Consider the following 124,065-nt stretch of genomic DNA (forward strand, 5'->3'; position numbering starts at 1 on the left):
TTAAACCCAGGACTCCAGCGCTGCGAGGAAGAAGTGCTGCTCATATCAAATTATATTTAAAAGGTCCAATGTACTAATGTGATACCCCGGATAAATCACATCACATCGCAGGTCACATGACCTAACACATCAGAACACAATCAAGTGCTCACGTAATAAGGTCATGTGATCTTATATGACAAAAACCAACATCATTTAAAGGAAACCTACCACCACGGATCTACCTCTAAGGTAGATCGGGTGGATCTATTGGACGTGATGATAGTCCTTTTAAGGGCTAATCCTCACATCCCCGCAATCTTTTAATTACTTTTATTTCTCTAATATGCTAATTTTCTAAAGAGGCTACTGATGTGTGGAGTAGCCGGAGACGCCCCAGTAGCCTCCTTGATCCTCCTACCAGATATCTTCGGAGTGCCGCTCCACACAAGATCCCACCCTGCGCTGTCAAAATGATCTGGTGACAGGTTCCCTTTAACATTTATAGCTTCTCTGTGTTGAGATTACCGTATATACTCGAGTATAAGCCGACCCGAGTATAAGCCGAGACCCCCTAATTGTACCACCAAAAACTGGGAAAAACTACTGACTCGAGTATAAGCCAAGGGTGGGAAATGCATTGGTCAACCCCCCCCCCCCAGTAGTATACAGCCTGCCAGCCCCCAGTAGTATACAGCCTGCCAGCCCCCAGTAGTATACAGCCTGCCAGCCCCCAGTAGTATACAGCCTGTCCCCAGTAATATACAGCCTGCCAGCCCCTATGTAGTATACAGCAGCCCCTAGTAGTATACAGCCTGCCAGCCCCCATGTAGTATACAGCAAGCCCCCAGTAGTATACAGCCATCCAGCCCCCATGTAGTATACAGCCATCCAGCCCCCATGTAGTATACAGCCTGCCAGCCCCCAGTAGTATACAGCCTGCCAGCCCCCAGTAGTATACAGCTTGCTGGCCCCCAGTAGTATATAGCCGCCCCTAGTAGTATACAGCAAGCCCCTAGTAGTATACAGCCGCCCCTAGTAGTATACAGCAGCCCCTAGTAGTATATAGCAAGCCCCTAGTAGTATAAAGCCGCCCCTAGTAGTATACAGCAGCCCCTAGTAGTATACAGCAGCCCCTAGTAGTATACAGTAGTATGCCCCCACAGCCCTTAAAAAATAAACTAATATACTCACCTTCCGATGTCGGCGCGGCTCCCCGATGTCCCCGGTGTCAGCGTGTTCCGTCTTCTTTCTTCTCCGCGGCTCCTCTTCTTTCTTCTTTCTTCCGGCATGGACGCGGACATCGGAAGGTGAGTATATTAGTTTCTTTTTTTAAAGTGGGTAAATGTTTTTTTGTAATAGACTCGTGTATAAGCCGAGGGGACGTTTTTCAGCACATTTTTTGTGCTGAAAAACTCGGCTTATACACAAGTATATACGATATATAGAGAAAGGGCCATGCAACAGAAAAAATGTTGATCGATTTGTAAAAGTGGCAAATTATGCCAATATTATTGAATGGTCCCCAAAGCAATGACTCAGAATATGAGGATTTCTTGCTGCATCACAAAATAGAAAATGAGACATGAAATATTCAATGGACCTGCAGGATTGTGCAGCTGCTCCCCCTCCCGCACCTCCGCTCATTAGCTATTATTACACATTACCTGCTTATGGTATTAGAGATGAAGAGTCATCAAACATTTAACGTGTTATTCATAGGAACACGATGCGTTAAAAGGTGATGATAAAACATTCATTAAGTAAATTCCCCCTCAAACCCCGTCTCCTGCTGCCGGCATGGGAGCCGCATCATCACACGGCTATGAATATCACTGCAAGGACTGCTCCTCCGGCTCCAAAAACCATGTAAAGGGCCCTGCCACCAAATGACCATGAAGCCTGTAGCCAGTGTTAGGTTTTTACCCTGCACAGATGTGGAATCAGACCTTTGTGTATGTTGTTAGTAGCAGCAGTACTGTGAAATACAAATTTATATACCATGATTGTAACTTCTCCATGAGCATTGAAAGCATGTCCTCACACAGCTGTGCTCTGTGCTCTCTGTTGCCAGTATTAGCTATTGTCCTTGGAGAAATTAGTAGTCACACCTTTGTGTATGTTGATAGTCGCAGCAGGACTGTTAAATTACGGATTTATATACCAGGATTTTAGCTTCTCCAAGTGCACTGGCAGCATGTCCTCACTCCACACTGAACTACTACACAGAACTTTCCCTCTACTCTGAGTAAGTGCTGTAGTATGTAACTAAAAACCTGCTACAGCTTTGTGCATGGGGCCTCAATGTGGAGAGTCTGCTCCTAACACCTTTTAATACCTAAGTCAGGACAGACTAGCTGCCTGGCAATTCATTGACCAGACCTTCCAGTGCAAATGATGTGTCCTCCCAAAGTCAGTTACCGAAAGAAAAGATATTCCCCGTCCAGGTAGCAGCAGCAGCATCCCGTTTTTCACCAATTTAGGGATGCAGCTGCTGCAGAAATAAAGTTTAAGGCTACAATCACACACATGTATGGGGGACGTATATACGGCCGATATACGTCCCCCATACATTGCTATGGGTTCACTGCCCTGTACGGGAGTGGTACGGTGCCACACACATGTCCTATCTTTCTACGTGATACGGCGCCATGCACTGTATACTCCTATGGAGAGGGGCGGGGGTGAGCTGCGCTCATCCCCTGCTCCTCTCCGCACCGCCAATGTATGCTGCCGTACTATGGTACGGCGGGCATACATCGTGTGCATGTAGCCTAATGCTGTAATATGCCAATTAATTTCTAAGGCTACTGCGGGCGTCGAGTAGACTCCTCCCAGCCCCCAGTAACCACTACTGGCCCTCCTCTATCCGCTCAGGCCCATCTCCAGCATCATTTCAGCTATGCGCAGTCACAGAGCTCCCCAGCAGCTTGCCGGCAGCAAGGTTCTGCGCATGCGCATAGCTGAAATGATGCCGGAGACAGCCGGAGCAGATAGAGGAGAATCAGTAGGGACTACTGGGGGGTGTGGAGTAGCCTTTGACCCCGGAACTGTCTCAGGCTACTCCACCCCCCCAGTAGCCTTAGAAATTAATTTGCATATTATAGCATTAAACTTTATTTCTGAATCAGCTGTATCCATGAATCGACAAAAAAAGGGGATGTAGCTTCTGCCCGGATGGTAAATTCCCCATGGTAGATTTCCTTTAAAGGGAACCTGTCATCAGGAGCCCTTTTTCTAGGTCCCCCATGTCCCCATAGAGAATAGTGTGCACATTACCAACGAGTTTTTATAGTAAAACTGTCTTTTTCCCCCAAAAAAGATAAGGGAAATAATCCCATTTCTTAAAATATCTTTACATTCGTCCATGTTTGTATTCAGGCAGCACAGGATATGACTCCCTGCTGATATCATATATGAATCCTATTACTAGTCGCACTGGATAATGGGCCATCCCCAGGGGATCCTGGTACCATCCACTAGATTTATCTGTCCATGGTATTTTCTGCGGTATTGGACATGTTGCCGATATATTTCCCATTTTATTAGTGATGCAAAGTCATAACTCATCGGGCCGAAAGTGACAAGACACGGACTAGAAATAATCAACGCAGCACCTAAATGCATCATGGGATTATTGATACTGCCACAATAACAAGGCCAGAGATTCAATGTATGGTTACAAATGGGAGGATGATGGGGGTGTTCATCATCTTACATACCAGGAATACACAGATACATGATGACAGGGATAGGAGGTGCTGTATATCAGAGTTATTGTAATATAATTTTTACTTCTTGCAATGCATAAATAATATAAGTAATGCTACATACAGTGCATGACAATGCCGCTATCATATGCCCAAAATTGTGAGAGTATATCATCCAGCTGTTAGTATTAGGCTTTTTATATTATAGATCATCAATAACAGAACAGGGGGACATGACAACCAGCACCCCCTACCAATCAGTTGTCTTTTGGAACTTATGGCTGGGTTACTGTAGCTCAGTTCCTAAAGGGATTGTCCAGTTCAAACACAGAGTAGTTTTAAAGGGTAATTGTCATTTCCGATGATTTTTGTATTGTAAATATTTTTCTAATATACTTCATTAGGAAATTATTGTTAGTTTGTAAAGAAATAGACTGCAAAGTGCCCTTTAGTAACAGTGTTACTTCTCCGTTGTCATGGTAGATCTGTCTATCAGATAGAAAACGGGTCTCTCCTGTTTCTTTACACAGCTGTGAGCAATGAGTGTTAACCCTTCCTGCTCTCTCCCTAGCTGTAGTATGCTATAAGTACTGCAGTATTCCCAAAGATCAAGCTGAAAGTGGAGCCGTTTATCCTCCCTTCTCAGAGCTGTGTAAACAGACAGGGAGATGACAGGTGAGCTAATAGCCACCTCCATAGACATAAACTTAAGGCTACTATACAGATCTATATGGGAGGGAGCCTAATATTTTACAAACTAAGCAGAATTTCTTAATGAAGTATATTAGAAAAATGTTCCCAAAAGTCTCCCTACACAATATCATCATATGACAGTTACACTTTAATTACAGCTTTATTAAATCATTTTAATCAACTAAGCCCCCATCCAGCTGCTGTCATATTACTTGACATTTGGAGCAGGTCCTCCCTGCTGTCAGTCTTGGGTCTCAGTGGAGTTCTCTACAACTATGGAGTGTACCATGGAGGACCTGGAGAGATACCATTACTGAAATTCATTCTATCACCAGAGTCTTGTACTGGTGGTGGTGGAGGTGGTGCAGAGTAAGAGCATCTAGTCATGGACAAGCCAAGAGTTGTCAATAATGGACATCCAAGGAACAAACAGAAGGAGAGTCAAAGACAAGCCAAGGTCGAAACTTGGTTCTTAAATACAGAAAAAATAAGCAGTAGATAGCACTGTTTCTGCCCTTCTTCAGGGTTTCTGAATGACATGAACCCAAGACTCTCTTGTAGTCAGTCAGAAAAGTTGAACCAGAGTCAGACCGGAGCTTCTTAGGTTTACCAGAATTCTTGGACTCATCCACCATGAAGCTCTTGGTAATTAACCATAGTAGACTCCCAGTTGGGTTGTCTTCTGCAGGACCTCCAGAGTTCAGTATTGAATTAGATTGTGAGCCCACCAAAGGATCCTTCTCCAATGGACGAGTCTGAAACGACTTATAGCAAAGACCAAAATCAACCTACAGGCGGTCCCCTACTTAAGGACACCCGACTTACAGACAACCCATAGTTACAGACAGACCCCTCTGACCTCTGTTGAAGCTTTCTAAATGCTTTACTATAGCCCTAGACAGCAATGATCAGCTGTAAGGTGTCTGTAATGAAGCTTTATTGATAATCCTTGGTCCCATTGCAGCAAAAAATGTTTAAACTACAAATGTCAATGGGGCCAAATTTTTTTTTGTTTGGATCTACAATTATAAAATATACAGTTTCGACTTACATACAGATTCAACTTAAGAACAAACCTCTGGACCCTATCTTGTACGTAACCCGGGGACTGCCTGTACTTAGAGTTTTGGGGTTTCTCTTCATTACTGTTCTCACAGTTATTGGCCTAACCACACAGGTCTTCTGGATGGATGGTTTGGAGATAGTATATCCCCTATGGGACCAACCTTGGCTAAGCCCCATTGCAGCCACATAGCCTGCCTCTTTGGTATAGTACATATGATCTTGGGCCTCTGCATGGCTACTCACTGAGAATTTTTTTTTCGAGGTTGCTTTAGAATTTTTTGATGAAAAAAGTATGATAAGTGCCACCTGGAGGCCCTTAAGCATTGGGGAGCTTCATGTTACACGTAGATTTTCTCTATAGATTATATATACAGTAATTTGTATTTCCAGTAAATCCAAGCTCCGCAGGGAAATCTCACTGTCTTCATCGGCCTCAAAGACTGCTGCTAAATCTTCAGGATCTGATGTTTAGACACTGGCCTTACAGGAAAATGAAATCTTGGAAGCAAAATGTTTTTTCTTCTTGGAAATTCTGTGAAATAATAAAACAAGACGATTTCTCATATATATTAAATCCCAAACCAGCAGATTCGTTGTAAATAAAGATAATGTCAGAACCTCTCAGGGCTTTCCCACAGAATACACTTACCTTTAAACCCCTTGCACTAAACCCAGAACATACTTTTATATATAAAAAAGGATTGACATAGCAAAAGAATGTAAAACAAAATAACTGATTTTCCCTTTGCATTTTTTATCGCTACCATTTTGGGATACATACACGCGTTACTGTGAAGTAGGATAATGCTGAGGTACTGTATTTAGGCAGAAAAAAATAACAGATAACAGTACAGCCTGTGGTTACCATTTTTGTTTCTGCCTCGTGTACAACAAGTCTGAATTTGAAACCTGGCAAAAACCTGATAAATAATGGTTAATTTAAAGCTATAAACTAAGAGGCTGCACCCAAGTCACATGAGAATAATACTGCGTAGTTACTTAGGCAAAGAAAATCATCTCACAGATAACAGTACAGCCTGTGATCACTGTTAGTGTTTCTGCCTCATGTACAACAGGTCTGAGTTTGAAGCCTTGCAAAAACCTGACAAAAAGTTAAATAAAAGCTATCTACTAAGCTAAATACTATATATATATACACTCACCGGCCACTTTATTAGGTACACCATGCTAGTAACGGGTTGGACCCCCTTTTTCCTTCAGAACTGCCTCAATTCTTCGTGGCATAGATACAACAAGGTGCTGGAAGCTCCTCAGAGATTTTGGTCCATATTGACATGATGGCATCACACAGTTGCCGCAGATTTGTCGGCTGCACATCCATGATGCGAATCTCCCGTTCCACCACATCCCAAAGATGCTCTATTGGATTGAGATCTGGTGACTGTGGAGGCCATTTGAGTCCAGTGACCTCATTGTCATGTTCAAGAAACCAGTCTGAGATGATTCCAGCTTTATGCCATGGCGCATTATCCTGCTGAAAGTAGCCATCAGATGTTACAGGGTACATTGTGCTCATAAAGGGATGGACATGGTCAGCAACAATACTCAGGTAGGCGGTGGCGTTGTACCAAGGGGCCCAAAGAGTGCCAAGAAAATATTCCCCACACCATGACACCACCACCACCAGCCTGACCCGCTGATACAAGGCAGGATGGATCCATGCTTTCATGTTGTTGACGCCAAATTCTGACCCTACCATCCGAATGTCGCAGCAGAAACTCATCAGACCAGGCCACGTTTTTACAATTTTCTACTGTCCAATTTCGATGAGCTGGTGCAAATTGTAGCCTCAGTTTCCTGTTCTTAGCTGAAAGGAGTGGCACCCGGTGTGGTCTTCTGCTGCTGTAGCCCATCTGCCTCAAAGTTCGACGTACTGTGCGTTCAGAGATGCTCTTCTGCCTACCTTGGTTGTAACGGGTGGCGATTTGAGTCACTGTTGCCTTTCTATCAGCTCAAACCAGTCTGCCCATTCTCCTCTGACCTCTGGCATCAACAAGGCATTTCCACCCACAGAACTGCCGCTCACTGGATGTTTTTTCTTTTTCGGACCATTCTCTGTAAACCCTAGAGATGGTTGTGCGTGAAAATCCAAGTAGATCAGCAGTTTCTGAAATACTCAGACCAGCCCTTCTGGCACCAACAACCATGCCACGTTCATCAAATCACCTTTCTGCCCCATACTGATGCTCGGTTTGAACTGCAGGAGATTGTCTTGACCATGTCTACATGCCTAAATGCACTGAGTTGCCGCCATGTGATTGGCTGATTAGAAATTAAGTGTTGACGAGCAGTTGGACAGGTGTACCTAATAAAGTGGCCAGTGAGTGTATATACTATGTAATTGCTTATCTCACAGATAACAGTGCAGCCTGTGGTCGCTAAATTTTATTTCTGTGTAATTGGGAAAGAAAGTTTTCCAGGATGAGAATAGGAAAGCAGTGCCTCTAGTGCTATCTTAAAGAAGCCAGAGTCCTAAATATCAATGCCCAACTTTCATGAAGCCTAGTGACGAGCTATAAGATACTATCCAAACCAGTAAGTCTCTCCAGAAGGCTCACAGCTGTAGATTGCAAACTTATTTGCATATTCCTACCTCAGAATTCTTAGAGTATACATGGTCTTTAAGATTCTTTACTCCAGTGAAGCCTAATTGGATGTGACTGGACAATGAGACCTGCTGCAACTCTGGAAAGATATAATATAAGTGTAATATTTCATATAAATTATATCCAGATGTAAATTGCTAGATTATATTTTATAGTTCAGCTGTATGCCAAATGTTATGAATTTTTCTCTAATTTATCTAAATACAGATTGTTGTGCCGGCATGTTTAGCATAGAATACATATGCGATAGTAAATCAAGACCTAATTGTCAAAGTGCAGGGGATCTGAAGTCAAGGTAAAGTAGGGAGTATACCCATATGGATACTGGGGCCTCAGTACTTAAAGGGGTTATCCATATAAGATAAAGCATGTTCTATCTTTGGCCATAAGAAGGACCGTGCACACTATTCCTTATGGAGACGGAAAGGATCACCCCTCCTCCCCAGTGCATGTGAAATAAGGCTTACTTGTCTCCCTCTTTCTGTTTGCTCTGGGGACCTGGATGCAGTGTCTTTACTCTGCCATACAGTAATGTTCTGTTTCACATTTTCTCCCCCTCTCGAGAGTCATTGGGGTACATTAACTTACCCCTTCCGCGGAGTTCACCGAAAGTGCATTGTCTAACGATAATGCACTCTACAACGATTCACTAAGATTGTGCGCCCGATATCCTGCATGTGTCGCTTCCCCGCTCAGGTCCGCCGGAGTTCACCTTCTTCTTCCTGGTGCATGTAAGTGCATTGTCTTGCAACACAATTTGAAAGTTAAATCTCACGCTCAGTCCGAATCAGTCGGGTCGTCCGGCATGGGCACGCCCCCCTGACTTGTGTCGCATGAAAGCAGCGCAATTGCGCTAAAATCCGATCACATGCGACACAATCCAAGCGCAGACACTTGTTAAATACCTTTCACAGCCGTGCAATCCCCAAAATAGATGCAAAGTCCGACGAAAGTGAGTAACATGACCCTTAGTAAATGAGCCCCCTTGTGTCATTGCATCATTATGGACTAGATTTATTCTGCTGTACTGAAGACATTCAGTCACCTCAGTCACAGCAGAGTGTAGTAAATGGCTTATATAGTCTGGCAGTAACTGTGACTGAGAGGGCTGGATATCTTCCGTACAGCAGCATGAATGTAGCCCAAAGTCATAACTCTCAAAATATACTTTATGGTGCAAAATGTTAAAAAACATAAGAAACCCACTGATCTCTACTTGCTTTTTATCTTCCGTCACTGGCTGAGTAAGGTAGGTCCCTTATACAGCCAGTAGATGTATAAGGGACTTCCTGTTTTTTGAGACGGTTCTGGAAGCAGATTCTGATGGGGATCCAAGCAGTGTCAGTATAGAAGACACAGGAGATTAATGAGATGATCATTATTTCTTTTATGTGTTTATGTATATAATTATCATCTTCCAGTTACTCCGAGTTTTCTTACTTAAGGTTTCGTATTAGAAATGTTCGCTTTGGCGCCACTGAACAAGGTGTAACATTAAAGGGGTTTTCCAAGCTAAATATATCAATGACTTAAACTAATAATAAGTTATTAACATCAAATTTGGGGTTTCCCCAAGAACAGGAAGCAGACAGCTCCATTCGCAGAGTAGTGGTCAGACCAGGTACTGCAGATCAGCACCTTTTTATTATAATGCATACAATTGCTTGGTGTCTATGGACCTGCAGGGGGATGTAGCTGAAACAAGAAAACTAAAAAGAAGATGTAAATTTCCCCTGAGAACACAACATTCAAATTTTTTTAGTCTGGTGTCTTTATATATTGTAGTGAAAAATAGTGAAAAACTGCCCCTCCAAAAATGTTTATTCTTTTTCAACATTTGTAGACCATACAATACATATAAGAAGTGAATGGCAGTAATGAAGTATTATAAATATGACAATGAGTTGGCATGGAGACACATCAGTATAGCACGAGGATCACAGTGTGAATATGGAAACATAGAAAAACTTGTATTTCTACAGATTTTCCTTTTATTGTAGAAGCTTTAGATTTTTGTGTATGGAGGCGTGTTTGTTCACAAACCAACAATTATTATTTAAAAAACCCCTGCTATTATATCCATTTTCATGCAGAATCATAGTTAATAAAAGTTTGCGCTGAAGTATAGTTTTAGGAAATGAAAGATGAAAGACAATACATACAAGCCGCCGAAGAGCGATGGATACCCTAATCTAACCACTGGCACCTCCCACTGAGCCATAAATACCCTAATCTAACCACTGGCACCTCCCCCTCAGCCATGGATACCCTAATCTAACCACTGGCACCTCCCACTGAGCCATGGATACCCTAATCTAACCACTGGCACCTCCCACTGAGCCATGGATACCCTAATCTAACCACTGGCACCTCCCACTGAGCCATGGATACCCTAATCTAGGCACTGGCACCTCCCCCTCAGCCATGGATACCCTAATCTAACCACTGGCACCTCCCACTGAGCCATGGATACCCTAATCTAACCACTGGCACCTCCCCCTCAGCCATGGATACCCTAATCTAACCACTGGCACCTCCCACTGAGCCATGGATACCCTAATCTAACCACTGGCACCTCCCACTGAGCCATGGATACCCTAATCTAACCACTGGCACCTCCCACTGAGCCATGGATACCCTAATCTAGGCACTGGCACCTCCCCCTCAGCCATGGATACCCTAATCTAACCACTGGCACCTCCCACTGAGCCATGGATACGCTAATCTAACCACTGGCACCTCCCACTGAGCCATGGATACCCTAATCTAGGCACTGGCACCTCCCCCTCAGCCATGGATACCCTAATCTAGGCGCTGGCACCACCCCCTGAGCCATGGATACCCTAATTTAGTCATAGACACCTCCTCCTGAGCCATGGAGTCCCTTAATTTAGTCATAAGCACCTCCCCCTAAGATATGGATACCCTACTCTAGCCATACATGCAATACCAATGGAAGTATATAGGATACCCAAATAACTGAATAGTTAATAATGTATTTTCCAGCTCAATCCATATTCAATAATATACAACTTTATTTAATCGGCCAACAAAAATATACGGTTAAAAACATACTTAAAAATCACAAAAAGTGTGGCGGTGGTCTAAAGTATTACAGGGCTGTAACCAATTATATTACCCACCAGGGTGTAGTGTATAGCCACAAATCGTGTAGCACAGTAAAGCTGACCACCGCCACAGCACCCCGACGCGCGTTTCGCCGTCGCTTCCTCTAGGGGGTGTGCTGTGGCTTGGTGGCCGCCCAGTATATATACAATAGATCCAAAATAGTGAGTACCTCCCCCTACTCTAGCCATAGGCACCTCCTCTCCGTCCACAAATTCCTCAATCTAGACATATGCCCCATCTTAACAGCAGACACCTCTTCCTGATATTCAGATACCCCCATCTAGATACCACTACAGAGCCACAGATGCCACATAGTAGCCACAGGCTTCTCCACCCAAGCCACAGATGCCACCGACCATCCAAATGCCCCATTCTAGCAACAGAAACCCACATTTCAGCCACAGATGCCCAATTTTAGCCACAGGCATCTCCACCCGAGCCACGGATACCTCGATCTAGTCATCTTTACACGGCCTCTGGATACCCAAGTCCAGCCACATCTCCCATGGAGCTATTGACACTTCATTTAAGATACAAGCAACTCCACCTAAGACCTTGATACCCCAATCTAGGCACATCCACCACGGCCACTGTAGCTGGCAACAGATTTCCTATTCTACCCACCGGCACCTTCATGTAGCCAAAGATGCCACATAATAGCCACATGCACCTCCAACACACAATCTACAAATATTCGAGCCTATGCCACACCTACACGATTTTAGCCACAGGTACCTCCATCTAGACATAAGTACCCCTGCCCGAGCTACAGATGCCTTGTTGTAGCCACAGGCAACACAAAGACATCCTATTATATCTTATCCTATTATACCATATGTCAGAAGAAGGTCCAAATTGCTAGACCCCAAACTTACTCACCCCAGCCTTCCACCGGTGCTCACTTACTAAGATACACCTGATGATTGGTAAGTGTTAGCTATAGTCTCTCTATAATGCCCATAATAGTTTAAAGGGCATCTACCATCAGGATGAAGGGCTGTATGCAACTGAGCCTCAGGGGCTCCAGGCTCCATATGTGTCAATGGAACCTGGGGCCCGTCAGGTTCATTTACATACAGTCGTTCATCCTGGTGGTAGATGTCCTTTAAGCCACAGATACACATATGTAGTGCTAGTAAACAATGCTGGGTAAAAAATATGCACAAAAGTTTTCCATGATGGCAAAGGAAACCTATGCCTCCAGTGCTACCTTAAAGGAAATCTACCATCAAAAACAAACATGAAAAACCAGGGGCACTTACTCATAGATCCAGGCACCGGGACTGTGGTAATCTTCTTAAATTTGTTATCCGTGGCCTCCTTCCTTTTAAAATCATTGTTTAAAATTATGCTAATTGGCTCAGAGGGTTCTGCTGGGCGAAACCAGGGCTTCACCATGCTCTGTCCTCACAGGCTGTTACACTGTCTTACTACCCCCCCCTGCTTCCTTGCACTTCTACCTTCCCTCTGCCTGACGGCCTCTCTCCAGCAGCAGACGGTGAGAGGAGGAAGTGCTGAGGGAGCAGGGGGATTGTGAAACGACTGTGAAGCTACGGCATGGAGGGGCTATGGTAACGCCTCCCCCTCAGATCCCTTCTAACTCGCTAGCATCATTTTAAACATTGATTTCAAAAGGAAGGAGGCCATGGATAAGAAATATAAGAAGATTACTACAGTCCTGGTGCCTGGATCTATGGGTAAGTGACCCTGGTTTGTCATGCTTGATGTTGATGGTAGATTTGCTATCCCAATTGAAGCAGGATGTTTACTTCACGGTGTGATTTTGTACTGCGCTTAGGATCAATAGAAGATAATGAAGTTGACTTCCATCCAAGATCCAAACTAATTCAATTTGCTGAAAATACTGAACTCACAATCAGGAAAATTGTCTATGTGCTTAAGGGAGCGGCGAGGAGATAACTGCAAATATGTGACTGCACACCCCTGTCCTCCATCACTCATCCGGAGAATCCAGAGGATACAAAGGCCCCCCACCTGAAATTCACTTATTTGTCTAATTGTAATTGGTCAGCAGGGGCAACTAGACAAGTATCTTCTCACTGATACAATGCTGATACATAAGTTGCAGAATGTAAATATTTTAGCAAAATTTACTTACCATAGACATAAAGGGATTTGGCAAGATAAAAAGGTTCCCCCCACTATCCTGTGTGTAATATGGTGATCAATGGGGGTTCCTTGAAGGTCCCCACTCTCGATGTACCATATATAGTACTGGAATGTGTTGTGACCTTGGGGACCCCTTAGTTATATGGGTCCATGTTTGAATTCTTCTGTTGGTCAAAGTGATCAAATGCAGAATTTTGTGAATTTTGTGTCACACGCAATCGGATTTTGGTGCAGTTGCGCCGGCTTTCATTGTGACACAAATTGGGGGGCGGGCCGTGGGACGATCCAACGAATTCGGACTGAGTGTGGGATTTAACATAAAAATTGTGTCGCAAAACAATGCACTTACATGCACCAGGAGGAAGATGGTGAACTCTAGCAGACCAGAGCGGGGAAGCGACACATGCAGGATATCGGGCGCACGATCTTAGTGAATCGCGGCACAGTGCATTGTCGTCAAACAATGCACTTTCGGGAACTGCGAGGGACTGGCTAAGTAGATGTGCCCCAGTGACTGCACCAGCAGAATAGTGAGTGCAGCTCTAGGGTATAACACAGGATGTAAGTCAGCATCGTACAGGATAAGTAATGTCATGTATGTACTCAGTGACTGCACCAGCAGCAGAATAGTGAGTGCAGCTCTGGAGTATAATACAGGATGTAACTCAGGATCAGTACAGGATAAGTAATGTCATGTATGTACACAGTGACTGCACTAGCAGAATAGTGAGTGGAGCTCTGGGGTATAATACAGGATGTAACTCAGGATCAGTACAGGATAAGTAATGCCATGTATGGACACAGTGACTGCACCAGCAGCAGAATAGTGAGTGCAGCTCTGGGGTATAATACAGGATGTAACTCAGGATCAGTACAGGATAAGTAATGTCATGTATGTACACAGTGACTGCACCAGCAGCAGAATAGTGAGTGCAGCTCTGGAGTATAATACAGATGTAACTCAGGATCAGTACAGGATAAGTAATGTCATGTATGTACACAGTGACTGCGCCAGCAGCAGAATAGTGAGTGCAGCTCTGGAGTATAACACAGGATGTAACTCAGGATCAGTACAGGATAAGTAAAGTCATGTATGTACACAGTGACTGCACCAGCAGCAGAATAGTGAGTGCAGCTCTGGAGTATAACACAGGATGTAACTCAGGATCAGTACAGGATAAGTAATGTCATGTATGTACACAGTGACTGCACCAGCAGCAGAATAGTGAGTGCAGCTCTGGAGTATAATACAGGATGTAACTCAGGATCAGTACAGGATAAGTAATGTCATGTATGTACACAGTGACTGCACCAGCAGCAGAATAGTGAGTGCAGCTCTGGAGTATAATCCAGGATGTAACTCAGGATCAGTACAGGATAAGTAATGTCATGTATGTACACAGTGTCAGATGCCTTCTTACTGTAGGAGATATATAATCATTGTCCGGCTGGCAAACTATCGTTGAACTTATTCCATGTAATGGGAGATAGGAAAATACAGGAGACGATTAGAAAATCAGATTACACGTCTGACCTCAAATAGATTGTATATTTATTTCAGCAATGCGAAACTAATCCTGATACTTGAGCCATTCTTGAGAGCTTTGCCAGTACACATGCAGCAGCTCCCGGGATGGAGGCGATGATTGATATAAACTTGATTCGGGTTCCTGTGACCGCATGAACTTTGTAAGTTACGTAGGTCAACCGCAAGCAAAGCCAACCTGCTAAATAGCCAGCAGTTATCAGATGCCCTGTGTGATCCTGGGCCGACCCTGAGACGTCAGAAAAAATCCAATAAAAGGTCATTAAGAAACATAACACAGGCATAGACAGATGGGTATTTACAACAGGGGGCGCCAGGATATGCCGCAGGATAATTTTTCTATGGTCCTGGCATATAGGTGGTTATTTCTTAGGCTTCATCTGCAACCAACTACTGTAAAAAGGGCAAACTTACAATATAAACAATTTGCAGAAACTGATTTGCAATGAGCTCCCCCTAGTGGCAGCTGCAATAAGGCAGAATATTGTATGTTACATGAATGGCGGAACAAAACAATGGACTTTATATAAATTCTAATAAAATGAATGATTTATAGGTATTGAAAATTTTAGAAATTGATCATCAATCTTGTTTAGACTGGATACAAATGTATTCTCTTAGCTAGTCCTGCTTTTATCAGACTTTTATTGTTCTGTGTTGTGCTTTACTGTCAGTAGGTCCAATTAAATACCAACCTAATATAGCATCTTCACTTGGGCTCTACATCTTCCTGCGTCTCTATGTGACTACCCACTGCTATGAATGCATGCTGGGAGTTGTAGTCATCACAGCTGGAGAGTACAGCAGCTGTATAGGAGCTATCCCCTACATGCACATTATGTGGCTATGTGTATAAGCACATACGCTCAGCACATCAGTCAGTAGCCAGATATATACTTGTACATAAATTCTAGTGAACGCACCCATAAAAAAGGAAATCATGTACACAGTATGTATGGATTTACCACTATATTGCAGTACAAGAGCTCCCCCTGGTGGATGACTCTTACTCCTTTCTGCTGATCTGCTTTAGGGATGGGTAAAATAAATTGTGTTTGCCGAGATGAGGAATCTGCTGCTGACTCTCTGCTATGTTACTATGTATCAGTGTAAATCCTGAAAATCGCCAACAAAGATTCCAGTGTTATATCTGGGATCAGAATAGGAAATATTGTTGGTCTCACAGCAAAATCTGTAATACCATGTGGTGTATATAATACTGGGGTCTTCTCTGGGACCCCCAGTTATTAGGACCTATGGGAAGTTCACATATCTCCCAACTGTCCCAGATTCAGCAGAACAGAGATTCGGTTTTTGGGGCGGTGTGTGGCAGGACACCAGCTTTGTGCTCCGGACACTGACAGAGCTGATTACAGTGAGAGTGGAAAGAGGCGGCAGCTCCATGAACTATCACTATGCGCCCGATATCCTGCATGTGTCGCTTCCCCGCTCAGGTCCGACAGAGTTCACCTTCTTCTTCCTGGTGCGTCCCACGCTCAGTCAGAATCAGTTGGATTATCCGACGCCCCCGATTTCTGTTGCATGAAAGCCAGCGCAGCCGTGTCACAATCTGATCGTGCACAACACAATCCCAGCGCAAATACCTGTCAAAGCTGCGCAAATCCTGAAATCGGCGACCAATCCGACGAAAGTGCGATCCGTGACCCTTAGTAAATAAGCCCCAATGTGTAAATGCACTCTTCTAATTAAGGTTCATGCAATGACTACGCCACAAAAGTTATGTACATTAGAAACAACGTGCAATGTAAAAATAGTAGTACTAAATCAGATCCAACATACAGAAAGTAACTAAGATCATCTATGAGATTCGGAGATGATGACACCTTAGCCGAAACGGGTGTAGGTGGTTAGTTTTATTTTGTAGGTTTGTGTTCTACTGTGTGTAGCAGAGCCGGCAGGCGCTATGTGATGATGTCATCTGCCTGCCGGCTTCACTGCTACATACAGCAGGAGCAGATGAGAGAGAAGCTGCAGCAGGGGAACGGGGAAAGGTGAGTATCTCATACCTCCCAACTGTCCTGGGACCTGTAGGAACTGTTCTGGTTTTCGGGCTCTATATGGGCCAAGACATCAGCTCCTTCCGCATTCTCTGGGCAGAGCTCATTACTGTGATAGTGGAGAGAGACAGTCAACACTGTCACTGTTCCTCTAGTTCCACTGTTACAGCAGGCGCAATGTGATGATGTCATCCATACATGCCGGTTTCATTGTTACATACAGCAGGAACAGAGTAGAGAGCTGTTGCTGCAGTGGAATGGAGAAAGGTGAGTATATATGTGAATTATTTTACAGTGAGGGCAAAATAAGAGGGTGAGCTGCTGGGGGGCAATATAAGAGCGGGTAATTGCTGTGTTGGGGACAAAATAAGAGGGGGCGCTGCTTGGGGGAACGGTAAGATTTCTGATGTGCGCCGCATTTAGAAGGGGTTTTGGCGCACGTGATCGGATTTTGGCGCATCGGTGCCGGCTTTCACGCAACAGAAATCGGGGGATGGCCATCAGACGATCTGACGGATTCGGACTAAGCACGGGATTTAACATTCAAATTTGTGCTGCAAGCCAAGCACTTACATGCACTGGGAAGAAGATGGTGCAGGATCTCGGGTGCACGATCTTGTTGAATCGCGGCAGACTTCATCCTCGTCGGACAACACACCTCGGGGATCGCACAGGGATCGAGTAAGTAAATGTGCCCCAATGTGAAGGAGAGATGGAGGGTACTAATGGGGAAATAAAACTGCTTAGGGGTGGAGTAAGGGGCAGAGCGTAAGGCGTGGCTAAGGGCGCAGAAAACTTTCCACGGTGCACATTACGCGTCATATTTTTTATCCTGCTTTCTCTGCTACGAGAGTTGGGAGGTAAGCCACACTCATAGTCTATACATTGTAATTAGTTGGATTCTCTGAGTAAAGCCGCTTACAGATCTTCGGGTGGTCTACAGATCATGGATTATGTCTGGATTATCTCATATTCCATTAAAGGGAAAGTGTCGGCGGGTGAGACCATTTCCCTGGCGCGGTTATACAGCACTGCCAGCCTGATATCTCATCCTTACTGAGTGATTTAAGAGGAGATGTCAGCGCCTTAGCTCTGCCCGGAGCCTTGGTTTGGCGCTGAGTCAGAGAATCGGGCCTTGGTGCGGGAAACTGTAACATTATTCTGCTTTTCTAGGTTTTTCCTACCACAGATTAATAGAAACCCTGGGCCTCGGTGCTGAGATGAATGCTCTGCTGTTCCTGCAGCACTCCAGCAGTATGTATATACCAGTCATGTCTCCGGGGAATATTGTGTTACTCTTAGGAGGTCAAAGATTTACACAAAGATCTGCGCTGTGTATCGGGGGGGCCAGAAATGGGCAACAAAAATAAGGGAATGGCTTATGCATAAACCGTAAAGGAGAGTGTGGTGACAGTCACTGGGGCTCATTTACTAAGGGTCCGAACACAGCACTTTCGTCAGGATTCCAGAATATTTCCGTTGTGGACCGAATTGCCCCTGGTTTTTGGCACACGCAATCGGATTGTGGCGCATCGGCGCCAGCTTGCACGCGACAGAAATTGGGGGGCATGGGCCTTGGACAACCCGACGGATTCGGAAATTTAACGCAGAATTTAAAAATTCGCAAGATCAAGCACTCACATGCACCAGGAAGAAGAAGGTGAACTCCGGCAGACCTCGGCGCAGAAGCGACGGATGCAGGAAATTGGACGCACGATCTTAGTGAATCCCGGCAGACCCGAATCCTCATCGGACAATGCACCGCGGGATCGCGTCAGGACCGGGTAAGTAAATATGCCCCACTGGGTTCAGGAAGAGGGCGTCCTCCTCCCATCAAGCCCCCACAATCGGCGTGCAGTGTGCCAATACATTTCCATAGCGGCTCTAACAGCCAGGATCGGGGAAGCCTCTGGTCTCCGCCGTCTAACATCACATCCATACATTACCCCTCTTCTACCACCACTGCTCCAGTACCACAACTCTCATTCTTTCCATGGTCTATGTGTCCAGCATTTCATCGGTAATGTCCATTTTATGGCCTCTCCAAGTGCACTGAGGGAGTCTCCAAGCACTGATGAACTCCCTGTAGTAAACCCCCGGGAACTTGTATAATCTGCAATTCTGGAATGTAAATCCATATTTCATAGTTTTTCTGCTGCTAGCAACAGGAGGTGATTATATGAGGGGGGTGGAGGACAGGAGGGGGGAGGTGCTGGGGGGATAATCTTAGTGGGAAGCCCTGGGGGGATAATATGAGGGGGAGGTGATGGGAGTATAATATAAGAAGAAGACTGCAGGGGGGAAATATAAGGAGGCTTGAATATGAGGGAGCCACAATGTGAGGGAGAGATGGTGGGAGAAAATAAACTGAGTGGTGGTGGGGAAAGGCATGGCTGGGTGGGGGTGAATGTCTGCGGCGTGCACCCCACAATTTGTGTCCCTCTTTTGCTCCTCTAAAGGTCCTGAAACATCAGATTAAAAGTAGGCAGTACCATATGTATAGGTCTTCCTCCGCCCCTGGATACCAAAGTGTGTGGTTGCATCTTTTTGCGTGTACATCATGTGTATGAAAGTTGGGACAACCATTTTGGGGAGGAAAAGGGACACCATAAGGTTTAATGCTTGTCCCTGTAAGCTACATAGTGGGGCTCATTTACTTAGCTGGTCCAGCTAAACCCGACGTGGATTCGGGTTCTGCCGGGATTCCAGTAGGTGTCGCTGCTGCGCCGAGGTCCGCCGGAGTTCACCTGCTTCTTCTCGGTGCATGTAAGTGCGTGATCTTGTGACACATTTCGTTTTTTAAATTCCGGGTTGTCCGACGGCCACGCACCCCCCCCCCCCCCCATTTCTGTCGCCTGAAAGCCAGAGCGATTGTGCCAAAATCCTAGCGGGATTCGGCACAAAACGGAAAAATTTGGGAAACCCGTCGAAAGTGCGGCCACGGAGCCCATAGTAAATGAGCCCCAGTGTCCTCCCCTCAATCCCTCTCTGTTTACAGATACAGTCCAACTAAATTAATGTATATGTAGGTAGTTCCAGATTTTCTGGAATAGGAAAAATATCTTTATATTTCTAGACTTTTTTTTTTTTAACCTCGGATAAAAATGTAGTTTATGCCCTGTTTATAAACCCGCCTGTAGGTGGCGCTGCTACGTACTTACCCTAGACATTCAGCAGCATTATCTTATCATCTTTAATTCTGTAGAGTTATATAATAGTAACCAGGTCATACAGAAATACATATATATATATACAGTAGTGGGGATATGCTATCTCTATACAAACATGAACTGACAAGTAAATCTCTTCGCTTCTCTTTACTTCTACGTGCACAAATCTAAAAAATGCCAAAACAGCCGCCCCAGCTCTGCTACATCACAATGCATTAATATTACTGTCTATACTTCTCTATGCGGTGATTATTTGTGCTTAGCCGACTGGATAAAAGCTTTTATTATTTCCACACAGTTTTAGGGAAAATGTCAAATATGAGCTTTCAATGTCAAGGAATGGTCACTGCACAAATATATACATTGTACCGTCTTCTGTGCCGGGAGCGACTGGCTGTCATGTCCTGCGTGTATTACATCGCTTCACTGGTTATGATGTTTTCTTATCATTAGAATTATTATTTTTTATTAATATTATTATTATTTTCTTATTTTTTTAATTATTATTAACTTTTTAAAATTCTTTGTACTACTATATTATTAGTATAATTGTTATCGGTTTATTATAGTATCATTATTTTATTACCGTTTTATTATTTTTGTTGTATTCTCATTGTGCAATTATTTTTTAGCATTATTATTGTGTTTGCATTTTACGGAATTTGATATTGTTATTCTAAAATTATTAAATGACTATTATTAATAATATGATTGTTTATTATTTTATAAAATACAGTATTTATGTCAGGGTCAGAGGTAGTCGACCCACTGAACCACCGTGAGCGATACCTGGGAGCGGAGTCTAAGTGGCACCCGGTTTTCACCAGAGCCCGCGGCAAAGCAGGATGGACATGCTGCGGCGTGGTACCACCAGGTCGCTCCACAGGCACGACTTTTTTGCTGTAGTGGCCAAAGCGAAGTACAGAATCGGCAGGCAGGATCAGAGACGTGGTCAGGCAATAGGTCAGGACAGGCGGCACAGGATCGTAGTCGGGGACGTAGCAAAAGGTCAAGACAGGCGGCAGAGAAACAAGGTCAGAAACGGAATCAAAGGTCACAACGGATAATCACAGAAGTCCCAAAATCAAGCTTTCTCTCAGGCTATGAGGCACAAAGATCTGGCTGGGGTCACAGGAAGAGGTCGACTATTTATCAGGTCAGTGTCAACTAGCGGCGTGCTGGCCCTTTAAATTTCACAGAGGAGACGGGGATGCGCTCGCCAGGACACAGGAGCCGTAGCTGGAGCGTGGAGAGGTGAAGGAGGCTGCCGCCCAAAGGTACATTGGGGCACGCGGGTGCCACCTGCGACCTGGGACAATTCATATAATAAAAAAAAAAATCTAAATCCCAAGACAACAAAATCCCATTGAGGAAGGAAAAGGTGCCGTTCTCTCTTATTCTCCGTGTATGTTCTCTCCGTGTTTCCTCCGGGTCTTCCAGTTTCCTCCCACACTCCAAAACATACTGGTAGGTTGATTAGATTGTGAGCCCCATTGGGGACAGGGACTGATGTGGCAAACTCTGTGCAGCGCTGCGTAATAAATAAAGGAATTATTATGATTATTAAAATTATATAGCTACATATAGCTCCTTCAACATTCTTCTGCTTGCCCCCAACATATGTCTGTACTTGCCAAGCACTGGCACGCTGGCCTTAAAGGAACACTCCAGTCAAAGCCAATTCATTGAATAATACTTGGTGCAGGACCTGAAGGGAGGAGCTGGACTGATTTTCATTGTATTCCTAGAACCTTGTTAGAACCTGGAGTCCTGCTCCTCCCTCCAGGTCCTACACAAGGTATAATACAAAGGATCAGCCGTGACTGGAGCGTTCCTTTAAAAATATGTTACAAAAAGACAATTCTATCCTTTCTACTGCTTGAAGCAAAAAAATGAAGCCACTAGATGCCATTGTATCATCTACAATGAAGCCTACAGCTCAACATCAACTTGGCGGTGACAATTATCAGTAGTAACTGTGATAGGAGGTCAAGCTTACAAACACCCTAAGAAAAAGGGACCCTGGGTGACAAAACTACTATGTCCTATGTCATATGTTACAATAAAGTTATTGATGGAGATTTATCAACAAGTTTCTGAGGTAAAACTGTTCCAGTTGCCCATGGAAACCAATCAGAACTCAGCTTTAGTTTAATAAACAGCTGTGGGAAAATGAAAGCTGAGCTCTGATTGGTTGCCATGGCCAACTAAAACAGCTCTAAGAGACTTATGATAAATCTCCCCCCCCATTCTGTATAAAGATGTAATCCATGATACATAATAGGGTGTAATAGTGACACTATGAGCTACACCTGTTCTGCCAGTATTGGGGTGTAAATCCTATTGTCATGGTCAGGTTTATTTCATACTGACAAAATGAAGGGATTACAGCGTTATTTATATATAGGACATGGTGGAAATCCTGGGAATGGCCGCTGGTCAGATTATCAGAGTCATTCTTCATTGACATTTCATACACGCTTCGCCGTGACGGCTGTAACTTGATTTATCCTCGCGCTATGTTGATATCACTCAAAGGACAGGCCAGGAGGTAAAAGCGTAATTGGGTCTTTGAAGCAAAGGTTTGCAATGGTCAATCAATATATCATAAAGACAAATTTATGGAACTCTGGAGACTCATTACCCGCTACTCATAGGGGATGTTATATAGAGAGCGGCTTCTGGATGAATAGAACTCCATGGGACACATGTATCATCATTTTTCGTCTGCCACTTTTTCAGGTTTCCTGAAGTTGTCCGACTTAATCAGTGCAATGTATCTGATGTTTTTTTTTTTTTAATTTGTGATACATGTGATGTGTTGCCTCTTTGGTCTCCCTTTTGTGACTTTTTGTTTCGGTTAGCTACTTTTTAGGCCTGGCGGCACACATGGGGGGGTCATTTACTAAGGGCCCGATTCGCGTTTTCCCGAAGTGTTACCCGAATATTTCCGATTTGCGACGATTTCCCCTGAATTGCCCCGGGATTTTGGCGCACGCGATCGGATTGTGGCATGCACGCGACGGAAATCGGGGGGCGTGGCCGAACTAAAACCCGACGGATTCGGAAAAACCGCCACATTTAAAAAAAAAAATGTGTCGCGGAGCTTGCACTTACCTTCACTCAGCCCGGCTCGGTGTATTCCAGTGCGTTACGGGGAACTTCAGTGCAGCAGCGCCACCTGGTGGACGTCGGAGGAACTACCTCAATAAATCCCGGCCGGACCCGAATCCAGTGCAGAGAACGCACCGCTGGATCGCGAATGGACCGGTAAGTAAATCTGTCCCATGGTGTTTTGAACCTGTTTTTGGGCCGTTTTTAAGCAGTCCGTTAAAAAACACATGCGTTTTTGAAAAGCATCCGTTTTTGAACGGTTTTACCAATTATCTAAATTAAAACAGGTAAAAAACGGACTACTTAAAAACGTCCCAAAAAGGGTTCAAAACGCCACGTATGTCGCCGGCCTTAGTCCCAAATAGTAGCTGTGATCATTCCAATTTAAAACATTACCTGCCATCAATAAGACTCCCAACAGACAGGCACTAAAGCATGGTGAAATTTAACTCCTTAGTGACGCGGCCTGAAAAGGGTCTAGTGACCGGGCATTTTTAGTGAATTTTCGTTTGCGCCGGTATAAGGGCCATAACTTTTTTTGCAATTTTTGCAGTATTTTAAAAGTAATAAAAGTTTTTTCATTTTTTTTTGGGGTTAAAAGTGGAAAAAAAGGCTTTTTTTTGTAATTTATAGTACTTTCACAAAATTAATATTATTAATAGATTCCCTATTTTGTTTCAGTCGTTTCGATTAATAATATGTAAAGTCTCAAGCAAACTGGGCGACTATGGCAATGTTTCTTGTAGTGTAGCGGGGATTTTTTTTATTATTATATGGAGAAATGTCATTGTATTTTTATGAATATTTATTAATATGCGTGTGTGTGTTTTTACTTTATATGTCCCCTATGAGGTCACTTTTTTTTTTTTTTTATTTTACTTAGTTTTTTCTCTTTTACAAGTTTTCCCCTCTAACTGAGGCATCTAGAGGAGCCTCAGTTACAGGGGAAATGACCACTTGTCACTGGGGATTCTGATCAGAGCTGGACTGGGTCTGATTAGACCTGCAAAGCACAGATCATCCAGACGTCATCCATGGAAGGTCCTTGAGACAAGAAGGTTGAGTATCAAAGTCTTGGAGCTACTCATCTCCAGATAAGGGGTGTCCCCAGGCATAGATAGGGGGCAGAGAACTGTCACATTGTATGTTATGGGAGAACTCTGGGGCAGATTTACTTACCTGGTCCGTTCGCGATTCAGCGGCGCGTTCTCTGCGCTGGATTCGGGTCCGGACGGGATTCATCAAGGTAGTTCCTCCGCTGTCCACCAGGTGGCGCTGCTGCGCTGAAAAGCATCTGAACGCGCTGGAGTTCACCGGGCCTGGACCAAGTGAAGGTAAGTGCGTCCAAAGCGACACATTTCTTTTTTTAAATGCGGCGGTTCTTCCGAATTAGTTGGGTTTTCGCTCGGCCACGACCCCCGATTTCCGTCGCGTGCATGCCGGCGCCGATGCGCCACAATCTGATCGCGTGCGCCAAAATCCCGGGGCAATACAGGCGCAAATCGGAAATATTCGGGTAACACGTCGGGAAAACGCGAATCGGGCCCTTAGTAAATGACCCCCTATCTCTCTCACATCCTGAATCCCCCATAGACTCCAGTGAAACACATCACAAACATGTCACCCTCCTGCTGTAGCACTCACAATCCCAGACATAGAATAAAAGTTTGATCCTATTATAAATCAAGACATGGATTGCCAAGAATTCCTGGGACCTTGAAGAACAATTCGTGCCTGAAACTAAATTTTTTGTGTTATCTGGAAATAATCATAAGGGAGAAAACAAAGTCCGATGATCGTTATTTTGTAATAAACACTTTTCGTGGGAAACCATCTAGTGACCTCTCAGCACGATCACAATGGGGCTCATTTACTAAGGGTCCGAATCGCGCACTTTCGTCGGGTTTCCCGGCAATTTCCGATTTGCACCGAATTGCCCCAGGATTTTGGTGCGCAAGATCGGATTTTGGCACATCAGCGCCGGCTTTCACGCGTCAGAAATCGAGGGGCGTGGCCGTCGGACAACCGGACGGATTCAGAAAAAACACGGAATTTAAAAAAGAATTTGTGTCACTTACATGCACCGGTGGCGAAGAAGGTGAACTCCGGCGGACCTTGGCGCAGCAGCGACACCTGGTGGATACCGGGCGCATGGACCTTAGTGAATCCCAGGAGACCCGAATCCTCGTTGGACAATGCCCCGCTGGATCGCGACTGGACCGGGTAAGTAAATGAGCCCCAATGTATCAGAGATGCCTGGGAATATTTAATCTATTTTATAATACATCTAAGAGAAATTTTTAAGCCAAGACTCCACGTATTAAAGTCAACATCAACAAGCCTAAAACCTCAATAGTAATATATATATTTTTTTAAAGGCACAAAGTTAATTGGGTTTGCCCATGAAAGAAAATTCTCAAATTTCAATCCCCTAGTGATGTTTACTCAATAAAGATCTTTACTTTTTTTACTCAGTGTCATTGGTGTTTTAGCTCCTATCACTCAGTGATGGTCAGTGTAAGAGTCCAGAGTGTGAGCGGGGACTCTCTAAGACACTTCATGATCCCTCTGTGCTATGACATGCTGTGTGCTGACAATGTGCTTAGATTATCATAGTACAGGGTTTATCTACACTTTCATTTACCTTCTATTCATTCTACTAGTATCCGACATATAGAAAGAGAGATGAGACAGATGAGAGACAATGAGATTCATGAGATGCATATAACACACCATGACATTCTCAGCACTGCTATTTCTCAGCCACAACATACTGTTGGCCCTGCTGTGCCACCTTCCCCCTCCCCAGGATAAAGACCTTATCTGTCAGTAACTTGTAAATTGACTCTCCTCACACTGTTGCTTGCCAGCAGGAAGTCAGTGTGTGTTTGTGTGTGAGCTCATCCTGGATTGCAAGGGGTGGGGTCTGGAGTGCAGAGAGGAGCTCAGTGCATCAGACAGGAAAAGTATTTGTCCTGCCCAACCCTAGACTTCTGATTTAGAGTTGGATCCTGGGACATCCAAAATTGTTGGAACAGGTTGGAATTATATCTTTGAAATGCTGTATTTTTGTTAATAACAGTGTATTAGAGTGTATTATTATTATGTGTTATTTGTGTTATCCTGATTATATTTAAGAATCTTGTCTTCATGGGAATACATTTTTAACAGCACAGAGATTTTCCATAGATTCTCATGCAGATTTATAACGATTGGATCCAGCACCTTTTGCTCTGTGTTCGGTGCCAGGGACAACACGTCACGCGGCTGTGTATCAGAGGGAACATTCCTAGTCATTGTTGCAACTTCCTGTAACTTGTAAACTACCAGAGATTTGATTGAGACAATTGGTCTTCTCTGATCTGCTACATGATCACCTTCCCGTTGGAAAAGATTGGTGGGGGAATCCGCAGATCAGGTGATTATTAAAGACCCCATTTTGGTGCAATGATGTCATTGCGTACAGATCACTGCTGTGGGCAATGATTGGTTGTAACTGTTGTGTAGACTAAACAGGATATTGTCACTTGCAATAGTGTCATACAGAGTGTCCTACATTGTAGGTGAGTAGTTTATATTTTTTGTTTTACACTTTTAAGGGACTCTTAAATATAAGTTGGACTACCTCTTTAATGAAGGTTCACTAATTGGTTGTCAAGAATAAGGAAAACATGGCTGCTATATGCGGAGACAAGCATCGCACATGCCCAAGGAAGTGGTAGAGCAGAACTGCAATGCCAAGTACAACCTGTGGTCAGAGGTGGAGCTGTTTTTCAAAGAAGCAGTGAGGTTTTCTAAGCAAGGACATCCCCTTTAATTGTTATAGTGAAAGCAATTATTAGAATATATTATATAAAATCATTAAATATTGCAAATTTTTCTCTATTAACCCTCCCTAGAATATAAATGTAGTGCAGTAATATAGTAAACTTTGTCGATTCTAGGAGGCAGCTGGGGCACAATGTGTTAACTTTTACATAGGACTGCAAGGAAATCCAATTAATCTTAGCTCATTGTGATGTCTTCGTCCTGGTCATGGGAAATAATCTTGTGACTGCCTTGGTCATGCCCCAGGGGTCTGTAGATTCAGAGACCACAGAAGGTGCAGTCACGTAGGAGAATCTTGTGACCACAATGTATAAGCGACACCGGCCGCCATATTGACATATTTCATTCTCTGCAGATTCATCTAGATTCAGTCACAGTTATTATGGTACATAAACTACTCTCAGATCTTCTACATCTGTGAGGCTGTTTGTGATGCTACAGCAGCAGGTGCATAAAAATGCATCAGATATAAAGCGGTTGACATTTCCTCAGTCGTCATCTCAGTCTATCGTTCCACCTCTACTCTTTGATCTTCCAGATTATTTCCTATTTTCAGCTGAACCTCCCATTCAAGCCTCCAGGGTTTCTCCTGAGCTGCACCAATTCTCTGGAATGCTCTATCCCGGACTATTAGACTGATACTCAACCTCCAAAGCTTCAGTTTGCCGAAGCCCATTACATCTGCAATGCACATCTGGCTTTCTGCCTTCTCTAAGCATTTGCATTACAATATAATTGTGTGTTATAACTTTCCTTGCATTCTGACAGAATCCTCTGTGTAGTCCCAGGGGTTGGGCTTTGGTTTGGATAGATTTGGAATGTGTAGCGCTGCGTAATCTGTGTGCGCTATATAAATAAGGAATTATTATTATTTAAAAAACCAACATGTGACTTGTCTGTGCTGCAGACTCCTCAGCTCTCAGCCCCCACCTTTGTGCTCTTGTACAGCTTCTCCCTCCACCACCAATGTTAGCTCACTAGGCTGTGAGCTCTGTGAAGGAACAGGAGGGAGTAGCTGTACAGCAGCACATAGGTGGGGGCTGAGAGCTGAGGAGTGAGCAGCACAGACAAGTCATGTGTTGTTTTTTGAAATGCATCCAAACCAAAGCCTAACCCATGGAACTACACAGAGGATTCTGTCATGATGCAAGGTAAGTTATAACACACACTTATATTGTAAGGCAAATGCTTAGAGAAGGCAGAAAGACATATTTGAACTGCAGGTATAATGGGCTACTGTAACCTGTCTTTAGTGAAAATGAGGTCCTTGATGACAGGTTCCCTTTAAGGAGAATCTATTAAATGGAATAAATCCAAGATCATTAAGAGCCGTTATCATCCACTAGTTTGGGGACCATGTGCACCTTATCCATTCCCACCAGCAGGGGCAGACTTATGTCTCTGAATAAAGTTATAATTGGAGTTTTCCCCCTAATGTACCCCAAAGGCAGGGCAAGGAGTTTATTGCTTTCTGCTCAGCCTTAGCTACACATTGGGGCTCATTTACTAAGGGTCGCAGATCTCACTTTCGTCAGACTGTTCGCCTTTTTCAGGGATTACACCTAAAGGGGTGCGTTGGTGTGTGTTCAGTAATTAGTAAGGATAACGTGATCTAAGGAAGCGGGGTAGCCCATAATCCCTTGCAAACAGCTCTACCAGCCAATCAGGAGTTAGTCTAGGGGTAATGTCTAAGCCGCTCTTAAAGGCAATGGGGGTCATTTACTAAGGGCCCGATTCGCGTTTTCCCGACGTGTTACCCGAATATTTCCAATTTGCGCCGATTCTCCCTGATTTGCCCTGGGATTTTGGCGCACACGATCAGATTGTGGCGCATCGGCGCTGGCATGCACACGCCGGAAATCGGGGGGCGTGGCTGAACGAAAACCCGACAAATTCGGAAAAACCGCCGCATTTAAAAAGAAAAATCTGTTGCAGAGCTTGCACTTACCTTCACTCAGCCCGGCTCGGTGAACTCCAGTGCGTTCCGATGCTTTTCAGCGCAGCAGCGCCACCTGGTGGTCGGCGGAGGAACTACCTTAATAAATCCCGGCCGGACCCGAATCCACCGCAGAGAACGCGCCGCTGGATCGCGAACAGACCGGGTAAGTAAATCTACCCCAATGTCTACAGCTTTGTAACATCCTCCATATTGATGACCCTTTGATGATAACCCCTCGATTGTACTAGGTAAACTTCATTGACCTGGGTCACAAGTATAAACCACGGGGGACGTGTATGAAGAGTCTTCTGATGAACGACGCAGATAATGGTTTGTTTGCCGTTTTCCAAAGCTCCGAGGTATTGACTCTTCATGTGCCAGAGTGTTGTGAGCGCCAGCACTTAGTATTACATAAAGAAGCCTCCCTGATACAATACAGTTAATATGTATAACCCTCACCTGCTATGATGACTGTTACACATATTATCCAGTCTGTAATTAATGCTATAATGATGTCCTCCCCCTCCTCACTGGATGTTCTCCTCCTCTCCTGGCACTCGCCATCTTCTCAGGGAAACATAATGTCATTAGTGTAATGAGCTGCCTCCTACATACAATGCTGACATCTGATAGGAAATAACATGTCTCTTGTATTTCTCCCAATTTTTCCTCCTGCCAGAGAGGGAAGGAAGATACCCGTGGACCACCAACATGACTAGTGCACCTGATTTTACTCCATTAAACTACCGACCGCCTTAGGTGAGGTATGAAATGTCCTTTTTAGAATTCCCGCTTTTATGTGAAATCCCACATTCCTCATTTGCCTATAAATAAGTCTTATCCTAAGACAAGTGAAAATGAGCAGAGATGAGTCATATTTTACCTAGATGAGTCAGGTTTAGAGGTTGCAGGGGGAGCGTCACTTAAGACCCCTGTCTACGGTTCTGTAGAAGCTACAGACATACACTTACCGGCCACTTTATTAGGTACACCTGTCCAAGACAATCTCCTGCAGTTCAAACCGAGCATCAGTATGGGGAAGAAAGGTGATTTGTGGCCTTTGAACGTGGCATGGTTGTTGGTGCCAGAAGGGCTGGTCTGAGTATTTCAGAAACTGCTGATCTACTGGGATTTTCACACACAACCATCTCTAGGGTTTACAGAGAATGGTCTGAAAAAGAAAAAACATCCAGTGAGCGGCAGTTCTGTGGGCGGAAATGCCTTGTTGATGCCAGAGGAGAATGGGCAGACTGGTTCGAGCTGATAGAAAGGCAACAGTGACTCAAATTGCCACCCGTTACAACCAAGGTAGACAGAAGAGCATCTCTGAACGCACAGTACGTCCAACTTTAAGGCAGATGGGCTACAGCAGCAGAAGACCACACCGGGTGCCATTCCTTTCAGCTAAGAACAGGAAACAATTGTAACAGGAGGCTACAATTTGCACAAGCTCATTGGAATTGGACAGTAGAAGATTGGAAAAACGTTGCCTGGTCTGATGAGTCTCGATTTCTGCTGCGACATTCGGATGGTAGGGTCAGAATTTGGCGTCAACAACATGAAAGCATGGATCCATCCTGCCTTGTATCAACGGTCCAGGCTGGTGGTGGTGTCATGGTGTGGGGAATATTTTCTTGGCACTCTTTGGGCCCCTTGGTACAACGCCACAGCCTACCTGAGTATTGTTGCTGACCATGTCCATCCCTTTATGAGCACAATGTACCCTGTAACATCTGATGGCTACTTTCAGCAGGATAATGCGCCATGTCATAAAGCTGGAATCATCTCAGACTGGTTTCTTGAACATGACAATGAGGTCACTGGACTCAAATGGCCTCCACAGTCACCAGATCTCAATCCAATAGAGCATCTTTGGGATGTGGTGGAACGGGAGATTCGCATCATGGATGTGCAGCCGACAAATCTGCGGCAACTGTGTGATGCCATCATGTCAATATGGACCAAAATCTCTGAGGAGCTTCCAGCACCTTGTTGAATCTATGCCACGAAGAATTGAGGCAGTTCTGAAGGCAAAAGGGGGTCCAACCCGTTACTAGCATGGTGTACCTAATAAAGTGGCCGGTGAGTGTAGATCAAGTGTGATATGAAAGATAAGAATCTCACCTTTCAGAGCACACCAGGCTTGCAGTTCCGGGAGCTACAGGAAGTTAAAGATCATGCCCGGCTCCAGCACCCGGCATACCAGGGCAAGTGCCGGGGCCCAGAGAGCTGCCGGGGGCCCACACACGCTGTGCACATCTTCACTCCCTGTTGTGACACTGCACTGTTCCTCCCTCACTCGGACAAGGCACAGGACAGTTAGAGGCTGCTGAGCAGCCTGGGAGATACAGCACATAATGGGTTAACCCACCCTTCCCCCATCTCCTCTTCACACGGAGCTGCAGTATAGCAGAGATCTGGCAGCTTAGAGATCGGGACGAAGAGATGGAGGAGGAGGAGAAGCCTGAAGACTCCTCTGTGTGATACCAGGGCTGCTGCAGACACCATAGGGTGTAATGGTATGTCACATGTATGGCTGTGTATGACTGATCCATATGGTGAGTGTATGGTATGTGTGATGATGTGTTTCCCTGCATGTGTATCTGTTTTCATGTATCTGTCTGTCAGTGTGTGTGTTTGCCTCAATGCTTGTCTGCATGTATCTGTCTGTATGTAGCTATACTTGCCTGTATGTGTGACTGCCTGTATATATGTCTTGCTGCATGTGTGAATGCCTGTTTGTTTGTATATACATGAGAAGGAGAGAGGCTTCTGTTTCAGCAGTGATGTGTATTATGAGATTCTGCAGCAGCAAAGTTGTGTATTAGGAGGTTCTGCAGCAGCTGAACTGTTATTATGCTGTATTGAAGCAGCTGAAGTGTGTATTATGATGTTAGGCAGCAGCAGTGATCTGTATTATGAGGTTCCGCAGCAGCTGAGGTGGGTATTATGAAGTTCCGCAGCAGCTGAGGGGTGTATTATGAGGTTCCGCAGCAGCTGAGGGGTGTATTATGAGGTTCCGCAGCAGCTGAGGGGTGTATTATGAGGTTCCGCAGCAGCTGAAGGGTGTGTTATAAGGTTCCACAGCAGCTGAAGGGTGTATTATGAGGTTCTGCAGCACCTGAAGGGTGTATTATGAGGTTCTGCAGCACCTGAAGGGTGTATTATGAGGTTCCGCAGCAGCTGAGGGGTGTATTATGAGGTTCCGCAGCAGCTGAGGGGTGTATTATGAGGTTCCGCAGCAGCTGAGGGGTGTATTATGAGGTTCCGCAGTAGCTGAGGGGTGTATTATGAGGTTCCGCAGCAGCTGAGTTGAAGCTTCAGTTTTATTACTTGGCAGAGGGGCACAAAATTTTAGGCTTGTCCTGTTGGTTAAATGACCTCAAAACTGCCCTGACCGTGATACGGCTGTTTGGGATGATAAATTAGGGAATATTTTAGGTAACAGGAGACAGTTTTAGTTTCTGAATTTTAAATGCTGCCACGTGAGTTCACTGCAAAGGGGCCCACTGAGGTTCTGTCGCCCAGGGGCCTACTGAAACCTGGAGCCAGCCCTGTTAAAGATATAGTAATAAGTGTGGATCTGTGCCCTGACCTGTTCCCATTCTCTGCTCGCGGGGTGCAGCACAGGTTACATGGACGGCGTCTGCTTGTATTTTTTCAGCTAATAAAAAATGGATTATTGTAGAATCTCAGATTTCTCCACCGTTTATTGTTACATATTTACAGAAATGATCCGTCCATTTCTCTTGAAAATTAAATGACTCTATCATAACCCTTTTAATCCCTCTGTAGCCATAAACATGTCAGAGGGATATTGTATCATTCAAAACAACCTGGAGGGTTATGTAGAGGTGGCCTGGATGGATAGCAGCTATAATAGTTTACTCTCTCTATATAATTTGCTTATGAAGGGGTTTCAGTCATTGGGCCACAGCTCTGGGCATCCTCATATCTGGAAGAACCACTGAACGCCTACAGAGCATGTGAGACCACCGAACTACAGAGCATGTGAGACCACCGAACTACAGAGCATGTGTGACCACTGAACTACAGAGCATGTGTGACCACTGAATTACTGAGCAGGTATGACTAACTATCTTTTGAGCATGTGTGACCGGCTAACTACAGAGCATGTGTGACCACCTAACTACAGAGCATGTGTGACCACCTAACTACAGAGCATGTGTGACCACCTAACTACAGAGCATGTGTGACCACCTAACTACAGAGCATGTGTGACCACCTAACTACAGAGCATGTGTGACCACCGAACTACAGAGCATGTGTGGCCACCTAACTACAGAGCATGTGTGACCACCGAACTACAGAGCATGTGTGACCACCTAACTACAGAGCATGTGTGACCACCGAACTACAGAGCATGTGTGGCCACCTAACTACAGAGCATGTGTGACCACCGAACTACAGAGCATGTGTGGCCACCTAACTACAGAGCATGTGTGACCACCGAACTACAGAGCATGTGTGACCACCTAACTCCTGAACTAGGCTGACCACTAAGCTACTAAGCATGTATGACTTGTAGGGAATTGCTCTGGTAGATGCCTTGTAGCAGTGCAGGAAGCAGGGACACACGCAGAGTTAACCCCTTAGGGACACAGCCATTTTACAGCTTAAGGCTCATCCCCATTTTTTGGATTCTGACTTGCGTCGCTTTATATGGTTATAACTTTTGAACTCTGTTACTTCTCAAAGCGATTCTGAGATTGTTTTTTCCCCCACATGTGGTACTTCATTTTAGTGGTAAATGTTGGCTGATAAGTTTTGCGTTTATGTTCCAAAAAAAGAAAAAATGATGAATTTTTTAAAAAATTTCACCTTTTCACCTTTTTGAAATTCGAAATCATGACATTTTCAGGTAGATAGATTTACCACCTAAATAAGTTGCTGAATAACATTTCCCATTTGTCTACTTTACATTTTCATCATTTTTGAAATGTCTGGATAATTTATTTTGATTAATAGAATTGCGATTTTCCGTATTTTCCGAATTTACTCTTTTGCGCATAAATACTGTTTTGAATGAAATTTTACATATTTAGCATCAAAACCCCCTTATATAACCAACACATTTTCAAATCTGCACCCCACAAACTATCAGAAACAGCTTTTAGGAAGATCGTTAACCCCTTGAGATCTTCATAGTAATTGAATCAAAATGGAGGTGAAATTTAGAATGGTCAAATTGTGTCGGTTATACGTTCATTTAGCCCTAAAATTTACAAATTTTAGGGCTACCCGACCCCTGCTACTACAACACAGCGCCACCTGCTGCCCGGCCCCTGCAGGGGGCGGGCAGCAGGTGTCGCTGTATAGTAGTAGCAGAGGTCGGGCAGCAGGTGGCGCTGTGTAGTAGTAGCAGGGGCCGGGCAGCAGGTGGCGATGTGTAGTAGTAGCAGGGGCTAGGCAGCAGGTGGCGCTGTGTTGTAGTAGCAGGGGCCGGGCAGCAGGTGGCGCTGTGTAGTAGTAGCAGAGGTCGGGCAGCAGGTGGCGCTGTGTAGTAGTAGCAGGGGCCGGGCAGCAGGTGGCGCTGTGTAGTAGTAGCAGGAGCTGGGCAGCAGGTGGCGCTGTGATGTAGTAGCAGGTGCCGGGCAGCAGGTGGCGCTGTGTAGTAGAAGCAGGGGCCGGGCAGCAGGTGGCGCTGTGTAGTAGTAGCAGGGTCGGGCAGCAGGTGGCGCTGTGTAGTAATAGCAGGGGCCGTGCAGCAGGTGGCGCTGTGTAGTAGTTGCAGGGGCCGGGCAGCAGGTGGCGCTGCATAGGAGTAGCAGGGGCCGGGCAGTAAGGGGCACTGTGTAGCAGTAGCAGGGGCCAGGCAGCAGGTGGCGCTGTGTAGTAGTAGCAGGGGCCGGGCAGCAGGTGGCGCTGTGTAGTAGTAACAGGGGCTGGGCAGCAGGTGGCGCTGTGTAGTAGTAGCAGGGACCGGGCAGTAGGTTGCGCTGTGTAGTAGTAGCAGGGGCCTGGCAGCAGGGGGCACTGTGTAACAGTCGCAGGGGCCGGGCAGCAGGTGGCGCTGTGTAGTAGTAGCAGGGGCCGGACAGAAGGTGGCACTGTATAGTAGTAGTAGGTGCCGCTGTGTAGTAGTAGCAGGGGTCGGGCAGCAGGTGGCTCTGTGTAGTAGTAGCAGGGGCCGGGCAGCAGGTGGCGGTGTGTAGTAGTAGTAGGTGGCGCTGTGTAGTAGTAGCAGGGACGGGCAGCAGGTGGCGCTGTGTAGTAGTAGCAGGGGCTGGGCAGCAGGTGGCGCTGTGTAGTAGTAGCAGGGGCCGGGCAGCAGGTGGCGCTGTGTAGTAGTAGCAGGGGCCGGGCAGCAGGAGTCACTGTGTAGTAGTAGCAGGGGCCAGGCAGCAGGTGGCGCTGTGTAGTAGTAGCAGGGGCCGGGCAGCAGGTGGCGCTGTGTAGTAGTAGAAGGGGCTGGGCAGCAGGAGTCACTGTGTAGTAGTAGCAGGGGCCGGGCAGCAGGTGGAGCTGTGTAGTAGTAGCAGGGGCTGGGCAGCAGGTGGCGCTGTGTAGTAGTAGCAGGGGCCAGGCAGCAGGTAGCGCTGTGTAGTAGTAGCAGGGGCCGGGCAGCAGGTGGCGCTGTGTAGTAGTAGCAGGTGGCGCTGTGTAATAATAGCAGGGCCGGGCAGCAGGTGGCGATGTGTAGTAGTAGCGGGGGCCGGGCAGCAGGTGGCGCTGTGTAGTAGGAGACGGGCTGGGCAGCAGGTGGTGCTGTGAAGTAGTAGCAGGGGCTGGGCAGCAGGTGGCGCTGTGTAGTAGTAGCATGTGGCGCTGTGTAGTAATAGCAGGGCCGGGCAGCAGGTGGTGCTGTGTAGTAGTAGCAGCGGCAGGGAAGCAGGTGGCGCTGTGTAGTAGTAGCAGGTGGCGCTGTGTAGTAGTAGCAGGTGGCGCTGTGTAGTAGTAGCAGGTGGCGCTGTGTAGTAGTAGCAGGGGCTGGGCAGCAGGTGGCGCTGTGTAGTAGTAGCAGGGGCTGGGCAGCAGGTGGCGCTGTGTAGTAGTAGCGGGGGCAGGGCAGCAGGTGGCGCTTTGTAGTAGTAGCGGGGGCCGGTTAGCAGGTGGCGCTGTGTAGTAGTAGCAGGTGGCGCTGTGTAGTAGTAGCAGGGGCTGGGCAGCAGGTGGCGCTGTGTAGTAGTAGCAGGGGCTGGGCAGCAGGTGGCGCTGTGTAGTAGTAGCGGGGGCCGGGCAGCAGGTGGCGCTGTGTAGTAGTAGCAGGGGCCGGGCAGCAGGTGGCGCTGTGTAGTAGTAGCAGGTGGCGCTGTGTAGTAGTAGCAGGGGCTGGGCAGCAGGTGGCGCTGTATAGTAGTAGCAGGGGCTGGGCAGCAGGTGGCGCTGTGTAGTAGTAGCGGGGGCCGGGCAGCAGGTGGCGCTGTGTAGTAGTAGCAGGGGCCGGGCAGCAGGTGGCGCTGTGTAGTAGTAGCAGGTGGCGCTGTGTAGTAGTAGCAGGGGCTGGGCAGCAGGTGGCACTGTGTAGTAGTAGCAGGTGGCCCTGTGTAGTAGTAGCAGGCGTCGGGCAGCAGGTGGCGCTTTGTAGTAGTAGCAGGTTGCGCTGTGTAGTAATAGCAGGGCCGGGCAGCAGGTGGCGCTGTGTAGTAGTAGCAGGTGGCACTGTGTAGCAGTAGCAGGGGCCGGGCAGCAGGTGGCGCTGTGTAGTAGTAGCAGGTGGCGCTTTGTAGTAGTAGCAGGTGGCGCTGTGTAGTAGTAGCAGGGGCTGTGCAGCAGGTGGCGCTGTGTAGTAGTAGCAGGGGCTGTGCAGCAGGTGGCGCTGTGTAGTAGTAGCAGGGGCTGGGCAACAGGTGGCGCTGTGTAGTAGTAGCGGGGGCCGGGCAGCAGGTGGCGCTGTGTAGTAGTAGCAGGGGCCGGGCAGCAGGTGGCGAAGTGTAGTAGTAGCAGGTGGCGCTGTGTAGTAGTAGCAGGGGCTGGGCAGCAGGTGGCGCTGTGTAGTAGTTGCAGGTGGCCCTGTGTAGTAGTAGCAGGCGTCGGGCAGCAGGTGGCGCTGTGTAGTAGTAGCATGTGGCGCTGTGTAGTAATAGCAGGGCCGGGCAGCAGGTGGTGCTGTGTAGTAGTAGCAGCGGCAGGGAAGCAGGTGGCGCTGTGTAGTAGTAGCAGGTGGCGCTGTGTAGTAGTAGCAGGTGGCGCTGTGTAGTAGTAGCAGGTGGCGCTGTGTAGTAGTAGCAGGGGCTGGGCAGCAGGTGGCGCTGTGTAGTAGTAGCAGGGGCTGGGCAGCAGGTGGCGCTGTGTAGTAGTAGCGGGGGCAGGGCAGCAGGTGGCGCTTTGTAGTAGTAGCGGGGGCCGGTTAGCAGGTGGCGCTGTGTAGTAGTAGCAGGTGGCGCTGTGTAGTAGTAGCAGGGGCTGGGCAGCAGGTGGCGCTGTGTAGTAGTAGCAGGGGCTGGGCAGCAGGTGGCGCTGTGTAGTAGTAGCGGGGGCCGGGCAGCAGGTGGCGCTGTGTAGTAGTAGCAGGGGCCGGGCAGCAGGTGGCGCTGTGTAGTAGTAGCAGGTGGCGCTGTGTAGTAGTAGCAGGGGCTGGGCAGCAGGTGGCGCTGTATAGTAGTAGCAGGGGCTGGGCAGCAGGTGGCGCTGTGTAGTAGTAGCGGGGGCCGGGCAGCAGGTGGCGCTGTGTAGTAGTAGCAGGGGCCGGGCAGCAGGTGGCGCTGTGTAGTAGTAGCAGGTGGCGCTGTGTAGTAGTAGCAGGGGCTGGGCAGCAGGTGGCACTGTGTAGTAGTAGCAGGTGGCCCTGTGTAGTAGTAGCAGGCGTCGGGCAGCAGGTGGCGCTTTGTAGTAGTAGCAGGTTGCGCTGTGTAGTAATAGCAGGGCCGGGCAGCAGGTGGCGCTGTGTAGTAGTAGCAGGTGGCACTGTGTAGCAGTAGCAGGGGCCGGGCAGCAGGTGGCGCTGTGTAGTAGTAGCAGGTGGCGCTTTGTAGTAGTAGCAGGTGGCGCTGTGTAGTAGTAGCAGGGGCTGTGCAGCAGGTGGCGCTGTGTAGTAGTAGCAGGGGCTGTGCAGCAGGTGGCGCTGTGTAGTAGTAGCAGGGGCTGGGCAACAGGTGGCGCTGTGTAGTAGTAGCGGGGGCCGGGCAGCAGGTGGCGCTGTGTAGTAGTAGCAGGGGCCGGGCAGCAGGTGGCGAAGTGTAGTAGTAGCAGGTGGCGCTGTGTAGTAGTAGCAGGGGCTGGGCAGCAGGTGGCGCTGTGTAGTAGTTGCAGGTGGCCCTGTGTAGTAGTAGCAGGCGTCGGGCAGCAGGTGGCGCTGTGTAGTAGTAGCAGGGGTTGGGCAGCAGGGGGTGCTGTGTAGTAGTACTAGGGGCTGGGCAGCAGGTGGCGCTGTGTAGTAGTAGCAGGTGGCACTGTGTAGCAGTAGCAGGTGGCACTGTGTAGCAGTAGCAGGGGCCGGGCAGCAGGTGGCGCTGTGTAGTAGTAGCAGGGGCAGGGCAGCAGGTGGCGCTGTGTAGTAGTAGCAGGTGGCGCTGTGTAGTAGTAGCACATACCTCCCAACCGTCCCGTTTTGGGCGGGACAGTCCCGTTTTTTAACCCTTGTCCCGCCTGCACGGATCGTTAAGTGAAAGTCCCGTTTTTTTTGCGTTTTCACGGATTTTTCCGTCTTGTCCCGCCCCCGAGTCCCGCCCCCCCGAGTCCCGCCCCCCCGAGTCCCGCCCCCGTCCTGCTCAGGATACAGAGAAGCCAGGGGGCGGGGTGCAGCGTCCTCCTCCTCTCCAGCTCCCGGGCTGTCTGCTGCAGAGCCGGCACCTCCCCCCATCCCCTCCCCTGGGAGGCAGAGCCCTCCCTGTCCTCAAGCTGCCACTTGCAGGCACATGGATGGATGGATGGATGGATCAGTGCAGAGTGTCCTATTCTCTGCACTGCCCCTGCACAGCAGCCCCAGGGGATCAGCCTCCGTGCAGGCAGGAGCTCTCCAGCACTGCTACATCAATGGCTCCCTGCCCCCACCTCCTCCTGCTCTTCACTGAAGTTCGTCTGATGAAGCAGAGCCGAGTGTGTGCAGCTGCTGCAGTGTGATAACAGGTACTCTACAGGGACTGCAGGCAGCAGCTAAAGGGTTAAACACTTAACTTTCCTCCATAGACCCCCTGCCCCCATCCCTAACCCCCCCAGTGCCCTTCTATTCTGCTTTTATTGTACCATATACTTAATCCCTTAACCCCTTAAGGACGCAGGGTTTTTCTCTCATTTCTCGCTCTCCAACTTCAAAAATTCATAACTTTTTCATGTTTCCGTGTACAGACCTGTGTGAGGGCTTATTTTGTGCGTAACAAATTTTACTTTCCCGTAATGTTATTTATTTTAACATGCCGTGTACTGCGAAGCTGCAAAAAATTCCAAATGTGGAAATTTTTTTTTAAAAAACCGCACGTGTCACGTTCTTGTGGGCTCAGTTTTTTCGACTTTGACTGTGCACTCAAAATAACACCTCAGCTTTATTCTTTGGTTCGGTGCGATCGCGGTGATACCGGATTTATAGGTTTTATTGTGTTTTAATACATTTTCAAAAATTAAACGAATGTGTGCAAAAAAAAATTTTGCCATCTTCTGACGCTAATAACTTTTTCATACTTTGGCGCACGGAGATGTGTGAGGTGTCATTGTTGGCGAAATGAGCCGACGTTTTCATTGCTACCATTTTGAGGTCTGTGCGACATTTTGATCATTTTTAATTTCATTTTTTATGTGATGTAAAAAGGTGTAAAAGTCGCATTTCGGACATTTGGGCGCCATTTCCCGCCTCGGAGGTCACCGCCGCCCGTAACCGTTTTTATATTTTGATAGATCGGGCATTTTGGGACGCGGCGATACCTAATATTGTGATTTTTACTGTTTATTATGTTTTATATCAGTTCTAGGGAAAGGGGGGTGATTAGAATTTTTAATATTTTATACATTTTTTTTATTTTTAAAACTTTTTTTTTCTTTTTTATTTCCACTATTTCTTAGACCCTCTAGGGTACATTAACCCTAGATGGTCAGATCGCTCCTACCATATACTGCAATACTTCTGGCTCATTGTAACGAATCTGCAGAAGCCATGTAGCCTCATGTCAAAAGAAGACCCGAGGCTACCACGGCAAACGATCGCCGCCCCCGATGACGTTCGGGGGCACAGCGATTCTAAAAAAGACTTTGCCGGCGACAATGACCGATCGCGGTTATTAGCGGTGGGGGTTTTCTGCAACATGCAAAACCCCCCACCTTGTATGAAGAAGACTCAGCCCGTGAGCCCTCTTCATACACTCCTTATACTCTCTGCGCCGTAGAGCTACAGCGCAGAGCGTTAAGGGGTTAAAGGGGTTTTCCCACAAATACAAGTTAGGCCCTATCCATAGGACAGGGCTTAACCTGCTGATGTGTGGGGGTTTCAGTGATGTGACCCCCATAGATCATGAAAACGAGGGGTCTGTTGGGGTCCACATAAGGTCATCGCTCTGTGACAGTAATGGAGCAGAATGGTCATACACGGCCGCCTGCTCCATTACTCTGACGGAACGATTTTTGCGTTTCCATATTTCACTCCCCACTTTCAAAAATCAATAACTTTTTTATTTTTCCATGTACAGAGCTGTGTGCGGCCTGTTTCTGCGTAACAAATTATACTTCCTAGTGACAGTATTAAATATTCCAGGCCCTGTACTGGGAAGCGGGAAGGAAAATATCAAATGTGGTTTTTATGGCTTTCACTGCGCGCTCCATAGGACTCCTCCCCTTTACTGCGCTCCATAGGACCCCTCCCCTTTACTGCGCTCCATAGGACCCCTCCCCTTTACTGCGCTCCATAGGACCCCTCCCCTTTACTGCGCTCCATAGGACCCCTCCCCTTTACTGCGCTCCATAGGACCCCTCCCCTTTACTGCGACAACGAGCATGTCTCCCCCCCCCTAGACAACAAGCATGTCCCCCCCCCTAGACAACAAGCATTTCCCCCCCTAGACAACGAGCATTTCTCCCCCCCTGGACAACGAGCATGTGCCCCCCCCCTAGACAACGAGCATGCCCCCCCCCAGACAACGAGCATTTCCCCCCCCCTAGACAACGAGCATGTCTCCCCCCGACTCCTAGACAACGAGCATGTCCCCCCCCCTAGACAACGAGCATTTCCCCCCCCCCCTAGACAACGAGCATGTCTACCCCTGACCCCTAGTCAACGAGCATGTCCTCCCCTGTGGCTGCGTGCCCTTTTTTGTGTGTTTGTGTTATTTTTGTCTTCCAGGACCGTGCCTGCTGTGGACTGCTTCGGATTCGAAGGATTACGTCGATGACCGACATTTCTAACAAATAAAATGGTCAACGAGGGTGTGTCTGCGTTTTTTGTTCAATAAAATTTTCTGAAAACGGTGTGATTATTTCTTTTTTTGCGACACTCTTCATAGTTTGCCATAGTAGTGGTGCCGGCTAGGTGACGGTGCTCATTACTAAGGGCTGGCCTTAGTGTTTGCCTTAATTTTTTTGGCAAATTCACACTAACGCCCATACCATTACCCCGGTACCCACCGCCACCAGGGGTGCCGGGAAGAGCCGGGTACAAACCAGTACCTGACCGTCTATAGATGGTCAGGTAGTGGGGCGGCTGCAGGCTGTTATTGTTGCGCTGGAATAGCCCCCTAACAGTGGCCTATCCCAGCTCAGTAATGGCAGGCTGCTGCTGCTTTTTTGTATCAGGCTGATTTGAACAATAGGGGGCACCCCATGCCGTTTTTCACCCCATTTTTTTGTAAAAATGGGGGAAACAGCCTGGGAGCCCCCTTTAAAGGGGGAACCCCACGCATATTTTTGTCAAAAATTTGAAGAAAAAACGGCATGGGGTGCCCCTATTTTTCAAATCAGCCAGATACAAAAAAGCAGCAGCAGCCTGCCATTACTGAGCTGGGATAGGCCACTGTTAGGGGGCTATTCCAGCGCAACAATAACAGCCTGCAGCCGCCCCAGCACCTGACCATCTATAGACGGTCAGGTACTGGTTTGTACCCGGCTCTTCCCGGCACCCCTGGTGGCGGTGGGTACCGGGGTAATGGTATGGGCGTTAGTGTGAATTTGCCAAAAAAATTAAGGCAAACACTAAGGCCAGCCCTTAGTAATGAGCACCGTCATCTAGCCGGCACCACTACTATGGCAAACTATGAAGAGTGTCGCAAAAAAAGAAATAATCACACCGTTTTCAGAAAATTTTATTTGACAAAAAACGCAGACACACCCTCGTTGACCATTTTATTTGTTAGAAATGTCGGTCATCGATGTAATCCTTTGAATCCGAAGCAGTCCACAGCAGGCACGGTCCTGGAAGACAAAAATAACACAAACACACAAAAAGGGCACGCAGCCACAGGGGAGGACATGCTCGTTGTCTAGGGGGGGGACATGCTCGTTGTCTAGGGGGGGCATGCTCGTTGTCTAGGGGGGGCATGCTCGTTGTCTGGGGGGGACATGCTCGTTGTCTAGGGGGGGCATGCTCGTTGTCTGGGGGCGGACATGCCCGTTGTCTGGGGGGGACATGCTCGTTGTCTAGGGGGGGACATGCTCGTTGTCTAGGGGAGGACATGCTCGTTGTCTAGGGGAGGACATGCTCGTTGTCTGGGGGGGGGCATGCTCGTTGTCTAGGAGGGCATGCTCGTTGTCTGGGGGGGGCATGTTCGTTGTCTAGGGGAGGACATGCTCGTTGTCTAGGAGGGCATGCTCGTTGTCTGGGGGGGGGACATGCTCGTTGTCTAGGGGGAGTGGAATATGCCCCCCAATTATATACATAAATATACATTGGTGCCAGTGGATGCGTTGAAGGTATGAGCAGTGACGTGGGCAGGGGGTGTGGTTAGGGGGCGTGGCTAGGGTGTGGCTTCTGTGGGTAAAAAAATTCGCCGCGGCGCGCTTCGCGCGCCGCCATTTTGTCCCTCTTTCTCCTCCACAAAAGTTGGGAGGTATGGTAGCAGGTGGCGCTGTGTAGTAGTAGCAGGGGCTGGGCAGCAGGTGGCGCTGTGTAGTAGTAGCAGGTGGCGCTGTGTAGTAGTAGCAGGGGCTGGGCAGCAGGTGGCGCTGTGTAGTAGTAGCGGGTGGCGCTGTGTAGTAGTAGCAGGGGCTGGGCAGCAGGTGGCGCTGTGTAGTAGTAGCGGGGGCCGGGCAGCAGGTGGCGCTGTGTAGTAGTTGCAGGGTCCGGGCAGCAGGTGGCGCTGTGTAGTAGTAGCAGGTGGCGCTGTGTAGTAGTAGCAGGTGGCGCTGTGTAGTAGTAGCAGGTGGCGCTGTGTAGTAGTAGCAGGGTCCGGGCAGCAGGTGGCGCTGTGTAGTAGTAGCAGGGTCCTTGCAGCAGGTGGCGCTGTGTAGTAATAGCAGGGGCCGGGCAGCAGGTGGCGATGTATAGTAGTAGCAGGGGTCGGGCAGCAGGTGGCGCTGTGTAGTAGTAGCAGGGGCCGGGCAGCAGGTGTCACTGTGTAGTAGTTGCAGGGTCCGGGCACCAGGTGGCGCTGTGTAGTAGTAGCAGGGGCTGGGCAGCAGGTGGCGCTGTGTAGCAGTAGCAGGGGCTGGGCAGCAGGTGGCGCTTTGTAGTAGTAGCAGGGGCCGGGCAGCAGGTGTCGCTGTGTAGTAGTAGCAGGGGTTGGGAAGCAGGCGGTGCTGTGTAGTAGTAGCAGGCGTCGGACAGCGGGTGGCGCTGTGTAGTAGTAGCAGGGGCCAGGCAGCAGGTGGCACTGTGTAGTAGTTGCAGGGGCCGGGCAGCAGGTGGCGCTGTGTAGTAATAGCAGGTGGCGCTGTGTAGTAGTAGCAGGTGCCGCGCAGCAGGTGGCGCTGTGTAGTAGTAGCAGGGATCGGGCAGTAGGTGGCGCTGTGTAGTAGTAGCAGGGGCTGGGCAGCAGGTGGCGGTGTGTAGTAGTAGCAGGGGTTGGGAAGCAGGGGGTGCTGTGTAGTAGTAGCAGGCGTCAGATAGCAGGTTGCGCTGTGTAGTAGTAGCAGGGGCCGAGCAGCGGGTGTCGCTGTGTAGTAGTAGCAGGGGCCGGGCAGCAGGTGGCGCTGTGTAGTAGTAGCAGGGGCCGGCAGCAGGTGGCGCTGTGTAGTTGTAGCAGGGGCCAGGCAGCAGGTGGCGCTGTGTAGTAATAGCAGGGGCCGGGCAGCAGGTGGCGCTGTGTAGTAGTAGCAGGGGCCGGGCAGCAGGTGGCGCTGTGTAGAAGTAGCAGGGGCCGGGCAGCAGGTGGCGCTGCTTAGTAGTAGCAGGGACCGGGCAGCAGGTGGCGCTGTGTAGTAGTAGCAGGGGCCGGGCAGCAGGTGGCGCTGCTTAGTAGTAGCAGGGGCCGGGCAGCAGGTGGCGCTGTGTAGTAGTAGCAGGGGCCTGGCAGCAGGTGGTGCTGTGTAGTAGTAGCAGGGGCCGGGCAGCAGGTGGCGCTGTGCACTCTCTGTAGTAGCCGCATTCCTCCAGCTCTGGTCTCTATGGTACACGCCGCGGCTTGGACACAGTCTCTATGGTAATGGTTGTCATGGAGCCGGGACGCGGCCTGGAGGCTCCCGTATAGATCGCACGATCAGCTGCTCCGGGGCCGCGGACATGACCGACATCATCTGCCAGTGGCTGAACGACGAGCTGGGGCTGTCCCGGCGTGTAGGTGAGTGAGAACCGCAGTCCTGTGTGTACATGTCCCGAGCGGCAGGTGCCGGACATGCTGGGACCTGTAGTGCCGGGGGATGCGGCTGTGCTGTATTGTACAGGGGTTGTGCGGTTTGAAGGAATAAGGAGTCTCCGGTGCTTTGGGGACACGGATCTTAGATTGTTATAAAGAGATGAGGGGAACACAATCATATGGAAAGAGCTGTATCTGGTAACTATCTGCTGGCCCTATGGGAGCACACTGATGGCACTATGGGGGCACACTGCTGGCACTATGGGGGCACTCTGCTGGCACTATGGGGGCACTCTGCTGGCACTATGGGGGCACTCTGCTGGCACTATGGGGGCACTCTGCTGGCACTATGCTGGGACTATGGGGGCACACTGCTGGGGCTATGGGGGCACACTGCTGGCACTATGGGGGCACACTGCTGGCGCTATAGGGGCACACTGCTGGCACTATGGGGGTACACTGCTAGAACTCTGCTGGTGCTATGGGGGCACACTTCTGGAGCTGTGGGGGAACTCTGCTGGTGCTATGGGGGCACACTGCTGGCGCTATGGGGGCACTCTGCTGGAGCTATGGGGGCACTCTGCTGGAGCTATGGGGGCACTCTGCTGGCTCTATGGGGGCACTCTGCTGGCTCTATGGGGGCACACTGCTGGCGCTATGGTGGCACTCTGCTGGTACTATGGCGGCACTATGCTGGGACTATGCGGGCAAACTGCTGGCGCTATGGGGGCACTCTGCTGGCACTGTGGGGGCACTCTGTTGGCATTGTGGAGGCACTCTGCTGGCGCTATGGGGACACTCTGCTGGCACTATGGGGGCACTCTGCTGGCACTATGGGGGCACTCTGCTGGCACTATGCTGGGACTATGGGGGCACACTGCTGGGGCTATGGGGGCACACTGCTGGCACTATGGGGGCACACTGCTGGCGCTATAGGGGCACACTGCTGGCACTATGGGGGTACACTGCTAGAACTCTGCTGGTGCTATGGGGGCACACTTCTGGAGCTGTGGGGGAACTCTGCTGGTGCTATGGGGGCACACTGCTGGCGCTATGGGGGCACTCTGCTGGAGCTATGGGGCACTCTGCTGGAGCTATGGGGCACTCTGCTGGAGCTATGGGGGCACTCTGCTGGCTCTATGGGGGCACTCTGCTGGCTCTATGGGGGCACACTGCTGGCGCTATGGTGGCACTCTGCTGGTACTATGGCGGCACTATGCTGGGACTATGCGGGCAAACTGCTGGCACTATGGGGACACACTGCTGGCGCTATGGGGGCACTCTGCTGGCACTGTGGGGGCACTCTGTTGGCATTGTGGAGGCACTCTGCTGGCGCTATGGGGACACTCTGCTGGCGCTATGGGGACACTCTGCTGGTGCTATGGGGGCACTCTGCTGGTGCTATGGGAGCACTCTGCTGGCACTATGGGGGCACTCTGGTGGCGCTATGGGGGCACTCTGCTGGCACTATGGGGGAGCGCTGCTGGCGCTATGGAGGCATTCTGCTGGCACTATGGGGGAACGCTGCTGGCGCTATGGGGGCACTCTGCTGGCACTATGGGGGCACTCTGCTGGCATTGTGGGGGCTCTCTGCTGGCGCTATGGGGGCACTCTGCTGACGCTATAGGGGCACACTGCTGGCACTATGGGGGCACTATGAGGGAACACTGCTGGCTCAATGGGGCACTCTGCTGGCACTATGGGGGCACTCTGCTGGCGCTTTGGGGGCACTCTGCTGTCACTATTGGGGCACTCTGCTGGCGCTATGGGGGCACTCTGCTGGCGCTATGGGGGCACTCTGCTGGAGCTATGGGGCCACTCTGCTGGTGCTATGGTGGCACTCTGGGGGCACTCTGCTGGCGCTACGGGGGCACTCTGCTGGCGCTATGGGGGCACTCTGCTGGCGCTATGGGGGCATTCTGCTAGTACTTTGGGAGCACTATGGGGCCACTCTGCTGGCACTATGGGGGCACTCTGCTTGAGCTATGGGGGCACTCTGCTGGAACTATGCGGGCACTCTGTACGTATCCAACAACTCAACACTAAGGAGGTTGGAGAAATCTCATCCAATCTGCTATATGAGTAATCATTCATATTATATAACTTACTGGCTGGAGATCCCGGAGTAGCTCAGGATAGGAAATAAAAATATTATATATCTATCTCTCCCTGTCTGTCACTCACTCTCCCTGCCTCTCTCAGTTACTCTCCCTGTCTGTTTCTAACTCACACTCACTGGTTGTCTCTCTATCACTCACATAGGCTACCTGCCTGTCTCTCACTTAGTCACTCACTCTCTCCGCCTGTCTCTGTGTCTCTCAGTTACACTCCCCGTCTGTCTCTCTATAACTCACTCTCCCCACCTGTAGCTCACTCTCCCTGTCTGTCTCTATGTTGCTCACTCTCACTTGCTAGTACTCTGCTGGCACTATGGGGGCACTCTGCTGGCACTATGGGGGCACTCTGCTGGCATTGTGGGGGCACTCTGTTGGAACTATGGGGGCACTCTGCTGGAGCTATGGGGCACACTGCTGGCATTGTGGGGGCACTCTGCTGGAGCTATGGGGGCACACTGTTGGCGCTATTGGGGCACACTGCTGGCACACTGCTCTGCTATAGACTCTTCTAGTACTATGGGGGCACTATGGGGCCACTCTGTTGGCACTATGGGGGCACTCTGCTTGAGCTATGGCGGCACACTGTGGCATTGTGGGGGCACTCTGCTGGAGCTATTGGGGCACACTGTGGCATTGTGGGGGCACTCTGCTGGAGCTATGGGGGCACGCTGCTAGTAATATGGGGGCACTCTGCTGGCACTATGGGGGCACTCTGCTTGAGCTATGGCGGCACACTGCTGGCATTGTGTGGGCACTCTGCTGGAGCTATGGGGGCACACTGCTGGCGCTATAGGGGCACACTGCTGGTGCAATGGGGGCACTCTGCTGCCACTATGGGGGCACTCTGCTGCCACTATGGGGGCACTCTGCTGGCGCTATGGGGCCACTCTGCTGGTGCTATGGTCGCACTCTGGGGGCACACTGCTGGCGCTATGGGGGCACACTGCTGGCGCTATGGGGGCAATTTGCTGGCACTATGAGGGAACTCTGCTGGCACTATGGGGGCACTCTGCTGGCGCTGTGGTGGCACTCTGCGAGCACTCTGCTGCAGCTATGGTGGCACACTGCAGGCACTATGGGGGCAATGGTATAATGGGAGTCACAGGTTATGTCCGTACATCGTTGACCATTCTATAACCAATAAGAGATGAGATGATCCCCCCCCCCCCTCCTCTCCTCCAGAAGTTCCTGTAGCGTCACACGGGTCTCCCAGCACATTTATATCTATAGACAATTAGACCAAAAGTTCCCACCTGGTCGTATCCAACAACTCAACACTAAGGAGATTGGAGAAATCTCATCCAATCTGCTATATGAGTAATCATTCATATTATATAACTCACTGGCTGGAGATCCCGGAGTAGCTAGGGATAGGAAATAACTGCTCTAAGTTATAAAAAAATAGGCGGTTACCAAAAAATATTATATATCTATCTCTCCCTGTCTGTCACTCACTCTCCCTAACTCACACTTACCGGCTGTCTCTCTGTTACTCATTCAGGCTACCTGCCTGTCTCTCACTTAGTCACTCACTCTCTCTGCCTGTCTCTGTGTCTCTCAGTTACACTCCCTGTCTGTCTCTCTGTCGCTAACTCTCCCTGTCTGTCTCTCTGTCGCTAACTCTCCCTGTCTGTCTCTCTGTCGCTAACTCTCCCTGTCTGTCTCTCTGTCGCTAACTCTCCCTGTTTGTCTCTCTGTCGCTAACTCCCCCTGTCTGTCTCTCTATCACTCACTCTCCCCACCTGCTGCTCACTCTCCCTGTCTGTCTCTCTGTCGCTCACTCTCCCCGCCTGTCTCTCTGTCGCTCACTCTCCCCGCCTGTCTCTCTGTCGCTCACTCTCCCCGCCTGTCTCTCACTCTCCCCGTTACTCTGGATTAGGCGTTCAAGGAGCATATAAAGACATACAGTGATGGTGAAGCATGTTGTCCACAATGCTGTATGTCTTTATATGCTCCATGAACGCCTAATCCAGAGTAACGGACGGCGTATCTGTATCTATCCCTCTGTGGAGTCAGGTGACGAAACGCGTCAGGGAAGGTGGCGCTGACAGGGGGCATGCTTTCTCAATGATAAGGACAGATGTGGGCTGCCCTTGTCAGGGCGGGAGTTAAAGGGGTGGATTTAGGGACAGGATCATTCCACGTTGCCCCCGCTACCCACCCGCTGAGCTTGGAGATGCCTGAATCATGGTAGGAGATGACCATTTGTCTTGGTGACCTAATCCATATTGATTGGTGTTCATGCTTGTTTTTGTTATCACAGATTTATACTTCCGCTTGGTTTTCACCTAAGTATACTTAGGGTTACCTTTTTTACATACTTTTTTCAATCTGCATTACAGTGTGGGTTTTTTTTATGTGATTTAATAATAAAAGTTACATTTTAGCACTTTAGCCCTCCATCCCCTTTTCCCCTACTTTGCTGTATTAATTGTATATTGGAGGTTTCGTGACTAACCACACATTTATTCTACTTGCTGAGTTCTCATTTCCTATAGTAACCAATCACAGCTCAGAGCTCATATTAATCACCTGTGGCAGAATAGCAACCAATCACAGCTCAGCTCACAACTACCACAGCAGCAGCAGACAGTGGGGGTCATTTACTAAGAGCCTGATTCGCGTTTTCCCGACATGTTACCCGAATATTTCTGATTTGCGCCGATTTCCCTGAATTGCCCCGGGATTTTGGCGCACGCGATCGGATTGTGGCGCATCGGCGCTGGCATGCACGCGACGGAAATGGGGGGGGCGTTGCCGAACGAAAACCCGACGGATTCGGAAAAAAACGCTGCATTTAAAAAAAAAAAAAAATGTGACGCGAAAATTGCACTCAGTCCGGCTCGGTGTATTCCAGTGTGTTCCAGGGAACTTCAGCGCAGCAGCGCCACCTGGTGGACGTCGGAGGAACTACCTTAATAAATCCCGGCCAGACCCGAATCCTCCGCAGAGAACACGCCGCTGGATCGCGAATGGACCGGGTAAGTAAATCTGCCCCAGTGACTCCTGTGTATACAGGTTAATAAATGGATTTTGGAAAGCGCGGGGTGAAAATTTCAGCTAAAAACCTGGTCTATGACTTTCCCTGAGTGTCAGAGAGCGACTGTGCAAAATTTGGTGACTGTAAACGTGACGGTGCAGATTCCTTTAGCGGACAAACACACATACATCCAGCTTTATACCGTATATTGGATACATTATTATGTATCTTTGTAACAATGTGGATATTTTAATTGTGTCAAAATTCTATGGGTGAAGACACATGTGGCGTTTTTAGGCCGTTTTTGGGCCGTTATTTGTTAGTGCGTTTTCAGATCGTTAAAAACGTGTGCGTTAAAAAACATGTTTTTTAACGGATGCGTTTTAATGATCTAAAAACGGCCTGAAAACGCCACATGTGTCTTCACCCTAAGGAGTTTTCCATCATTTGGGGTTTCTGTCTACATACTAGCACCATACTGCGCGTAATTAATATATCAATGCGGTGCCCTATGTTACCCATAGGGTGCAGAAGTAATACATATCTATAGTGCCCAATAATAATGCAATACTGTGCATAAGCATCTATACAGTGCCCCATAATACACATAATTATAGTATAGATCTACACAGTGCCCCGCATAATACTGTGCAGTCACCCCAGGATTTGGGGATCCTCTGCCTTTCCCTTGCAGATCTTCTCCAGGTCCCTCAGGTTGGATGGTGAACATGGTGGAAGCCATTTTCATGTCTCTCCAGAGATGCTCCATTGGGTTTAGGTCCGGGCTCTGGCTGGGCCAGTCAGGAATGGTCACAGAGATGTTCTGAAGCCTCTGCTGTGTTATTTTAGCCGTGTGCTTAGGGTCATTGTCTTGTTGGAAGGTTCGGCCCAGTCTGAGGTCCAGAGCATCTAGAAGAGGTTCATCCAGGATATCTCTGTACTTGGCCGCATTCATCTTTCCTTCCATTACACCCAGTGGTCCTGTGGGTGCACGTTCTTCATGAGTCTGGTGCCCTCTACACTGCCCCGACAGAGTGCATCAATTCTGTCTGCAAAATGAATGTGGCACAAGGACCGAATGAGCTTCGGAACGCCCCTTTAGGTGCAGAATTTTGTGTTGTGTCGGGTATAGTGCTGCCACACAAAAGGGTCGTGTGTGACAGATATGTTGCACGGACAATTCTTAAATATCTGTACAAGCAGTTTGCACTGCTGTAGGCTGCAGTGATGAGTGACTTTGTGGAACCTTTTCCCATTTCCCTTATTTACCTCTGTCACCAAGGCTCCTTCTAACGCAGTGGTTCTCAACCTTTCTAATGCTGTGACCCCACAATACAGTTCCTCATACTGTGGTGACCCCAAACCATGCAACTCGCAGTAAAAACACAGTAAAATTGCAGCTCTGATGGCTTTAGGCGACCCCCGGTTTTGGTCGTTCGACCCCAGCTGGGGTCCCGACCCACAGGTTGAGAACCACTGTTCTAACGATTGCTTAGTTTGGCTAGACGGCCAGGTCGAGGAACAGTTATGGTCGGCCCAAACTTCTTCCATTTAAAAATTGTGATCACTGTGTTTTTAGGAACCTTGAGTGCTGCAAAAATTCTTTTGTAACCTTGACCAGATCTGTGCCTTGTCACAATTCTGTCTCTGAGCTCCCTGGGCAGTTCCTTAGACCTCATGATTCTCATGTGCTCTGACATGCACTGTGAGCTGTGAGGTCTTATATAGACAGGTTGGTGCCTTCCTAATCAAGTCCAATCAGTTTAATTAAACACAGCTGGACTCCAATGACGGAGTAGAACCATCTTAAGGAGAATCAGAAGGAAATGGACAGCATGTGAGTTAATAGTGAGTTAATATGATTTTCACAGCAAAGCGTCTGAATACTTATGACCTTGTCAAGATGCGGAGTGTACATTAATAAGCAAAAAAAAAAATGAATCAATGAAACAGAGTGAATATAAATTTTAGCGGCAGAGGCTGTGATGAGGGGAAAGAGACTGTGACAGGCGCTTGAGTCATTGATGGGTGGGTAGAGGCTGTGACGTGGTGGTAGAGGCTGTGTCGGGACGCTTGAGGCTGTGAGGAGGTGGTAGAGGCTGTGTCGGGACGCTTGAGGCTGTGAGGAGGTGGTAGAGGCTGTGTCGGGACGCTTGAGGCTGTGAGGAGGTGGTAGAGGCTGTGTCGGGACGCTTGAGGCTGTGAGGAGGTGGTAGAGGCTGTGTCGGGACGCTTGAGGCTGTGATGCCCATTTTCCTTTACTCCTAATGCTGCCCCTAGTATGTGCTGTGCACGTAATGTTCATCCTCAGGGAGTCTGACAAAGTCCCTTCTGGATTACTCCGGAGTCTCCCTTTAATCTTCACCTGCCACCCTACTGAATAACAGAGTCATAAGATTGTAGATCTGCAGCTGGATCATAAAGGGTTAATCATTGGCTTCAGATTTTGGCAGCCTCCGTGTATTTGCTGTAGTTACAGAGGTATTTTACCTTGGTGGACCTCATGTGTGTCCCCTGAGTGTCACCTGTGTGCTTCAGGGAGGAACTTCCTGCACAGCAGAGCAAAGCTCTGCATAATACCGCCATCATGTACCCAACCAACCGGGCTGCAGGAGATCCAGGGAATCTCTGTGCGCTTCCATATCAGCTATGATCTTTAAAATAATGACATTTCTAGAATCTCTGCCCCTTCCATATCCATTAGTCCCTTTCTGCTCTCTGACCTCTCCAGAAACCTCTGTCCTCCACAGACACCTCTATACTCTCCGGACCCGTCTACCTTCTCTGGACCCCTCTACTTTCTCCAGACCCCTCTACCTTCTCCGGAACCCTCTACCTTCTCCGGACCCCTCTACCTTCTCCGAAGGCTCTCTACCTTCTCCGGTCCCGTCTACCTTCTCCGAAGGCTCTCTACCTTCTCCGGTCCCGTCTACCTTCTCTGGAGCCCGTCTACCTTCTCCGGAGCCCGTCTACCTTCTCCGGACCCCTCTACCTTCTCCGGTCCCGTCTACCTGCTCCGGACTCGTCTATTTTCTCCAGACCCTTCTTTCTTTTTCAGACCCTTCAGTCCTCTCCGGACCCATCTATCCTCTCCAAAACCTTTTGTCCCTCCAGTACCTATTTCCTTCTCCAGACCACTCTATCCTCTTCAAATACATTGGTCCCCTCTATCCTCTCAGGATTCAGTTATCCCTCCAGACCCTTCTATCCCTGTCCAGATATTTCCTCCTGATCTCTTTGTCTCCTGAGACTGCTCTGTCCCTTCCAGCTTTCTCTATCGTCATTAAAACCCCTGGTCCTCCACAAATCCCTTGGTCCTTCTAGCATTTTATCCTTTCCAGATCTCTGTATCCTCTCCACTATGTCTGTGCAGTTTAGTAGTGAGTCCCTCTTATTTAGGTGATCCTAAGCTCATCAGGCACCAGAGGGACCATGTCTAATAACTCCAGTCCTGTGGTTGTCAGTTCTAGCATCTCCAAATCTGTGAGTCACCTCCAGCAAACAAACAAGAAGTAGCAGGAGATACAGGGAGAAACAAACACTTCTCTGTCCCCAGAGGACGCACTTCACATGCTTCTACTGCTAATAGCCGAGTGCTGCACTCCGGAAACCCATCCTGATCTCTTACTCTAATGACTTGTTTGTTTCCTGAGAAACTAATTATTATCCAAAAACTTTTACAGGCCTCTGTATACAGCAAACGGATGTAATAATTCTGATTTCAATCACTTGCATAATGTTACTTATCTTACATAATATTTGCCTAATTTACATTGTGCTTTATACTCCGGAGCTGCACTCACTATTCTGCTGCTGGTGGAGCCACATACATGACATTACTTATCCTGTACTGATCCTGAGTTACATCCTGTATTATACTCCAGAGCTGCACTCACTATTCTGCTGCTGGTGCAGTCACTGTGTACATACATGACATTACTTATCCTGTACTGATCCTGAGTTACATCCTGTATTATACTCCAGAGCTGCACTCACTATTCTGCTGCTGGTGCAGTCACTGTGTACATACATGACATTACTTATCCTGTACTGATCCCGAGTTACATCCTGTATTATACTCCAGAGCTGCACTCACTATTCTGCTGCTGGTGTAGTCACTGTGTACATACATGACATTACTTATCCTGTACTGATCCTGAGTTACATCCTGTATTATACTCCAGAGCTGCACTCACTATTCTGCTGCTGGTGCAGTCACTGTGTACATACATGACATTACTTATCCTGTACTGATCCTGAGTTACATCCTGTATTATACTGCAGAGCTGCACTCATTATTCTTCTGCTGGTGCAGTCACTGTGTACATACATGACATTACTTATCCTGTACTGATCCTGAGTTACATCCTGTATTATACTCCAGAGCTGCACTCACTATTCTGCTGCTGGTGCAGTCACTGTGTACATACATGACATTACTTATCCTGTACTGATCCCGAGTTACATCCTGTATTATACTGCAGAGCTGCACTCACTATTCTGCTGCTGGTGCAGTCACTGTGTACATACATGACATTACTTATCCTGTACTGATCCTGAGTTACATCCTGTATTATACTGCAGAGCTGCACTCACTATTCTGCTGCTGGTGCAGTCACTGTGTACATACATGACATTACTTATCCTGTACTGATCCTGAGTTACATCCTGTATTATACTGCAGAGCTGCACTCATTATTCTTCTGCTGGTGCAGTCACTGTGTACATACATGACATTACTTATCCTGTACTGATCCTGAGTTACATCCTGTATTATACTCCAGAGCTGCACTCACTATTCTGCTGCTGGTGCAGTCCCTGTGTACATACATGACATTACTTATCCTGTACTGATCCTGAGTTACATCCTGTATTATACTCCAGAGCTGCACTCACTATTCTGCTGCTGGTGCAGTCACTGTGTACATACATGACATTACTTATCCTGTACTGATCCCGAGTTACATCCTGTATTATACTCCAGAGCTGCACTCACTATTCTGCTGCTGGTGCAGTCACTGTGTACATACATGACATTACTTATCCTGTACTGATCCTGAGTTACATCCTGTATTATACTGCAGAGCTGCACTCACTATTCTGCTGCTGGTGCAGTCACTGTGTACATACATGACATTACTTATCCTGTACTGATCCTGAGTTACATCCTGTATTATACTGCAGAGCTGCACTCACTATTCTGCTGCTGGTGCAGTCACTGTGTACATACATGACATTACTTATCCTGTACTGATCCTGAGTTACATCATGTATTATACTCCAGAGCTGCACTCACTATTCTGCTGCTGGTGCAGTCACTGTGTACATACATGACATTACTTATCCTGTACTGATCCTGAGTTACATCCTGTATTATACTGCAGAGCTGCACTCACTATTCTGCTGCTGGTGCAGTCACTGTGTACTGTGTGACTTTGAACCTGTACCTAATGACATGACACAGGTCTGCATCGAGGAGTTTAGAAGAGGGGTTCCCTCAACCTTCTGCCCACCCTTGCCGGCCGGTCATCCTATTGACAATTTTGTCCAACGCGTGATTGAGGACGTCAGAGCATTGATTCATCCGATCACCGCAGATAATATATCTCCGAGTGAGAAACTAGCTCTGAAGTACCTCAAAACGCAGGATGACGTAATTATAAAACCGGCCGACAAGGGTGGGAACGTGGTGGTCATGACACGGGAATATTATTTGACTGAGGCCAATCGCCAGTTGGGGGATACCTGTACCTATAGACGCCTTGACCAGAACCCGACTCGGAATTACGCATCACGCCTTCAGACCCTACTTAGGCGTAATGTGGAGAAGGGGATTCTCTCTAAAAGGACAGCCGACCGATTGTTTCCAAAAAATCCTATATATCCGGTGTGGTATTTCCTCCCTAAGATTCATAAGACCCTCTGTGACCCACCAGGACGTCCCATCGTCGCTGGTATAGGGTCCATTACGGAACCCATTTCTCAATACCTAGATTGGTTACTACGCCCATTGTTGAACGACATTCCGGCCTATCTGAAGGACACGACGGCCTTCCTCTTAGCCATCGAGGATTTGATATGGCAGGAGGGCTTCCAGCTCGTTTCCATCGACGTTGAGAGCCTATATACCCGCATTCCGCAGGACCTTGGCGTCGAGGCTGTGCGCCTGGCTCTGCGGAATGCGGGTAAGGATGCTGACTACATTGTCTTCGTGAGTGATGCACTCACCTTTGTCTTATCCCATAATGCGTTCATGTTCAATGATTCTTGGTATGCGCAGAGGGTGGGCACAGCTATGGGTACTCCTGTAGCCTGCACATTGGCTAACATTTTCTTGGCTGTTTTTGAGTCCCGCTTTGTCCATTCTCTGCGCAATCCGTTTATCAAAAGCATTCGTATGTATCTACGTTACGTGGACGATATTTTTATTGTTTGGGATGGATCACATGACGCATTCTCCTCTTTTGTCGATTATCTAAATGACAGCAATGACATGAACATGAAATTTACTTCTCTGTTTGGGGGCGAGTCATTAGATTTTTTGGACGTAAGGCTCAAGATAGTTGACGGAACCCTTTCTACAGAAGGATTTAGAAAACCCACAGCGACCAACTCACTTTTGCATTATGATAGTTCCCACCCTTCACATGTAAAATCCGGTGTTCCCTTTAGTCAATTCTTACGCCTTAAGAGACTTAATAGTGACAATACAAGGTTTCAACAGCAAGCACAGGAACTCGCTGCACGGTTTTTAGAACGCGGTTACCCAGACAAAGATATACAGGTTGCCCTAAAAAAAGCCGATGCTATTCCTAGACGAAGTCTTTTTGCCAATGCCAAGAAAGAGAAGAATAAAAATGAGAGGAGATTTGCTTTCTCCTTTGATTTTAGCCCTAATGAAGGCATTATCCGCAGGGCTATCAATAAACATTGGAATATTCTTCGTCAGGAATCAAAATTGGCTGAATTTACGGTCCACAGACCACTCGTTACCTTTAGACGTAGCCCTACATTGAGGACTGAGCTTGTCCAAAGCAGATACTCGACTGCGAGACAAAATTGGCTCAGCAAAGGAGCTCCTAAGGGAAACTTTAAATGTGGGCACTGTAATTTCTGCAGATGTAACATGCAGGCTAAATCTTTGAACCTAGGAGGTGTGACGATTGACGTGAAAAGCTTTATTACTTGCAGAACAACGTTTGTAGTATATGTTCTCCTCTGTCCTTGTAACAGATTTTATATCGGTAAAACAATCAGAAATATGTTTACACGAGTTAGAGAACATCTTAATTCCATTGAGACCGGGAATGGCTGTCCGAGGCTGATCGAACATATGAGGCTTTATCACCCCAATGACTCTAACTCACTCCGCTTTGCGGGCATAGAGAGGGTAGATAATAACCCAAGGGGCGGAGATCGCCAGAAAGCCCTCTTACGCCGTGAAGCCAAATGGATTCTTAGATGTAATGCTATGGGTGCCTTAGGATTGAATGATCGGAACGATCTTAGTGTTTTCCTATAACTTCCGACGATTCACGTAGAGACATAGTTCGCCCCTCCGTATACATCTCACTCAGCCATTACGGTCTCATCTTGAAAACATTAACTGTTCATGTAATGCATTTTCCCCCCATTTGCTTTGTTTTTAACTTACTGTGAACTTAGTCACGTTTATCCATGACTGTGCACTTGTATGTCTTGTTGTTGTGTATCTATGACAACCTCCCGGGACCAGCGCTTAAAACACGCACGCCCCGGAAGGATGACGTCAGAGGCTAGAGAAAGCGCTGGTTAGCGCGAAACGGCCCGTCGCCTTGCCGCATGCCGGCGTCCTGTATCACCTGTGTAGTTTCCAATAAACACTGAAGTTTCTTTGGTGAGTGCCGCAACTTTTCTTCTATTTATCTATTTGGGACTGTCTTATTGCTCCGCTGAGCACCACCTGGGACTTCAATACCACTGCATCAGATGCCAAAATATAACTCCAATAATACCGTGGTCCAATCGTGTCACGAGGTATATAGGGGTGGTGCCAGACCTATTGTCTCTCTCTGTATATGACTGTGTACATACATGACATTACTTATCCTGTACTGATCCTGAGTTACATCCTGTATTATACTCCAGAGCTGCACTCACTATTCTGCTGCTGGTGCAGTCACTGTGTACATACATGACATTACTTATCCTGTACTGATCCTGAGTTACATCCTGTATTATACTGCAGAGCTGCACTCACTATTCTGCTGGTGGTGCAGTCACTGTGTACATACATGACATTACTTATCCTGTACTGATCCTGAGTTACATCCTGTATTATACCCCAGGGCTGCACTCACTATTCTGCTGCTGGTGCAGTCACTGTGTACATACATGACATTACTTATCCTGTACTGATCCTGAGTTACATCCTGTATTATACTGCAGAGCTGCACTCACTATTCTGCTGCTGGTGCAGTCACTGTGTACATACATGACATTACTTATCCTGTACTGATCCTGAGTTATTTCATGTATTATACTCCAGAGCTGCACTCACTATTCTGCTGCTGGTGCAGTCACTGGGTACATACATGACATTACTTATCCTGTACTGATCCTGAGTTACATCCTGTATTATACTCCAGAGCTGCACTCACTATTCTGCTGGTGCAGTCACTGTGTACATACATGACATTACTTATCCTGTACTGATCCTGAGTTACATCCTGTATTATACCCCAGAGCTGCACTCACTATTCTGCTGCTGGTGCAGTCACTGTGTACATACATGACATTACTTATCCTGTACTGATCCTGAGTTACATCCTGTATTATACTGCAGAGCTGCACTCATTATTCTGCTGCTGGTGCAGTCACTGTGCACATACATGACATTACTTATCCTGTACTGATCCTGAGTTACATCCTGTATTATACTGCAGAGCTGCACTCACTATCCACAGTACATTCTATGACTTGAGCACTTAATAGAAACTAGAAATGCATGTAATGTACTGCTGCACTGGTGGGTATCATCCATTAGGGGGCGACACAGTAACACCACTCCTCTCTGGTAAGACTCCTGACATGACAGATACACTCTGAGCACATGGACATATGGGATTATAACTTCATCATTTCCCTTCTGAACCTTCTGTATTTTTCTCCTAGAACCAAAGACTTTTGCCAAGGATTTTTCCACCGGATACCTGATCGGAGAAGTCCTGCACAAATATGAGCTGCAAAATGACTTTGATAAGTTTTCACAAAGCAGGTGAGACCCAAGCCCCCCAAATCTGTGATGCTGGAGGTGGTGTGGAGGGGCAGGGGGGCTGTGTGTTTGATGACCAAGGCTTTTAAGGGCTACATAAAACAAAGTGTTTTTTCTTTACTGACAATTATATTTATACATCAATAATTTTATTGAGTGAACTTTATGACTCAAAACATTTACCACTTGGGATAAAAGTTTCTGATTTTTGTGTATGTCTGTCCTCAGCAGAGCCCCCCTGCTCATCTGTCGCTAGAATCAGGATGGTCAACTCCTGGTGAAGGAGCCTCAGCTACAGGTTCCAGCAATGCCTGGAGATTAGTGATGTGTCGTTCATGAACGAGCCCTCTCTAACAGCCGGCTCTTGTTCGTGAATGACGTGAGCCTTCTCACCTCAGTGGAACAATGGGTCACTTAACCCCGCCCCTAATCGGCTCACCACACCCCCTTTAACCTGATACAATCGGGTAATAAGTGGAGTGGCCTGGGGTGATTAACTGGCCTGTGGCTCTTCTTAGTGAGCGGAACCTAATGAGCCAGCTCACTAAGAAGAGTCATAATTTCCTTCACTACTGGAGATCAGCCATGCCTCTTCCCCCTCCCATCTCACAACAGACCACTCAGCCTGATACAGCAAGTCCTTCTCCTCCCCTCCCTCAGCCACACACAGTTCCCTATCCCATCTCACAGCAGTTGGATACAGCAAGTCCTTCAGCTTTTCTATCACCTGAGCCACACCCCATCCTTTTTCCCATCTCACAGCAGACAGCTCAGTCTCATAGAGCTCTATCCTGCTGCTTTCTTTAGCAATGGCAAATGCCACAACTACCGTACATGCCTCCCCCCTTCACAGCAAGCAGCCCATTGCTGCCTCCCCCCTCCCTCAGCCTCACATTCTTCCCTGTCCCATCTCACAGCAGACAGCTCAGCCTCATAAAGCTCAATCCTGCTGCTTCCTTTAGCAATGCTAAATGCCACAACTACATGCCTCCCCCCTTCACAGCAGGCAGCTCAATGCTGCTCCCCCTCCCTCAGCCTCACATTCTTCCCTGTCCCATCTCACAGCAGACAGCTCAGTCTCATACTCAATCCTGCTGTTTCCCTCAGCAATGCTATTTATTTAATACGTTTATTGCCTTAGCTGGGTTTTTTTTGTATGATAAATATATATATGTAAGACGCACCTCACATTTAGTCAGCAAAATAAAGAAAAATATATTTGACGCCAATTAAAAATTTCATGGTGGTCACACAAGCACTGCACTGCTGTATACACAGACAGCTCTGCTACATATATCCATTTACACACATAGCTCATCTAGATCCATTGACACACATAACTGATACATCTACCCATTCACTTACACACAGCACTGCATCCATTCACACACGACTTTTCTATATTTATCCATTAAAACACACAACTCTGCTAGATTCACCCACACACAGTTCTCCTACATCTATCCACTCAAATACACAGATCTGCTACATCCATCCATTCACACACATAGGTCTTCTACATTCATCTTCTCACACACTTACCTATGATACACCTACCATTCAGTCTAACACATCTCTGCTACATCCATCCACACAAAGCTCTAAAGCCATCCATCCATTCACACACATAGCTCTTCTACATCCATCCTCTAACACAAATAGCAATGCTACATGCAATGCTACATGCAATGCTAGGTCTTCTACATTCATCTTCTCACACACTTATCTCTGATACATCCACCATTCAGTCTCACACATCTCTGCTACATCCATCCACACAAGGCTTTGCTACAGCCATCCATCCATTCACACACATAGCTCCGCTTCATCCTTCTATTCACTAAACAGAATCCTCTGTTTAGTCCCAGGGGTTGGGCTTTGGTTTAGATGGATTTCAAACAACAACATGTGACTTTTCTCTGCTGAGCTGCTGCTCAGCTCTTGACAATCACCTATACACCTCTTCATCTCCATCCCAGTGCTGTCAATATTAAAGAAGCCCAGCACCGGGATGGAGGAGAAGAGGTGTACAGGGAAGCGTGTGTAGTTTAATTTTTATTAATACTACTGGTAGATCTTCTTTAGAGAAAATTCCTTCTTGGTGCACTGGAGGCGGGGTCACATACCCCATTATTTCTATGGAAGATTCAATCATTGTGTAATCAGGTGATACTGGGAAGTGTTGAGCAGCATAGAAATAAAATTAAAAGTAGCAACTAGTGCGCACAGCCCCGCCCCTAGTGCACCGAGAGCCTTATTTGCATAAAGATAAAAATTTCCTTTTTTTTTCTCTAAAAAACACAAGGCTGATAGAGTGACCTGCACAATGCTGGCTCTATTTTTGGGTGATTTTGGAGCAGGTAGATTCCCTTTAATAACACGGTGGCTTAGTGGTTAGCATTACAGCCTTGCAGCGCTGGGGTTCAAGTCCCATGGTCAACATCTGAAAAGAGTTTGTATGTTCTCTCTGTGGTTTTTCTCCGAGTCCTCCGATTTCCTCCCACACTCCAAAACATACTGGTGAGCCCTATAGGGACAGGGAATGATTTGGCAAACTCTGTGCAGCGCTGCGTAATGTGTGTGTGCTGTATAAATAAAGGAATTATTATTAATAAAAAATGTATTTTTTATTTTTCTACAGAACAGCCAATTCCAAACTGAACAATTTCACGCGAGTGGAACCCACCTTACAACTTCTGGGGGTCCCATTTGACCAAAATGTGGCTCAGAATATCATGTCTGAGCAGCACGGAGCTGCCACCCGCCTCCTGTACCAGTTATATATTTCACTGCAGAAGAAGAAGAAAGCCGGACTGACCGGCGTGGCCCTGGAGACCCTGAGAGCAGCGGCGCCTGCAAAACTACAGAGCATCGGAAGCGAAATGTACAAGGAGGTAAGTGCTCCCGTCTGGCCCAGGTAGGGGGATGGGGCAATCGTGCATCGTAGTCTTAGGAGACATCTTAGTTTTTTTTTTGCTTTGCTTTTGTCAAAAATTCTAGAGATTAAAGACCTTGGTCCCCCGTCAGTCTGACATCAGCCTGCAGCAAGTGACCAAACACTTCGAACTAAAAGCCAAAGAGATGGAAGAGAGACTGGCCCGAATACAGAGCGCCGAGCTGAAGAAAATCCAGAAGATACAAGACGAGCTACGAATACAAGACATAGAGAAGGTAAAATGTAATAAGATAATGTACAAGTATAGAGAAGGGTAGTTTACAAGTTGTCTTGTACTCTGCAGGAAACGTTAAACTACTGCTGTGTGTTACTGGGCTGTACACAGGGGTGTAACTACAGTGGTAGAAGCCATAGCAGCTGCTACGGGGCCCACAGGGTCAGGGGGCCATGCAACCCAACTTTCCACACTAAACTATGGAGCATGTGTTTATATACATATTATGCTGCACATTGTTCAGCATAATGGGGCACATTTACTTACCCGCCCCGTCGCGATCCCCGACGTGCGTTGTCCAACGATGATTCGGGTCTGCTGCGATTCACTAAGATTGTGCGTCCAATTTCCTGCATCCGTCGCTTCCCCGCTGAGGTCCGCCGGAGTTCTCCTGCTTCTTCTCCTGCGGTTTGTCTGAATTAGTCGAGTCGATGTCCACGCCCCTGATTTGTGTTGCAAGCCGGCTCGTGCGCCAACACAGCGCACATTATCCTCAGTAAACAGCTGTGTCGGCTTCTCTTCTGCATGTATGTTTGTAAAAATATGTGTAGAACTTTATATGTGTGTTTATATAAGTATATTAATGTGTTTGATTGTGTAAACGTGTGTGTACAAATATTTTTTAAGTGGATGTCCTCCTTCCTTCTAAAATCAACTTTTATAATTATGCTAATGAGCCTGAAGGTCTCTGGGGGCGTTAACAGAGCCCATCTTTGCTGCAGTTACACTGTGCAGGAGCACTTCTATCCCTAACTCATGCCCCTCAGCACTTCCTCTTGCTGTAATCTCATACAGTTGGATTGGGGGGAAGTGCTCCTGCACGGTGTAACAGCCTTTGGGTTTCATTAGCATAACTTTAAAAGTTGATTTTAGAAGGGAGGAGACCATGGATAACACATATATGAAGATTACTACAGTCCCGGTGCCTGGATCTATGAGTAATGTACCTGGTTCATCATGATGGATTTTGAAGGTAGATTTCCTTTAAGAATATCCATCGGTTTCGAAGTCCCAGGGTTTCCTTGTAGTGATGAGATGGGAACAGCGGGTCCCCAGTTGTTGAAATGTAAGACCCAAAAAATGTTACCTGCATACATAAATATTTAAGACATTTGTTTTCTAAATGGGAATATCCCTTTAAGGCAATAACTAAGGTATTACTAGGATAACAATCTGCTCTGTGGGGACCATGAAGTGTTTCAGTTATCTCTCTGGTCCATCCTGGTAGATGTGAAAGTATTGTAATACCCTGCATGGGAACGAAGGACCCTAAAATTTAACCCTTTGCTGTGTAAGGTCCTTTCATGTATTTGTGTCATTCTTCAGCTTCGCCGTGCAAGAAGAAGACAAAATGATATAATGGCCAGGATCCAAGCTGCGATTGTGCAGATCCCAAAACCTCCGGCAAACCGCACGATAAAGGCCATGGAGGCGCAGAAGATGCTGAGGAAGAGGAAGGAAGCCGAGGTCAGTGCAATACATCCAGTATTGGGGTCTGTCACCCCTCCACCTTGTATAGGATGGGGCTGCCTTTTCCCTCTCTTCCATGGTTCTGTTTACCCTAAAATTACAATTATTTTACATTTCTTGATGTTTTTCCAGGAGGTTTACTCCGAATTAACACGATTCGAGAAATCGGTGAAGAAAGATGGTTCCCTAAGTGTCACCCCGAACGGCAGGTCAGACTCTGCATAGAAAGGGTTAATAAGAATGTCCTAGAATAGACATCAACTCCAATTCATCTGATTACTGAGACCCCCTACAAGTCACCAGAACAGAGGCAATGAACCCCCACCCCAATAACGAAGCTGCGGCTTAGTATGCACCCCGACCTTCCAGGCATTGTCTATGAGGTTGATCGATTCCAGAGAATATCCCTTTAAGACGTGTACAATGTAATAGGTTCTGATTTGAGTGCCTGTGACTGTGCCATGTGCCCATCAGCCCCAATGTGGCAATCACCAAGGCTGACGATTGCATATCAACAGCCCTGCTTCTGATAAAGGATTTATTCTTCTTAAAGGGATCCTTTCAGTAGGCGTGACCATAAAGAGTGCAATCAATATCAGTATTTTCCCTGGAGACCTTTGTGTATGTTGTAAGTAGCAGCAGGACTGTGATTTATGGATCTATATCCCAGGATTTTAGCTTCTCCAGGTGCATTGGGGGCTTTTCCTCTGTTCTCTCTGCTGCTAGTGTTAGGTGGTATCCATGGAGAGATGTGCTATTATACATTTGTGTGCTATTAGATCTATTATCTAATAGATCTATTTGTGTGCTATTATACATTTGTGTGCTATTAGATCTCTTGCTCCTTCCGCCTCCTCTGCAAAACTCTTTGTGGCTGCGACTGCTTTTAGTGGGGTTTGGAACAGTTCACAGCACAGAACCTACAGCACAGCAGTGTTAGGACACACTTTCTGGCTATAAGACTTCTGTATGTAATATAGAGCATGGCTTGTGTCTTTCAGGAGTCCGACCTTACAGCGGATGCGGTCCACAGGCAGCCTTGGGGCCACCGTGGTAAAAATGGAGAATTCTAATGATTATGTGAAGAAAATTCAGAAGCGAGTGGAGGAGGACGTTGTGGCCCGCGAGCAAAGGGAGAAGCGGCGCCGCAGAGTCCTAATGGAGCAGCTTGTGGCTCATGGGGTGCAGGAGGTATTGGATATGTGTCATATGGTTCTTCATACAAGGTTTGAGTTTTATAAGATATGATATATGTGATGGTGCCGCCACGTGGTCCACTCACGTGCATACAGATGATGGCAGTCTGTATGTAACTTATAGAAAACCTTGCTCACTGCAACTTTATGGATCTTCTGATAGAATTGGTGAAGGGTTTTTTCCTATGATGGACAGCTACCTGATTTATAGGATATGGCAGTTGCAGCAAAATACGTGCAGAATGTGGCCAGATATTTACTATGAGGCATATTATGTGGCGGTGTGCTTGAATCTACACCATTCATAGGCTTCCCTTCCATCATTCGTTGTATTGTGGTTGCACGGTTGCAACCATGGACCAGCACATGCTCCATGGGACCAGCACATTCCCCATTGGATTATACATTCCCCATTGGACCAGCACATTCCACATGGGACCAGCACATGCTCCATAGAACCAGCACATGATCCATGGGACCAGCACATTCCCCATGAGACCAACACATGATCCAAGACACCCACACATGGGACCAGCACATGCTCCATAGAATTAGCACATGATCCATGGGACCAGCACATTCCCCATGAGACCAACACATGATCCAAGACACCCACACATGGGACCAGCACATGCCCCATGGGACCAGCACATGATGCATGGGATCAGCACATGATCCATGGGACCAGCACATGATCCATGGGACCAGCACATTCCCCATGGGACCAGCACATGATCCATGGGACCAGCACATGATCCATGGGACCAGCACATGATCCATGGGACCAGCACATTCCCCATGGGACCAGCACATGATCCATGGGACCAGCACATGATCCATGGGACCAGCACATGATCCATGGGACCAGCACATGATCCATGGGACCAGCACATGCTTCACTGGACCAGGAGGTGAATTTGGGTTTTACTACTCCGTCCACATTGAACCGCCATATACACCGGACGGACCGGACCCAGGAAAGTGTGTTCTTTATTTCATGCTTTCCCAGACAGAACCCACGTAGGTCGATTTGGGAAACTAATTCACAAGTCCATTTTGGACTGGGTGGTTTTAGTGTCCCAAATTACTCCAAATTACTGTTAACCCCTTGATTTCACTACAGCCAAAAGTTTCTGTGGCTTCTGCTGTATATGGCCACTGGCGGACGTATTGAGATTCATTTTGATTCTAGAGGGGATATGCTCTTCATGAAGTCTGTATCACATGTTATGGCCAAGTGATGGAGATATATATACGTGTATAATATGTACCTATAGTGCTCCGCTGTATACTGTAACACATTGTACTGTATTACCTCCTCAGGAAGCTTTCCGGGAAGAGCAGCTCATTAACCGTTTGATGAGACAGTCTCAGCAGGAGCGCAGGATCGCCGTCCAGCTAATGCACTCCCGACACGAGAAGGAGGTCATGAGACAGAACAGGATTTTCCGGGAGAAGCAATACCAAGAGAGACGGGAGCAAGAATTTCAAGAGGCTTTGGATAGGGAAGCGGTAGGAGAGGATTATTACGTTACTCATCCTATGTCTCAGGAGCTATTCCCATACACATATGCTTAAAATTTACATCTGATCATATGGTACCTTATCTAGTACATGAATGAATTACATCCCTCATCCTTTCCTTCTTATCTACTTTCCACTCTGAAATCCCAACGCTGAATTCCATCTTGCTAGCAACAAGACAGAAGCTCACTACAGTGATTACATGGAAGTGTATGGAGAGGGGAGGGGGAGCAGTGAGTCACAGCAGCTAGGTCTCTATCCAGTAGTATAAAAAAAAAGATTACAAATTTGGTTAAGATTGGGGTAAGCTTTCATTTTTTGGTGCTTAAAGTGTGGATGTATTTTTATTAGGAAATTACATTGTGAGAAATGCTCTTATGGCTCCTATAGTGATGATGGTGGTTCTGGTGTATGTACAAACACCTCTCTCTGTTCTCTAGGCCTTGCAGAAAGAAGCCAAGCTGGACCGCGAGGAAGAGATCCGAAAAATCCAGGAGATGTACGAGCAGATAGCGGCAGAGAGAGCCGAGGCTCGGTACAAGAAACACTACTACACCTGCCAGGGCATAGTGAGGCAGATTGTAGATCTCGCCACGAAAATTGGGGAATACCGGGAGCTCACAAATAGGTAAAGAGAAAAGACGTGTACAGTACATGCAGATACATATCCCACTCTGGTATTTGGGAGATAACTTTCTTTAGATCAATTCAATCTCCCCATCAATCCATTTACATGCACCCTTATCAAACATAAAGCTACTCCCTTCCCTGTGGTCAAGGGATAAGTGTCTTAAGTAGAAAAACCTTAACTCTTTAAAGAAAATATACTATCAAAATCCATCATGATAAAAAAGGGACACTTTCTCATAGATCCAGGCACTCAATCAACTTTTAATATTATGCTAATCAGGGGGGGGGCGTTACCAGAGCCCTTCAGTGCTGCAGATTCATAGGCTGCTACTATGAGCAGAACATGTCTCACCTAACACCTGCACTCTCCCTCCTCCCTTTGTCCAATCTAGCTGCAGCAGCAGAAGTAGACCTGCTCTGCTCATTGTAACAGCCACAGAGCCCATCAGAGCCCAAAGTTGATTTTAGAAGGATGGAGGCCATGGATAACAAATATAAAGAGATCACCACAGTCACGGTGCCTGGATCTATGAGTAATGTCCCTGGTTTATCATGATGGATTTCATGGTACATTTCCTTTAAAAGGTCGTACACTGACTTACGTGGTTGCTGTCTTTCGGTAGGTGGCGCTAGAGGCATATCCTTTCCCGGGGGGATCATTACTATGATGCTATGGCCTTCATGGTCTTCTTTTTTTCTGCTGACATTGTAGAAAACACAAAACCACCTACAAACGCCTCGCCAAGAATATTCTGCAGTAAACAGAAAAAGATGCTGTCAAATATTACATCAGCTAAACCAACTGTGAAAATACCCAGAATTGTCTTCTTTCAGTTTCTTATTATATTCCCCAATACAGACTGTGATCCCACGTTCAGTTTTTGATGTGCAAACCTGGACTGGATGGAGGAGTAGCTCTTCTCAATTGTATGTTCCAGGGGTCCCCAAACTTTTTACATAGGGGGCCGATCACTGTCCCTCTCAGACCGTTGGAGGGCCGGACTGAAGTTTAAAAATAAAAAAAATAAGAAATTACAGCGCTAGCGGTACATGCGACTGCATCTGTAATACACTGGGCCCCCCTCAATTAATTATTTAATATACTGCACTCCTTTGTGAACTATTTTATTTATTGGCCCAGTTAATGAATTAATTGGGTCAATTAATTATTAAATATGCTGCCCCCCCATTAATTACTAGACTGCCCCTCATAATTATTTCCTATGCTGCCCCCCACCATTAAAGGAAACCTACCACTTGAAGTGGGAGGTATAAGAAGGACATACCGAGCTTATGTTTGTTAGTGTTTTAAACCGCGGTATCGCGCATACCATGCGCACGGCTCTCCTTCACTTCCTATGTAGCCGCGCGCATGGTAAGCGCTGAGCGCGTACCTCCCTGCGCCGAAGCAGCTTCGGCTATAAAGTTTAAAAAGTGTTTTAAACTGCGATACAGCGGTTTAAAACACTAACAAAAATAGGCTCCTGAGCTGGTGCTCGGTATGTCCTTCTTATACCTACCACTTCAAGTTTCCTATGCTGCCCCCCCGCCATTAATTATTTCCTATGCTGCCCCTCATAATAAATTATTTCCTATGCTGCCCCTCATAATAAATTATTTCCTATGCTGCCCCTCATAATAAATTATTTCCTATGCTGCCCCTTATAATTAATTATTTCCTATGCTGCCCCCTCATAATTTATTATTTCCTATGCTGCCCCTTATAATTAATTATTTCCTATGCTGCCCCTTATAATTAATTATTTCCTATGCTGCCCCCTCATAATAAATTATTTCCTATGCTGCCCCTTATAATTAATTATTTCCTATGCTGCCCCCTCATAATTTATTATTTCCTATGCTGCCCCTCATAATTTATTATTTCCTATGCTGCCCCTCATAATTTATTATTTCCTATGCTACCCCTTATGAGGAAATAATTAATTATGAGGGGCAGCATAGAAAATAATTAATTATGAGGGGCAGCATAGGAAATAATTAATTATGAGGGGCAGCATAGGAAATAATTATTCCCTATGCTGCCCCCTCATAATTAATTATTTCCTATCCTGCTCCTCATAATTAATTATTTCCTATCCTGCTCCTCATAACTATTCCCTATGCTGCCCCTCCATTATTATTTTCTATAATGGTCCCATAATCCATAATTTCATATATTAGGGAAGCCACAATGTTTCTACTGCTGTTTTAAAAAAAATAATAAAAGCCCTGTACTTACCTCTGGCAGCGGCTCCCGCGTCTTCTTTCTTCGGGCTGCTGCCGGACAGGAAAAGGTGTGCGGCCGCGTGATGACGTCATCGCGCGGCCGCGCATCCAGGTTCAAGGAGCGATGTGCGCCGGGGTTGTCTTCCGGCCACATCGCTCCACCTGCAATAATAGTGCTCGAGCGGCCGTTTCCGGCCGCATCGAGCACTATTCAGTGACAAGGAGGAGCTTCCTGTCCGGATGGACGGAGGCCCCTGCCCGACTGCCGAACTGGATACGGCCCAACTGCCATACTGGAGCGCCGGCCGGGGGCCCCCAAATAACAAATCCGGATCCCGGGGCTCGGCGCTGGATGGGACGGGGGCCGGATAGAAACGGTCCGCGGGCCGTAAGTGGCCCGCGGGCCGTAGTTTGGGGACCCCTGGTATGTTCTGACCCAGTGTGGTCCACACCTGCTCTTGACTTCAAAAACGACATCAGAAAAACTGAATGTGGGAACTCTTTTCCTTCTTCTTTTTTTTTCTTTTTCCACCAAAACAATCCTCCCCTGTTCACGTCAAGAGGGATAAGTGCGGGGGGAGGGGTGGGGGACTGACTGCTGGGACCCCAAGAGATGTGGCCTTTTCATGGTTTGGTAAGGATAGCTCTTTAAACTGTATAGGACTCCCTACACATTGCTGTGGTATTGCCTCTGTCAGCAAGGACAAACACATTGGGGCTCATTTACTAAGGGTCGCGGATCGCACTTTCAACGGACTTTGCACCTTTTTCTGGGATTGCACATCTTGGACAGGTATTTAACTGGTGTCTGCACTGAGAATTGTGTCGCGCGCGATCAGATTGTGGCGCAGCTGCGCTGCTTCCATGCGACAGGAATCGGGGAGTGTGCCGTCAGACGATCTGACTGATTCGGACTGAGCGCGGGATTTAACTTGCAAATTGTTTCACGAGACAATGCACTTACATGCACCAGGAAGAAGGTGAACTATGTCGGACCTGAGCGGCGAAGTGACATATGCAGGATATCAGGCGCACGATCTTAGTGAATCGGGCAGAGTGCATTATCATCGGACAACGCAGTTTCTGTGAATCTGAGCGGACGGGTGAGAAAATGTGCCCCATTGATTGGAAATCAAGGGGGTAGATAAAATAGTAGCCAAATTAGATCCCACCACCCCTTTATCATGATAAACCAGGGACGTTACTCATAGATCGAGCCACCGTGTGGTAATCGTTTTACATTTCTTATTCATGGCCTCCTTCCTTCTAAAATCAACTTATATAATTATGCAAATGAGTCTGAAGGGTGTTACCATAGCCCACCGTGCTGGAGCTTCACAGATCATTACAATGAACAGAGTAGGTCTCTGCTCTTGCTGAACTTTCTGCTGCTAGATAACATAGACAGAGGAAGAGAGCAGCGGGTTCTTCTCATTGTAATAGCCTGTGAATCTACAGCACTGAGGGGCTCTGGTAATGACCCCCAGAACCCTTCAGGCTCATTAGCATAAGTTAGTATTAGAAGGGAGGAGACTATGGATAACACAAGAAGATTACTACAGTCACGGTGCCCGGATCTATGAGTAAGTGTCCCTGGTTTATCATGATGGATTTTAATGGTAGATTCAGGCCACTGAATAAATGCAGACCCCAGACCAGAATCCTTAAAATAAATGTGGATCCCGGCCAGACCTCCTAAATACATAAAGAACAAGGATCAGAATCCTAAATAACTTTAAAACCCAGACTTGGCCTTCTAAATGTATTCAAACCCAAGACCAGACCCCTCTGTAAAAAACAAGCCCAGACAAGACCTCCCTAAATAAGTGAAGACATTAGACCAGACCCCAAAATAAATACAGACTTCAGATCATTTCCCCAAATAAATGCAAACCTCAGACCACAATCCAAAACATATACAGACCCCAGACCAGATTCTACTGTAAAGTGAAGTCAGACCCCTGGGCTCTAGTTGCCACCAGACATCTGGTCCTGATGCTGATCATTGTGTCTGTCCATCAGTAGGTCACAGCAGATTTTAGGGGGTCAGTGGTCCCCATTGTTCATCTGTGCCTCACTCATTGTAGGGTTTGGATATAATTTACTGATTTTCCTTCTCTTCAGGCTGATTCCTGCTAAACTGATGCGAGAATGGATGGAGCTCTACTTCACGGGATTCCCCCTGTATGAAGAAGCTTCCATAGATCCCCCACCTTCCGATCCCACCCCGGAGCAGCGGCTAGAACTGGAGAAGGAAAACCTTCTGGATGAGAAAGACTATGAAGAATACAAGGTACACATAGCGCAGTGCTCAACTATGTAGGACCAATCCAGTTCAGATTTTTCCTACAATTCAGTTTTTTTCTCATTAGTAAATCTTAAAGGGGTTCTCCAGTGACACACAGGTCAGCCCCTATCCCCAGTTGCTGGTCTGTGGGATCTCAGTGATGGGAACCCCCACGTATCACAAGAGCGGTATGCGCCAACTGCTCCATGAATCTCAATGGCACAGATGGAGATAGCCAAGCGCCGTACTCGGCAATCCCCGGCAGCGCCATTGGTTTGTTCCATACTTAGGATATCAGAGGTGGTCAAAGCGCATTGACCTCTCTACTGATCTAATTTTTTAAGGACTTAAAGGAGTGTTCCCATTTCTGCAAATAAATCTTATTGTTTGTGTGATGAAAAGTTAATTAATTTTCCAATATTCTTTCTGTATCAATTCCTCACGGTTTTCTAGATCTCTGCTTGCTGTTCTGCTATAGAAAGCTTCTATGTTTATTTCCTGTGGACAGAAATCTAACCATGATCACACAGGTGCACGGCTCGTTATATCACACGGCTCTCATTACGCTATGATACTAACGAGCCGCGCCCCTGTGTGACCATGGTCAGATTTCTGTCCACAGGAAATAAACATAGAAGCTTTCTATAGCAGAACAGCAAGCAGAGATATAGAAAACCGTAAGACATTGATACAGAAAGAATATTGGAAAATTGTATAACTTTTCATCACACAAACAATAACATTTATTTGCTGAAATGGGAATAACCCTTTAAGATATTATTTTTTGGTCAATCTTCTCATTGACGGAGTTGTCCCAAGTTTTCTTATTCTCCCTATCTATGCAATAGGGGATAACGCTCAGATAAGTGGGAGGGTCTGACCTCTGGGAGCCTCACAAATCTAGATAATGGTGGTTTTGTTTCCGCTAATTGATGGAGGAGCAATCAAATATGAGTCCTGCATCTCTGTGTGATGTCTATGGAATTCGGCTATCTCCCATAGACAGTGCAGGGAGAGCAGGAAGCATGCGCAGCCTACTGCTCCATCATTTAGGAGCAGTGGTGTAACTAGGAGAGACCCCATAGCGGACTTCTGAATGGGACCCCACTTACATATAGTATATAAACATAATATATACATACATACAGCATATACACACATACATACAGTACCATATACACTCATGCATCATATACACAGACATACAGCATATACACATCAGATGTGCATACACATATAGAGCATATACACATCACAAATACATATATAGAGCATATTCACACACAATACCTCAAATGCTGATGCCCCCTGACTGTGGGTCCCATAGCAGCTGCTATGGCTGCTACCTCTGTTGTTACGCCCCCTGTTTAGTAGATATTTAGGAAGAAAGAAGCTGAATGTTCCACATTGGATTGATGGGGGATTCTCCTGGCACTTTTTCTCTGTGACAGTGCAGTCAATCTCCTTTCCTCCCTCTCCCCACTTTCTGTCATGTGCACTGAGCAAAGGAGGGAGGGGGATGGTGTGTAGGAGTGGAAGAATACATGAGGAGACAGGAGTACAGGCGCACACAGGCTGCAGCTGCCCCCACCCCAGGGACTCACCACACACTGCTGGCAGAGAGCCGGGTAAATGTAAACTTTCCATATATAAACTAATGAAATAATTCAGAATACTGACAAGGGAAATTTTAAAAGCCGCATAGCAGAGGCTATTGGAACCTGACACCAGCTAAAAATAACATTTGTGGTGACAGGTTTGCTTTAAAGCAGCCATGGACAGCTGATATAACTGATATCTGATAAAACTAAACCCCGGTTTCATAAGATTCTAGTGCGCCAAATTACCCTGACATGTTCCCTTTAAGAGCTCATAATTGAAATCTAAATGTTGTGGGAATAGCTACATCCACGTATAGTTAGATATCATGTAGTAGAACATATTTTACCATGGAAGCCCCATATGTAGAAGGGACGTTATTAACCCTATAGGTGCTGTACGGCAGTAACAGGACTAGCAGGAGCTGTACATCTCCAGATGATGGAGATAAGAGCCGCCTGCAGCCTCCGCTCTGCTTGATCTCTATCACATTCTCATATCTAGCCTGATGGTAATCTCTACTACTGCACAGAACAAGAACAACCAGGACGTGGCGGGGTGGAGGACCTACAATATATCAGGCGTGTAAGGGAGCTTATTGAATTATAGGGGGAGGTGGAGTGTCCACCATGTTTGTTCTTCTGATTGCAGCAGTAAAGTAGAAAAACAATGGTATCCCGGCACCATAGATTAAAAATCCATGTCCTTATAGATATCCATTAAAATTCCATATCCACCACTATAGACATATTTGCTGATTAATTTCCCTTTGTCTTTGCATAAAGTCATATGAAACAAAGAGGAATAAAAAAAGTACATGATGACCAATCACAGTCTGCGGCATTGTCACATGACCTCTGGTGATTAATTCTGGCACGGGTCACATCACCCAAAGGGATTCATTATCCATAAAATTGTACACATGTGTTTTTTCTAACATATTGGGGGTCACTTACTAAGGGCTGGATTCGCGTTTTCCCGATGTGTTACCCGAATATTTCCGATTCGCGGCGATTTTTCCTGAATCGCCCCAGGTTTTTGGCGCACGCGATCGGGGGGTGTGACCTTAGTGAATCGCCGGAAGACCCGAATCCACCGCAGAGAACACGCCGCTGGATCGCGAATGGGCTGGGTAAGTAAATCTGCCCCATTCTTTGTACAACTGCATAAATGTTATATGACTTAATTATAGTTTCAATTCATATCCAGGTGTTTATTTTATGAAATCAAGAAGAATTGGTTCCATGAGATTTCCCCTATAATGGCAATTAGATAAGATCCAAAATATAAACAAATTTCTTTATTTCAGTAACTGATTGTGGGGGTGATCCAAACTGAAAGGAAACGAGGTCCGTTATTAAAGGGGTGTTCCACACTTAGCAAAAGGTGCACTGGTGCATGACTCGTTATATCCTTGGTCATGTGATGTCACACAGGTGCACGGCTCTTTATATCCCTGGTCATGTGATGTCACACAGGTGCACGGCTCGTTATATCCCTGGTCATGTAATGTCACACAGGTGCACTGCTTATTATGGAGTATATACTATAAGGAGTCTATACTATAAGAGGGGTCACACTATGGAGTATATACTATAAGAGGGGTCACACTATGGAGTCTATACTATAAGAGGGGTCACACTATGGAGTCTATACCATAAGAGGGGTCACACTATGGAGTATATACTATAAGAGGGGTCACACTATGGAGTATATACTATAAGATGGGTCACACTATGGAGTCTATACTATAAGAGGGGTCACACTATGGAGTATATACTATAAGAGGGGTCACACTATGGAGTATATACTATAAGAGGGGACACACTATGGAGTATATACTATAAGAGGGGACACACTATGGAGTATATACTATAAGAGGGGACACACACTATGGAGTATATACTATAAGAGGGGACACACTATGGAGTATATACTATAAGAGGGGTCACACTATGGAGTATATACTATAAGAGGGGTCACACTATGGAGTCTATACTATAAGAGGGGTCACACTATGGAGTCTATACTATAAGAGGGGTCACACTATGGAGTCTATGCTATAAGAGGGGTCACACTATGGAGTATATACTATAAGAGGGGACACACTATTTAGTATATACTATAAGAGGGGTCACACTATGGAGTATATACTATAAGAGGGGACACACTATGGAGTATATACTATAAGAGGGGTCACACTATGGAGTCTATGCTATAAGAGGGGTCACACTATGGAGTATATACTATAAGAGGGGACACACTATGGAGTATATACTATAAGAGGGGTCACACTATGGAGTCTATACTATAAGAGGGGTTACACTATGGAGTATATATTATAAGAGGGTTCACACTATGGAGTATATACTATAAGAGGGGTCACACTATGGAGTATATACTATAAGAGGGGTCACACTATGGAGTATATACTATAAGAGGGGACACACTATTTAGTATATACTATAAGAGGGGTCACACTATGGAGTATATACTATAAGAGGGGACACACTATGGAGTATATACTATAAGAGGGGTCACACTATGGAGTCTATACTATAAGAGGGGTTACACTATGGAGTATATACTATAAGAGGGGTCACACTATGGAGTCTATACTATAAGAGGGGTCACACTATGGAGTCTATACTATAAGAGGGGTCACACTATGGAGTATATACTATAAGAGGGGTCACACTATGGAGTATATACTATAAGAGGGGACACACTATTTAGTATATACTATAAGAGGGGTCACACTATGGAGTATATACTATAAGAGGGGTCACACTATGGAGTCTATACTATAAGAGGGGTTACACTATGGAGTATATACTATAAGAGGGGACACACTATGGAGTCTATACTATAAGAGGGGTCACACTATGGAGTCTATACTATAAGAGGGGTCACACTATGGAGTCTATACTATAAGAGGGGTCACACTATGGAGTCTATACTATAAGAGGGGTCACACTATGGAGTCTATACTATAAGAGGGGTCACACTATGGAGTATATACTATAAGAGGGGACACACTATGGAGTATATACTATAAGAGGGGACACACTATTTAGTATATACTATAAGAGGGGTCACACTATGGAGTATATACTATAAGAGGGGTCACACTATGGGGTCTATACTGTAAGAGGGGTCACACTATGGGGTCTATACTGTAAGAGGGGCCACACTATGGAGTATATACTATAAGAGGGGTCACACTATGGAGTATATACTATAAGAGGGGTCACACTATGGAGTCTATACTATAAGAGGGGTCACACTATGGAGTCTATACTATAAGAGGGGTCACACTATGGAGTCTATGCTATAAGAGGGGTCACACTATGGAGTCTATGCTATAAGAGGGGTCACACTATGGAGTATATACTATAAGAGGGGTCACACTATGGAGTATATACTATAAGAGAGGTCACACTATGGAGTATATACTATAAGAGGGGTCACACTATGGAGTATATACTATAAGAGGGGTCACACTATAGAGTATATACTATAAGAGGGGTCACACTATGGAGTATATACTATAATATGGGTCACACTATGGAGTCTATACTATAAGAGGGGTCACACTATGGAGTATATACTATAAGAGGGGTCACACTATGGAGTCTATGCTATAAGAGGGGTCACACTATGGAGTCTATGCTATAAGAGGGGTCACACTATGGAGTATATACTATAAGAGGGGTCACACTATGGAGTATATACTATAAGAGAGGTCACACTATGGAGTATATACTATAAGAGGGGTCACACTATGGAGTATATACTATAGGAGGGGTCACACTATGGAGTATATACTATAAGATGGGTCACACTATGGAGTCTATACTATAAGAGGGGACACACTATGGAGTCTATACTATAAGAGGGGTCACACTATGGAGTCTATACTATAAGAGGGGACACACTATGGAGTCTATACTATAAGAGGGGTCACACTATGGAGTCTATACTATAAGAGGGGTCAAACTATGGAGTCTATACTATAAGAGAGGTCACTATGGAGTCTATACTATAAGAGGGGACACACTATGGAGTATATACTATAAGAGGGGTCACACTATGGGGTATATACTATAAGAGGGGTCACACTATGGAGTCTATACTATAAGAGGGGACACACTATGGAGTATATACTATAAGAGGGGTCACACTATGGAGTATATACTATAAGAGGGGTCACTATGGAGTATATACTATTAGAGAGGTCACACTATGGAGTATATACTATAAGAGGGGTCACTATGGAGTATATACTATAAGAGAGGTCACACTATGGAGTATATACTATAAGAGGGGTCACACTATGGAGTATATATTATAAGAGGGTTCACACTATGGAGTATATACTATAAGAGGGGTCACTATGGAGTATATACTATAAGAGAGGTCACACTATGGAGTATATATTATAAGAGGGGTCACACTATGGAGTATATACTATAAGAGGGGTCACACTATGGAGTATATATTATAAGAGGGGTCACACTATGGAGTCTATACTATAAGAGGGGTCACACTATGGAGTCTATACTATAAGAGGGGTCACACTATGGAGTATATATTATAAGAGGGGTCACACTATGGAGTCTATACTATAAGAGGGGTCACACTATGGAGTATATACTATAAGAGGGGTCACACTATGGAGTATATATTATAAGAGGGGTCACACTATGGAGTCTATACTATAAGAGGGGTCACACTATGGAGTATATACTATAAGAGAGGTCACACTATGGAGTATATATTATAAGAGGGGTCACACTATGGAGTCTATACTATAAGAGGGGTCACACTATGGAGTATATATTATAAGAGGGGTCACACTATGGAGTATATACTATAAGAGAGGTCACACTATGGAGTATATACTATAAGAGGGGTCACACTATGGAGTCTATACTATAAGAGGGGTCACACTATGGAGTCTATGCTATAAGATGGGTTACACTATGGAGTATATACTATAAGAGGGGTCACACTATGGAGTCTATGCTATAAGAGGGGTCACACTATGGAGTATATACTATAAGAGGGGTCACACTATGGAGTCTATACTATAAGAGGGGTCACACTATGGAGTATATACTATAAGAGGGGTCACCCTATGGAGTCTGTACTGGAAGAGGAGTGATATTTGGATTACCCTTCCCTAAATTGGAGATGTTTTGATCCCTTCAATAATCTGATATGATCAGGACTTTTTCATAGCTTTGGATCAGTATTTGGTTCTGATGTTTTTGCTTGTTTTGTTGATAAATTCGGTAACATTTCGGGTATAATTCTTTGCCTTTTCCCGTCTTTTCGGCTGTGGTAGAAGGTGAATGACTTGTTTGTGTTTTTCCTCGCTGCAGAGTTTATTCTGTTTCCTGTGTTGGTGTTTGGGGAACATTCACCACAATTGTCGCGCCTCGCGGCCACTTCCTGGCACTACCTACCTGCTGCCTCTCTCAGGAGGAAGTAGCTGCAGTGTTGTAGGTTGACTAGAGTCGAGTTAGCGCCACTACCTGACACGTAACCCTACACGTCCTACACCTTATACTTTACTGTTATCTGTTTTATTCCTATTTTTCCTTTTTATGGGTAAAGTTTAGAAACAAGGACTGATCAATGTATTAGGAGTAAAGGGAACCTGTCAGCAGTTGTAATCATGCAGATTAAACCGGTGTTAGATATTGTCCCTGTAGAGATGTGTAATCATATCTTTGTGCATTTTGTTAGTAGCAGCAGGACTGTGATATATGGATTTATATTCCAGTATTGTATTTTCTCCAAGTGCACTGGGGGTGTGTCCTCACACTGCTGTGTTCTGTTCTCTTTGCAGTCATTATTAGGTATTGTCCCTGGAAAGATGTGTAATCATGCTATTGTGTACATTGTTTGTAGAAGCCGGGCTGTGAAATATGGATTTTTAATTCCTGGATTGTAGCTTCTGCAAGTGGGCTAGGGGCTAGTTATCATGCTGCTTTGCTCTGTTCACTTTGCAGCTAGTGTTAGGTATTGTTCCCTGAGAGATTTGTAGTCATGCATTTTTTGTATGTTGTTAGTAGCAGCAGGACTGTGAAATATGGATTTATATTCCAGGATTGTAGCTTCTCCAAGTGGGCTATAGGGTATGTCCTCACACTGCTTTGCTCTGTTCGTTTTGTAGCTAGTGTTAGGTATTGTTCCTGGAGAGATGTGTAGTTGTACCTTAGTGTATATTGTTAGTAGCAGCAGTACTGTGAAATATGGTTTTATATTCCAGGATTGTTGCTTCTTCTTGTGATTCCTCACAGGCATATCCTCACACTGCTGTGCTCTATCCGCTTCATTCCAGTGTTAGGTTTTGTTGCTAGAGAGATGTATAGTCATACCTTAGTGTTTGCTGTTATTAGCAGCAAGACTGTGGATTTATATTCCAAGATTGCGGCTAGACCTGATGCACCGGGTCCTTACACTGTTGTGCTCTCAGCGCTCTGCAATTAACTGCTTTGCAGCCCTCCCCCTTTGCCCAAAGTTAAATCTGTCTAAGGCTGCTAGTTGAATACCAGAAGAGTCGCTCAGGGCAGAGGAGAGTGGTTGTGGAGCTGCTAGGTGCAGAGACGTAAGAGCACAGCAGTGTGAGGACACCCCCAACACCAGTGCATTGGAAATTAAATCCATACATTCCAGTCCTCTTGCTACCAATAACTTTCAGAGAGGAATATTAAAGGGATTTCATAATGTAACCCCTATGCTGTGGATATTCTCCTGGAGGGGAGACCCTTCTCACTCCTCATCCATAGGATAAACACTTTCCTTTAGATTCTTCCATTCTTTTTTCACACCATTACATGATTCCAACAGCTTTCTCTTTATGGTGCAGCTTATTGACCTCAATGTAACCACAGCATCATTAAATCTCTCGGTATGGTCACCGCTGTATGACCTACAGTCTGAAGCTGTTAGAGGGGGGAAATTATACAAAAGCCTCATGAAATAAAATTACGTGAAGAAATGATTTTGCTCCCGTCACACAGAATCACAGAATGTAATACAGTATATCACTGCGGCCGGTCCAGATATGGCAGAATATGGGGCTGGGACCCCCCTGATCATGAGATCCATCCGGACGGATCCTGCACCCTCCTACCTATAGCACTGCTGGAGATATGTCCTAAATACAAGATAAAGGGGCGAGACAAGGAGACCCATCTGCAGGACACTGTAGGGCTTATTTACTAAGGGTCCGTGGACGCACCTTCATCGGATTTTTTCCATCGTTTTTGGGATTTGCGTCGCTGTGACGGGTATTTAACTGGGGATTATGTCACATGCGATCGGATTTTGGCACAGCTCATGCAATAGAAATCGGGAGGCGGACGATCCGACTGATTCGGACTGAGCGCGGGATTTAACTTTCAAATTGTGTCGCAAGCCCAAGCACTTACATGCACCGGGAAGAAGAAGGCGAACTCCGGCGGACCTGAGCGGGGAAGCGACACATGCAGGATATCGGGCGCACGATCTTAGTGAATCGCGGCACAGGGCATGATCGTTGGACAATTGACTTTCTGTGAACTCCACGGACGGGTAAGTAAATGTGCCCCTATATCTTTTATCTTGATAATAGGGGTCCCTTGACCCCATCTAGGTGCCATACCAAATAATGCACTTACACTGCTGTGCTCAGTGCTCTCTGTGCAACCTGTGAGAGATGTGTAATAATATCTTTGTGTATGTTGTTAGTAGCAGCAGGACTGTGAAATATGGATTTATATTCAAGGATTGTAGCTTCTCCAAGTGCACTGGTAACATGTCCTCACACTGCTGTGCTATGTGCTCTCTGCAACCTGTGTTGTCCCTGAAGAAATGTGTAGTCATAGCCTTGTGTATCTTGTTAGTAGCAGCAGGACTGTGAAATATGGATTTATATTCCAGGATTGTTGTTAGTGATATTGTATGAGTTTAGATGGAACCAGGGTTTTTCTGCCAGCTGAAGGCTGATATCTGGAGGCGTTTTTCATGTATTTCTGTGCAGAGTCTAACATGATCTCTTTTTTCTCCCATAGACAATGACTGGCGAGTGGATATACACTGATCCCGTGGCAATAAAACCTCCCCCCAATAATAAAATTCTGGGCCATGTAGTTCACAGACTGATGGATATTATCCACCCCCCAGCAGCGCCGGCCGCACCCCCCATGTTCCCTCCATTCCCTATTAAAGGCTGCGTCCTGGGAAATATTTATTCGGGAAAGAGCACAAGTCTGAGGCACCTGCAACAAGGTAACGCAACATTTTCTACTGTCACTGTACAAGGGTCATGTCAAGATGGGTGGGAAACATTTCCAAAAAGTCAGAGTATAACGACATTACCACTTTTTTTAGATACAGGCAAGGTGTGTTCTTAAGTTGAATTTGTACTTAAGTCAGAATTGGTATATTTTATAATTGTAGCTCCAGACAAAATGTTTTTTGTCCCTAATTTTTGGGATTTTCTAAATTTTGTGCTGTAATTGGACCACGGATTATCAATAGAACTTCATTTCAGACACTTTACAGCGCATTATGCAGCCTGGGACTAAAGTAACATCTAGAGGTCACAGCGAGCAGAGAGGTCCGTCTGTTAGGCTACATTCACACGATGTATGCCCGCCATACCGTAGTACGGCGGGCATACATCGGCGCCGCGGAGAGGAGCAGGGGATGAGCGCAGCTCACCCCCGCCCCTCTCCATAGGAAAATACAGCGCACGGCGCCGTATCACGGGAAAAGATAGGACATGTCCTATCTTTTCCCGGGCTACGGAGCGGTACGGTGCAGCACGTGTGCTGCACCATACCGCTCCCGTACAGGTCCGTGAGCCCATAGAAGTGTATGGGGGACGTATATCGGCCGTATATACATCCCCCATACATGTGTGTGAATGTAGCCTAACTTGGGGCGTCTGTAAGTTCCTGTTAAAGGAAACCTACCATCACGGATCTATCTATTATGGTAGATCCGGTGGCAGGTTTTTCTAAGGTATTGCCCCTGAGCCTTTTTAGAGGTAATCTTTTAGTCCCCCGTAACGTTTCACATTTTTTATCTCACTAATATGCAAATTTCCTATAGAGGATACTGGGGCGTGGAGTAGCCGGCCATGTGCTCTGGCTCCGTAGCCTCTTTGATCCTCCTAGCAAGAAATCTTCAGCGCAGCTCCTCGTAGTTGCGCGCACTCATCTCCGAGGCCGTCATCCTGCGCTCTGCGTTCATTTCCAATAAGAGTATGTGGGTGCAGGATTGGGCCTGTATTGCACAGCCCTGCTACATCTGCAACTGCCTGGATGGGAGAAAACTGTGGTCCCAGCAGTATGTAAGCCTGTATCACAGACTGGATAATCACTCCTCAATGGCATAATCTATTGTAACTCTGAATTCAGGGTGGGGGGCACTGAGAACCTCCTCCTCTGTGATTGACATCATGGAGATCTGGTTAGTGATGTCTCTGGATGTAGGACCATCAATTACAGTGAAGGGGCTTTCTGAGGAAGAGAGAGAGCTTGACTTCAGTGTTAAACTCTCCTCCTCCTTGACTTTATACAACCAGTTTACATCTCACGTCAAAGTAGATTTTTTGGGTTGTCATCACACTGGACCATGAAAGAAACAGAATCTGGAAGGAGTTCAACTGCTTGTGGTTTATAAGGCCAATATCTGATGACTGGTTCCCTTTAAATTAAAAGAAAATAATAATAAGTCAAATAAATGTAACAATAAATAATAATAATAATAAAGAAATAAAATAAATGTAATAATAATGATGATGACAGTAATAATGATAATAAATAAAATAAATAACAATAAAAATCTCCATAATATTACTATAAAGAATATAGCAATAATAAAAATAATGAAAATCTTAATAATACGGTAATAATGAATAATAATACACACCCTTATAATAAAAAAAACATGTGTAATAATAATCTTAATAATAATATAAGAAGAAGAAAATATTACAAATCTCAATGATATAAATATGATCATAATAATAACAAGAACAATATTGATAATAATTTTATTGTAATAATCTTAATATGTAATAATTACCGTATATGTTAATACTAGAATGCATGAAATCATAAAATAATTATAAAGTGTTTAAATACATGAAAAAAAATACAATAAAATAAATAAATGAAATAAATACAAGGAAGCATTCTCCCCATATCTTGTATTCCTGGATGTGTACGAGCTCAGTATATTTCCTTTTATATATTCAATAGGGAAAAAAAAAATAATTTGATTATACAATACAAATAAGAAAAATAAAATTCTAATCTTTAGTCTTGTCAAGCAAAAAATAAAAAACATTGTAGGATCTGAAATGCTGAAAAAAAAAATTTTTCCTTACGGTATATTGTAGAGAGGCGGTTGATATGACCCATCCTCATCAGGATTACATAATAACCTTGTGTTTTCTGCTCCCAGAATACGGTATCCGGGTGCTGAGTGTGGATGACCTGGTGCAGGAGGTTGTGAAGGCCTCTCAGGAGAATGAGATGGAAGAAGAGGGTAGCAGGTCGGGAAATGACTTGGTGGATGCGAGTGACAATAAGGTAAGTAACATGGTAACAAAACACATGGAGCGTGTTGCTCACTCACGTGAACCTTGCTGAGCCGCAGGAAACACTAGTGTGGTCCGGTGCACGAATCCAGAGGACTTGTCGGAACGTCCCAACGTAGTAGAGGGAACAAAAAGGAGGGTAAGGATCGGCACTCCAGGCTTTCTAAAACATGGTACTTCTTTATTCAAAATTCATTAAAATCCATAAAGAGGTCATAGTGCATAGTCCATAGACCTACGCGTTTCGAACATTAACATTAGTTCTTACTCATGGTCTGAGAAGCATTAGCAAGGACCTGCATTTAAAAAGAGGATACAACAGGTGGAACTAACTACGTTGATTAGCACATGCGCAAAGTGGAATGGCCGAGTATGTTGATATGTAAACATGGAAACAAGGTGTTAACTATAAAAATATGTTGCAATACGTACGAAACATATATAAATTGCAGTGCGTGTAGTTGACAAAGTCACACAATACATTAATAGAGATACATTGTGTCTGTTTTGTTATTAAGACCGCTGGGCATGCGTGTATCTAACTGGAGGATCCACAACATTTCTCGGTTACGGAGTTTATGGGTACGATCTCCGCCTCTACTAGGGGCGGTAACTCTTTCTATGCCAGTAAACAAAAGGTTCGAGAGATCCCCGTCATGTCTTTCTAAAAAGTGTTTGGATAGACTAGATATGTTCTTGTCAGTCAACCGTATTTTGGAGCCGTCCGTCATATGTTCTGCAATCCTTTTCTTTAAAGGGCGGATTGTACTGCCCACGTAATGAAGATTACATTGTGTGCATTCCGCTAGATATACTACATATTTTGTGTTGCAGTTAATAAATGATTTTATGCTCCATTCTCTGTTAGTAATGATATTAGAAAATGTAGTAGTGTTACGCATGTGGCTGCAGCAATTACATCTGTTGCCCCCACATCTAGTCTATCCAAACACTTTTTAGAAAGACATGACGGGGATCTCTCGAACCTTTTGTTTACTGGCATAGAAAGAGTTACCGCCCCTAGTAGAGGCGGAGATCGTACCCATAAACTCCGTAACCGAGAAATGTTGTGGATCCTCCAGTTAGATACACGCATGCCCAGCGGTCTTAATAACAAAACAGACACAATGTATCTCTATTAATGTATTGTGTGACTTTGTCAACTACACGCACTGCAATTTATATATGTTTCGTACGTATTGCAACATATTTTTATAGTTAACACCTTGTTTCCATGTTTACATATCAACATACTCGGCCATTCCACTTTGCGCATGTGCTAATCAACGTAGTTAGTTCCACCTGTTGTATCCTCTTTTTAAATGCAGGTCCTTGCTAATGCTTCTCAGACCATGAGTAAGAACTAATGTTAATGTTCGAAACGCGTAGGTCTATGGACTATGCACTATGACCTCTTTATGGATTTTAATGAATTTTGAATAAAGAAGTACCATGTTTTAGAAAGCCTGGAGTGCCGATCCTTACCCTCCTTTTTGTTCCCTCTACTAAGTAACATGGTGACTGTAGGCAGATACTTAGATCCACAGAGGTTTCCCAAGATCCTCAGGGGCGGAGCCTGCACTAGTTGTACAGTGATGTACATTGCATTCCTTTAGAATCCTTCACTCATCCTCCACTGAAATCTATATACATCCTCACTACAGCAGGGGTTCAATCATTCTGTTCCCTTCTCATATCCAAAATATAATCAAATGTAAGAACCACAAATCTTACTTTATAACACAGGATTGATGTTAACGGATAAGTCAGCTTAATATGAATTATCTTATCCAACGGATTAAATAACAGTGAAAAATAGTAAAATCAAATCAAACTTTTATGTGGATTTTTTTTTTTTAATCTAACAACAGATATAAAACCCTAAATGTGACTTGTTTAGAATTTTTTATTCCCACAGCTGACAGAGAGTCTTCCTGCTCCTCCGGATGGAACCGAAACACAACCCTCTGAAAGTATTACTACAGCTATAAGTAAGTGACTCCCCTCCCCAAATGCATTCGTTTGTTTACATTTAATTTCCACTTTCTTTTCAAATTTGCATAAACTGCACCAGAAATTACCTATAATTACAGATGAGCAGACCCGTTGTTTGGGTTCTGCCCCCCGACCCGCACATATTGCCCAATCGGTAGCCATACAGCCAATCCAGCTAATTCTCCTATCAACTAGCCATGACGATCATTGTCCAGGGGGACGCCGCTTACAACTAGCCATGGCTATGATTTCCTAGGGAGATACCCCTGGCCAGTCATAGCCATGGCTAGTTGCTAGGGGAATCAGTGTGCCAGACTGGCTGTCTGGCCGCCGATCCAGCATTATATCCGGGTCGTGGGGCCGAACCCAAATGTTGGGTCCCCTCATCTCTGCCTATAGTCCCGTTCAGAGACTAAAAGTGGTTTCCTAGAAAGGCCTACTATATACTGATCAGCATAAGGAAGTAGAAAACAGATCACTTACAGCTCCGTTCCAGCAGTTCCAGGTCCCCATTCTCTGTGCTTCCTGTTTGATGCTTGACACACAGGAAATGTATCGTCAGCCAATCACTGGACACAATAGAAACTCATACAGACCAGTGATTGGCTAGGTATGCATTTGCTATGTGTCAGACTGGAAGCAGCGACATCAGAGTAGGGGATGGATCTAAATCCCAACAGGTCCTATGTTCCTGCATCATAGCTAAACCTCTGTGGAGCAGGACCAGGGCTTCTCCTCCCCTCTAGTAGCAATGAAGTACTTTACTAGGAGTCCAATGTTGAGGTTATTTTTGCAAAGCAGCAAACCATAGTGTACCGGACATCACCTCAGGTTCTGGATTTCCAGGAATTATCTGTATTAGATATTTCTATCAGATTTCTAAGAAATGAAGGTAATGTAAAAATAACAGTGGAGATTGTAACTAGGAGACAAGTAGTAGAAGTAGAAGTAGTAGTGGCTATTTCTTCATATATATTTTTATATATACATCTTCAGTAAATAAGATATAATCTAGATTCCTGCTGATATCTTCCAGCACCTGAATTTTCGTTTATCTATAATAAAATGTGATATTCCTGCCTTCCAGATAACAGTGAATCATCCCAGCCACAGACCCAGAAGTCACCAAGAGAAGCCACAGAACCAAAGGAGAGGACGGTACAGTCCAGCTAACGTCCGGGCAGGTCACAGGACGGTGTAGGGTTAATCCTGGGGCACACACGGCCATACTGCAATCGGCTCAATCACTTTATGGCCATGTGACCAATGAACTTGATATCACTAAAGAGAAGAGGAAGCAGAAGTTGCTTTAAACCGCTGGGTATCAGCCCCCCCCAATACTTAGGTGGGGTTCTGGCACCCCTACTAGTCAGCTGTTCAATATGTGGGGGGTTCTGGTGCTGGTTTTGTTGGTGGTGTGACATCAATTTTATCAGTCCCAGCTAAGCTGCTATAACAAAGCACAGCCAGGATCAAATGTATGGCGCTGTTGTTGGAACCCTGGAGTCTATGGTACGGGGGGCTGGTTATCACCTATTCTAAAAACAACTGATAGATATGGTAGTAGATTTAAAGATTGGTAATGGTGCAGTGAATTTTAAACCTAAAATTGCAAGGATAAAAGAGTAGGATGAAGAGACAATGTGGAAGTCCTATAGAAGTCGTATGAGCGCAGGATGTGCCCCCCATTCTCCATCTTTGACTTCTTTGGAGCTTGTGGATCCCCCATTTCCAGGACATTATTGTTCACAAAGGCCGGTCACTACGGGGTTAATGCCTGACCCCAGGCCGAAAGAGTGAAAAGAAAATGTCGGTGTCTGCGGATTAGCGTTTAGTCCTCGTGAATTCTCCCCATACTTTCTCTGAGATATATGTGCGGGTAGGGACATGGTTACACAGATGTGGATGTGTCTCGGCCTCCATTCATGTACTGTCTCTTTCCCTATAGCTGTCTAGGAGAGCGCAGCTGGGAGCCATGATGGAGAAACACTTGAGGAAAGGAAAGCCGGTTCCCGATGAGCTGCTGCTCGAGACCCTCATTGAGGCCATCAAGTAAGAACGAGGTTTTGTCCTCCCTTTTTATGGGGTTTCTATACTTCTAATGACCTCAGTATGTGATAGTAAGGGATCATGGGGGACAGCACCCGGCGCTCCCCCCAATCAGCTCTTATACACTATGATAACGGTCAAGAACCCCACCTATTTCTGCAGTGTATCTGCCGTCCAATCCAGTTCAATGAGAGCTGTGCCAGCAATGTGGTCATCACCTGGATAGGCCATTGCTAGATAAGGGGATGGAAAACCCCTTTTAATGTCAGAGCTTTTGTATTTTGCTCTGTTCACATCTCATCTTTGCTTCCATTAGAGATACATATTGGGATAATTTCCTATCATATGTTTCCAGAGGTGGGCATACCCGGTGCTGGGGCCCACGGGTGCCGGGGAGGGGGGGATTGGGGCGGGAACATAAGGCTGTACATAAGGAATCCATATGGGTGAGGGGGCTGTATCTAACAAATCCATGTTAGTAAGGGAGGCTATATATAAAATAACCATGAGGTTGCAGTACGATATGATAAAGTAGGGAATATTTTAGGGAACAGGAGACTATTCACTGCAAGGGGGCTTACTGAAACCTGGAGCCGACCTCGCCAGCGAAAGACTGCACATTATACATTATAACTTTACATAAACCCTTTAGAACTTACACCGTATGCAGTATACCCCTAATCTCCCCCTGCCTTCTCATAACCATGATCTTAAAGGGTTTGTTCAGAGATTTAAAAACATGGCTGCTGCCTTCCTATGAAAAGAGTGCCACCCCTGACCATGGTTGGTACTGGTATTGCATCTCAGTTTCATAGAAAGGAATAGATCTTAGTTACTATACCACAACCGCTACCCATGGTCAGGAGAGGAGCTGCTTATGGAAGAAAGCGGCTGTGTTTTTCAACCACTGGACAACACCTTTAAATTTAAAAGGGCTTTCATAACACAGCAAGCAGCTGCCTACATGTACTGTGTAGTGATCATTCTGCAGACATAGAAGTATATTGAGGCCTGAGGTCTTATACGGGGGACAGAAACATCCTATTCCAGATCCATTTACTGTGCATTAAACTGTCCAAACATTTGATCAGTACGAGACAGAACCGAAAAATACAAGGGATTCGGAGCTCCGTATCAGAAGTGGGGTCCAGTTGATATAATATATAAATCTGGGCCTTAGCTTTTTGGATTGATCCTGCATCTGGCTGGTGATTTTCGGGCATGCCGCCTCTTGCTGCTATCCAGACAGGAAGGGTTAATAAGCAATTAACACCATAAGGTAACACAGCGGGATCTCATATCGTACTATCCAGAAAACCTCACGAGATTACTCATCATCCAGAGGAACAATAACATCTCATTCCACTTCTCAGAATATTATCTGCTGGTGTGAAGAAAACGTGTCATTAGAATTTATAGAAAAAAATCATTACCGCAAGTTCATGTCAGGCCTTTCATTATTAAGGAGGTCATTGCATCACAGTGACCTCACATCATCACACCGGCAGAGGGCAGTGTGTCCTATCACTGATAGGGGTGACTGTCTGTCCTATGCCATGGCCCCCACATCATCACACCAGCAGGGGGCAGTGTGTCCTCCTATCACTACTAGGGGTGACTGTCCTATGTCATGGCCCCCACATCATCATACCAGCAGGGGGCAGTGTGTCCTTCTATGACTGCTAGGGGTGACTGACTGTCCTATACCATAGCCCCCACATCATCACACAGCAGGGGGCAGTGTGCCCTCCTATCACTACTAGGGGAGACTGTCCTATACCATAGCCCCACATCATCACACCAGCAGGGGACAGTGTGTCCTCCTGTCACGGGTGTGACTGACACGGGAGCAGTGAGAACTTCTCAGCTGCACTCACTGCTACCCGGCCTCCTGCACCAATGATCTGCCATCAGTTATGGAAGTCCTGACTGTCAGCAGGGTGCAGACCACAACTGATGGCTTGACTGGCTGCATCTGGCCTATCGGCGCGGCTTGTACACCCCTGATCCCCCTTTAAGTTGAGAGAAATGTGCGCTGCACTTTATGTACATGCTCAGAAGTGAAGCTCCTCTGCTATAGATTAGAGGAATAAGGCACTGAGAAGGAATGGCCCCATTTATTCTGCACTGCTAGAGGGACCAGGAAAACAGCACATAGGAGTCGGAGTCGTGACCATTTTGGTGCAGTTGAAGTTCAGGGGAGTTGGAGTTGGAGTTGCAGTTTCATCTTACTAACTCCACAGCCCTGATCACAGGGCTTACTATCCTATGTCATGGCTCCCCACTTGATCACAGCAGCAGATCCTGTCATTGGATGACAACAAGCAGAGATCTTGAACACTTTGAGAAATTGGTGCAGAAAGTTATCCAAATGAATATAATACAATTACATATCAACTGAATTTAACATGAATCACATGCAATCAAAACAATGATCCCAATAACGAGTGTGCCCCTTCCTTATCCCCATTGCTTCCCCTTATCATATCAACTCTGCTTTCAGTAAAATCCCAGCAAACACCGGATGGATCTTGGATGGATTTCCATCTACTCTCAATCAGGCGAAGCTTCTGGAAAAATCTCTCACCGGAGAAGATCCTGAGAAACTTGCTGCAAAAAGCCGAAAAAATAAACCATCATCCTTAGTGGAAGATCCAGCCGGACCCCCAGAGCCCCCACCGCAGTCACCAGGCCTGGACTTTGTAGCCTTCATTGATGTATCAGACACAGCAGTGTTACAGCGAGCCGCTGCAGTAACTGGTAAGTTTTATACAGTAGTATCTGCTGCTGCAGTATAGAGGATCTGCCGGCTCTCCTGTGTGGATCCAGATGGTCTAATATGAAGACAGTGATATAGTGATACGCCATGCGCCGCCATATGTGATCCGTGCTGGTAATATTGTAGCTATTATCATATAAAAGGTATTAAACTCTCAGAATATTTTACACAGATGGGATCAATGCTGCGTCAGGTCCCGGAGACGTCTCTTCTATAAACCAAGTACCGCACAGGTAGGTGTCTGATGTCATATGGTGCTGTATATACGCTCGTAGGGTAAGGGAGACCTTGTTCAGGTCCCTGGAGTCACCATGCCACCCATTGTTATAGAGCCATCTCTGGATTATATCACAATTGCCAACAAAGCCCTAGAGAATTACATTATTACAGCTCTATGTCACTGCCCCCCCTCAAAATGGCTATTATGTGGCTGAGTGGCTATTGGGCCCCTTCACACTACACAGCCAGGTAGCAATTTCTTGTCTAAATCCCCATATACGAAGAAGAAACTCCTCAGGGGCGGGACTTGTGGGGTTGCAGACGTTGTGATTGGATCTGAACCCAGGAACCTTAGGGGAGCCATAAGGTCAGAGTTATACTTTAACTACAAGGTAATCTCTGGTAATACAGCAACAACCAGCTGGGGAGGTGACAGATGTAATATTACAGAAGGGATATCCTCACATCTCTAATGAGACCCATGTGTTCCAGGATAAAAGGTTTTCTCGATAACTGGAGCCAACTGGAGATGTGGTTCGTGGCGCAGCCCAATGTTTTAGTGAAAGTGAATGGGGAAGTGGAAGAGGCCGCCCTGTGCAAGAAGATCCAAGAAGTATTTCTGACAGCCGTGTACAATAGACAACATCAAGGTAAATGTGATCTACTGTATATGTGTTAGTACTGGCACAGCACAGATAACCTGGGTGATGCCACACAATGCTCCTGCTGTACCCAGACACTGTCTCATAGGTGTGGACCACTAAACCACAAACAATGGGGCACATTTACTAAGGGATATTCCGACGATTTCCGCGCCGCATTGCGCCGGGGCTTGTGTTGCACGCGATCGGATTTTGGCGCATTGGCGTCGGCTTGCACACGACACAAATGAGGGGATGGGCCGTCAGACAATCTGACGGATTCGGACTACGCGCGGGATTTAACATTTCAAACTGTGTCGCAAGACACGCACTCACATGCACCGGGAAGATGGTGAACTCCGGCGGACCTCAGCGGGGAAGCGACAGGTACAGGAACTTGGGCGCACGAGCTACGTGAATCGCGCCGGACTTCACCTTTGTCGGACTGTCCAGATCGGAGATCGCGACAGGACCGGGTAAGTAAATGTGCCCCACTGTCTTTGCATAGCTAATTAAAGGGGGGTTCTGGATTAAATCTATGAATGACCTATGCACACAATGGGGTAATATGTGATTGGTGGAGGTGCGACACCTGGCAACCCCCCAATGATCAGTTCCAGCTTTGGATGGAGACGGCTCTTTCCATTGTGTAGTAACTTTCCTACCTCACACATGCAGCGCTAATTCATTGCAATGTCCAGGGATAGTCACTACACAATGATAGAGCCCATGGAGAACCAATCAGAGCTCATCTGTAATTTTATAAACAGTTGTGGGAAAATGAAAGCTGAGCTCTTATTGGTCTATCCTTCTAAAATCTACTTTTACAAATATGCTAATGATCGGTAGTGTCATAGTGTTCCCAATCATCTCAGAGCTGCAGGGCCAAAGACTCCTCCTCTTTGCCAGTCCCATATAAGAAGATCACAGTCCTGTTGGTGGTGTCCAGATCCGAGTTTGGTCCTGCACCTTGACCTTTGCCATGAATTCTGTGCTTCTAAAAATCTTTACATTTTATTTAATACTTTGAAACCAATACTTCAAAATTGACATGAGAGCAGTCGTCTTCACCCGGCCGCGCAGCAGGAGGACCATGGGATGTCACATGTAACACAATGTAATCCTTCAATACACAGGGACAAAGACTGAGAAGAAAGAGGAGGTTCCTCCACCAGCAGCCACACCACCTCCACCACCACCGCCACCTCCTCCAGAGACCACCCAGGACCCTCCTGCTCCAAAACCCGATAAAAAGACCTCGGCTAAAAAGGGAAAGGGCCGATCCAAGTCTCCCAAAGGTTTTGTAACTTCTCTTACTTCTTAATTGAGGATTTTCAACGTAACCTGTTACTATCTGACATAGATTGTCCTCTGTCTCATCAGCAAGGCCGTCTTGAGACTCGTCCATCTTCTGGTTCCCTGGGCTCTGGTTCTCCTGCATTAACCCCTTGTCCTCCCTGTTCTGTCCTCATTGCTCTGCTGCTCTTTTCTTGCCATTATGTGTCTCCTTCCGGACCACCCGTGGATCGGCACCGCTCACCACATCGCCCTGTCTATTTACTAACCATCTTTAATCATTAACTATCCCTTTAAGATTAAGTTTTGGTCTGATTGGCCCATCCATTGACTATTCTGAACTTTTACTTCTTACCGGACCACTTTTACTTCCCACTTTTACAGGACTCTGTGCATGTGCCTAAACTTTAGATTGTAAGCTCTGTGGAGCAGCGCCATGTTTATAACTTGATGACACTTTGTATATTCATCATTAACCTCTTTGTACAGCGCTACAGTATAAGCTTGGCATCTTCTAAATAAATACATAGGAGTAAGAATGGGGACTACAGTGATTGCAGCTGCGACCATGGGCATGGTCTTTGGGGGGGGGGTGACATCTGAACCGTGTGCGTTTATACATAATGGTTAACACTATGCATCGCTTCTATGGGACTGCAGAAGAGTCTGTTTCTGTAAGTCCTATAGTGGTGTATGAAGTGCTGGTCACCAATCATATGGAGTAATCTAGGGCACCCCCTTGCCCCCATCATGTAATGTTATACAACACAGATCTGTGGCATCATAAGAATGGAGATGTTTGATAAAACTATTACCACTAGGGGGAGCTCAGGAGCACACTGCAGACTGTCCACACAGCTCCTGAGCTCCCCCTAGTGACCGCTGCATGGCAACTGACTTATACCAGCTATCCTACATACAAGGAAAAAAAAAGTCACAAATACAGGCACACACCAGACATTTTGGCACTTTTTAAAGTGACCATGGCAGGTGCGGAATGGCCTGATGAGCCAAATTTACTATAACCTCTCCCAGAATACTGGCACGGGGCACAGCTGACCTGGTGCAGATTTCAGTTTCAGGACACAATTGTCACAGAGACAAAAAAATTTGGCTGGGGCTACAATTATAAAGTATACAGTTCCGACTTACATACAAATTCAACTTAAGAACAAATCTACGGAAACTTTTTGTACGTAACCCGGGGACTGCCTGTATTCAATTATATAGTTAAAAAAAAAAGAAACATTGGACATTCACTCAACAAGACACATATACCACAGACGGAAGTATGTTAGATGCAGTCTGTATGGTCAGACCAGCTGTCAGGATCCCTTTAAGGGGGGAAATGTCAGTAAATTTTTGTGATTGGCGATTCTGAGATGAATATTCCCGTGAGAATGTATTGAAGGGGGCGTCCATCATGTATCATATAAAGCTTTCTGCATGCAGAATAAGGTCATCTTCTATTGTATTTTATTGTTATTTTATCCTCATAGATAGTTCAGAGGAGAGGGAAGAGAAGAAGGACACACCCCGAGGAAAAGACTCCGCGCCAAAGTCTCCAAAGTCAGGTAAACTTGAAACACTGTAACAGAAAAACTTACCCATATAAAGGTGTATTGTGATATGATTTGGTGTAGAGTTGGTCCTGACCTGCAATACCATGGTGCATGGTGTAAGACAGCTCATTAGCAGGTGAGCTCGATGTTATACCCCAGGCATTATTTACCTATCCTCAGGGTCAATATAATTTATATAATAAATAATAATTATTATATAATATATTTTAGAAAACCCCTCAGCACGGTGGCTGAGTGGGTAGCACTTCTGCCTTGCAGCGCTCGGGTCCTGGGTTCGAAACCCCCCCAGGTCAACATCTGCAAAGTGTTTGTATGTTCTCTCTGTGTTTGCATGGGTTTCCTCCGGGTCCTCCGGTTTCCTCCCACACTCCAAAACATACTGTTAGGTTGCTTAGTTTGTGAGCCCCATGGGGACAGGGACCGATTTGTCATGCTTTGTGCAGCGCTGCGTTATCTGTGTGCGCTATATAAATAAAGAATTTTTTATTTATTATTTTATTCTGTATCTTAAAGGATCCCCGAGAGGTCGATCTCCAGGCAAAAAGAATAGATCCGCTCCAGCTACTCCAGAGCCGGCTACTCCTCTGCCTGCTGGTCCTCCACCCATAATGCCTGGGTCTGCGGAATGGGTCTATGTAAATGAGCCCCTCCCACAGGTAAGTAAGAGGCGGGATCAAGGGTACATGAATGGTGTGAGCTATGTAACACACAGATGGGTCCGCCTTAAACATAGCTCTAATTTATCATCAAAACAAATCTATGCAACATTGTGATTTGCTAGTGAATACAGTCAGTAACATAAGGTTACGAGAGGCACCGACTCACTGGTCATTCACTGAAAGGAGCCGCCTCGTTCAGGAACAGCCCATCACAATGTCACAGACAGAGACGAGACTAAGGAGGAAGAGGACGAGGCTCCTGCTGCAGCCACTTGTGACACCACAAGATATAATGACAATGAGGAGGAAGAGGAGAAGGCGTCTGATGAAGCCAGTTGTCATACAAAAGATAATTAAAATACAGGCGGTCCCCTACTTAAGGACACCCAACTTACAGACGGCCCCCTGTGACCTCTGGTGAAGTTCTCTGGATGTTACTATAGTCCTAGACTGCAATCATCAGCTGTAAGGTGTCTGTAATGAATAATAATAATTAATAATAATTATTCTTTATTTATACAGCGCACACAGATTACGCAGCGCTGCACACAGCTTGTCACATCAGTCCCTGTCCCCAATGGGGCTCACAATCTAATCAGCCTACCAGTATGTTTTGGAGTGTGGTAGGAAACCGGAGGACCCGGAGGAAACCCACACAAACACGGAGAGAGCATACTAGCTTTATTGATAATCCTTGGTAAAATCACAGAAAAAGTTTTGAAACTACAATTATCACGGGGCCAATAAAAATTTTTTGTCTGGATCTACAATTATAAAATATACAGTTTTGACTTACATACAAATTCAGCTTAAGAACAAACCTATGGAACCTATCTTGTACGTAACCCGGGAACTGCCTGTAGTAGCAAGGCACTGCGAAGGTTTATTAGTGCAAACAATAATCAATCGATTAAATAATATGCTGTCAATTCAGCTATGGATAAACTCAAATAATTCATGTATACAACCAATAATGAACCAAAAAGTATGAATACAGTAACTAAAAATGTCTATAATTCATAAACCAATTAAAAAACCATATTCAGGCAGTCCCCAGGTTACGTACAAGACAGGTTCTGCAGTTTGTTCTTAAGTCGAATTTGTATGTAAGTCGGAACTGTATACCGTATATACAGGCAGTCCCCGGGTTACATACAAGATAGGGTCTGTAAGTTTGTTCTTAAGTTGAGTTTGTATGTAAGTCGGAACTGTATATTTTATCATTGTAACCCCAGACAGAACTTTTTTGGTCTCTGTGACAATTGGATTTTAAAAATGTTGGGTTGTCATAAGAACCAGGAATAACAATAAATCTTAATTACAGACACCTGTGATAACTGTTATAGCTGATTATTGTAAATTAGCAACATCCAGAGGTCCGTTTGTAACTAGGGGTCGTATGTAAGTCAGGTGTTCTTAAGTAGGGGACCGCCTGTACTCGAGTATATTGGGTTTTCAGCACAGTTTATACTCGAGTATATTGGGTTTTCAGCACAGTTTATACTCGAGTATATATGGTATTTTATAATTGTAGATCCATTTAAACATTTTTTCGTCTTTGTGACAATTGGATTTTAAAACTTTTGGGGTTGTCATAAGAACCAGGATTAACAATAAATCTTAATTGCAGATACATTTGATAACTTTTACAGCTGATGATTGTAGCCTGGGACTAAAGTACAATAAATTACCAACATCCAGAGATCCGTTTGTAACTACGGGTCGTCTGTAAGTCAGGTGTTCTTAAGTAGGGGACCCCCTGTATACACATATAAGAAGCACCTCTATACTCTGATGATGATATAGTAATCTAGCAGGGGTACATGTATAAATAGAGGGGATAACTGTCATCAGTGACTTGTAATGATTCAGTATACCACCGGACTCTGGCCAGTATCAGGACCTAGTGTTGTGGGCCTGGTGCTGGTCCTGACTACAGATCTGCAGATATGGATCCTGCTTTCCTCCGCTGGCGGCTGTCATACAGATCTAGGCTGCAGCCCACCACTGTCACACAACTATAATGACCGATGCTTCATGAAATACAACTTCAGGAAATTCATCCTACAAATTCCTATTGTACAGGAGGTTCCTGAATTCCTGGTGCCGTACTGGGAGACCATAGAGGAGACCTACGGAGACAGGATTAAAGTGGGATTGAGGAGTCTCAGACAAGAAAGGCTCATAATGATTCATCATCTGTATGATATCAGGTACATGGTGACATCCCAAACCCCCAACTAACCTCTGTGCTCTCTGCAGACAGTGTTAGGTATTGTCTCTGTGTATGTTAGTAGCAGCAGGACTGTTGATAGGATGGGAACCTTTCCAAGTGCTCTGGGGGTGTTTCCTCACACTGCTCTGCTCTGTGCTCTCTCCAGCCAGTTTTAGGTATTGTCTCTGTGTATGTTGTTAGTAGCAGCAGGACTGTTGATAGGATCGAAACCTTTCCAAGTGCTCTGGGGGCGTTTCCTCACACTGCTCTGTGCTGTCCATAGCCAGTTTTAGGTATTTTCTCTAGAGAGTTGTGTAATCATAGCTTTCTGTATGTTGTTTGTAGCAGCAGGACTGTTTCTAGGATTGCAGCCTTTCCATGTGCACTGGGGGAGTTTCCTCACACTACTGTGCTCTGTGCTCTCTGCAGCCAGTCTTGGGTATTGTCCCTGGAGAGATGTGTAATACTTTTTCTATGTTACAGGAGAATAAAATATTTATTAATATTCCAGGATTGTATCTTCTCCATGTGCACGGGGGACATAACCTCACACTGCTGTGCACTTAGATCTCTGCACTGACCTGACTCTGCATGACTGATAAAGTATTCAAACAAAGACCTGCTACTACTCTTAACCAGAGCAGACCGAAAGGGCTATTGTGCAGCTCAATGCAAAGAACTCAGAGCCCAGCAGTGTGAGGACACATACCGGTACTAGAAAATTAATCCTGGAATATCCATCCATACTGCACAGTCCTGCTGCTACTAACAACACACACAAATGAACGATTACACATCTCGCCAGGGACACTGGTTGCAAACACATTCCTATTAAAGTAAGTGAACCCTAGAGATTCAGAGCCAAGGGAAGGGGCTACTAGTATCCTGTGGTCCGTGGCTGTGTGACATGGATAGATGTCTGCTCCAGGGAAAGCGCTCTATAAGATCTCATCCTTGTGGATTATTTTCCAGGAACCAGTTCAAGGACTTTTTGTCCCGTCCGGACCACAAGCAGGAGTTTGTATCTCAGTGGCAGACGGACTTCAACTCTATCTCAGAGGATATGCGGGAAGACGAGGAAACCAAAGCCGAAATGCACCAGAGAGTGGATGTAGGTGATAAATAACAAGGAAATTATGGATTTTTTGGAAATCTGTATCTATCTGATTCCATAGGAAGTGCAGGGTTATCCGTGAATCAGTAGGCACCAGTATGACACATGGTTGCTGGCTCCTTCTGCCTCCTGTAATCTCACACGCTGGGAGGGGGAAGTGCTCCGTGTAACAGCTTGTGAAGCTACAGCAGGGAATGTCTCTGGTAACACCCCCAGAGCCCTTCTGGCTCATTAGCATAATTTTGAAAGCTGATTTTTAGAAGGAAGGAGGCCATGGATAACAAATATAAGAAGATTACCACAGTCCCGGTGCCTGGATCTATGAGTAATGTCCCTGGTTTATCAGGATGGATTTTGATGGATATTTTAGAGAGTTTTTGGCTCGCATTGCATCAGAATAAAGAAACATTTTGCTTAGTTAACACCCCTGAGGATACTTTTTGGACAGGTAGGAAGTCACTCTCGTTGTAATCTAGTCTGTGGGAGCCATCATAGACTTTTAACCCATAGAAGATACATGGATCGGCTGCTCAGCCTGATGATCATGGGATTCAGTATAAAAAAACCTTCCTGTTTTCCTCTTACCAATTTTTCACTTTTAACCTCAATTTTATTTTTTACGTTGTGGTGAAAAAATTATGACTTTTTTTTATTTTTAAAAGGATTTAAGAGATTGTCTGTGGGACATCTGCGACAAGCGGAAGGAGGAGGCGGAGCAGGAGCGGGCCGAGATCATGGGGGACGGGTGGCTGGAGGACCATTTGGGAATTCTCATGAATCATTTCTTCTCATTGATGCAGGTAATCTAAGTGCTCACATGGGCTGAAAATAATAAAATATTTCTCGCAGATAGTGGACGAGACTTGGAGAAATCCCCTGAATCTCTTGCGCAGTCCGTAGACCTGTATGATCAGATACAGATCTAGTGTTGTTATAGGGAACCTACTAGGGAAGCCCCCACAATGTCTCAAAAAAACATGTACTAATTTTGTACAAGGCTGCATTAAAATAAACCCTTATACTCACCCGGCTCCCCCTACCTTCGAGTGGGAGTACTACACTCTTCATAGTATCATAGTTTATACGGTTGAAAAAAGACACATGTCCATCAAGTTCAACCAAGGACGGGTAGGGATTGGATGAGGAAGGGATTTAGGGGAAACAATTCTATATAACATAACCATCAATGTTATTTAGGTGTAAAAAGGCATCTAGACCCTTCTTGAAGCTCTCCGCTGTCCCTGCTGTGAGCAGCGCCTGAGGCAGGCTATTCCACAGATTGACAGTTCTCATAGTAAGGAAGCCCTGTCACCTCTGGTGATTAAACCTTGTTTTCTCCAGACGCAGACAGTGCCCCCTCGTGGTTAATCTTTCCACCATATTTTTTGTATGGACCATTCATATATTTATATAAATTAATCATTTCCCCTCGTAGTCGTCTCTTTTCCAGACTAAATAAATCTAGTTGTTTTAATCTTTCCTCATAACTGAGACCCTCCATGCCACTTTTTATTTTTGTGGCTCTACGTTGAACCCTCTCCAGCTCCAGGGCCTCCTTTTTATGGACCGGAGCCCAGAACTGGACATAATATTCCAGGTGAGGCCGAACCAATGCCTTGTACAGTGGTAATATTACATCCCTCTTGCTTCAGTGCAGATCTCAAGTGCATGCTCAAAACACTGAGATGAGTCTGATGACACTAATTAGACCCATCTGTAGGTAAGAAGAAGGGATATTTAATTTAATGCAGCCCTGGACACAGTATATGGTTAAATCGAACACCAAGTTTGGGATAGTTTGAAGTTAAATGAAGTCTAGGGGCAGCATGGTAGCTCAGTGGTTAGCATTACAGCCTTGCAGCGCTGGGGACCTGGGTTCCAGTCCCTGGGTCAACATCTGCAAAGAGTTTGTAAGTTCCCTCTGTGTTTGCATGGGTGTCCTCCGGGTCCTCCGGTTTCCTCCCACACTCCAAAAGATACTGGTAGGTTGATTAGATTGTGAGCCCCATTGGGGACAAGGACCGATTTGGAAAGTTCTGTGCAGTCTACGCCCTGTACCAAATGTTATAGTGTTCTGTAGTAGGCAGATGTGACTGTGATTTCCCCTCATGCCTTTATCATTTCTTGTTCCATTTTCAAGATATTCCCAGTTTAATCCATATGGTAATGAGGAACTTGGTGCACTCGGACGTGTCCTCCGCACCCAGAGCACCTCTATTCCGTCTAAATCACCATTTTCTTCCACTGACACCTAGTTCTTCTCAGAAGACACCCCTCCTGCTGTCCGAGCAGGAATAGCAGCACTCCAGGTGTTTAGGACACATTCTGGGTGTACCAACTGGCTCATTAGCCTACGGATTCAAATGGGAATTTCTCGGAAAGTGCATAATGCACAGCAGTAATAAAGATGATTTTGGAACCGTAGTGCATTTCTCTACAACATCCTGGCAGGTAATGTTTGGGGGTGGCGATGGTAGACTCCACAGCCACACGGGGTAGTAAATCTATTGCTATGGGGTTTTCACTGGCCATGGTGAAGGAAGATAGAATATTACTGTATGTAGGGACTGACTGCAGACGCTCAGTGTTGTGTCAGCTCTCTATGCTGTATAGTTCTCCACAGACATGGGCACAGCTGGTACAGGTGGCAGATGAGATCAGTAGCTCCTAGTAGTATCTATAAGCTGATGCACATCTCCTGGCGCCCATCATTGGGAATGTGGTTTTCGCACAGTTCCCAGGCTCGGGCATCGCCGCTTCTTCTGTCAGTTGTCATAAATCTCCCTGGCAGGTGCTGCTCCCCCTCATCTATGGTTATAGCACCCGCACCCTGCACGCCACCAACAGCTCCCTGCCCGCTGACATAGATACACACCAACGCAATGCCTCCAGGACATGCGGGTTGTGGCTTCAGATTTACTAATTTTTACTAAGGGCCTTAAAGGCAGTGGGGGAGGTGGTGACCTACAACAGGAAGCTTTGTTATTTTTAGAAAAAATGATACTTTTTGCTACTTTTTTTCCCCATTTTAGTTTTATTTAGTGAAATCCCTTTAATTTGGTATAGGGTATGGTGAAGGTATAGAATACAGCACTGTCCCCATATAGCAATCAAGCGGGACGGCAGTATATCTAGCCCTGGGAATCCATCATTATTCACGCAGCCTCTCGGGGTACAGTTATGAAAGGGTTAAAGAGGCTGATCTTTAAGGACGACCTCTCTTGGCTTTGTACATACAGGTGGAAGTGGATCGGTTCCAGGATACAATGCGCTTTCTCCGTGATTACTATGAGGGGATGGAGAATAAAATCCCAGCAGAGAACACTCCGGAGTTTGTCCGTATCCCGCTCCTGGACATCTCTAATTCCAGCTCAGAGGAGGGAACAGAGAACCCAAGAAGGTGAGGAAGACAAAACATACAATAGTGTCTGTGGTTAAATCATCAATAGTCCTTAGTCCTGCCTCTTCTTCTCCTTAAAGGGAACCTGTCAGGCCCACATCAATGATAGAGCAGGATAGGGACCTAAAAGAGCAAAATAGACCTTTATCACAACAAACTTATGAAGCAAGTGCAAAAATAATCATCTTTTCTATGAATGTGCAGATTAAGTCTGTAAGTGCGCTGGGGGCGGGATTAGTTTTCCTATAGACAGATCTTAGGAAGCCAGTGGCTGAAAATGTCAATCATGGCTCAAGGGGTGATTTAAAGGGAAACTGTCATCAGGAGCCCCCATGTCCCCATAGAAAATACTGGGACACATTTACTTACCCGGTCACTGGAGTTCACAGAAAGTGCATTGTCCAGCGATAATGGGGGTCATTTACTAAGGGCCCGATTCGCGTTTTCCCGACGTGTTACCCGAATATTTCCGATTTGCGCCGATTGTACCTGAATTGCCCTGGGATTTTGGCGCACGCGATCGGATTGTGGCGCATCGGCGCTGGCATGCGCGCGACGGAAATCGGGGGCGTGGGCGAACGAAAACCGACAGATTCAGAAAAAAACACCGCATTTAAGACAAAAAATGTTTTGCGAAAATTACACTTACCTTCACCAGTTATAGGCCGGTGAATTTCAGGGCATTCCAGTGCGCCTCCGGGGAACTTCAGAGCAGCAGCGCCACCTGGTGGACGGTGGAGGAACTACCTTAGTGAATCCCGGCCGGACCCGAATCCAGCGCAGAGAACGCGCCGCTGGATCGCGAACGGACCGGGTAAGTAAATCTGCCCCAATGTGTTGTGCGGTGATTCACTAAGATCATGCGCCCGATATCCTGCATATGTTACTTCCCCGCTCAGGTCCGACGGAGTTCACCATCTTTTTAGTAGTGCATTTTAAACATAAGGGGGGTCATTTACTAAGGGCCCGGATCGCTCTTTTTCGTCAGGTTTCCCAAAAATTACCGGTTTGTGCCGAATTGCCCCGGGTTTTTCGGCGCATGCGATCAGATTGTGGCGCATCAGTGCCGGCATGCATGTGACAGAAATCAGGGGGCGTGGCCATCAGAAAACCCGACAGATTTGGAAAAACCACAGTATTTTTTTAAAAAAATGTGTCGCCTGACACGCGCTTACCTGCACCCAGGATAGGACGGTGAACTCCGGCGGGCTTCAGCACAGCAGCGACACCTGGTGGACATCGGGCGCATTACCTTAGTGAATCGCCGGAAGACCCGAATCCTCGATGGAGAACGTGCCGCTGGATCACGACAGGACCGGGTAAGTAAATGACCCCCAGTGTGTGCGACACAATTTGAAAGTTAAATCTCACGCTCAGTCCAAATCATTCGGGCCGTCTGACGGCCCGCCCCCTAATTTGTGTTTGTGTTGCATGAAAGCAGCGCAGTAGCTGAAAGTAGTATTAAAGGTCACAGTGTGTGATGTGGTTCTTATTGTCATATTTTAATTCATAGTCTGAGGCTTTGTCTTAGAGGTGCAGTAACCTGAAACTGATGCGGGGACTGTGCTGCCCTTCACTGCACATGGCACAGGCAGTGGGATGATACCAGCGGAGGACATTCACAATGGGGCACATTTACTAAGGGCTTTGTGCCACACTTTTTTCAGACTGTGCCCGTTCTTTAATGTTAAAGAGATAGAGGATCAGCATCTGCACTTCAACCAAGGGGTATTAAAGGAACAATACATCCTCTGCCCACAGAGGAGGCCCCTTTAGGACAGGGGGCCCTGGGCAAATGCCCAGTTTGCCGCCCCCTAACGCCGGCCCTGAGGTCACCTCTTTAGCTCTGATGGACAATTGTAGACTTTACCAATAACTGTCTTTAGGCAAATCTTCCAAATCAGGCCCTGCCCCCTGTGCACTTGCAGGTTAATTTGCATGTTCATAAAAGGATGATTATTTCTGCACTGGTTCATTAGTCTGTGGTCACTGCCTCCTATATGGCAATGTTATGGGTTTGGGTGGCAGTAGGAGCCAGACAGATCCCCAAATTGTTGAGGGTACATCTTCCTTGAGGGTACATCTTCCTTGAGGGTACATCTTCCTTGAGGGTACATCTTCCTTGAGGGTACATCGCCCTTCTCTTTCCCATGTGGCACCAGAGAATTCTCCAGTGGATCAGCATATATCCCAAAACATGACCTCAGAGGTCCATGAAAAGACCACCTAATTTGGGGGTTACTTGGACCTATTTTCAAGAAGCTGATGGAGATTGGGCCCCCAGAATAATATCTGATGGGCCATAGGAACCCGACCCTGAGAGACCACGTTGCTTTTCTCATCATGGCTGCTGACTGCTTCACCTCAATAATCTCCTCTTCCTCTTTTCTTTGAACTCTTCAGCTTCTCTCCTGACCTCTTCATCATGTTCATAGATTTGGGTGATATCTGGCCTTGGAAAAAAACTCTTCTGTGAAGTGAGAAACCATAAAGTATTCTTAGAAGTGTCATGATCTTCACCTATTATATTGTCAGTCTATTACCTCTTTACATGTTATAATAGCCATTAGATGTTATCTCTAGACTGACACATTGGACACTGGATATAATAGTCTCCACTTCTCAGCTGAGAGCAGGACTCGCTATGTACAGGGTCACTGCCTCTGAGTGGAGACAATTGTATCCAGTGTAGGCAATGCTCTGTGAGCTAAACACATTAGCAGCAGTTGTACCAGGCTGATGTGTTACATTTTATCAGTCTGTAGACCAGGCTGTTTATCTCACAGAGCATTGCCTAGACAGAATACAATTGTCTCCACTTCTCAGCTGAGAGCAGGACTCGGTATGTACAGGGTCACTTCGTCTGAATGGAGACAATGCTCTGTGAGCTAAACAGCCTGGACTCTAGACTCATACATTGTAACAAAGCAGCAGAGAAATCTGTGCACCTGCTGCTGATGTGTTTGGCTCACAGAGCATTGTCTAGACTGGATACAATAGTCTCCACTTCTCAGCTGAGAGCAGGACTCGCTATGTACAGGGTCACTGCCTCCGAATGGAGACAATTGTATCCAGTCTAGACAATGCTCTGTGAGCTAAACACATCAGCAGCTGCTGCATCAGGCTCTCTGCTGGTTTGTTACAATGTATCTGTCTAGTCCAGGCTGTTTAGCTCACAGAGCATTGTCTAGAATAAAATCATCTCTATTTCTCAGCTGGTACCAAGACTCACTATGTACAGGGTCACTAAGTGGAAACAAGAGGCAATGGTGAAGAATTTTTCACATGACACCCATTAAAAGTTGTAGATCACAATCAGTAGCATCCTGACAACCCACCTACAGTAACCCTCCTTTACCATCCGAGCAGCTTGTACCCTCACCCCGGGTTCTGTTACCCCTTCCATCTCTACCAGAATGTCACTCAGTTCCTGTGCATTGTACTTACTACACCATGGATTTAACAGTAGGTTAAAATAAATAGAAATAAAATAAATAATAATAATTAAAACAACTTTATAAAATTGTAAATTTCTAAAAATGTGTGTATAACTATATTACTGGCTATAGCTCCCGGTGTTGCCCGGGATACTAAATAACTTCTTGTAGCTATATCTCTTACATATATCTTCTCTATATCTATCTCTCGCTCTCTATCTATCGCTTTCCATATTTATCAATCTGTCTTTTTGTCTCTCTCTGTCGCTCTCTCACTTTTTGTCTTTCTTTCCTTGTCTGTCTCACTGTCTGTCTTGTCTCTTCCTCACGGTCTCTATCCATCTTACCTCACACATAAGGGTCTTATACTTATAGGCCTATAGTAACCAATCAAAGCTCAGAGCTCATATTAATGACCTGTGGCAAATAGAAACTGAGCTGTGATTGGTTGCTAACTGGCACAGCAGCAGCAGACAATGGCTCCTTGTATGTGGTGGTTAATAAGTGGATTTTGGAAAACACAGGGTGAAAAATTCAGCTCAGAAATTTGGTGATTGGAAATGCGACAGTGCAGATTCCTTTATCGGACATACATACACATACACACACACATACATACATATACATACATACATATACACACATACATATACACACATACATATACACACATACATATACACATACACATACATATACACACATACATATACACACATACATACATATACACACACATACATACATATACACACATACATACATACATATACACACATACATACATATACACATACATACATATACACACACATACATACATACATATACACACACATACATACATATACATACATACATATACACACATACATACATACATATACACATATACATACATATACACATATATACATATACACATACATACATATACACATACATACATACATACATATACACACACATACATACATACATATACACACATACATATACACACACATACATACACACATACATATACACACACATACATACATACATATACACACACATACATACATACATATACACACATACACTAAGCTTTATATATTAGATATCTATATATACATCCATAAACATATAATCACTAACACAATCTTTGCAGCCTCATATGGTCTATTATTGGGTTACAATACAGGCTAAAATGTATTACCCTGTTTCCTGTGTAAAGGATCCCTTTAGTTCCCAGAAGACCCCCGACCCCAGAGGTGAGCTCAGCAAAACCAAAAAGTAAATCGGCCAGCGTGAAAGTGAAGGAGGATCCCACGGTGGAGGTGCCAGGACAGCTCCCCGAGGCCGAGCACAAGCTCATCCAGGAGATATGGCAGACAGCGCTATCAGCCATTGCTAACATGGTAAGAACAGGGGTGATACTGTCCAGAAGGTGCAGGGGGCGCTGCAAAAAAAAAAAAAAACATTTTTCTGTGTTATTAAAACAGCATTTTTTCTTTCAAAAACGTTAAGAAAAAGTAAGTGATAATGTTATATATATATATACAGACAGTCCTCTACTTAAGGACACCCTACTTACAGACGACCCCTAGTTACAGACCCCTCTGCCCACTGTGACCTCTGGTGAAGGTCTCTGGATGTTACTATAGTCCCAGGCTGCAATGACCAGCTGTAAGGTGTCAGTAATGAAGATTTATGGATAATCCTTGGTCCCATTACAGCAAAAAATTTTGAAACACCAATTGTCACTGGGGCAAAAAATATATTCTTTTGTCTGGATCTACCATTATACAATATACAGTTTCGACTTACATACAAATTCAACTTAAAAACAACACTATGGACCCTATCTTGTATGTAACCCGGGGACTGCCTGTACTGTAGAGTGTTACTTTATATTCAACCGATCTACAAAACTCCAACTAGTATCACGTGCTATAAAATATATAAAATAAAAAGCCCAAAACTTTAAAAATAACTTGTTTTTTTTGTGCATCTCTTCAGTAACACAAATCACAATGATCCAAAAGTTTTATGCACAACAGAAAGGCGCCAGTGGAAATCATACATCCTTCTACAAAAAACAAGCCCCCATACATTTATCATTGACAGAACATATAACATTATGGAGGAGCCAAAATGCAAAGACAAATTGGGGGTCATTCACTAAGGGCCCAATTCGCGTTTTCCCGACGTGTTACCCGAATATTTCCGATTTGCGCCGATTTTCCCTGAATTGTCCCGGGATTTTGGCGCACGCGATCGGATTTTGGCGCATCGGTGCCGGCATGCACGGGACAGAAATCGGGGGGCGTGGCTGAACGAAAACCTGACGGATTCGGAAAAAACGCCGCATTTAAAAAAAAAAAATCTGTCGCGGAGCTTGCACTTACCGTCACTCAGCCCGGCTCGGTGAACTCCAGCGCGTTCCGATGCTTTTCAGCGCAGCAGCGCCACCTGGTGGACGGCGGAGGAACTACCTTAATGAATCCTGTCCGGACCCGAATCCAGCGCAGAGAACGCGCCGCTGGATCGCGCGAATGGACCGGGTAAGTAAATCTGCCCCAATGTCTGAATATATGAAAAAAAAGGTGTAGAAAGACAATAAACAACATTTACAAAAAATTTTAAAAAGCCAAAATTTATGCATTTCCCCCTAAATATTAGTTATTTAATACAAGTGTCGATGCACCAAGATGGCGCCATTAGAAATACAGTACAACTGGGAAAATGACACGAAAAAAGCAAGTTTTAGCTCTTGAATAGCTGTAATAGAAAAATAGGAAAAAAAATCAGACAGTGAGGAAAAAAATAAAAAAAAATTCTAATCTTTTTGAATTTCTGATCATTAAAACCGGAGAGTTATTTTGCTGCCCCTCGGACTCCTCATCCCACCCTGAGAAGCCCCTAATGGTTTTATAGACAGTAAACCTTGTACCTCAGTCCTGCATTGTTCCCTTTCCTGCCAGGTGTCTATGGAAAGACAAGCCCTGGAGGCGGAAGAAGAGAAGGAGCGGCAGGTGCTGGAACTGAAGGAGAAAGAAAGGGTTAAGGCCTCTCAAATGGCTTCTCGGGGCAGTCAGAAAGGGGCAAAAAAGAAATCCCCCAACAAGAAGGGTAAGAGGGGGAGAGAGGCAGCACGATGTGTGTGTACATTACATGGAGGCACCAGGACTGGCATTACATGGAGGGACCAGGACTGGCATTATGTGGAGGGACAAGGACTGGCATTATGTGGAGGGACTAGGACTGGCATTATATGGAGGGACAAGGACTGGCATTATGTGGAGGGACTAGGACTGGCATTATATGGAGGGACAAGGACTGGCATTATATGGAGGGACCAGGACTGGCATTATATGGAGGGACCAGGACTGGCATTATATGGAGGGACCAGGACTGGCATTATATGGAGGGAGCAGGACTGGCATTACATGGAGGGACAAGGACTGGCATTATATGGAGGGACTAGGACTGGCATTATATGGAGGGACTAGGACTGGCATTATATGGAGGGACCAGGACTGGCATTATATGGAGGGACCAGGACTGGCATTATATGGAGGGACCAGGACTGGCATTATATGGAGGGACCAGGACTGGCATTATATGGAGGGACCAGGACTGGCATTATATGGAGGGACCAGGACTGGCATTATATGGAGGGACCAGGACTGGCATTATATGGAGGGACCAGGACTGGCATTATATGGAGGGAGCAGGACTGGCATTACATGGAGGGACAAGGACTGGCATTATATGGAGGGACTAGGACTGGCATTATATGGAGGGACTAGGACTGGCATTATATGGAGGGACCAGGACTGGCATTATATGGAGGGACCAGGACTGGCATTATATGGAGGGACCAGGACTGGCATTATATGGAGGGACCAGGACTGGCATTATATGGAGGGACCAGGACTGGCATTATATGGAGGGACCAGGACTGGCATTATATGGAGGGACCAGGACTGGCATTATATGGAGGGACAAGGACTGGCATTATATGGAGGGACAAGGACTGGCATTACATGGAGGGACCAGGACTGGCATTACATGGAGGGACCAGGACTGGCATTATATGAAGGGACCAGGACTGGCATTATATGAAGGGACCAGGACTGGCATTATATAGAGGGACCAGGACTGGCATTATATAGAGGGACTAGGACTGGCATTATATAGAGGGACTAGGACTGGCATTATATAGAGGGACCAGGACTGGCATTATATAGAGGGACTAGGACTGGCATTATATAGAGGGACTAGGACTGGCATTATATAGAGGGACTAGGACTGGCATTATATGGAGGGACTAGGACTGGCATTATATGGAGGGACTAGGACTGGCATTATGGTTTCCCTGGGTATAAAGTAAAGATATTCCCCAAGCCATACCCCCACCTCCCCATCTTGATTTATTAATCTTCTTTTTTTATCAGGGGGTAAATCCCCAGGACCAGCCGCCCCCTCCCCTCCCCCCACGGCCCCCGAGGACAACTCAGAGCTACAGAAGAAACAGGAAAGTAAAATGAAGATGAAGCAGGAATATCTGGCGGCCCTGGAGTGTGAAGGTCAGTGCTAGGGACCTGTTATATAATATCATCCATGTCCTGCCGGGTCTCTGCCTCCCTGACTGTTTCCTTAGGTTTTCCATCATTATGTATCCACCTGCACAGGACAGCAGCCTGGACATGAGGTGCACCTCACATTCAGCTTCCTGTACAAAATAGGTCTCCCACCAGACCACCAGGGAAAATAGTAGGAAGCCTTCTTATGCCATAGATATAACTCAGCTATTGTACTATAGACCAAAGATGAATACAGCATTAATCTGTCTTGTATATACCAATTTATATATGATACTAGACTTCAAGGGGGTAGACTAAAAACTACTCTTCTATACCTGACCAGTAGATATTAACCCCTCATCTACCCTAGACCACCAGGGAAATATATGAACTACGTGTCTAGGCATTAAAATATGAAATGCCCTCTTCTACCCCATTGAAGAAAGTACTTACCTCTTTTATATCCGAGACCAGAGGTGGCACCTGGAGCCCTTTCTGTGGGCACCCAGCACAGAATTTACCAGATAGGACTCATGGCTTCTTCCTGCAGTCCAGGACAGCCCAGGACGCGCCACGCTCAGCTCTATTTTAAAGTGACACCTACTTGGCTGCCAGGACTACAGGAGGAGTGAGAAGGTGTGGACAGCAGTGGATTATCGTTGGAGCTCCTGCTTCCTCTTCAGGGGATCTTGGGGGGAAGCTACAATCCAAATGTCTCCTGCTTTCTATTGTATTGGTGTCCTCATGACGCCAATACGATTGAAGCTTGTGATACAGCAGAGATCAATAGGTCACTGCTCAAATTGTCATGTTGGCACTTTGCAACATAAAAGTGGGTTTTGGTTGTAGTTTGGGCACTCTGTATCTAAAAGGTTCGCCACCACTGACCTAGACCATCAGCAATATATGTGAACCCTCCTCTTCAACCCTAGGCCACCAGGGAATAAAATCTAAACCCCCTCCATAACCCTCTAGTAAGGACAGAAACTTCAATACCATCAGAGGACCCATACTTCTTCTCTAGGACAGCAAAACAAGATGCTATACTCTTGACCACCAGAGCTAATACTATTACTATTGCCTCCAGACCACCAGGGAGTAAATTATTAGACGTATAGCTATAAATCTATCCACCAGGCAGCTACTCTAGAACACCATATACAACATCATCCCAGTAACTCCTTCTCTTTCCCCCAGACCACCAGGGAAACTTCAAATCATCTGATATTTTATTTAGTTTTTTTGTTACAAATTTTTTTTTTTAATGTTACTTTTTGTCAGAGGCCTCTGTGACCTCCAGACTGGAAGTGATAAAAGCCAAAGCCCTGGACATGTGCCAGGAGATTGTGACGAGAGCGGAGCAGGCGTATAAGGACATGGACATGTGGCTGGGGGCGCGATTCCTGGCCGAGATGTCGAGGTAAGACTCATAGGGGCACATTAACTTACCCGTCCCTGGTGCATTCCCCGAAAGTGCATTGTCCGTGTGTAATGCACTGTGCCGCGATTCACTAAGATCCTGCGCCCGATATCCTGCATGTGTCGCTTCCCCGCTCAGGTCCCAGGAGTTCACCTTCTTCTTCCCGGTGCATGTAAGTGCATTGTCCGTGTGTAATGCCCTGTGCCGCGATTCACTAAGATCGTGCGCCCGATATCCTGCATGTGTCGCTTTCCCACTCAGGTCCCAGGAGTTCACCTTCTTCTTCCCGGTGCATGTAAGTGCACACAATTGCGACTCAATTTGAAAGTTAAATCCTGGGCTCAGTCCGAATCAGTCAGATAGTCCGACGGCCTCGTCCCCCAATTTATGTCGCATGGAAGCCGCTCAACAGCACCAAAATCCGATCGTGTGCAACACAATCCCTGCGCAGACACCTGTTAAATACCTGTCACAGCCGTGCAAAACCCGAAAGCCGTGCAAAGTGCAGTGCGCGACCCTTAGTAAATAAGCCCCATATGATCACAGTTCATCTCTTCTTATACCGCATGATGTGTAATACCGCACTATGTGCTCACAGCGTCGGGAAGCTGATCCAGATCGCTCATTACTGCGTGGAGGCAGCGACAAAGATACAATACGAGTTGGTCCTGGAGCAGAGCGACTTCTACATCAACTCCGATATTAAAGTCATTCCGGATCCGGTCCCACCACCCAGACCGCCTGCGGTGGAGCACGCCACGGGGGCGACCCTCACCGTCTCCCAGCTACGACGGCTGCACAAGCAGTTTTTGCAGGTGGCACCTGGAGGTGAGATATTTATCTGTACTATTAAATATTACAATTTTTTCAATCCATCCATAAGGGATTCATTTTTGCCAAGTGAGGATCCAAAATCGGAAGTGAAAGGAGGGACAAGTAATGCCCCTTAAATCCCTACATGCCCCAGTCTTATCTTGCAGCAAGTAAATATTTAAACATTGCAACCTGTGCCAGTCAGCTGCAGAGAAAGCTGTGGGGTTGTGTAGTGTACAATAGCCAGAGGCAACCCCATTGCCCTGATAGATGAGGGATCTGCTCCTATCCCTGTGTGAATGAGATCTTCCTGATTGCACAGGGGGGCGCTCTATCATTCACTTACATCTTCTTTATAGGACTGATGATGAGTAAGTTATTCTCTGACATTCTGCTGGATCTTACATCGATGACTCTTGGGGACGATGTGCTCCCGGACTTGTGGATGCATCTGTCACTGTCTGCGGTGAGTCGACATTTCCACCAAATATCCAAATGTTTCCTGCAGATGATGGGGGTGGCTCCCGAACAGGGACAGTATTAGCTTGGATGCTACATAAATTGTCACTGTATGTATACCTATGTATTGTTTTAGGTGCACCGATATTCTGGTAATACTTCAGCAAACAAAATTCTGCAGCCAACACTAGGGGGAGCTCCAGTGCCCAATCCATAATGCAAATATTGTCACTATTATGGGGAGCCCACGATTCTACCGCAGGTATTGATCTCTGTGGTAACACAGTGGGGCAGATTTACTTACCCGGTCCAGTCGCGATCCAGCTGCGGGTTCTCTGACGCCGATTCAGGTCCGGCCGGGATTCACTAAGGTTCGTGCGCCGTTGTCCACTACGTGTCGCTGCTGCGCCGAGGTCCGCTGAAGTTCACCTTCTATTTCTTGGTGCAGGTAAGTGCGTGTCAAGCGACACTTTTTTTTTTAAAATACCGCGATTTTTCTGAATCAAGTGGGTTTTACGATGCCCACACCCCCCCCCCCCCCCCCCGATTACCGTCGCATGCATACCGGCGCCGAAGCGCCACAATCCGATCGCATGCGCCGAATTGCCCCGGGTTTTTGGGGAAAAATTCGGGAAACCCGATGCAAAAAAGAGATTCACGCACTTAGTAAATGACCCCCAGTATGCAGTTACATAGCTAGGACAAAGCAGTTAGCTTCTCTAGGCAGACAATTAAAATTAATCCCTCTACCCTCAAGTTGTAAAATCATGAGGGAAGTAGGGAGATTTTTGGCCATCTTGTTGGGGCGAAAAAAGAAATGGAGCCTTCTCCCCATGAAGTGTAGTATGAAATCTAAGCAGCCAAATTCTATGGGATAATTAACATTTAAGTCTAAGTAAAAAAAAAAATTACATACCAGCGGTAATTATATATGAATACATAATGAATATACCACACATTACATATTATACATATATTACATTTTAATATATATCTGCAGGGAATATACCTACATATAAATATTACCTGCAGTGAATATACTTAGATATAAATATATACCTGCAGCGAATATACTTGCATATAAATATATACCTGCAGTGAATATACTTACATATAAATATATACCTGCAGTGAATATACCTACATATAAATATTTACCTGAAGTGAATATACTTAGATATAAATATATACCAGCAGTTAATATACTTGCATATAAATATATACCTGCAGTGAATATACATGCATATAAATATATACCTGCAGCGAATATACTTGCATATAAATATATACCTGCAGTGAATATACTTACATATAAAAATATACCTGCAGTGAATATACCTACATATAAATATTTACCTGCAGTGAATATACTTACATATAAATATATACCTGCAGTGAATATACTTGCATATATGTTTGGTCTATGTTGGCCTAGCTAGCATAGGAACCTTTGTAATGTCCGTACTGGGACTGCTTATTATGGAGTAGGGGTAGGCTGGTAGTGAGACTCCTACTCCATCCGGGCTTCGGTCCTGGGCTTTTGTATAGCCCACAGGTGCGGGTCATAGACCTCGTTAGAGCCTTATTTAGACTGCAGGCCAGAAGCAGTAGGAGAGGCGCTGAATGCTGGTCTGAGTTCACACAGCGAAGGTAACTGAGTGCCTCCGGATATTCAAGAGCATGTGCCTGGCAGCCTGGTACATGTATAGTTAGGTGCTGTTGTTGTATTAGGCAGTGTCCAGCCGTGCAGGGTTTATTATTGTATGTGTTCTGAAGTGTGAATAAAACACTTGATTTGGACTTTAACTCTGCGTGTGTCCCTGCTTTCTGCACTACTACAAGGCAGTTCCCCACACTACATATAAATATATATAAGCAGTGAATATACCTGCATATAAATATATACCTGCAGTGAATATACCTACCTAGAAATATATACCTGCAGTGTATATACTTACATATATATATATTTACCTGTAGTGAATATACTTATGTATACCTGCAGTGAATACACCTACATATAAATATATATATCTCCTTGGAATATACCAAACAAATAAACATATACCAGTGATGAATATACTGAATAAATAATTGAACACTAGCTGCACTAACCATTACTAAATCAGTGCTTTTTCAAAATAATTTGTAAAAAACTATTCCCCATGTATTCCAGATTCAGGAGATCACCGCTGCTCTGTCCAATGGCTCGGATTACATAAATTGGCGAAAGTTCCTGTTATTTGTTTCCTCTCCCTGGCCGCACCCCTCCCTGCCCCAGCTCCTGGGCACCTTGCACAGATTTAAGGCTGTAGATAGCAGTGGATGTGGGACTCTCCATGAAGACCATTACAATCAGGTGAGACGTATATGAAACCCTCAGTTACATGACATTAGGGCTGTCCCTGCAGCAGATGTGTGAGTGCAGTCACATTGCCCCCTCTCATCTCCGGTGACTCTGTGTATTTCTCTCCTGTATAAGGCGGAGCTGTGGTTTACAGGAAAAACGGAAGAAATCGAACTCAGCGACCCAACAGAACCTCCTACATTCAACAGACTGGAGCATCTCATCAGGGTACAAAGCTTAATATACAGCAAATTATCATAGAGATCTGTGCAGCTGCTGCTGATGTGTTTAGCTCACAGAGCATTGTCTAGACTGGATACAGTTGTCTCTATTCAGAGGCAGTGACCCCGTACATATCTAGTCCTGCTCAGTGTATCCGGTCTAGACAATGCTCTGTGAGCTAAACACATCAGTAGAAGCTGTGCAGATCTCTCTGCTTGTCATAGTCCTGCTATATAGGGGAATGTCCAGGTAATCTCAATGACAATGTTGTGAGAGAGTGAATCAGCGGGCACTGTGGTGATGGGGTGAAGCAGCGGGCACTGTGGTGATGGGGAGAAGCAGCGGGCACTGTGGTGATGGGGTGGAGCAGCGGGCACTGTGGTGATGGGGAGAAGCAGCGGGCACTGTGGTGATGGGGAGGAGCAGCGGGCACTGTGGTGATGGGGAGAAGCAGCGGGCACTGTGGTGATGGGGAGAAGCAGCGGGCACTGTGGTGATGGGGAGGAGCAGCGGGCACTGTGGTGATGGGGAGGAGCAGCGGGCACTGTGGTGATGGGGTGAAGCAGCGGGCACTGTGGTGATGGGGTGAAGCAGCGGGCACTGTGGTGATGGGGAGAAGCAGCGGGCACTGTGGTGATGGGGTGGAGCAGCGGGCACTGTGGTGATGGGGAGAAGCAGCGGGCACTGTGGTGATGGGGTGGAGCAGCGGGCACTGTGGTGATGGGGAGAAGCAGCGGGCACTGTGGTGATGGGGAGAAGCAGCGGGCACTGTGGTGATGGGGAGAAGCAGCGGGCACTGTGGTGATGGGGTGAAGCAGCGGGCACTGTGGTGATGGGGAGAAGCAGCGGGCACTGTGGTGATGGGGTGGAGCAGCGGGCACTGTGGTGATGGGGTAAAGCAGCGGGCACTGTGGTGTTGGGGAGAAGCAGCGGGCACTGTGGTGATGGGGAGAAGCAGCGGGCACTGTGGTGATGGGGAGAAGCAGCGGGCACTGTGGTGATGGGGTGGAGCAGCGGGCACTGTGGTGATGGGGAGAAGCAGTGGCACATGGTGATGGGGTAAAGCAGCGGGCACTGTGTTGATGGGGTGGAGCAGCGGGCACTGTGGTGATGGGGAGAAGCAGTGGCACTGTGGTGATGGGGAGGAGCAGCGGGCACTGTGGTGATGGGGAGGAGCAGCGGGCACTGTGGTGATGGGGAGAAGCAGCGGGCACTGTGGTGATGGGGAGAAGCAGCGGGCACTGTGGTGATGGGGAGAAGCAGCGGGCACTGTGGTGATGGGGTGGAGCAGCGGGCACTGTGGTGATGGGGAGAAGCAGCGGGCACTGTGGTTATGGGGAGAAGCAGCGGGCACTGTGGTGATGGGGTGAAGCAGCGGTCACTGTGGTGATGGGGTGGTGCAGCGGGCACTGTGGTGATGGGGTGGAGCAGTGGGCACTGTGGTGATGGGGAGAAGCAGCGGGCACTGTGGTGATGGGGAGAAGCAGTGGGCACTGTGGTGATGGGGAGAAGCAGCGGGCACGGTGGTGATGGGGAGAAGCAGCGGGCACTGTGGTGATGGGGAGAAGCAGCGGGCACTGTGGTGATGGGGTGGAGCAGCGGGCACTGTGGTGATGGGGAGAAGCAGCGGGCACTGTGGTGATGGGGAGAAGCAGCGGGCACTGTGGTGATGGGGAGAAGCAGCGGGCACTGTGGTGATGGGGTGGAGCAGCGGGCACTGTGGTGATGGGGTGAAGCAGCGGGCACTGTGGTGATGGGGTGAAGCAGCGGGCACTGTGGTGATGGGGAGAAGCAGCGGGCACTGTGGTGATGGGGTGGAGCAGCGGGCACTGTGGTGATGGGGAGAAGCAGCGGGCACTGTGGTGATGGGGTGAAGCAGCGGGCACTGTGGTGATGGGGTGAAGCAGCGGGCACTGTGGTGATGGGGTGAAGCAGCGGGCACTGTGGTGATGGGGAGAAGCAGCGGGCACTGTGGTGATGGGGAGAAGCAGCGGGCACTGTGGTGATGGGGTGGAGCAGCGGGCACTGTGGTGATGGGGAGAAGCAGCGGGCACTGTGGTGATGGGGAGAAGCAGCGGGCACTGTGGTGATGGGGTGAAGCAGCGGTCACTGTGGTGATGGGGTGGTGCAGCGGGCACTGTGGTGATGGGGTGAAGCAGTGGGCACTGTGGTGATGGGGAGAAGCAGCGGGCACTGTGGTGATGGGGAGAAGCAGCGGGCACTGTGGTGATGGGGAGAAGCAGCGGGCACTGTGGTGATGGGGTGAAGCAGCGGGCACTGTGGTGATGGGGAGAAGCAGCGGGCACTGTGGTGATGGGGAGAAGCAGCGGGCACTGTGGTGATGGGGTGGAGCAGCGGTCACTGTGGTGATGGGGTGGAGCAGCGGGCACTGTGGTGATGGGGTGAAGCAGTGGGCACTGTGGTGATGGGGTGGAGCAGCGGGCACTGTGGTGATGGGGAGAAGCAGCGGGCACGGTGGTGATGGGGTGAAGCAGTGGGCACTGTGGTGATGGGGAGAAGCAGCGGGCACTGTGGTGATGGGGTGGAGCAGCGGGCACTGTGGTGATGGGGTGGAGCAGCGGGCACTGTGGTGATGGGGTGGAGCAGCGGGCACTGTGGTGATGGGGTGAGGCAGCGGGCACTGTGGTGATGGGGTGGAGCAGCGGGCACTGTGGTGATGGGGTGGAGCAGCGGGCACTGTGGTGATGGGGAGAAGCAGCGGGCACTGTGGTGATGGGGTGGAGCAGCGGGCACTGTGGTGATGGGGTGGAGCAGCGGGCACTGTGGTGATGGGGTGAGGCAGCGGGCACTGTGGTGATGGGGTGGAGCAGCGGGCACTGTGGTGATGGGGTGGAGCAGCGGGCACTGTGGTGATGGGGAGAAGCAGCGGGCACTGTGGTGATGGGGTGGAGCAGCGGGCACTGTGGTGATGGGGTGGAGCAGCGGGCACTGTGGTGATGGGGTGGAGCAGCGGGCACTGTGGTGATGGGGTGAGGCAGCGGGCACTGTGGTGATGGGGTGGAGCAGCGGGCACTGTGGTGATGGGGTGGAGCAGCGGGCACTGTGGTGATGGGGAGAAGCAGCGGGCACTGTGGTGATGGGGTGGAGCAGCGGGCACTGTGGTGATGGGGTGGAGCAGCGGGCACTGTGGTGAGGTGAGTAATTGTCTCATTTATAATCCTTTTTAGATTGTGATTTTGATGGATTTCTTTCTCTTTTGAATCTTTTTAGTTTTTCTTTGAGTTGTTTTCTGGCAGTGCGCTGCCTCCTCGTCTCCACTACACCGAGATGCTGCTGTACTTCGCTTGTCACCCAGACGCCATGGAAGGATTGTACCGGGCGCTGAGCATCACAGTGGGGAGACCGGTCATGAGGCCCACAGTGGATCACCTGCTTGTAAAGGTACAGGGTGCAGCACCCACATCCCTCATGTCTGATACTTATGTTCCAGCTATTTGTATTGCTGTGATCTTTGCTCTGTGCATTGGACGGCTCCACTCTGCACTGACCACAAGCTGAAGATAGAGACTACGAGCAGCTTAATTCAAAGAGCACAGCAGTGTGAGGACACTCCCCCAGTGCACTTGGCACAGCTACAATATTGGAATATGAATAGATTTTTCACAGTCCTGTTGCTACTAACATCATACACAAAGGTCTGACTACACACCTCTCCAAGGACTATACGTAACACAGGCTGCAGAGAGCACAGCAGTGTGAGGACTCACCCATAGTGCACTTGGAGAAGCTGCAACACCATATATTGCAGTCTCAATACATACTCTAGGGAAAGGTGGCAGATGTCAGACCCTTATCTGGTCATGCTGCATGGTATTATGGGATAGCACCACTGGGGGCTCTGAAGGCGGAGCTCTGTTTTCTGTACCTCTATCCTCTTCTCATCCAGAAGATGTTCAGTCTCTTCCAGCCATTAATGCCGCAGAAGAGAATCAGGAGAGAGTCACAGAGAGCACCGGGGGTGACACCACCCAGCACCCGGAGCCGCCCGCCATCACACTACAGGAGGTGCTGCGGGTGTTCCAGCATGGCGCCGGGGATGACGGAGACACTCACAGGTTCCACCAACTGGAGAGAGACTCCAATAACCTCCACAAGGTGAGATAACACAGCCCGGGGGGCTTAATGCTGATCTATAGGGGCTTCATTGTTGGAAAGGGTCCACCCCTAATGTGACGGTACCCAGGGTCTAATGTATGGGGGGGCACCTGTTCACACACGATGGGTTTATTCCGATTTTCACTTTGGATTCTATTGATTCAGCAGAAACTTTCTCCAACCTGATATTTTATATTCAATCTTTTACAGATAATCAAGAACATATTCAATGAGATGCGTCCTGACCCGTCGGGCCGGGTGCCCCTCCCTGCTCTCCTCGGACACCCCATTTTTCATGAACTTGTTGAAGATTGTCAACTTTATAAACTCCCAGTAAGTAAATTGTTACCTCTACAGCTTAAAGGGCATTTACCACCAGGATGAAGGACTATAAGCAAATGAGCCTGAGGGGCTCCAGGCACCATAGGTGTTAAAGGAGCCTGGAGCCCCTCAGGCTCATTTGCATACAGTCTTTCATCCTGGTGGTAGATTCCCTCTTTAATTCAACTTGTTCACGCTACAGTAATCTGAACATTTCCAGGGTTCAGCTGTAATCTATGGTGGTTGGTAAGTGTTCATTTTCCCTGCGCTGCCCCCCCAGGAGAAATGGAGTATTACACAGGGTCCATTTACATCAATGGTTTGTCTGTGTAATGCAGGACAGGAGAGATAGAACATAGATAAGGATCCTGAACAGAGAGTCCCTTCTATTAGCCCAATTTATCAAAAGGGGACACCAATAGATTTCCCAATTCAAACATCCCCTTTAATGGATGCTATATTTATTAGGGTTTTGTGATAAATGTTAAATTTTTTTAAAGGGATTGGTCCAAGTTTAAAAATTATTTCTTATCCATGAAATAGAGGATGCTGATCAATCGGATCTGACCAGTTGTACCACGTCCAATCACAAGAGTGAGGTCCTCTCCGCTAATATATTGGGTGTAGCGATGGAACATGTGATCATGTTTACTCCCTATGGGACTGATGGAGACAGAGTCCCATAGACAGTAAATTGAGCTGCATGGAGCATGTCCAGAACCCTGTGATCCGTGTAAGTGCCAGCAGACAGAACCTCAAATATACAACTTATTCCCTATTGAATGCAGCTTTAAGAGGCCAATCCCTTTAACTATCTCACAAGTAAACAGGTCTGTGTAATGTAGTAACCCAAGGGCATATTTCCCTGTCTCCAGGATATCCAGGACATAGTGGAGAAGGCCAAAGCCCAGCTGATGCATGAAGGAGACAGTGTGACGACCAGCCCCACTGCATCGTAACATCCCGCAGCTCCACTGCATCGTAACATCCCACAGCTCCACCGGAACGCCATCTACTCAGTATTTTATACTTCTCTGATTTTTACTGATTCGAGATATAAAAATATCCTCCCTGTAAAAAAACATGGATGTCAGAGGAAATGTAAGAATAGAAGAGATAATAAAAAAGTTATGAAAAACTTCATTTCTGTAGAAAAGTCTGAGAAATTTCATTTTTTTGTGCTGTGTGCAGGATCTGCAGTGTATCCTATGAGCTGTAGCATCACACTGCTTCCCTATTACACTTGAGTGAAATCTGGTTCATAGAAATCTCGTTATACCGTTTAGTTAAAATTTAATTCATTTTATTTAATCATTACACTTATTTAAAAGCAACAGTATGACAATATGATTTGTGAAGTACAAGCAAAAGTTAAATTATCCTCGGGAGTTCCACTAAAGCGTCCACACTCCACAGAAACACAGGAGTATATCCAGGTTACTGTCCACATATATATTAATCAAAAAGGTATTATAAAGTGCCAGTCGCCTGATATCCATACATAAATTTGTCACAAGAAGTATTGTAAAGTGCCAGTGCAACAGTAAATAGCAGTACAACCTGACATAAGTATGTGGCTAAAGTTTAAGTATTATGTGCCCTTTTTATGTTTGTATGGAGATGGCGAAACTGGCTTACCCATGTTCTGTTTGGTGTGGGCGCTGATACCTGGGGTATCAGCGCCCACACCAAACAGAACATGGGTAAGCCAGTTGCTAAGGTTTAATAGAGTGGGTTCGCATAAATTTACGAACAAATGATACGACTGAATTTTGTGCTAACTTTTTGGCTTGGTTCCCTATTACACTGCCTGTCTATACTATCTGTGTGCAGAGTCTCCGGTGTATCCTATGAGATGTAGCATCACACTGCTTCCCTATTACACTGCCTGTCTATACTATCTGTGTGCTGTGTGCAGAGTCTCCAGTGTATCCTATGAGATGTAACATCACACTGCCTGTCTATACTATCTGTGTGCTGTGTGCAGAGTCTCCAGTGTATCCTATGAGATGTAGCATCACACTGCCTGTCTATACTATCTGTGTGCTGTGTGCAGAGTCTCCAGTGTATCCTATGAGATGTAACATCACACTGCCTGTCTATACTATCTGTGTGCTGTGTGCAGAGTCTCCAGTGTATCCTATGAGATGTAGCATCACACTGCCTGTCTATACTATCTGTGTGCTGTGTGCAGAGTCTCCAGTGTATCCTATGAGATGTAGCATCACACTGCCTGTCTATACTATCTGTGTGCAGAGTCTCCGGTGTATCCTATGAGATGTAGCATCACACTGCTTTCCTATGACTCTGCCTGTCTATACTATCTGTGTGCAGAGTCTCTGGTGTATCCTATGAGATGTAGCATCACACTGCTTCCCTATTACACTGCCTGTCTATACTATCTGTGTGCAGAGTCTCCGGTGTATCCTATGAGATGTAGCATCACACTGCTTTCCTATGACTCTGCCTGTCTATACTATCTGTGTGCAGAGTCTCTGGTGTATCCTATGAGATGTAGCATCACACTGCTTCCCTATGACTCTGCCTGTCTATACTATCTGTGTGCAGAGTCTCCGGTGTATCCTATGAGATGTAGCATCACACTGCTTTCCTATGACTCTGCCTGTCTATACTATCTGTGTGCAGAGTCTCCGGTGTATCCTATGAGCTGTAGCATCACACTGCTTCCCTATTACACTACCTGTCTATACTATCTGTGTGCAGAGTCTCCGGTGTATCCTATGAGATGTAGTATCACACTGCTTCCCTATTACACTGCCTGTCTATACTATCTGTGTGCAGAGTCTCCGGTGTATCCTATGAGATGTAGCATCACACTGCCTGTCTATACTATCTGTGTGCAGAGTCTCCGGTGTATCCTATGAGATGTAGTATCACACTGCTTCCCTATTACACTGCCTGTCTATACTATCTGTGTGCAGAGTCTCCGGTGTATCCTATGAGATGTAACATCACACTGCTTGTCTATACTATCTGTGTGCTGTGTGCAGAGTCTCCGGTGTATCCTATGAGATGTAGCATCACACTGCTTCCCTATTACACTGCTTCCCTATACTATCTGTGTGCAGAGTCTCCGGTGTATCCTATGAGATGTAGCATCACACTGCCTGTCTATACTATCTGTGTGCTGTGTGCAGAGTCTCCGGTGTATCCTATGAGATGTAGCATCACACTGCTTTCCTATGACTCTGCCTGTCTATACTATCTGTGTGCAGAGTCTCCGGTGTATCCTATGAGATGTAGCATCACACTGCTTTCCTATGACTCTGCCTGTCTATACTATCTGTGTGCAGAGTCTCCGGTGTATCCTATGAGCTGTAGCATCACACTGCTTCCCTATTACACTGCCTGTCTATATTATCTGTGTGCAGAGTCTCCGGTGTATCCTATGAGCTGTAGCATCACACTGCTTCCCTATTACACTGCCTGTCTATACTATCTGTGTGCAGAGTCTCCGGTGTATCCTATGAGATGTAGCATCACACTGCTTCCCTATTACACTGCCTGTCTATACTATCTGTGTGCAGAGTCTCCGGTGTATCCTATGAGATGTAGCATCACACTGCTTCCCTATTACACTGTGGGGGTCATTTACTAAGGGCGTGTTACCCGAATATTTCCGTTTTGCGCCGATTTTTCCTGAATTTTTGGTGCACGCGATCGGATTGTGGCGCATCGGCGCTGGCATGCACGTGACGGAAATCGGGGGCGTGGCCGAACGATAACCCGACGGATTCGGAGAAACCGCCGCATTTAAGAAAAAGTGTCGCAGGACACGCGCTTACCTTCACCAAGTATAGGTTCGTGAACTCCGGCGGGCCTCGGCGGACTTCAGTGCAGCAGCAACACCTGGTGGACGTCGGAGGAACTGCCTTAGTGAATCGCCGGAAGACCCGAATCCACCGCAGAGAACGCGCCGCTGGATCGCGAATGCATCGGGTAAGTAAATCTGCCTCTGTATTTCTATACTATCCACGTGTGCTGTGTGCAGGATCTCCAGTGTATCCTATGAGATGTAACATCACACTGCTCTCCCGACTCTTTAAAATTAACTTTTACTTTTAAATTGCATTTAGATCTGCACACAATTCACATCCAGAGACACCTCCATAATATTGCTGGTTTCCTGTATGATCACACTTTCTACAGTTGCACTACCACCATAGTATGATTGTGTTATGTAATAGTGCCCTTTGCTATATGTATTATAAAAACATTTTAAAAAGTGTAAAAATCGCAATCAAAAATTTTACAATAGCTCCTTTCTTATAAAACAAAACCAGTACAAAACACAAGAACACACTATGCAATCACCCTATTGGTAACAAACCGCACAAGGAATTTCTCTATTTGCTGTTTTATGTTCAACCTGAGCGAAAAGATGGCGTAAAAATTATCTAAAAGTTGTATACAATCCAAATTGGCAGCATTGAAAACTACAGTTTGTCCCATAAAATACAAGCCATCAAAAAAAAAAAATGTAATGACACTTACATATGTTTTGTATTATAAAAAAGGAGAAGAAAATCTGTATAAATGTCTCCCCAAACTCTACTCCAAAGGGAATTTGTAGAGGTCCAGGGGTGGGGGGACATTCTTACCTCCTAAAATAGGTTAATTAATTAGTTAGTGAGTAATGTGAACCCTAAGATGGTGATATTGAAAAATACAACACACTATGCAAAAAACAAGCCCCCATACAGCTATATAATGGAAAAGAATTAGATCTTAAAATCTTTAACTACAAAATCCAATGTTCTGCAATGTAGTC

General features: G+C 46.3%; 1 protein-coding gene across 2 annotated transcripts; it reads left to right on the forward strand.

The window, feature by feature from the left end:
• Positions 1 to 44,357: 44,357 nt before the first annotated feature.
• Positions 44,358 to 120,416, forward strand: SPEF2 (sperm flagellar 2). Of its 2 annotated transcripts, XM_072134786.1 has the most exons (37): positions 44,359 to 44,541; positions 58,807 to 58,909; positions 61,548 to 61,800; positions 61,907 to 62,077; positions 63,403 to 63,543; positions 63,679 to 63,755; positions 64,548 to 64,737; positions 66,066 to 66,254; positions 66,707 to 66,894; positions 71,247 to 71,415; positions 81,075 to 81,291; positions 83,479 to 83,606; positions 85,533 to 85,605; positions 86,697 to 86,767; positions 87,558 to 87,661; positions 90,162 to 90,418; positions 90,610 to 90,670; positions 91,149 to 91,306; positions 92,434 to 92,595; positions 94,093 to 94,167; positions 94,690 to 94,832; positions 96,921 to 97,048; positions 98,023 to 98,161; positions 98,827 to 98,964; positions 101,404 to 101,564; positions 106,221 to 106,404; positions 107,971 to 108,118; positions 109,447 to 109,578; positions 110,857 to 110,995; positions 111,594 to 111,823; positions 112,168 to 112,274; positions 114,444 to 114,626; positions 114,750 to 114,842; positions 118,068 to 118,238; positions 118,755 to 118,952; positions 119,163 to 119,285; positions 120,149 to 120,416. In XM_072134786.1, exons 1-37 carry the CDS (start codon positions 44,484 to 44,486, stop codon positions 120,230 to 120,232), a joined length of 5,346 nt encoding a protein of 1,781 aa, XP_071990887.1. In that variant the 5' UTR covers positions 44,359 to 44,483; the 3' UTR covers positions 120,233 to 120,416. The 2 variants fall into 2 exon arrangements, with proteins under 2 accessions (XP_071990897.1, XP_071990887.1); XM_072134796.1 differs by lacking the exons at positions 94,093 to 94,167; positions 94,690 to 94,832; positions 96,921 to 97,048; ... (13 more) ...; positions 119,163 to 119,285; positions 120,149 to 120,416 and adding an exon at positions 92,681 to 93,114 and having other exon boundaries at positions 44,358 to 44,541.
• Positions 120,417 to 124,065: the final 3,649 nt, after the last annotated feature.

This window comes from Engystomops pustulosus, chromosome 1 (genome assembly GCF_040894005.1).
Source record: "Engystomops pustulosus chromosome 1, aEngPut4.maternal, whole genome shotgun sequence".
Taxonomy (NCBI): domain Eukaryota; kingdom Metazoa; phylum Chordata; class Amphibia; order Anura; family Leptodactylidae; genus Engystomops; species Engystomops pustulosus.

Bases quoted from the DNA above. Each gene is read 5' to 3' on its own strand.
- SPEF2 (XM_072134786.1), top strand. From the start codon at position 44,484: ATGACCGACATCATCTGCCAGTGGCTGAACGACGAGCTGGGGCTGTCC. The intron at 90,671-91,148 runs GTAGGTGTCTGA...CATGTGTTCCAG, and splicing joins ATAAACCAAGTACCGCACAG to GATAAAAGGTTTTCTCGATA. The intron at 106,405-107,970 runs GTAAGAACAGGG...CTTTCCTGCCAG, and splicing joins TATCAGCCATTGCTAACATG to GTGTCTATGGAAAGACAAGC.